The sequence below is a fragment of the Taurulus bubalis genome, assembly GCF_910589615.1.
Source record: "Taurulus bubalis genome assembly, chromosome: 7".
NCBI lineage: Eukaryota > Metazoa > Chordata > Actinopteri > Perciformes > Cottidae > Taurulus > Taurulus bubalis.
In genome coordinates, this window is record NC_136595.1 from 9,691,113 (window position 1) to 9,833,765 (window position 142,653).

At 43.2% G+C, this 142,653-nt stretch overlaps 12 protein-coding genes across 13 annotated transcripts in view; 4 read left to right on the forward strand and 8 right to left on the reverse strand.

Moving 5' to 3' along the window:
* The first annotated feature begins 9,624 nt into the window (after positions 1–9,624).
* Positions 9,625–13,010, forward strand: glulb (glutamate-ammonia ligase (glutamine synthase) b). Its single transcript, XM_079220478.1, has 7 exons — positions 9,625–9,705; positions 10,134–10,314; positions 10,438–10,599; positions 10,685–10,831; positions 10,934–11,061; positions 11,169–11,368; positions 11,467–13,010. Exons 2-7 carry the CDS (start codon positions 10,149–10,151, stop codon positions 11,783–11,785), a joined length of 1,122 nt encoding a protein of 373 aa, XP_079076604.1. The 5' UTR covers positions 9,625–9,705; positions 10,134–10,148; the 3' UTR covers positions 11,786–13,010.
* A 14,348-nt stretch (positions 13,011–27,358) lies between these two features.
* On the reverse strand, positions 27,359–35,920 carry sec16b (SEC16 homolog B, endoplasmic reticulum export factor; the record flags this gene model as incomplete). The annotated part of the gene is made up of 22 exons (XM_079221540.1): positions 27,359–27,469; positions 27,551–27,643; positions 27,723–27,830; positions 28,040–28,065; positions 28,160–28,305; positions 28,434–28,593; positions 28,751–28,835; positions 29,640–29,753; positions 29,882–30,019; positions 30,129–30,234; positions 30,417–30,528; positions 30,617–30,734; positions 30,856–30,937; positions 32,420–32,517; positions 33,068–33,298; positions 33,407–33,545; positions 33,645–33,706; positions 33,799–33,950; positions 34,037–34,251; positions 35,005–35,107; positions 35,195–35,292; positions 35,664–35,920. The coding sequence occupies 22 exons, from the start codon at positions 35,918–35,920 to the stop codon at positions 27,359–27,361; spliced, it is 2,754 nt and encodes a 917-aa protein (XP_079077666.1).
* Positions 35,921–37,717: 1,797 nt separating this feature from the next.
* gadd45ab (growth arrest and DNA-damage-inducible, alpha, b) lies at positions 37,718–39,670 on the forward strand. The gene is made up of 4 exons (XM_079220472.1): positions 37,718–37,841; positions 38,336–38,437; positions 38,545–38,752; positions 38,881–39,670. The coding sequence occupies exons 1-4, from the start codon at positions 37,792–37,794 to the stop codon at positions 38,992–38,994; spliced, it is 474 nt and encodes a 157-aa protein (XP_079076598.1). The 5' UTR covers positions 37,718–37,791; the 3' UTR covers positions 38,995–39,670.
* Positions 39,671–44,646: 4,976 nt separating this feature from the next.
* gng12b (guanine nucleotide binding protein (G protein), gamma 12b) lies at positions 44,647–44,974 on the reverse strand (the record flags this gene model as incomplete). The annotated part of the gene is made up of 2 exons (XM_079221316.1): positions 44,647–44,772; positions 44,882–44,974. 2 exons carry the CDS (start codon positions 44,972–44,974, stop codon positions 44,647–44,649), a joined length of 219 nt encoding a protein of 72 aa, XP_079077442.1.
* Positions 44,975–66,757: 21,783 nt separating this feature from the next.
* LOC306739520 (protein wntless homolog) lies at positions 66,758–71,100 on the reverse strand (the record flags this gene model as incomplete). The annotated part of the gene is made up of 12 exons (XM_079221541.1): positions 66,758–66,849; positions 67,565–67,730; positions 67,820–67,903; positions 68,010–68,153; positions 68,251–68,314; positions 68,396–68,493; positions 68,588–68,756; positions 69,850–69,986; positions 70,098–70,253; positions 70,343–70,467; positions 70,573–70,836; positions 70,995–71,100. The coding sequence occupies 12 exons, from the start codon at positions 71,098–71,100 to the stop codon at positions 66,758–66,760; spliced, it is 1,605 nt and encodes a 534-aa protein (XP_079077667.1).
* A 291-nt stretch (positions 71,101–71,391) lies between these two features.
* dr1 (down-regulator of transcription 1) lies at positions 71,392–74,164 on the reverse strand (the record flags this gene model as incomplete). The annotated part of the gene is made up of 3 exons (XM_079220556.1): positions 71,392–72,589; positions 73,638–73,801; positions 73,945–74,164. The coding sequence occupies 3 exons, from the start codon at positions 74,162–74,164 to the stop codon at positions 72,443–72,445; spliced, it is 531 nt and encodes a 176-aa protein (XP_079076682.1). The 3' UTR covers positions 71,392–72,442.
* A 1,659-nt stretch (positions 74,165–75,823) lies between these two features.
* On the reverse strand, positions 75,824–78,321 carry LOC306738996 (retinol dehydrogenase 8; the record flags this gene model as incomplete). The annotated part of the gene is made up of 6 exons (XM_079220933.1): positions 75,824–76,164; positions 76,264–76,447; positions 76,845–76,938; positions 77,028–77,207; positions 77,326–77,487; positions 78,225–78,321. The coding sequence occupies 6 exons, from the start codon at positions 78,319–78,321 to the stop codon at positions 75,928–75,930; spliced, it is 954 nt and encodes a 317-aa protein (XP_079077059.1). The 3' UTR covers positions 75,824–75,927.
* A 307-nt stretch (positions 78,322–78,628) lies between these two features.
* On the reverse strand, positions 78,629–85,282 carry scinla (scinderin like a). The gene is made up of 17 exons (XM_079220415.1): positions 85,248–85,282; positions 83,945–84,137; positions 83,671–83,825; positions 83,042–83,203; positions 82,805–82,954; positions 82,594–82,686; positions 82,348–82,480; positions 82,062–82,150; positions 81,740–81,955; positions 81,517–81,650; positions 80,960–81,050; positions 80,412–80,582; positions 80,139–80,313; positions 79,937–80,052; positions 79,726–79,803; positions 79,540–79,600; positions 78,629–79,190 (listed from the first exon to the last, which is right to left on the reverse strand). The coding sequence occupies exons 2-17, from the start codon at positions 84,123–84,125 to the stop codon at positions 79,021–79,023; spliced, it is 2,175 nt and encodes a 724-aa protein (XP_079076541.1). The 5' UTR covers positions 84,126–84,137; positions 85,248–85,282; the 3' UTR covers positions 78,629–79,020.
* A 9,022-nt stretch (positions 85,283–94,304) lies between these two features.
* Positions 94,305–94,990, reverse strand: LOC306739522 (uncharacterized protein; the record flags this gene model as incomplete). Its single annotated transcript, XM_079221543.1, has 2 exons — positions 94,305–94,707; positions 94,843–94,990. The coding sequence occupies 2 exons, from the start codon at positions 94,988–94,990 to the stop codon at positions 94,490–94,492; spliced, it is 366 nt and encodes a 121-aa protein (XP_079077669.1). The 3' UTR covers positions 94,305–94,489.
* An 8,398-nt stretch (positions 94,991–103,388) lies between these two features.
* On the forward strand, positions 103,389–110,629 carry dipk1ab (divergent protein kinase domain 1Ab; the record flags this gene model as incomplete). Its single annotated transcript, XM_079220715.1, has 5 exons — positions 103,389–103,457; positions 108,459–108,593; positions 108,733–108,840; positions 108,939–109,115; positions 109,817–110,629. The coding sequence occupies exons 1-5, from the start codon at positions 103,404–103,406 to the stop codon at positions 110,627–110,629; spliced, it is 1,287 nt and encodes a 428-aa protein (XP_079076841.1). The 5' UTR covers positions 103,389–103,403.
* Positions 110,630–111,192: 563 nt separating this feature from the next.
* On the reverse strand, positions 111,193–115,769 carry rpl5b (ribosomal protein L5b). Its single transcript, XM_079221014.1, has 8 exons — positions 115,690–115,769; positions 115,120–115,189; positions 114,911–115,026; positions 114,462–114,596; positions 114,136–114,338; positions 112,611–112,788; positions 111,550–111,638; positions 111,193–111,365 (listed from the first exon to the last, which is right to left on the reverse strand). The coding sequence occupies exons 1-8, from the start codon at positions 115,690–115,692 to the stop codon at positions 111,266–111,268; spliced, it is 894 nt and encodes a 297-aa protein (XP_079077140.1). The 5' UTR covers positions 115,693–115,769; the 3' UTR covers positions 111,193–111,265.
* A 3,183-nt stretch (positions 115,770–118,952) lies between these two features.
* evi5b (ecotropic viral integration site 5b) overlaps positions 118,953–142,653 on the forward strand; it is a 33,602-nt gene continuing 9,901 nt past the window's right edge. Inside the window, exons 1-18 of one of the 2 annotated variants that reach the window (XM_079221371.1) lie at positions 118,953–118,989; positions 124,484–124,725; positions 130,906–131,095; positions 133,669–133,893; positions 134,092–134,166; positions 134,292–134,417; positions 134,717–134,860; positions 135,338–135,427; positions 135,659–135,756; positions 135,841–135,901; positions 136,001–136,054; positions 137,071–137,103; positions 137,489–137,629; positions 138,674–138,805; positions 138,944–139,084; positions 139,571–139,729; positions 140,126–140,272; positions 140,707–140,802. In XM_079221371.1, coding sequence (XP_079077497.1) covers positions 124,565–124,725; positions 130,906–131,095; positions 133,669–133,893; positions 134,092–134,166; positions 134,292–134,417; positions 134,717–134,860; positions 135,338–135,427; positions 135,659–135,756; positions 135,841–135,901; positions 136,001–136,054; positions 137,071–137,103; positions 137,489–137,629; positions 138,674–138,805; positions 138,944–139,084; positions 139,571–139,729; positions 140,126–140,272; positions 140,707–140,802 — 2,073 coding nt within the window. In that variant the 5' untranslated portion in view covers positions 118,953–118,989; positions 124,484–124,564. Of the gene's footprint in view, positions 118,990–124,483; positions 124,726–130,905; positions 131,105–133,668; positions 133,894–134,091; positions 134,167–134,291; positions 134,418–134,716; positions 134,861–135,337; positions 135,428–135,658; positions 135,757–135,840; positions 135,902–136,000; positions 136,055–137,070; positions 137,104–137,488; positions 137,630–138,673; positions 138,806–138,943; positions 139,085–139,570; positions 139,730–140,125; positions 140,273–140,706; positions 140,803–142,653 lie in introns of those variants that run through there. The other variant, XM_079221372.1, reaches the window with a different exon arrangement.

The window sequence follows — 142,653 nt, forward strand, 5'->3', positions numbered from 1 at the left end:
CTTAAAGAAGAATGATCGTACCATACCGGATACTTGGAAAGGTTGAAGTCAAATAAAACCGTCATATTGTGCGTGTGATGTTGAGATTGGTTTATTTGTTATAAATGAAAAATAAAAGGGGACCTAAAACTGATCCATGAGGGACACCCTGGTGAGGGGGACAGGCTTGGCTTAGCTCAGTGCTGTTTTCACTAAAATCCTTTGTCTGTATGATCACCTAATATGTCATCAACAAGCCGGTGTTTGTTTTTCATACAACACAATAAGCACACATTATATTATTATATTTGTGTGGGCTGTTCTGTATGTGAGGATGAAATGTGGTGGTGCAGGGAGAAATCCATCAATCACAGCATCTGACAAAGTGCACACGTTGCCCTGATGCTGCTGTTGCCCCGAGATGCTTTTGTCTCACCTTTTTGGGATCGCACTGTACTGCTCCATCCCTGTCTGCTCTCTTTCTTGCAGCAGCTGCCGTTGCCCTGCCCCCCTTTCCCCTTCCCTCCTCCTCCCTTTTTTCCCAACCCCCTCAAAATCACCTTTTCTTTTCGAATCAAGTTCAACATCTGGAGGAGGAACAAGTCCCCGAAACGGCTTTTGTTCTCCGCGTCAGAACGCATTTCAGAATGGCTGTGGCACGACCAAGGGCAGCTGCAATGATTCGTCCTAAATAGGGCGCATTTCGGTTGCAGTGGCCAACGAAGGAGGACTTTTACAGCTTCTCTCTCCGTTTACAGAATTAGGACGTCTACATCCCGATCGTGTTGATGTATTATGTTTTGGGAATACGTCACAGAATCCTACACAAAGCATCTTTGTCATCTCATTAAAACATTTCCGTCCACACTCCTCTGACAAATACAGTGTATAAAAAAACTAAAGGGAGAATTTTTGACAGCATAGAATTCTTAATGATATCAACATAGGTGCTGTAATCCAGAGACACATCCAGACTCTCAATAAAAAAGACCTAACAGTAGGGCCCACGTTGGATTATGTCAACTCGAGGCTGGAACTCAACTGTAAGCAGCGCAGATCTGTGACAGTATCTGACCAAAAGGCACTAATAACTAGGGGGGGAAATACCAACATCAGGGTTGTACAGTCGAGCGACGATTGTTTGTTTCCAGTGTGTATCACCCCTCAGAACAGAGGATGCCTTTACATGCAATGTGACAAGACTTCCTCTATTCTTAACTTCTTCCTCTGTGGCTGCTGGGGGTGGAGGAGAGCAGGGTTGATGCATGGGAGTGGGGGTGAGGGGATCATCTGACACAGCCTCAGCCTCTCCGCTCAATGACTGTGTGCCTGCAAGACAGCACACAGCCATCTGCTGGATCCCCCCACCATATCACCACCTCACCCCAGACCCTCCACCCATGCCAACCCCATCCGGATGCTGCTATAACCACTGACAACGCAACAAGCTAATTAGGAGATTTACTGTGCTAATTACACATGCATAGAAGTGTTGCTGGAGATTTCTATTTGGGGCTCGGCTCTGCGCACCATTTCCCCTCGATTAAAGGCAAATGTAGCATGTAAAACTGTGTGATTGTCTTTTACACCCCTGCGTGATGCTGATTCACAATGACACCCGACAGACAGCTGGAATGGCTGAGGGCCACCTGACTTCTGAGGGTCTGTAAGAAAGAGACACGCTCCAAGCCCCTGCAACCAAAGTGAGAAATGAGTTGTGCGTGGCGCTGAGGGGATGCTAGACTGTAGATAACACCCACAATCCATAACATTTTGGTCTACTTTCTCTGTCAATTAAGAGACAGGCAGTAACATGACTACAAAGGCAACAACAAGCCTTCAGTATGGAACGCCCGCCCAACACAACCAAGATTTCTCTTTGATATCAAAGTCAGGTGTACAGCAGTGCTTTTCAAAAGTTGCATTGAGCCCCAAAGGAGGAATAAAACGGGTATCAAATGTATTCTCCAGAAACGGAAATGGCAGAGTTATTTTGAGAAACCTTCCCCTGAATCTTGCACTATTATGTACCTAAAACACTCAAGGGGAACACAAAAATGTGTGTTTTATATTGCTAAACTCTATGAAATATCTGAACCTCCCAAAATAGCTTCCAAAAGCAATCAGATGCTACACATATACCTGCAAACTTATCTCAGAACTACACATTTTGTACCCTAAATTGTGCAACCTGTAAACACAACAATGACTATCGTCGTAATAAATGTGCTTGTTGGCAAACAGTTGCCTAGCAGCACATCCAGCCGACACAGAGCAACAATAGCATTCATTTGGAGCCATGCTTCTGTCCACCTGAACGAATGTGCGCCCAATTTTCACTCTCTTATAGCTCAGTTTTGGGCTCCTCCTCAGAACAATGTATGTCTCTTTAACTTCTCAGGGCTACAAGGATGATATACAATCACAGGCTTTGAGGTTATTTCTGAACATTTTCAAATCTTAATGGCTTGCATTTGACCCCTACAGCTAACCTAGAGAGCTTAGCTTTTTTAACTGTGAATTAAACTTTTTTAAGATTCGAAGATGGAAAGATCAATGCTCTCATATTTTTTTTTTGTACATGAAGCTGTAGCAAGGAAACTGTTAGCTTAGCATAGCAAAAACACTTGAAGCAGGGGTAAGCAGCGATACTGGCTTTTTTTTCTTCTTTTTCTGTATGTGTGCTAATCTAAGGCTAACTCACTCCCTTGCAGATTTTCAAAGTTAATTTACTAATGTGAGAGTGTTCATTTTCACATAAAAGCTAATCAGTGTATTTCCCCAAATGTCAAACTGTCATCTTCCCAACAGAAACTAGTTGCAGTCCGGATGGTCCTGAGTATCTTCCCCATGTGTACAGTAATTTTACCTCTAACCAGAGAGTACAGGTATCAGCAATTTAATAATCTCAGTACCAGCATGCTGCCTGCATATTGTCTGCTTATGAATGGTAAAGGCCGAGCAGAGCAGCAGAAAATATCTGGAAGCCCACGGGGTGTCGTAATATTAATGAGCCTCTCCTCGTACGGGAATAGCAGGAGGATCTCCTTTCCCTTTTCTCTCCTTTATTATGCTTGTTTGTTTAATTAAAGGAGTGTTTTAGGGAAACGAGCTGCTGTCGACCCCCTCTGAGGTAGTTCCCACCAGGAAGTGGGCTGGTGGTATTTTTAAGAAAAAGTCGGCTAAGATTGTTTAGCCCTGAGACCCGGTACAAAAAAGACATTATATATTATTTTTTTTGCCATATTCGCCCTATTTCTGGTTTGATTATCTGATAAGTGGAGGAATTTAGATGTTAAAGTTGGAAAAGTGGGACAGTTATTAATACAGGCACAAATCCTCGAAAGGGCTTTAGTTTTTTAGATCGAAGTAGCAAAACACTATGTTATATTCATAAGGAACATCGATCGACTTATTCTGAGTGTTTTCTTTTTTTTAAATCTCCGTCTACAAGGAAATTCTATATCATCCCATCCCTAATAGTATACAGAAGAGGGTTATTCAATTGAAAATCAACAAGGTCCAGTGAGAGAGAATTTCCTCATCCAAAAGGTCACAATAATACACAATAAAGTCTCATATATATGTAAATACTGACTGAAATAAAATAAAGAATATCCAATTGAATAATATCTCCACAATCAACATTGTGGAGATAGATTTCAAATTGAACAGGATGAATTAGAAATAATACATACTCTAATCATAAATAAATGTCCTCTCGTTTCAAGTAAAATAAGGGCTGTATTTAGGAATAATTTACATCACAGAAAACTTTTGAAAAATGTATACTATGATTTTTTTTACATAGTACACTATGACTTTTTAGATTTGTTTACATACTATACTATTCTTTGACTTCGACATAGAATACTAGTAGTATGGACTTAATTTGATAGACAATTTTATGACTTTTTTGACGTATACTATTACTTTGTATTGTTTTTGTTAACATAGTATAATTAGAAATGTTTTGACAAATTATACTATAAATTTGACATTACTTTTTTTCATTTTACAACATACTTTGAGTTGTACGATATTTTTTCCGATATAATATACTCTCGTTTAAATAAAATAAAAATTAAAAGTTTTTTATATTGTTGTGGGTTTATTTTCTACTTTTCGTTTTATTTACTTTTACTTCATGTGTGACCTGTTTACAATTTTTCATTCTTCAATTCAAAGGACAAATGACACATTTTGAATTTGTTTGTTTTTCCCTTGGTAACGAGAAGAAGAAAAAGGAAAGACAGCTGTCTCTTTTTAAATTTTTGGTTCAAATAAAAAAAAATTGGAAAAACCATTGCATTTCCATTTTTGTTGTCTTTAAATTTCAAATGAATTACAGATTTTTCGACGATACCCGGACACTCCCAAGACGCTCCAGTACCTCGAAGTGCCTGGTAACAGACACTGAGGGGTGTGACAAAGCAAATCAATAGTTGACACCCTGGGAATGAGAACAGCCTTTTTTGCAATAACAACAACGCATGTTCAACATGAAAACATGCTTTAAAATAGTCATGAAGCAACTGGAGGATATGTGTAGAGGAGAAAAAGTCCAGCTGCATAAAAACATGGCCTGAGGCAGCTTTTAAATGCAGGCCTCGCAGTCCTTCATCGTTAATAAGAGCGAGGTATCAGATAAGCTCAGCGCCTCAACAACAATAACACGAGTAAACAGGACTTCCTTTGGCAAGAACCATCCCCGCAATTTCAGTGATAGCCTCCAATTCCTCCATACTTTATCCTTTCAGAATCCAATTCACGTCAAGGCTCGACATAAATGAGCAGATAGTAGACATAGAGCTTTTTTCTTTCTTCTTTTTTTATATTTTTCAAGTATATTCCAGTGACAGGTTCGTGGAGAACACGACCACACTTGAATCCCTGTTTTAATTGCTTTTCAACAGCGGTAACAAAGAAGTAATTTAGACCACATACAATAGCATTCTCTGCTGGCCTGCCCCAGTTATTCCAGAAAGAAACTTTTAATTCAAAGTGCTGTGTAGATTAATTTTCTGATATGTTAAACATTGTTCTGCATACTAATTGACACCATTTTTTATTGTGCAAAGCAAGTCTTTTCATGGAGGCGTAATTAAAAGGGTTGGCGGGGCTTTTATGGCACATGTTAGAACAGAAATTAGCCAATTACCATTTCTGTTTGAGGGGTGAAATGACCATCAATGTGCTCGGCTCTCTTTTATGTGGCCCACTTAATGGCTTATATATTTAGTATTCCAAGCCCAAAGAGAGAACCAAAGAGCAAATTACCAAGCCAATATATCTGTCCTCAAATGTGAATTTATGTAAAACACAACTTCACAAAAGATTTTTCAGAGGGCAGCATTTGTTTCTCTGTATAAAGGGAATACAACCCAGGATCTTATTCGTTGGATTTTATCATCACTCATGGGGGATTGCGCCACCTTGTGTTGCAAATTGATACAACATGTAAAAGAGGAAACCTTACCAAGACCATGACCAATAATTAGCAATAAATAGACACTTTTAAAGCCAATGCCACTATATGTTTTGGAATCACTTTTCAAAATGTGACAGGAATTTTCATTAAGTTGTATCCTTTCTATTGTAAACATATGAATTGTAATTGCAAATGTAATATGTTCCTATTTCTTTCACTGTGTTTATTGTCTAATGACAAATTCCTCAAATGTGAAACATACCTGGCAATAAAGGGTTCTGATTCAGATTCTGATGATTGGACTGTAGTCACACTGCATTTCATTGCTCTGGTCGTAGCAGCGACAACAAATATGATTAATTACTTTGTTCCCAATAGAAAATAAATGTTGTAGGTTTGAGATAAACATCATAATAATTTATTTACCACACAGGCAAAATCAAAATTATATTTCGCTAAATTTGCATTCAAATCTGCAGTGAAATTTGTTGATCCATTCCACTGAATAACTGAACTAAACACTAAAGAGAAGAAGCAGAGGCAGGTCCGAAAGGCTATCTAAATCTAAGTATACGCATTAGTTATATCAGTGTGAGAACAAGCGCAGAATTCATGCACTGTTTGACTCAATGGAAGCAGAACACAATCTCTTCAGTTGAACTTTGCCACACGCATGTGTGCAGACAAAAAGCCCTGGATTCTACATCTTCATCAGTGTCTTCACGGTATCTATCTTCCAGGCCTCTAGACAGTGTACCAGATAAAGGCAGTCCCGTGTAGAAAGTCCTCTTTACAACTAGATGCTATTCTGTATGATGGGTTTGTTTTGTACATGGAGAACAAAACGCTGTTCAACAGACTCACAACTGAGAAAGCAGAAAGAGACAACGATCCCTCTCGGCCATGAAGTCATTGGTAAAAGAAACTGGAAGCTTAGCATCACAATGTGGGAAGATTTAAATAGGAATAGGTTTCTGTTTCAGTGTCAAGTGCACAATAATGCAGCCTATAACAAGCTTGTTTACAGGCGTTTAATCAACGCTGTTACTGCCAGATCACAGTTTAAGCCTCTTCCATCTAACCGCTGAGTTGACTGCAGAGGGCCCAAAAAAAAATGGGACAAACTAAATATTTAGAGTCCAGTTGTGACGATAGCGGGTTTTTCTGATCTGGAAGACAAATTCAAAATCGAAGGACATTTAGGGGGTGGGGGTTTCCCACATATATTCTCCCCTGTCATGTGTGGTCACGTCGACTAAACGTAAGGTTTAATCTTTTAATACAATATTTAAAATGTAAATAAGGCATTTGGTGTGAATGAAACCCTTTTGGTTCTCTGTTAAAATAGTTCAAAGTATTGAAGGAAAGAAGAAAAACACCAACACAAGAAGTGACTCAATCCTTTTAAATGGCAGTGTATGTAGTCCCCTAAACATATACAATATGTATTAAACATTAGAGGTACAATTCTTCATTCCAACCCATGTTCTGAAGTCTTTAAACCAAACATCTAGCAACGTTCTGACTTCCGAACAGCGAGCATAATTTCCTGCTGTATGACTGCATGATTAACTGTCTCCATCAGCTATGACAGTGTATGTTTCATTATGTTGACCAGGGAAGGTTTCTCTGTCTGATCGCACCGAGATGCTCCTTGCAGACGAAGGCCCAATAACTGAGGAGACGGGCATTTTACTTTGCGCTCTGTGAGCTGTGTGTGTGTGTGGGTGTGTGTGTTTTCATGTAACAGCGTGCTCAACACAGACATGTGATTGACAAACCAGAACAATAAGAATTCACAGCAGCACACAAAGCAATAGTGCAATGTCCTGCGCTTCTGCCATTTGGCCACTAGATGTCCCTGTCTGACCACATATCTTTTGTTTCACAGTGATCCTCTGTTGTAAATAGATGTTTATAGTTTTTGAATTAATTATGTGACATGCAGCTTTGTTTTGAAGCATTTTGTGAATAGCATGTGACACAAAGCTCGAGGTCTGAAATAACAATGGCTGTAGTTCACTGATCCCAAGGCCTTGCCTTTCTGTGACTTTAGGAGAACGCTACAGAGCCTGCGTCTGAGACATGGACCCCTCCGAGGTAGTCCTTGAAACGCTCCGGGAGCTTCTGCCAAAGGGTCAGCAGCTGCAGCGAGGCCTCCCATCGGCAAAGAAATAAGCAGAGGACACGACACGACAAGCTGTCAGTCCGCGTGTCACCACAAGTGTTCTCGCTATGGGGACATGGTGGGGCTGACAGAAAGGAACAGACAAGAAGAGGGGGGGTTATCCAGGTGTGTGTGGAGTCCCCTGAAACCACTTGTTCTGGAGGTCACTCCATTCCTATATTTCACTTAGACAGAACGAAGCATGTACACTCGCCGTTTCTCCACATACGGTCAGTGTCTTGGTGTCGTTGACGTTGGAGTCCCGTGGGACTCGGCCTGAAACTGCCTCTCTCTGTGTGAGCTTGTCCAATTCAGCAAAGCACCATGGCACACCGACTACACTCCCCCGAAGCGAACCATAAAAAGGCCTCGGGTGGATGTTTTAAATTGAAAACATTCACGTGCAAGCAGCACTGCTCTGTGTTGTGCTGGACATGCATTTACATCTATAAATATATATGAAAAGTCCAGCTAGTATCATTGAAAAACTCACAGGTGTAAAGCGCTGCAGAACTTTCCACAACCAAAGTGGAAAACACACTTTTTCTTTGACCACTCTGGTTCATTTCGTGACTAGTTTTCTGTATCTTCACACAACCTCATAAGAAAAGCACTGTCTTGCTCTTATGCAGATGTTTCTGTCCTCCACAGCATGCGTTTGAGTTTGTGCATGTTTTCTTCCACTGCAAAGTGTTGCGTAAATGTGTTAGTTGGAATTTATTGTTGTTAAAAACAATGAGAGAAACTGACGGACGTCCCTATATAGAAGTGAAGAGAGGCTTTACAAGCAACCCAATTGGGAAATGTAAATGTGTTGTTGTTTTAGCACCACTGGTGCACTGCAACATTTGACTCTGAAATCATCTAAATGAATATGCTTTTGTACTCTTTGAAAATGTTAATCAAAACTCTACCTTTTGGGAAGTCGAATCACAGATCGATGATTTTCTAAGTAAAATATGCAATGAATTCAGTGGTGTTTACATGTCAACATAAAGCATTTAGAAGTGGTACAATGTTACGATCAGGATTCAGGATTCAGTTGCATAAACAATTGGAATTATACTGGCCTTTTGTCGCTTCCACGGCCTTGTGCCCTTCGCTTGTATCATTTTCAGACAGAAACTGGGGTTTTAACACAATTACAACCCTCTGGGCAAAACATGAGGCATGGCTGTAGATTAAACTACCCAACAGTGCATTAAATAGTTCAAATTAACAGCAATACCCAATTAAAAGGTTGCCTAGTGAACTTCTTAATAATAATCCAATACAACAAAATATTTGGTGCTTTTAGCTGAGTGAGCTGTACTTTAGAGACTTATACTTGTAATGATATGTTTAAACTGTGTTATTGCGATATTTACTCAAGCAAATTATATTGTACTTCATCGCCCAGCTCTAAATATTTACAGTATAATCAAATGTAATAGCACAGTTAAAACAAGGGGTTTTAACATTTGTCGGGACATTTTACATGTTTGCCAGTTGACCAATATATGTGTGTTAATAAGAAATGTATTTACACCACTTGTGTTATTTGGAATTCTTCTTGGGATTTTAGGTCATGTGTCACCTTTTATATTGTTATCTGAGAGTTAGATTAACATTTACAATATTATATTGAAGCGTTAGTAGCAGTAGTGTCCCTCTGTTTTAACTGTCTGCTGGAGAATCTGCAACTTTAACTTGTGGATCAATTGGTCTGCTCCCATAAGTTCGGGCTATGACACTTGAGGGCGCGTCACTTGTTGATCTGTCTGCTGTTGATCACTACCAGTAAAAACATGCTTCTCACGTGACTCAATGATGAAATCAGATCTTTTCATTCTTTACATAACGTTGATTTTAAATAAATAAACTAGCGAGACCTATTAGCTCCTCTGCCGCTGGGGGGAGGGGGTCCTCAAGTTGCTATTCACCGCAGTAGTCGAGAGACTCCCGCATCTCGGACCGATCACGTGACGCGCTCGGCCAATCAGAGGCGGCGAAGCGGCGCAGCCGCTCTATAAATTAAACGTGGAAGCGGAGGAAAAGCAGGAATGAAAGACAATAGAAACCTTCACACAGACCACGCTTCTAGAGGCCCTTGTAGTCTTTTTATATTTTCCTATACTTAACACTTAAGGTAAGGGCTTTCGGACATCTGTTCACTGGATTTGTTCCTACAAGGAGACATTGTTTTCTTCTTACCTGCTGCTGAAACTTTCCCTTTGTTCCCACTTGTCATGTCAACGTTTGGTTGTTGACTTTACTCTAACCCTATGTAATGTCATTTTGTGTCAATGTTGATTTATATTTTTTGTTGTTGCCTCCAACCGGTAGTTATATCATAGAGCAACAGATAATTTAGAGCTTTGGGCTGATGGAGCTGTTGTATGATTAGTGTTCCCCCTTTTTTCCTTGTCAGTAGCATTGAGTTGAACCTTTTCTTAGTCAGCCTCGTGTGCTTTTGTCATGGCACCGGTTGGCACCGGTTGCACACATTTCACACATGCATGAAGATGCAGTGTCTCCGGCGTGGGAGACTCACGCTCTGTCCTCTTCTCTCTGCAGGTTTTGGTCAAGAAAATGGCCACTTCAACAAGTTCTAAGCTGAACAAAGCTGTTAAGCAGCAGTACATGGACCTCCCTCAGGGGGACAAGGTACAGGCCATGTACATCTGGATCGACGGTTCCGGAGAGGGACTGCGCTGCAAGACCAGAACTTTGGATTGTGAACCCAAGACGATCGAGGGTGAGATGTGGCCTCCAATATGATCTACACTTCCACATGCACAGCATGCAGTAAAACATGACGGTTTCTTTTTAAGACTTTGGAGTAAATGATTGATTTAAAGTGTTGTTGTTTCTGTGTCAGATCTTCCTGAGTGGAACTTTGATGGCTCCAGCACGTTCCAGTCGGAGGGCTCCAACAGCGACATGTTCCTGATCCCCGCCGCCATGTTCAGGGACCCGTTCAGAAAAGACCCCAACAAGCTGGTGCTCTGCGAGGTGCTCAAGTACAACCGCAAGCCTGCAGGTAAGGCTGACACGAGCAAGCCTGAAAGTGGGTGCAGATAACACCGCCTTGAATTTCAGCTCACCCACCACTGTCGTTCCAACAGAGACTAATCTGCGCCACACCTGTAAACGGATCATGAGCATGGTGGAGAACAACCACCCGTGGTTCGGCATGGAGCAGGAGTACACTCTCCTGGGCACGGATGGACATCCCTTCGGCTGGCCCTCCAACGGCTTCCCGGGTCCGCAAGGTGAGTTTTCGGGTCTCCAGCTTGTCTCATTGCTTATTGAAATACAATAGGATCTTAAAGGTCAGCTGAGTGTTAACATTTTGCTTCTTTCCGTCTGATTAGGGCCGTATTACTGTGGAGTGGGAGCAGATAAGGCGTACGGACGAGACATAGTGGAGGCGCATTACAAAGCCTGTCTGTACGCTGGGGTTGACATCTGTGGCACCAATGCTGAAGTCATGCCAGCTCAGGTATTGTCCCTTTTGTCTTTTTATGTATCCGTTGTCTCACTTTTGTTGTCAAATTGTGTAATACTGGTTAATGATCAGTTAATAATGTGGTCTCTGTCGTGTTTCAGTGGGAGTTCCAAGTTGGGCCTTGTGAAGGTATCAACATGGGGGACCATCTGTGGGCTGCTCGCTTCATCCTTCACAGAGTGTGTGAGGATTTCGGCGTGGTGGTCTCCTTTGACCCCAAACCAATCACAGGGAACTGGAACGGCGCCGGCTGCCACACCAACTTCAGCACCAAGGAGATGCGAGAGGAAGGCGGACTGAGGTAAGGAAGAGTTTACGTTTGTTTCAGGGTCGTAAATTGCTGGGATGTGTTTTTTTGTGTGTGCTTCTTTTGTCTTACTGATTACTTCTCCTTCACAGAATCATTGAGGAGGCGATCGACAGGCTGGCGAAGAGACACATGTATCACATCCGGGCCTACGACCCCAAAGGTGGGCTCGACAATGCCAGACGCCTCACCGGCCGCCACGAAACCTCCAGCATCGACGCGTTCTCGGCTGGCGTGGCCAATCGGGGCGCCAGCATTCGCATCCCCCGCCTGGTAGGGCAGGACAAGAAGGGCTACTTCGAGGACCGCCGTCCGTCCGCCAACTGCGACCCGTACATCGTCACAGAGGCGATGGTGCGCACGTGTTTACTCAAGGAAGAGGGAGAGGAGCCCACAGATCACAGCAAATGAACAGTCTTAAGACCACGTGTCATTACCAGTACTGCATCTAGTCTTTTCCCCCAGACTTCATGGATTGATCTTTATCGCATTCAGTTATATGCTGCCAGTCTTAACCTCTGACACACACTGACAAACACTGCCAACATGTTTTGTCGTGGCTGACATCATGTATAGAATGAGATAACTGTGTTTAACGTGGACAAATGAAAAACTGTCTCCAACTGCAGCAGGGTTTTTCTGCAGATCCTGTAACTCTGACCTCAAGGACCCCAGAGGCATTTTTATGTTTTTTAGCAGTCTTGGCCTCTGTCACAATGGTGGTTATATAATGTTGTGTATAGAATAAGGTCATATGTAAGCCAATTTACATTTGTATGGTTTAAATAATTCATATGTTTTTTCACGTGTCAGTCAAATAGATAAACCGCTAACGTTTTTAAATCTGATTTTGAACTCCAGTTTAATCCCGCATGTATCCTGTTTTGCCTCAAATTAAATTCTGACATGCCTGTTGGTCACATGCAGACTGTCAGCTGATTTGAATCTCTGATTTCAAAATGTGACCGCCGTTGAGGTAAAATGTGCTGTAACGTTGAACAAATGGTGGATGGTTAGGGCACGGGAACATTCACATCTTCCCACTTATGCAAAACGGACCACATTTCTGCCTTCAGTAGAATGTCAACATGACGTCAAACCGTTTCAAAAGAGTTTCGACACGATTATCATTAACTGTGAAGGTATTGACAACATGCGCGCTAACTTTGCTGACTCGCTTGTATTACGCAGGTCAATGCAAACATAATGAGTGAGTTGTCTTTCTGGTATGAATGAATGAATATTTACTTTATTAATCCCCAAGGGTAAATTTCGTGTCGAGAAGCAGCCACTTACACAGAAAATAAGATAAGATATAAAACCAACAGGGATGAAAGATATATAAGATATATACAATAATAATACTAATAAAGATAAAAAATAACAATAAAATAGCTGGATGAAAGAAGAACAGAGTATTAATTTAGGAATTAAATTAACTTAAACAGGAGTGCAAGTATGTATGTGCATATTAAGTGTGTGAAGTGTAAATAAAAATAACAACAACAGGAGAGTGCAAAAATGCAAATAATGTATGTAATATGATATGGTAAGTGTGAAGTGTAGATAACCATAAACATGTACAATGGTTAATCCACAGAGGATCTGGCAAGCGGTGACTTGTTGTTAAGATGTTTTGCCGTAGGCAGGAATGTTTTCCTGTAGCGGTCCTTGTTGCAGTGGAACGTGAGGAATCTCTTAGAGAAAATGCTCCTCTGACCCTGCAGCAGGGGGTAGAGAGGGTGGTCCAGGTTGTCCAATATGGACAAAAGTTTCTTCAGCGTCCTCCTCTCCACCACCTGCTCCAGAAACTCCTGCTTGCAGCCAATGATGGAGCCGGCCTTCTTACCTAGCTTGTTAAGTCCTTTGGTGTCACCGGCTCCAATGCTGCTCCCCCAGCAGACAATAGCGAAGTACAGGGCGCTGGCCACAACCGACTTGTAGAACATCTCCAGCATCTTGCTGCACACATTGAAGGATCGAAGCTTCCTCAGGAAAAAGAGTCGACTCATCCCCTTCTTGTAGACAGCATTGATGTTGGCCTTCCAGTTCAGTCGGCTGTCGATGGCAACACCCAGGTACCTGTACTCCTCCACTGTGTCCATGTCCTCCCCCAGAACACTCAGAGGTTTAGGAGCTGTCGTCTTCCTCCTGAAGTGGACCACCATCTCTCTGGTCTTGTCCACGTTCAGAAGCAGGTGATTCTCACCGGCCCACTTCACAAAGTCACTCACCACTGCCCTGTGCTCCTCCTCCCATCCATCCCTAATACACCCGACCACTGCAGAGTCATCAGAGAACTTCTGCAGATGGCATGACTCCGTGTTGTACTGGAAGTCAGCGGTGTACAGGGTGAACAGGAAGGGAGACAGAACAGTTCCCTGTGGGGCTCCAACATCACTGACCAACGTGAAGAGAGATACCGGTTCCATCCAGGTGCAACTGAGCACGTTGCAGCAGGTAGATGATGGCGTCGTCCACTCCCACATGGGGCTGGTATGTTGTTTTGACGCCAATAACGACTAGTTCTTAAAGTAGTCCAGGAAAGTAAAGACAGCGAGGGGAGTTTCATCCAAAATCTGCCTGAACAGTACACTGTATAGTGTACTGCATTACTCACCGTATCACATTAACAACCACTGTTAGTTACGAACTAATATAATGTAGCAATTTGAGTACACAGTTAAATCAATAAAAGATTATTTAATGCTTTATGTAAGGTTTCCTATTGATTGTCATCACATCATGTGCTATCTACTCCTTTAAAACTCCTCACCATGATGTCTTTATTCTAACTTTAAGTGTTGACTGTCTCCAGTTTCACTTGATCTATACCATGTTATACCACGTGTTGCATGGTGCCTCTCATTTCCTAATTTCTAATTTCCTTCCGATTAATTACCTAAAGTTTCTTAAAGTTCCTGAACTTTAAAGGACCCATACATGACTGCATGTTACAACTAATTTATTGCGAATTCAATAGTATTTCTTCTAATCATTTCTCAAACCATGATCTGGCGTTTGAGATGTATTTTTCCTCCCTTTTTGACAGCCGCTGGTTTCAATTTGGTTCCCTCCCATGAAAATCAATTGCAAAGATTTCCAACTGTAATTAATCACAGAGAACATCTTGTCTGCTTTAATGATTTACACGGGTGTATTGATGTTGTACAAGCAGTTGTAAGAAAAACTCAATCCATCAAAATAACACAATTATGTATTCGACAAAAAATAAAGCTGAGAAGTTGATCAAATAACTGCTATTACCTCTCTAGGGCATTTTTATATTCAAAAAGTATGAAGTGCCCAAAGGGAACACATTTAAAGCTTAGGTGGCTTCAGCGTTAGTTTTACTCATTGATCTGTTTAAAGCTACTGTATACCAGGATAATTCTGGTGTAAAAACTCTTGAGGTTCACCAAAGACCGAGGGCATAACAAGTCCTGTAGTTACATAATCACTTTATTTAGTGAAGCTGTAGGTGTGTTTGTACTGTACGATGTAGGGACTGCACACCACTGGATGGACGGTTTGCCTTATAGGGACACAATTGGTGTCCCCAGTTTGGTTCCACTGAAGCTCATTCAGCTAAAATCTGTCTTGACTGGGATGAGATTATGGTTAGAGTATAGTAGATAGTAGATACATGTCATTTCATAATTATGATGGGGAATGTCATTTAAATATTTCCATTAAGGTACTATATAATAGTTCTAGTAATAGCTCTATGTTTTCTTCTTCTTGACTTAGCCTGGATGCCCGAAACTAAACTGTAGTCAATGTGGGTGTGGTGCCATTTACCCACAGGAATGTATTTGGCAGCAGACTGACAACACACCAAATTCAATTTGCCTCGGAAGTTAGTGCCAAACAAACAAGTTCACATCGCATTGCATTGGCTTTCCTTAAATCCTGTCCAGAAGCTCAGCTCAGAAAATGTTACTGCAGATGACTGCCACTTGGAAAGAGACATATTGGCCAGTCAGTCAGCGGCTCAGTGTTCTTTTTCAGTACAAAGTAAGAAGAGGAGTCACTTTTACTAGAAACAAACTATTGACTGAGTCTATCAGCACATATTGATAGCTGAGGAGGTTGACATTCTATTGGAAAGCCTTTTCTTACGTGTGCATTTTACTGTTGCACAACCTATAGGGCATGTTCCCATTGCATTAGAAGTGGAGCCCCTCCTCAGTTTCTCCCGTGTTATCCAACCCCATTGTGTACTGTCTCTGTACAGATAAACATTGATATTTCAGATAAGATAACCCAGGCTGATTTGGACAAAGAGGACATCTCATGAAGAAAACCATTATGCCTAGGGCCTCGTTTCCATGGCAGCCGGAGTCTAAACTCAGGCAATCTGGTGTGGGGAAGAGAGGCGGGGGTGGGTCTCCATACTAGGCTGTTACATAACAACAGGCCGGTCAAGAATATGTATAGTGCACAGAACAAAAGGACACAGACTGCAACTATGGCTCTCTTTAAAACGTACTCTGAAAAGCCAGTATCGCATTTACAGACACTCCTCATAATCTCACATTGCCATGTTCATCACATGACACGTAGAGGCCTCTGAACTGCAATTCAATCCGAGCCTCGAGACTTAATTCGGTATCTCGAGTCCAAACAGCAAATGAAGCACCATTAGATTAGCTCTAATGTCATCCCATGGATGCAGTCTCCTCTGCTTTGGAGGCCCTGTAGGCCCACCGCTATGATGCAACAGTGTCCTCAACAGTGATGAGGGGTGGGACAGTGTCTTCTGTCCCACCCCTCCCCCTCATCCTCAACCCCCCCACAAAGCCGTATCCGCTGCGGTGGTGGCTTTCAGGACATGTGGCGAAAACTGTCGCAGATTTGCTAGCCTGATGATCGGAAACTTGAGCAGCTGTGAAAGCAGAGCGGCACAGTGAGACCGAGAGGTTAGAGAACCCTGGATGGAGGAGCACGGACAGAGATCAGACCACCGTCAAACATCATCAACATGTCAAAGTAGCTCACGGCGGTTGTGTGATCAGAGCGGTCCTCATATCGTATCTATGGCGATCACATTGAATAGTTACTAGAGTTATTGGGTAATGGGACATAACACGGTTCAGTTCAGGTGATATTTAAATTCAGCAGAAAAAACCTCAATAATGTTTGGACAAGGAGCTTCCTTGTGTCCTTGTGGCCGTGTGTGCTTGTGTGCGTGTCCTATTATGGCTGTCCTGCGCATGCACCACAGCTGACCCGGTGATAAGAAACATGTGAGTGTGTGACCGGCCTAATAATAAGCCCAATGCATGTAAACATGCACACTGCAGGCACACATCCGAATTCACAGGATTCGAGGGCCAAAGCAAAGATTAGCTCTGCTTTTACTTACAATTCCCACGACACACAACTTGAGGCCTGGGGACAGAACAACTAGGTCTTTAAAAGAATACTTCAGAATTTTGGGTAACGCAGATGTTTGCTCTCTCACCGAGCGTGAGATGAGAAGATCGATGCCACCGTCATGTCTGTGGGCTAAATATGAAGCCACAGCAAGAGACAGTTAGCTGAGCTGAGCATGAAGGCTGGTAGCAAGAGCATTTTCTTTTAACTGTTAGAAATAACTGAGCTAGCTGATGCCCCCTTGCTTCCAGGCGACATGCTAGGCTAACTGTGTCTTGGTTGAAGCTTGAAGGAATTTAAAGGCATAGTTTATCATTTTTTTTAAACATGCTAATATTGCGATTCTCCCTCTGTTCAATATAAAGCTATACAGCCAACAGGGAATTAGCTTTGCATAAAGACTAGAGACAGGGCAAACAGCTGCCCTGTCATGTCACATCTGATTTGTTTAATCTGTATGAAAAATGGACAGTCTCTACAAAAATTCAGTTTGGAAACTTTCAACATCTCTTACCCACTCTGCAAAAACCCTGTGAACATTTCACCCTGTTACACCCACAGAGAGATTGGTCCAAAGTGTTTCCGTGAGAGGGGTTCTGAGTTGACGGGAACACTTATTGCTGACAAATACAAACAGACCGGGAATTTAAGATTTGTCACCCACGTCCTAAGGAGTTTTGTGTTGGCACAAAACTGATAGTATCCATATCAGTGTGATCATATACGTCTCATGTCTAATGTATGCACCTTCCGCCGAGAAACATTCCTCGTTTGTGTAAACATTCCTGGCAAATAAACGGTTTCTGATCATATGTGTTTGTGACATGGTAAATGGTCTGTACTTGTATCACACTTTTCTAGTCTTCCGACCGCTCAGAGCGCTTGAACACTACATGTCATCATTCACCCATTCACACCCATTCATATACTGATGGCAGGGGCCACCATGCCCATCAGGGCCCTAACTAATCATTCATACCCATGCATACCAATGCATACAGTGCAGGAACAGCCTGTGGGAGCAATTTGGGGTTAAGTGTCTTGCCCAAGGACACACTGACATGATCTAGCGGAGCCGGGGATCGAACCGCCAATCCTCTGATTGAAGGGCGACCCTGCTCTACCACTGAACAGCACATACACTAAACTGAGCTTCACTAACAAATAATTGCAAGCAAAAGAAGCCGTAGAAGGAGTCGTAAACACGGGTCAAAACTCCCGTTTCTATGATTGGCTGACAAGACCAGACACTAATGAAAACCCTGAACGTGTTTTCCCTTTAGTCCTGTTTTCCTGAGCTCTCTGGTGTCAGGTTGCCAGCACACAGCTGGGACAGAGTGTTCTTTTTCCATGTGTACATGTGTCTGCTACTCAAGTGCATGTTGTTCTTTTCCTGCCTGGTTTTAAAGAGCCTTTTGTTGTGACTTCATCATAACAAACAAGTCTTTGACCTGTAGGACCCGATACTCAGCAGTAAACTCCTCGTATAACTATTGTTCTTCAATGAAGCAATGCTAATGTGTACAATTGATAAGTTTTAAGCAAAAGTTACCCCAAGCGAGTGGTTTTCATAATTGATCTACTTGGACTTTCATTCTGGACTGTTTCTATCACCAGTGCTCTCGTTGTGTGTTCTCCTCCCCCGCTGCCTCGGCCTTCAGGAACCGTGAAGGCAACACCACCCCCATCCTGCAGCTACAAAGATAATGGAATTTTACAAAGGTCACACCAGTAAGCAAAGGGTGAGCCGAAAAGTAGACACAGCCATTGGCCTGATGTGAGTTGGCTCACATAAAAACTTTGCAGTTCTGGGAAAAGGTTCTGCCACAGCTGTACCATGACTTTCTTGGTAGAAATAAAAACAAAACAACAATGTAGTCTATAATATGATCGGTTTTCTTGATTGAACATGCTATGTGTTTTTAGCGTTGAGTGCCGAATCAAAGACTTAACTATGTTACATTTGTGTCATGCTCTCTGCATTGAGCCTGAGGGGAAAACTAGCCTGGGACAAATGGAGGAAGGAGATTCCTTTTTGCCTAAAAGCCTGAGACCCACTGAAGACAGGAAGACTTATTGATTCCTTTTGGTTTTGCAGACTTTTGCAATGATGTAGTCCTGGTAAAAGTGTTGTCGGCTTGTAATGCTAGTTCACGCAATTTTGTTTTGCACTTTCCAAAACGTAGGGGAACTATTAGAATAAAAGACAACTGGTGAAAATTCAACAAAAAGAGATAGCGAATGGCCCTGTTTACACCTGCCATTAAAGTGACCTTTGGGTGATCCAATCACAAGTGGTCAGTGCTAAGTACATCAGTTCACACCTGACATTAGAATGCATCACAAGTGACCTCTTCAAGCTAGAGCCAGGGGTGAGCTTTGCTTAGCATAAAGACTGGAACAAGGGGGGTTTCCCCTAACCTGGCTTCATACCAAATCTAAATTATAAAATGCTGTTGTTCTGATAAAACAAACAATAAGAAATGTGTATATTTCCCAAGATTTCCAGCACAACTTTAAAAATGTGAACCTACAATGGGAGACAGATAGCACAGCTTAGCATTGAGGCTGGAGGAGGGGGGAACAGTTACACTGGCTCTGTTCAAATGTATCAAAATCCACCTTACAGCACCTCTAGCTCACTAGTTCTCATATCTGTTCTTATTTTCTCATCTGACTCAACAAAAAAACCCAAATAAGAGTGGTTCCTAGAGTGTACCTTTAAAGTTACACTTCCTAATTTTAACTGTTTGGTGTCAAGGCACCAATTCCCCTTTAAGCGTGTTAGTCATAAGTGCTCTTGCAATTTCCTGTACGCCTTTATTGATACCATTTGCAATGCTTTAACTCGGTGACCATCAAGTTCTTGTCCAATGCAATTTCCAATGGCAGATCGAAGTGACAAACAAAGCGACATTAGACTCGGGCAAGTCCAGTCATGCTCTTGCTTAGTGTAACAGGCCCAGATTTAGATGTTAATTGAGAAAAAAGGTCACAATAGAACAAAGAATGAAATCCTTCAGATGTGATAGGTACAACCAGTCCAATGGCCTTTTTTAAAAGACAAAGGGCAAATTGGGGGTGAATGGAAAAAAACTGTTTTTGAGCCTCGCGATGCGCTGAATTGACAATCGCTATCCTGGCGATCCGTGTAAAGGACTTTATAGACTCAGAATCCCATTATTCCTCTAACTCCTCACTTCCACAGTTGAGAAGATTTATAAATAGAAGGGAGAGACAAGAGAAAGCAGCAAGGTGGCACTTTGATGAGGTAGACATGCCCAACTACCACCTCATGTTAGAAAACACTGAAACCCTCCCAGCACTCTGACACTCACGTACGACTTATGCAACTGGATGCTGAGCAAGCCAATCCAATCAGTTGCACAGATCGGAGAACTTGGGTTCTGTGGGAAATTCCAAAATCTGGTATGTTCTCAATCAAGGCGGTCTACTTTACTCTAACGTGAAATCCAAGAACCCCCCTCCCCCAGAATGACTCTGCACTTCTTTCTCTCTGTGCAGTGTGCCAGTGAGTTGCATGTATTTCAATGAAGTATTCACCCAAGTCCAACTTCATGAGCGAATTTAACTATTATTGACCTCTTTGACTGGATCCAGGATCAGGGGTATCTTTATTATTCCCAAGTAACCACAGAAACCAACGAACAATGAACACAATATAAAGACAACATTAAGTTATTTAAAAGGCCAGAGGCTGCAGGGACACACTAGTCCTCACAGATTATGTGTGTCCTGCTAATACAGTCAGGATGAATATAAATATTCTAATGTTGTGAAGCAATATTTTCACATGAATGGGCAGCATTTGTTTGAAGCTCAGACTTCTCAAATTGAGCATAAGCAGCGTGTATTTGTTCTCTCCTTTATGTCTGTGACGCGATCATGAGAGTAAAACACTCTCCTGATGGGAGAGAAGAAACACAAACACCCAGTAAACCAACAAACCACAATCTTTATAATCCCAACAGGGAGTTCCTGGGTGATGCTCCTTAAACTGCTTGTTAGTACAGCTTCAGCATCCGGGTACACTGACTGCGTCACTGAGAAGAAGACACTTGCGTAACATCCACCACAGCTTTGTTGTGACAGCTTCCCAACTGGAACGAACACAAAGGCGCAGGAGTCATGAACATTTCAACTCCCTGACTTTATTTCACTTATTTGTAACTTGTTTTTTTTTGCACACAGAGGTAGACTACAAACTGGAATTGTATCTACTCCTTTAGAAACAACTTACATTGTTACTTTGGATGAGCTATGACTTCAAACGGAGAGGGCACTCCTTGCACACTTCATAGTGCACACACTTCATAGTGCACACACAATAGTACACTTACATCAGCTTAAAGTACAAAAGAAAGACATTGCCAGTCATAGTGTTGGCCAACAATTATTTAGGTTTTTACTGTATTCTACAGCTCATTTTCATGTAAACAAACCCACAACTGTGTTTTTGGTCTTCATTATTGTTGTTAATAATAATTGTATATTTGCAGGGCATATTCCTGAATACAGCCATAAACTAACACAGATGGTATTGTTCGACATTTCTGAAAGCTCAGTGAATTTAATTTAGTGTGTGTGCTCGTTGTGTGGGAAACTGTGCAGAAGGAAGTCCGCGGAGATTAAAACTTGATGTGTGTCGACGAAGAAGGTGCATCACAGCTTTGTGAAGGTTATTTGGTAAGTGTCAAATATCAGTCTGCTCTCCTGGGAAAATACGCTCAGTGCCAGCAATGTCCAAGTAATCACGACACGAGTCTCACGAGAACTGCTCAATTACTTATTATCAATTACTTATTATCAATTACTTATTATCAAAAGGAAGAGATAAGAGGTCACTGACAAAAAAAACTGCAATTGCAACTTATTTATCATTTTGAGAGGTAAATATATAACACCAAATTAAAGCCATTCCACCTTTTCTTTTTCTTTTTACCTGAGCAGTCAGACTCTCTGTTCCCATGAAAAGGAAAAGTTCCTAGTACACATCTTTAAAAAAAAAAGAAGAAAATTTCAAACTCCTTTTCAATCATTAAAGTGAGAACATTCTGTTCTGCGTAAACAATACACTTGAGATAAAGGCTAACCTAAAATAAGATTTCCACGCATTTGTTATTCTTTTGAATGGAGCCGGTGATTTTCCACAGTCCGTGGCTCGTGTGTTCATAACAGCAAGTGAACAGCGACACGTTGAGGCCACTGTGAGTAACTGCACATGTGCTTAAAATAGGAGAGAAACCTCAGACTGTGGCTGCGGTCTGAACCGGCGTCACGTTGAGATACTGAATGTAAAATCCCTCCACCGAAAGTGGGCCGTGTCCATGTGAATGACGCCGTGAAACACGTTAGTTGCAAAGTGATGCAATGTAATGCAGGTTACAAGATGCCATTTCTGCCAATTGCTTTAATTGGCTAAATTCATTAACGCACGCGAGACCTTGTAACTTAATAAGTTCATTAAAATATCAATGCGCTGCCACACCGGTACGGCGGAAGGACACAAGTTGACGTATTTGAGTTTATATTTTTTTAAACGTCGGCTTTTATAATCCATGGTTTACACGTTGAAGTCAGTAATACAATAAACTAAACAGCAACATTTGAGTAACTTAAAAGTTAGCAAAAACGTCTTCATACAAGCAGCAGGCTTTGAGCTGACAAAAGGTTACAGTTCGTGTGTTTGGACGCGGGGGCTTGAAGTTCTCGGTCTCCGTGAGACCTTCTTCTCAACAGGCTGCATGGAAACAGGCGGTGAGCTAAGTCAGTGAGAGGTAAGCTGAGCCAGTGCTGAGGAGATGTCATTGCTGCTGCTGACTAGCAGGATAGATGCTGACCAAGTCCCGCGGACGGCTGCTGCCAAAACTCCGCCCGTTAACACCACCGAGCGCACATCTCCTTTATGACCCGGGGCTGTAGGGTATCTGTGCGGCATCTCCAGGACCTGCTGGAAGGAGACCGCAGAGGAGCGACCGCGGGGAAATGGTGTCAGTGTGGGAAGTTAACATTCATGAGGCAGACTTCTTTTCTTTTTTTCTTCTTTTCTTCTTGTCTTTTTTAATGGTATTATAAGGAAAATCTATTGAGGAACATATGTTGGACGTCTGGGAATCAATGTGCCACGTGACTGCACGATGCAAGTCTATGTGAAGGATATACCCAAGGTCATGGTGGATGCAGCCGCAAAGTAAGTATAGCATGCAGGCCTGTGTGGTGATAGTTGCACTATGAAGAAATTATATCCGCGTGAGAGCTTTGATATGATCGTTTATTTGAGGAAAGGAAGTTATGATGGAGACCCACTATAGGTATTAGACGAGGATGGTAACAACATGTTCTGTGCATTTTATTTTGCAGGTCTTTTTAAGGAGGCTCATTGTCCACAACTCCCCAACGCAAGCAGGTGATTTAAAGCAGGTGATTTCATGCAGACGATTTCATGCAGATGATTTCATGCAGATGATTTTAAGTGACCAATGGCTGATGAAATCTCCCCACGGACGTCTGACAGGCCAGTTGTTGAAAAAAGAATGAACAGAAAACACCAAGAAAGGCATTCTGTCGCCCCGTCTCTCTCAGGTGGACAGCTCCTAACGGACCCTCAGCGTACGAAGCCCGACGCTGCGTTTGGCAGCACTTGTGGCGTGCACTCACTTTCAGAGAGCTGTGACGCCGGGATCCTTTATCTGAATCCTCAGACACCGAACTGGTCTCTCGTGGAGAAGTTTGCTGAACTTTCACCGGGAGAATTAACAGGATTCAGAGACGAGCTGGATGACACCAGTGGAGTACTGTTGCAGTGCACCAAGCGTACTGAGAACACTGAAGTATGTGCATCTAATGAAGTGCTCCTGGACGCTGCGCTAAAAAAGGAAAGCATCTGCCTCAGGAGCCATACGATTCAAACTAATGCTTCGGACAAACAGAGGTCATCCAAGCTCAAAGAGCTAAATGTCGAGGAATATTCTCCGGGTGGAGTCGGAAATAAGCCCAAAAAGAAGGACGTGCACAGTTCCTCTGTGAAGAAACTACTTAAAAAGTGCAAAGATGACAAGATCCCCAGACTTTTGGTCGCGATGAAGAAACGCATAGGAGTCGACAAAGAGCACCGTCCCTTCAAGTGCACCCACTGCAGCTGGGCCTTCAAGAAGCTATGCAACCTGCAGAGTCACCTGCAAACGCACACGGGCCTCAAGCCGCACGTGTGCGACACTTGCGGCAAGGCGTACTCCCACCAGGGCACGCTGCAGCAGCACAAGCGTCTCCACACGGGCGAGAGGCCATACCACTGCCCCTTCTGCGTCAAGACCTACATCTGGTCATCGGATTACCGCAAGCATATCCGCACACACACCGGCGAAAAGCCCTACGTGTGCGACACCTGCGGGAAGGATTTCATTCGCTCCTCCGACCTGCGGAAGCACGAGCGGAACATGCACACCAACGACAAGCCCTTCCCGTGCGCGCACTGCGGCAAGACCTTCAACAAGCCCCTCTCCCTGAAGCGCCACGAGCGGAAGCACCTGGGAGAGAGGCCCTTCTCCTGCCCCGACTGCGGCAAAGCCTTCGCCCTGGCCAGCCGCATGGCCGAGCACCAGAAGACCCACGCCGGCGTTCGCCCGCACGTCTGCTCGGTGTGCTCCAAGTGTTTCACCAAGTCGTCCAACCTGACCGAGCACGAGGCCATCCACAGCGGAGAGCGGCCCCACAAGTGCGGCGAGTGCGGCGTGGCGTTCGCCATGGCCTCCCGCCTCGTGCGTCACCAGTACGTCCACAGCAAAGAGAAACCCCACAGCTGCCCGGGCTGCCGCAAGAACTTCAGCCACCTCGACACGCTGAAGCTTCACCAGGAGCAAACGTGCGCTGGGAGGATCTTTGTGTGTGTGCAGTGCGACAAGTCCTTCCAGTGTGCTGCAAAGCTGGCACAGCACGTGTTGAACCACACAGGGACGCGAATGTCTGAATCAGTTTAAAGACAGGTACTGTACTCATCCACATTGGATCCATTCAAAGTCATGGTGTGCCAGTTTATTTCTGTTATGGTACATATGTAGGATCATCGTGCACCCTCGGTCCCCGTGGTGGGACAAAGCCATCACTTCCTCAAGCCGATTTTCACGGCCAGGCAGAGATTTATATGCCAAACTTCAGCATCAGCTTAATGTTCTCAACCCATCAGACCCCGCCGTGCACATGGAAATGACAGCTTCGTCAATATTGACTTATTCCCAGGTGCTGTTTTTTTGTTGTAGCGAGTTTCTTGGCCACACAAGCAGCAGTAGCTGCGACAGACGTGCCCGAACGCGGCCATGAGCCAGTCATACCCCTCGAGGCGCATTGCTGTGACACGTTAATGAGTTTTGATGGGTCATGGACATTAGCCAATCAGCCTGTTGTTGCTTTCTTAAATGATGGTCACGGTGCTTTGTATTCATTATTTTGTTTTGGTAGAACATCTAGTTCCAATCGGGAGAACCTTGTAAATGTGTCAAGTATACATTTTGGTATATTTTTGGTCATGTTGCCATGCACAACATGTTTGGTTTGTACAAGAGTCTTTCAAACAGGAGAATAGCAGCTCTACCTCTCACGGATAAAAAGGGAAACAACATTGCACACCTGGTATTTAATTATGTCTGAAGATTAACCGTAATAAATGTTTTGTTAACCAAAGGGTCATTTAAAAAATAAAGTCTTCAGCTTTAATTTCTTCGAACCAGTAATACTGTTTGCTCTCTGAGGTGTCATTTAAAACGACAACGCATCACATTCATGCAACGAGACAGTTAAAACATTCATTGGGGGAATGACTCAACAACAAATGCCAATTGTGGAATATGCCTGTAACCCGAGTCAGAATCCTCTGTAGTCGGAGGGATTTTTTTGTATGCCACTTGAAACAGTCCTTCAAAAAAGCTATCCATCCTAAATGTGTTTATGCCCCGACACATTATTTGGCAGGCGGTGTCCCAGCCACACTTGGCTACTGCCGACTAATCGTAAAAGGAGGCTGCACCTGCTGTGTTGTCACTTTGCTCTACATCGGAATCCCAGATATTTTCTTGGCAAGATGTTTTTATTCAATATGGCAGGCAAAAGTGCTCTGCTGAACTGGTAATTAATCCATTGCATTTGCTGGGACAGTAGTAAAAAAAATTACAAAAAAAGCATTGACAAATACTGTAATACATAGAGCACAAAGCATGTGACGATAATAATAGCATATATTACTGTGTGTTATATACATTTAAAAGGAGCCTACATTAGCTCTGTCATGACACAGACATTTATATGATAGGGCTATTAATACATCTTGTTCTCAAATGAAGGCTTTGCAATTATCAGCGCATAAACAGTTTAATCCAATAAGTGAATACTGGCTGGCTGTGTCGGGGGTGTTTGTCTGGAACAAGTCTTCTCCAATCCGCCCCTCACACCATGTGGTGTCATCCATCTAGGCAGCATCACAACTCAAATGTCTTACATAGAGTACAATTCCCTTTACAGAAGCTTAACATAATCAGATGATGTTCACACTGTTGCCATAACTTACCAGCTTTGCAAAGTCAGGTTCACCGCTTGAATGGCTTCTGTGAGGCTAATAAACCACCACAGCATCGGATTACATTTTAGTTTGCACCTCATTTGTGTTTGAGTATTCTTTCTTTTGAATTGTTCACCAATTGTGTTTAAGTGGTGTGGATCATGAAAAGGGGATTTATGGATGGATTTACACTTCTAAATAGAATTTAAATTGAGTTAATTCCCCTGTAGCACCTGGCATCGGCCGTCCTGGTCAAAACTCTTGTACACAAATGGTTATTTGGGTCAATTTCCCTTCCCCCAAATATGTCCTGCATCCGCTGGTCATTTCCCTGCTGTCAGCATCTAGAGAGCTCACTGCAATATGAGTTAGTGTGCCAGTCCACCCAGAGTATTTCTGTATTGAATATGCAACATGATGGTGAGCACGGCTGTGGGGGATTGAAAGGACATCCTTGAAAAATAAATGTGTGCGTGTGTGTGTGTGTGTGGAGGGGGGGATGTCATAGATATTATTGGTGTTCATCCAAGTGCAGGTGAGGCTCTCATTCGAGATAAAGGCACTGTGATTGACAGGTGGTCTGATAGCCCCCACATCCTACAAACACAAAAGGTTCCAAAGTAACTACGCGAGTCCTTTAATTCGGTGCAGATATATTTCTCTTGCAGTAACTGCATTTACCTGTGATACAGGCTGGCGGTCTGGAGAGGGCTTCTACCCCAGCTGCTGGCCTAGGAGGAAGGAAACACGGCTATTTATAGATACATTTGCATAGCTTAATGTAGGTAAAATGTCATGCATATCATGACTGCGTTTTTGCCCAAATATGAAATTGGACACGCTGGTGAGTGAGTAACTGTGTTAATGGCCACGGCACAGCAGGAACACAGCTCCTCGAGTCAGTGACCTCAGAAATCCTGCATTAACATTTGAAGAATGTGAAAGTCGGAGAGATATTTTTAACTTAGTCACAGGACAGGGGAAAAAAAGAGAAGAATTCAACACTGGCAATGAACAGAACTATTGTTAAAATAAGTTCATATTTCACCTGCTTTCCTTGAAAAGGGGTTGAGGCCAGCAGAGGAAGGCTGAGATGGAAACATGGCAGGCGGGGGAGGAGGACAGAAGCCACTGGTCGGCGGTAGCTCCTGAGAAAACAGACAAAGATATACATTATAGACCGCCAAATTGAAGCCGAGCAGCATAATGTTGATTTATTCGAGTCTTACCATCTGAGCCGGGCTTCTCTGCTCTGAACTCTCCTTGTGAACATCTTTGGGCTTCGACTTGAACCAACCGCCAAACCAGCCGGCCTTCGTGCTCTGCATTAAGCACAGAGAGAATGAGACCCCCGTCCGACAAAAGCCATGCTGACACCTGTGGTTTGAACTGGTGACCCACTTGTTTAGGAGGCTCGCTGATCTGCTCACAGCCTTCTAAACCTTGCCGGATGCTCTGCTGGTATTGGCCCTGCTGACTGGCATTGACCTCAAGCATCTGAACCCCCATCTTCAGAGTAAATACAGATACACACCCAGGTAACGTTTTTGGAAACATTCAACAATACTCAGCGCGTTTAAAAGGGTTTCAAATCTTGAAAACAGTCCAGGATCAAGCCAATCAGTCCAATCCAGGAAACAATCACATATGTAACATCGAACCAGGAGGGTGCCATCTTTGTGTTTATTATCTGTAGGAACACTCCAAAGATTACTCACCAGGCCTGCTGAGGACGACCCAGCCCCTGCAGAAGAAATCCCCAAAACATCACACACAAGCCGACTCCCCATAGTACATACATGAATGGAGAAAGGGATTATCTCGCATTAGATTCTCACCCTCTGCTGCTGATGGACAATGTGGTGAGGCAGCTCTGACTTCAGCACTATCTGTGTTATGATAACAGAAGGCTTGGCTCGCTGTCCCTGTGGGCGCTGGGGGAGCATAAACCAGCGGTACTGGCATCGGAGAATTGGCGTGTGGCCTAGACAAGCAGGAGGAAGAGAACGGTGACATAATGGTCTATTAGCAATGGATATCACATGAGCAATAACGGCTTTCCTCTACGTCGCTGACAGACGTGGATTAGGCATGTTGCTGCCCATTTCGTACCCGTGTTGAGCTCTCTTATCGTCCCACGACAGAACGTTCAATTCCTCAGTCAGTCCTTCAACTTGATGCTCAAGGTTCGTTTGCTCCCCAGTGCCTGTGTAATAAAGGAGTTCTGGCTCTGGACTCTGGATGGCACGGTTTAGGTCATCCAAGTGCGATTCTGTAAAATAATCAAAATTCAACATTTTTGAAGTATTCTTTTGAGTATTTCTTTTTTTGCAGATATACAAGAAAGCAGGCGCAACAGACACTGCTGTCTAGTTGGAAACAGGCCACACAGCTGCATCATTTGAAGTAGCGAGAGGCCTTAAAATGACCTAAGGACACTTTGTCATCCTCATGGGCCAAAGCGCTTCCCTCAGGAGGTGACTGGAATGTTTCAGGACAGTCGTAATTCCCCGTCTGAGAAAAATAAGAAATGTAGACACTTATATAGTCTTACTGTAAATCAGACAAACAAGAGTTAGCCGCAACAATACTTTGAGCAAAATGCCAACGCTAGCAATGACGATGCTTCCATGCTGATGTTCAGCGGGTACAATGTCGGCCACGCTCACTGACTCCAATTAGCATGTTTGCTAACATTAGCTAAGTATTACTTAACAGTACAGCTGAGGCTGATTAGTTTTGCAGATATTTGGTCATAAACCACTTTGACCTGATGCTGGCGCTAGATGAAAAGTTAAGGGATCACCAAAGCTGATATTTCAGACTGGACCAAATGGACTGTTCAATAGTCCAACAGATAGACATCTCGAATGCCATGTAGCTGCCATGATATTTTATTATTTTGGACCAAAAGTGGGCTTTTGGAATTACGATAAAGTTGTTTTATTGCTTTTTTTTTAACCGTACTGGTGTGTTTATGTTTCATATTTGTGTCTTAAGGTGGGGTGGGTGTCCAACATGGGTCAACTTTGAGGGCCCCGGTCTCCTGAATTATTGGTCCACACATGCTAACATTCTCTTATATAGTAACATAGCATTCACATGCTCAAATCGAAAGTGGTGAGGTTAGAAAGTAATTGATTTCTACATATCAATTATAACACTTTCTGGGGAATAAAGCAGCTTGGCTTTATCCAACCGGTTAAGAATCCTATTAAAACTCAATTTCTGATTAGCCAAAACAAAAGACGTCTCATTTTCATATTTTCCCCTTAAGATTAGACATTTTTCTGAAATTAAAGCCATGAAGAAGCTCACCTGTAAACCGTGGTACCTAGCACGCAGCTGTCTCAGCCAGTCGGGTTCCTGTCCGGCTCTGTTAGCACCTGCTTCACTGAACTCACCCTCGGAGTGTCTCAGCCTGTCTGACAGCTGCAGGAGAAAGGACACATACATGCAAGTACATCTATGTAGACTTGAATTGGTACACATTGATTCACTTCGATCACAGTACTCAAATGCATAAGACATAATGTGTGTGTAGGAGGATGTGTGAATACCTTAATAACCTCTCCAGTCAGCACAAAGTAAAGCTCCCTCTGTCTGAGGATCGTCCGTCCCACCACCTCGCAGTAATGAAAGGCCTGGGATGCAAGGCCGCAGTCCAGCAGTCGGCTGGCATACAGGAACTTATACACCTGACCAAAACGCAGCAATGTTCGACATCAGATTTGAATACATAGGACCGCAAGTGAGAATAATAGTATTTATTAAAAAAAGCAATGGTTTGGTGTAAATGGTAGCTACCTGAAAGGGTGGTAGTGACAGGGCTTTTCCCCCAAGGGTCTGGCAGTATTCATACAATTCAGTGCACTGAATGGCGAGGTTCGTGGCAAAGTATTTAAAGGATTGCCTGAAGGAGAGGAGAGGACACAGCAAACCAAACATAAGCTAGAGCATGTCAGCAAATGCAGTGGCTAAAACAAACAGAAGATAATTAAAAGAAGGAGCAAGACAGTTACCAGCCTTGACTACTGGTCATTCCTTCTTATGACAATGGCAGATACATGGCATCAAGAGGCGAGGGCAGCTTACCTGTGGCTGCTGCCCAGAAGCACCAGTCTCTCTGCTTTCTGATTGAATCTCGCGAAGGGAACGCTGGCCGTCAGGTAGCACACATGGGCGGCATGTATCAGGCCTTTGGAGGCTGCGCGGGGAAGAGCGACGCAAAACAATCAGGTCGTATATCGGTGCAGAGACAACATTACACAACCTGTCTGTCGGTGAGCCCGTACCGAGGGTGTCCCCCATGGTGACGATGGCCTTCAGTTGGACGGCAGGATCTCCGGTCTCGTTGGAGAGCATAACAGCCAGATGGGGCCTCCAGTCGCCCCATTTTTCATTGCCACAGCACTGGGCATAGAGCATGCAGCACATGGCTCTTATTAGCTAATACATTTCAGACCGATGTCTTAACAATGCCATGACTGCAATTGTGGATATGTGCGCTGAGGTTATGGTCTGAATGTTTTACCATTGATACAGCAGGGATTCTCCCAGTCAGCAGGTGGAAGAGGGTCTGGAGTGGATCAGTGGCCATTAGCTGGCCTGTAAACCTGCCAAAAGAGCTGTTTGTCTCAATGCACACCTTTACAACTTATCAGTTAGAGAGAGAGCGTCGCTGCTGCTTCTGCTCTGCACAGAAGTGACACACCATGCTGATGTCAATCACAAATGAAAAAAATCTACCCTCATCCACCCTCCCCCAGGCATTCCTTTAGTGGCATGTGCTGCTGGGAGAGATTCTGCGGAAGCCAAAATAGTCTTTAAAACTGTATTGGGTTACATGAGAAATAGTTTACATAAACTTAAGTTTAGTGCTATATAGTGCAATGATGTACTGTTATTCAGCACACTGAGCAAACAGAAATAACCAAACAGAAATAAGCAATCACTACTGATTTATTAATAGAGTTACCTTTTGCCCAATTGACACACGCATGTTAGAAATAGCATTAATAAAAGCATCACACCCCTTTCCTCGTACAGAAAAATCTAACGTTTACGAACAGGAAGCCAAATTAAAGTGTCCCAGAGGTCTCATCTTCTCTTGTTTTCACAACTGTAATTACCTTCCACAGGTTCTAAATGAAGGGAATTATTTTTAGACGCAGGGGTGTGGGAAGCCACGTGACTTGTTGGACAGAGCTGATGAGATGTCCTGTCTTCCTTGCCATGTGCGACACGAGTCACAAGTATTAAATGTGTCTTCTTCTCTTAGTTCTGACTGCAGGCAATCGCTGAAGGAGTGCCATCCGTTGATTTTTCTAATTTTTTCATTACGAAATCGACTTAACTCGTAAAAACGTAAAATACATGTTTGTATAAATGAATTGAATGATAATTTTAGTTTCCACAAATTAACAGCCATGCTAGCAGCTCTGTCAAAGCTGCACTGAGCATACAGTGAAGCTTCGGGGTAATTACTAATGTCAGCATGCTAACATGCTCACAATGACGATGCTAACATGCTGATATTTAGCCGGCATAATGCGCGCTAAACACAAAGTGCAACGGCGGACGATGGGAGTGTAAGTTTTGGACAGGATTACAGGATACAGGAAAGGTCAAGGGGTCACCAAAGTCATTAGGATTCATACGCTGAAAAAAGCCTCTGCTTGCATATCGTCATAGGGCTCCTCTATGTCTTCCATGTTTTTCTACTACTTTTTTAATGTTATTGGACAAAGGGATGAAATTCAGATTTAAAAAAAGAGTGATTTGGGGAAATGTATCGACTGTTTATGTAACCGCTCCTTTCCATTGTGTATGGGGACAATGCTCTTTGGGTAAGTGTGCATCATGGGACGACAAAGAAGTTACAATACCCTGTGACACAAATATGTCAAAATGCCTTACGGCCCAGCTGCGTTCCTGTAGACTTGGTGAAAAAACTGTAAACTGATGATGTACTCCTGATACAAGTCCACATTTCAAGTTTCTTGTCAGAGGGACAATTTTTTTCACCAATCAACGCTTGTGTGTAGAGTCGTATACAGATTTCTTGCAGCTGTCACAGAAGACTTTACTTTTCTCACCTGTTCAGCACAGTGGTGTACGACCTGTTGTCCATTTTGCTGGCCAAAAACAGTGCATGCCCCCACAGGCCGCTGTTCATTGCTGACTCCAAGGCCTCCTGCAAACCACATGTAAAGTGTAAGGGGGCAAACGCTCAGATCCCAACACAGTATGACATCCAAGGCCACGAGTATGAAGATGAAAAGCAAAGCTTTTGTGTATATGTACTTTTCTGATTACGGTTTGACATTAAAAACATACGATTAATCTTAAAATGCAATGCATGGTTCAAGATGAAACAAATGGATCTCAGCCTTATAGGCTTGTGGCCCTTCAAACAAAAGCCGTGTCTCGTGAGGCTTCTTGTTTCAGATGTCTACTTTGGTGCAACTGCTATATTATTAGCAGTTCCACCAGTGGAAAAGTTTACACAGCTGCAATCTAAATTAAATTGTTCTGCAGATTTAGTACTTTTACTTTTGATGCTCACGGTACATTTAGCAACGCTTCGATTCTTTGCTTTTTCCCAAGAAGGATTTTAAATGCAGGACTTTTGTTGAAATGGAATATTTATTTAATTGTGGTATTGGTACTTTTACTTCAGTGAAGAAATTAAATAAATAATAAACACATGATGAATAGATAGAGAGTTAAAAAAGGTGGAAAACCTTCTTTCTCCCAGCCAGCAGCAGTTGAGTATAGCTCTGCAGGACCTTCTCAGAGGTCTCAGAGCTGAAGCTGCTCCAGTCTCCCGTGAGCAGGTCATCTCCCGTGGGAGGTGATGCTTCAGCAGTTGCACCGTCACTAAAGTCAATGAGTGTGGGAGCCTCTGACTCCCAGCTTCCTTCGGAATGTGAGTCCTGCATCAGCAGCTCTGCGATATCTGAGCCAACTATTTGCTGAAACAATGGAAATGGAGAGAACATTGTAAAATTAAAACACAAGATCACTGACATTTGTTGTTGGATGCTGAGTCCACATGCCACGAAGAGACATGATTCACATACTCCATTCTGTCTGCAGAGCAGGATCAGTAGACTCCACAGGAGGGCAGCAGATCTCTTATCATGCAGCTCATCACCGCTTATGCAGGCGCCCGCCCTCTGGTGGGCAAACTCTAAAGCATCCACTTTGTGCAGATCTTCCCTTCAAAAACATGAAAAGCAGAGTACATACAACAGTCAAACATTGAGCTTTAAACACGACCACAAGACCATTCTGCTAAATATATTCTACTGGCAATACCTGGTTAAGGGCCCTGGGAAGTTTCTCATCTCCTGCTGTTCCTTAGTCTCACCCAGAATGACCTGTGCAGGCATGAAGACAAGAATACAGTCCGAGTGGTGAGGACGAAGACAATGTAATAATGTTTATTCACACAGACTAGTGTCGCTCCTACTTCCAGACTGTGGACTTCCAGCTGGCCGAATTTCTCCCGCGTGGACAAGCCTGGAGTGACCCGTATCAGCTGGCCCGCTGGCCCGAAGCTCACGACCACATGAGGGATGGAGTACTTCAGAGGTGCTGACATCAGATGCATCCGCGAGTGCTCTAAAGGAGATGTGGAGCACAGAAGGACGTAAGGCGCGTCACGGTAAACCCTGCGTGGGGTGAGGGAGAACGAACGGCACGCTCACCTGCGTCAGACGTGTGGACCGATTGGTGGACGGGCTCGCTGTGTTCCGCTCCGTTGATGTACTGACTCAGCTCACAGCTGCTGGAGGACAGCCCTGAGTGTTTGGAGCTTTCCAATGTGCCCAGGTAATAAGAGGACACCTCTTCGTTGTCTCTGGAGGGATTCTCCTCGTAATGGTTGAGGTACTGCTGGGAGTTAACTTGGCCTTGGTCATACCTGAAATAATAATAATACATTTTATAGTTAGTTGAAGCAGCAACGAGCGGTGTTGACATTTAAAGAGGAAGACCTCAGTCACTGCTGTATACGGACGTTTATGTCTGACCAACTTTAAACATTGTTAAGAAGAGTATTAGTCAAATAAAGGTATTATTATTTGTATAATGAAATGAATGAATGAATGAATATATACTTTATTAATCCCCAAGGGGAAATTTAGTGTCGCATAGCAGCCATTTACACAGAAAATAAGATAAGATACAAAAAAAACAGGGATGAAAGATATATGCAATAATAATACTGATAGAATAAAGATAAAATTAACAACAACAATAAAATAGCTGTATAAAAGAAAGAATAACAGAGTATTAATTTAGGGATTAAATTAACTTAAATTAACCTTAAACAGTAGAGGTGCAAGAGTGCAAGTATGTATGTGCATATTAAGGTGTAAATGCAAATATAATAAAAATAAAATAAAAATAACAACAACAACAAACAATATAAGAGTGCAAAAATGCAATAAATGTATATAAATCGTATATTTTTATATAATATGATATGTTAAGTGTTAAGTGTATACATTACATTATGGAAAAAGCAATGAACAAATGACACTGTATGGTTAAAAATAAACTAAATTGTGGTGCAAAAACACCACAGCAATGGTTGCACATCACAAACAATGTTTCCAAAGAATTGTATTCATCAAGTTTCTGCTGCCAATAGAAATGTAACCTTTCGGCTCACCTGTGCTCATCAGTGTAGGAGCTCCCTGAGTGCTCCTGCCTGTAGGATCCGTCTTGATAAGGGGCCGTTCTCGAGGAGTCCTGGGCCGCCCACGGGCCGGCATCTTCATGGGAACAAGCAGCAGCTCATTTGTTTTAACCAAGACATAAAGTGTAGCGCTGCTAATGAGAGCTCTCTTGTATCAGTGTACCTTTTGGTCCACGCTGTCCCCTGTAGTAGTCTTGGTCATAGTAACCATAGTGGTCTCTGTAGTCCCAGTGGCTGTGGGGTGGATACTCATATCCATGTCTGGAAATAAAAGGGCCTCTGGTTTCATCAGTGCATTCATTAATTGTCCCTCTAAAGAGAGCATACCACTCTGCAAACACTGATCTGCAGAGCTTCCCTCTGACTTTCTTTTACCTTTCTCATGGTGACAGGTAAGTATCCCAGCATGCACTAAACAGCAGGAAGTAAAAACATGCACTCAACCCAATGGGTGACGCACTTGAGCCTGGGCTTTTGCACCACCGTGCTCTTGCAAACTACATTTTCCTTTGATGTAGTTGCAGTCACGGCGGCCCGATCCGTGTAATAACAATCAGTATAAGATGACATGATGCCCATTTAATTTAACCAATTTTGGAGAGCTGTATGCACAGTCCCATTACTGTACACACCTGGACTGGGGTCTTTGGATTTCCGGATGGCCGTAGCCATGAGGATACTGCTGAGCGTTGTGAGGATACTGCTCCGGTCTGGCCGGAGGACTGGTGTAGTGATCCCTGTAGCGGGCATCCGTCTGAGCCCAGTGCCTGTCCCTCTCTCTGGGGTTCGGCGGTTGGTAGTTCTGGTCCCTGCCCTGCTGAGAATACCTGTCTCTGTCTTTAGTTCTGTGGTGGACGGGGTCGGGCCGGGGGTGACCCCTGTGTTCCATGATGACCTCCTGACACAAGATCAGCCTCCCTCAAAACCTGGAGTAAGTAAAGTAAAATCCCCACAGTGAAATGTTGTGTTTAGGCTCTTGCTGCTCGCACATGCCAGATGCAGTCAAAGTACACCCACCACTGCCACATCATTTCACGGGAAACTCATACAACAGGAGCTGATAAACGAGTCTGCGTGATAACAAGAGGATAAAGTTCACCCATATAACACTGTGTTGTTGCTGCACAGGAAGCAGTGCTAAAATGACGATCCAATGAGAGGGGGAAAGAAAAACTTACCAATGGATACTGTAACATAAAAATCATACCATTCAGGGTATGAATAATCCTTCACCTCCGTTATATTTGCATGGTGTGTCCCAGCAGAGTCTGGTCAGTGAGCAGAGTAAACAGTGCAGCACGCCCTGAGAAGTTTGACAGCTGCAGTCCCGCAGGGCAGGAAAAGAGGAAATCACGTCCATCTCCAGGCTATTTCCAGCAAAAGAAAGTTCTGTCAGTCCTTTCTGTGTAAAGTCCACATGACTACCCGTGTCCTCAGATCGTAGGTCACGTGTGTGTGTGTGTGTGTGTGTGTGTGTGTGTGTGTGTGTGTGTGTGTGTGTGTGTGTGTGTGTGTGTGTGTGTGTGTGTGTGTGTGTGTGTGTGTGTGTGTGTGTGTGTGGTAGGGGGAGACGTACTGTAGAACTTTAAAATACTGAGTGTTGCCACGTTGCCGGTAGAGAAGATGCAGCGCGCCGCCAAAATCGGTCATTTGGAGTGTGGGGGGTTGAGCTGGTCTCCGGTCGGTTTTAGAGATGTTTCTGGGAACGTAAGCGCCGTGAAACTGACTCAGAGTCCGCGCCGACCACTGCGGAGCTGAACGTTTGCGCTCCTCTCCCAGCAGAGGCGCTCTGACCACGAAGTGAGGTGTGAGAACTTTTATTATATTAACATCAGTTGCATCTGTATCAACCTCTGAATAAATGAATACAATGTGTATGCACTTTATTGTACTACTTGTACGGGCAAATGGTGGTCTGTAACACGATACTCGTACTCTCTGTGCTTCACTATTCTCAGGGCTACTTTACACTTCAGTACAGTCACCTTTATGTTCTTACTGTCCTTAACAATGTGGATATTTCCATTTTATCCTGTGCCTTATACAGCTTGAATAGGTCTGTTTCACAGCAGGCCTTTTTACTTTTGTCTATGGTGAATGTGGTCAAGTAAACTAATGCAATATTTACATCACCATACATCTTGTAGCAATATCTCTGGAAATTAAATTAATGTTAATCAGAATCAGAATCAGAACCATGTATTGTCACGTGTGTGTTCACATACAAGGAATTTGTCTTGCAGGTGGTGCATAACAATAAACAATAAACAGTCAACACAGTGCAAAAAGAAATAGGAACATGACATTTACAATTTTAATTTACAATAGAATAAAGTGCACAACAAACAAACACAAAATCCCAAATGAATGGCTCACTTCTGATGACTTATCTTTGTGTGCGATGGTGCATTTAGAGATACTCCAGAGCTGCTATAATTCACATTTAATCCATTTCAAATCAGAGCTATTTATTTACTTTGCGATTAACTGGGAGAAGCGGATTTCCCCTCTCAGTAGCAGTTCCCCAGTCAGCCACGGGGCGTCGCTGTATCCCCAAAGACAAAACGATAGTGAACCACGTCTTTCCGCGTGACCAACTGAACCGGTTTATGCAAATGAGGCGCGGGCACGGTGGTGGGGTTTACTACTAGAAACGTTGAACGCGCCGCCAGCGGGCACACCGGGACAAACTGAGCACGCAGGAGGACGCACACTGTTCGTATTGTTGCTCTGGATATTATACAGCACCCAGCCGCTCGGATGTGCAATATGACTTTTGAAGAAACCAGTGGAGATAATTCGTCAGAAAGGTGAGCGTTTTACACTTTTTACCCAGTTTTCTTTTTTTTCGCTTTTGCGAACTTGTTTTTCGCGTGAACGTCGCGAGCGGCACTATTTCTTTTAAAACCCGTTGCAAACACCTTCAACAGGACAGTTTAGTCTAACTCTGTAAAGTAAGGTTTCTCCCATACTGACAGTTCTGGTTGTCATTTTGCGAATTATTATGTATATGTTTTACTCTGTTATAACGTTACAGTAACGTTACAGTAACGTTATAACTGCGCTGCGGTCGGTCAAACCACCAGCTAGCTCCGCTAAACGGTGTTCAAGCTAGCGCTCGTTATTTCGGGGTCACATCTGCATTGTGTGTTGCAGAGCACGTTCATATTTTTCTGTCTTTACGTACAACGCGTGGATATGATGATGGGACAACACGGGACACGTTTAGTCAAAATGGCACTTCACCTACTAAGTTGTTTAAGTGCTCGTGAGTGTTTTAATCAATAAATGTATTCTCCCTCAGGATGGAATCGGTGTCTAACGCGCTGGAGGAGGTCCTGAGCTCTGCGTTGCCTCAGGGCTGCACCACCGTGGGCGTCTACGAGGCAGCGAAGTCCCTGAATGCGTGAGTTGACAATAAGATCACTACTGTGGCGTGAGAATCACAAGTTAAGTGAACTCGTCTTCGGTAAAAACACAAGACTTATTTCTTGTCTCGTCTTTTGCCTTCAGGGACCCAGACAACGTGGTGCTGTGTCTGCTGGCCACGGACGACGAGGAGGACGTGGCTCTCCAGATCCACTTCACCTTGATCCAGGCTTTCTGCTGCGAGAATGACATCAACATCCTGCGGGTGAGCAACATGCAGCGTCTGGCAGAAATCCTGGGAGGAGTGAAAGCTGGAGGGGAGCCCACGGACCTGCACTGCGTTCTAGTTACCGTAAGTGTCCTTCACTCGTGTCCATTGTCAGTGCTTGCAGGGACCGTTACCTGCATTGGTTTTGCAAATCAGAATAATTTGCATCTGTTTGCAGACGCTAACGTGCGCTTTGTTCCTCTCTTCTGCAGAATCCCCAGTCGTCACTGTGGAAAGACCCGGCACTGAGCAAAGTGACCAGATTCTGCAGAGAAAGCCGCTGTTTGGACCAGTGGGTGCCCGTTATCAACCTGCCCGACCGATGAAGCGGCTTGGATTAATAATGTATTGTGTGCATTGGGGGAAAAGTAACTGCACAAGGCCTGTGTTAATGTCTGTGTTGGACTCCTTTTGGAAATGCCCTGGAGAGAGAGAGACTGAGACGGGAGGGGCAGGGGGAAAAAAGAACACAAGGAAGCAAAACGTTCCAACAAATTTACCGAGTCAGGGTGAACTTGTGGGCCAAGGAAGAGTGACTCAGCAGTCTGGGTTCCAGGATTTCCAAAGTATGACTGAGCCTTTTCCTGCCAAGAAAGGACGCCTTTACAGGAAACTGATCCTTGTGAGCAGACAACCGCACGTGGTGGTGAGCACAAGCGCAGGACTGGGGGGGGGGAGCAAATACAGAGTCTCCGTTGACAAGACTCCCAAGAACTGGACCGTACTGGAGTGGACCGGTCGGAGCTCTCAGCTCAAAGAATTCCTCATGAAATTTGACCAAATCCAAGCATTTCATTAACAGCACATTTTATTTAATTGTATTTAAGACGTGTCACTTTGATTACTCAAAAGGGAAAGTTTTTCACAGATTACTGTTGTTTTTTAAGGGCAATGCAATGTTTCAACTTGTCCACTAACTGATGTTGTCGTGCATTATTAATTTAATGAATTTATATTTATTGTTCTTGGAATTCTGCCTTGTTACGTTGAATGAAATAAACAAGCAACCAACAGTTCACCGGGTGATTATGCCTCCATGATTTACACGTACTGCAGGTTTAGTGTCCTGAGGAACAGCGTGTGCTTTTTGCACCCACAGCCTGCACATACAAAGCTCAACATGCTGCCCAACTGGTTGTGCTTTTTGCTCTGCAACGTCATCCCACTGGGCTTACTGTAAAAGCAATACCTTCTTTTAAGTACCAAACATACCTCTTTTAGAATAATATGCATTACTGTTTTATGATTATGCATCGATGTGTACATCACCTAAGTGTTGCAGCTGGCTAATTTCATCCGAACCTGGAATATGCATGATATTTGTATTTGTTGATTATATTTGGTCTACGCTGAAAATGCAAGGTAACTTAAGTTGTCAAAAAAATGTAGTGGAGTAAAAAGTGCAGTATTTTCCTCTGAGATGTAGTGGAGTAGAGGTGTCAAGTATCAAGTACCTCATTATTGTAATTGAGCTAGTGTACTGCTTGCTGGAATCTACTACTAGAATCTACTGGAATCTCATGCTGCTGGCATGAGATTCCTTGAAATCAGCTTTGCTCCCGCATTGAAACTCTGCTCAAATTTGGCCCCTTTGCATATATTGAGGATGTAGTTACACTGAGGGGAGGAGAATTCCCGTTGTAGTCGCAATCTGAGTGGGATTGGTCTCAACTTGACGGCTCATTCTTCACAGCCTTCTGCAGCTACGCAATGTGAGCCAAATGTACTGCTGAGAGGATTAAAAATAGCAGAGGAAAGAAAAAAGAAAAAACATATTAAAGACCTGTTTCACACACGTGCAAAAAGAGAAAACCAGAAATTCTTGGTGCTCGTGCACATAGTGGGGAGGGACAAAGCCTTCTACACAGTGGGCTCACAAGACAATGCATGCATGAGTCAGGGCTATTCAGGTCTCCATTGCTAGAGCTGTACAGTGCTTTAGCCCACGTGAATAGAGGCCTTCCCCCTGACCACTGACACACTGACAATAGAGGCACTTGTAATTAACGGGCAGCGTACACGCAGAGAGGCTGACCTGCTGTGGAGATGTCAACCGGGAATACCAAGGGCACAACAACCGTCTCTGGCGGTCCTATCAGGTGCAGCAGATGGGAAAAGAAAAAAAGTGGGTAAAAAAAAACGCAGGAATGACTGGAAGGGAAGAGAGAGTGGCGGGACAGAGTGGCCCGAGGGGGTTTGTATTCAATTGACTGAGGTCGCAGTTTCCGAATGTAATCAAATGCGCACAGGGTAGAAACCGGCAGATCTGCACTTGGCTGAATTGATAATAGAGTCCCAGCGCCAGAGTCTGTGGGCAGAACACCAATGGCACTGAGGTTTTTTGAGGAAGTTGGCAATCAGCCGATCTGAAACAAAGTTAAGTGTGGCATTTGGTTTGTTCCTAGGAAAGTGGAACAATAATACCAGAGCAGAGCAAGGTTAAAATGAGTCACTTTGAGCATTGAAATACACCCCCCCCCACCCCCCTCCGACAGAAGCCTTCCTCTCACACAGGGAAGGGCCTCTAAAAGTAGGTGAGATACTGGAGATACTGAGTTGAACAGCTTATCCCGAAGCTTCCGCTGCACCGACAGGTAACACGATCACTGCTACAAAGCCAGCGCTATCCATCATCTGACTCCAGTGAGGGGAACATCAATGTGGGCCAACGAATATGGCCTGACCTGATTGTGGGTGTCACATCACACCTGAGAGGAGAGGCCGAGGAGGGAGAGAAAGGGCTGCCGGGCGCTCTTGTTGCATAACATACTGGAAAGGGCTCAGGGGCACAAAAAAGAACTGTCACTGGGAAATCAGAGCAAACAAGAATGTTTATGCACTCCTGACCTGATACTGGGGACACTCATGATCATGACACATGGCAACCTGTGACTCCAACGAAGGAATGATAATTGGTTACCACACGGGACCAGCTGACGACTAATAGTGCTAATAAGGGCAAATTAGCTGAAACGGTATCTCCTTCTCACTTTGGGCAGGGGAGTGTCACTACCTGCATAATGCTCACTGTAAATCATGAACACATGCAGAAAGCATGCTGTGTGTAATTGTAGATACTCAGGTTTAGTATCCAGTTTTTCCCGTATGAGCTAATTGAGCTAACCTATAAACAGAACTAAATGCCTTTGAGTTTCATTTTAAAGCAGAACGAGACGAGAACATCGGCTAACAAGAATTGCCAATTGGAGTTGTGTTTCTGTGCACTGGACCAATTTCTCAGTCTAATTTGAGCTCTGTTTTGGTCTCCACCTATATATCTAAATTCTCCACTGCAGTCAGTCAGTTTTCAGCTGTTCTAACCGAAAACAGCTGCTAGAAAATGGGGCTGAGAGCGGTGAGAGTGAACCAAAACAATGCAGTTGTGTGCCGTAAAGGAGCAGGGGAACTGCACAGCTGTGATCAAAACGTAATGGGTTTGTCAATACAAGTGACCACTTTCGCATCACACATGGTCATTTTACCTTTTGTGAAATATAAAAAGTACTGATTAGTGTCGCGTAAATCATACAAATGGCTATTTCACATACAAACTAAAAAACACACGTATACAACACACTCTTATGAAATACATAATCTCATCCAATTATCTTGTTTAGAATCCAAGACTGTCAAAATACCTGCTTTTCATGCAAGCTTTAGTCTTTTTTTTTTTTTTTTTGACATTAGTTGAAAAAAACGTAACCGTATATATAAACGACTTGTTTTTCATGTGTTTATTTGCATTTACCACAAACAGGTAAAGAACCGGAACATGACATACAGTAAGCTGTCATCTACACAGACCAGGTGTGAAAAAAACACATACATATTGTATTTATACTAAAAAACACAAATTCATACTCACGAGTAAAAACCAACCAAAGACATCATTAACCAAAAACTACCACATTCAGTTTTAATTTTAAAAAGTTGAAATAAAGTCGCATAACAGCAAATCCAGACTGAGGTTTGACTGAATCACTACAATTATATCAAGTACATTAAACAGCTAAAGCAAGCACATACTGTGGTTATTGCGCTACAATATATACGGACGTATGAGATATATCTGGAAGAAAATATACTTATTAATAGTATGTTTCTTTTCTGCCAAAGATACCCCTAAATGCTACACACTGTTCCTTCAATGCAATTATTGAACATGAGTCATTTTGAAATATGTCGTCGTACAATAAAAGCCTCCAGTAAGATATACTCCCTTCACTAATGGAGCTTGCTTATTCACAGTTGAAAACAACAGCACTTATGTGACTAAAAGGTAGTTGAAAGGTTGAAGCATGATCACTTCATCATAAGGCCCCGGCTGGTAATGTTTTGCATGAGCACCAACACACAAAAGACACAATGTCCCAGCTATAAAACTGAAAACAAAGAGCACATCTTAGAGCAGTTGTAAACAAGGAATGTTTGAAACTCAAAGAGTAAAACAGTCATCTGGTGTTAACAGCTTTCTAAGTGGCTGAATAGTGCAGCTGTCAGCCTCGGCTCTGCAGACGGAGCACAGGGACACTAAATAGCTGGATCTGATAGGATGGCACTGAGTGGTCTTGAATCCTTCTTTTCAGCAATGATGCAATCAGAATGGAATATATAAATAAGGAATACCAAAAAGGTCAGGCACAAGGTGCAGCGATCTGAAAAGATGATATCGGTACTTTTATTTGTACATATTACATTTTTAGAAATAGTTGGATTGAGTTGTACATTATAAGGCAAATACAAAAAAAGAGGAAAGAATTTGACTTGTTGAGATCATTTCTCCCTCTGGTATTAAAACCACAATAATAATTTAGATGTCACAAAAATTATATTCAATAGCTTTGCATTGGATTCAATTGTTGTGATCATTAAAAAAGTATGTTGTGTAAAAATAATTCAAAGTAACTCGAATGAACAACTGAGTTCTGGAGCTACACTGTAAGTGAACTCTGTATCCTAACGCTGGCAAAAGCAATTCTCTATATCTTAAAAATAAACATCCAATCAACATTTTAAGTGATAGGTTTGTCTCTGGAAAAAGTTGAATTATACATTTGATTGCTCTGTCTGTGCTCAAATTAAAAAAAGAGAACAATGTAATGGTCAATTTTTAAAGACTATTATGATTGTGACTAGATGACAAAAAATAAAGCAAGAGCGGTGCATTAGTGGACCTCCGCTCTTTTCTCTTCTCTTCCTGTGATGGACGGCTCAGTTTCCTCGTCCGCCGACAGCACATCATTATCAGGAGCACACAACCTACAACAACTGGATCCGGAAGCAGGTCTGATGTGAGTAAGAGGTGAAAGCTTGAATCTGATTGGACCGGTGGTTGAGGAGGCTTGTTTATGTGCACTGTGATAATTAGAGAGTCATGGTCCGTGGCACCGCTCTTCTCAGGCTTTAGCTTCAGACTTCCACTGGTTCTTTGGTATAACTGTATACATTTTTATTTTTTAGCATTGTACATTTCTGTAAACCACGGGATACGTTGAACGTGGACATTTTTAGCATTTTGTTGGACGTTGTTCCATTTGTAGAAAGTCAGCCAAAGGGTGGTTGTCATTTATTCATGGTAGTTTTTGTTATGGTTATTATTTTAACACAAACAATTATTTTTGTTGTTGCCTAATGCTAACCAATTATTTGTGGCATTGTGCGTTTCTGCAAGCGTGATTCGAGGCCGATATGAAACGAATACTTACGAAACATATTTTTTGGTTCAGAAACGTCGACCTTTGTGTCTGTATCCCGTGGTTTGCAGAAACGTACAATGCCAAAAATGTTTCTGCTGACTGGGTTTGTAACTGGGATCTGACAGCAAAGCAGAGAAGAAATACATTCCTCGAACTGCATGTGTAAAGATATGGGGGCGGGGGTTGCACTGACCTTAAGATAAGTCGTGAACAGTGTTACTAACATCTTTTTCTTTCCACATAAGAATCAAAAAGGAAAGCAACACAAGTTCAGTTGTTCCCCTACAAGACAGTGCAAGGCTTCTTGTCCTTGAAAGGGTTTTCTGAAGCGGCGATGCCCATGAGCAGCGGGTCATTCTTGGCGTGTTCTCCACAGTAATGCATCAGGTCTGATGAAGCCTTGGACACCTGGGAAAAGAAAAAAAAAAGTCAGTCCACACGCTCATCTACCTTGATATACAGAAGTAGAAGCAGGACACTCAGAGCAGTGTGAGGGACTGTGTGAATATAAAGGCACCTTTATCCTCTCCATGCTGGCCTCTATCCTCAGCTGCTGCACCGTCCGTCTGGCCTGAGCTATGCGACTGGCACTGTGCATTTTTGATGACATCGCAGCCTTTGGACAGCTGTACTCAAACCTGGTTTAGAACACACACAAAAATATACACACTTGCTCATACATACATATATTAGTGTGTGGGGATGCAGTTGGTTTCTGCACAAAGGAAACCAACAAAGCCACAATCCTGGCAACATTGCTGCTGAGGCTATCACTGTCTTTACACAATGTGAACTAAATCTATTACTCTTATCAGCAACTAAGTTAATTTACTTACAATCAGTGTTCTTATTGGTGTGTTATTGGTTACTAATAACTCTACTATTCAAGATCTGTTTTTACATATAGCTCAAAAGCGGTTTGTAATTCATCCCATTTGAAACGTGCATCGTACCAGTTCTGGCTAGTGGATGGTGGTACACATAGGATATCTCAGGTTATGTTATTTTTAGAACATTTATGGTAGTTACAAGATATTTATGAGAGATTATTTCTAAATCCATTAAACTTTATGAGTATGAAATGTGTTCTCGGCGATAAAGTTGAGTTGCTTTGAGCTAAATGCTAACATCAGCATGCTAACATCAGCATGCTAACATCAGCATGCTAACATCAGCTAACATCATCATGCTAACATGCTTAAAGTGACAATAATACGTTGTGATGTTTAGCAGATAATGTTTACCATTGTAAACACTATTTACTAATTATCACCGAAGACAAAGCACAGTTGGCAGTGGGACTGATATTGGAAAAGAATTGGACAAATAAAAAAATTGACATGATGGTGCTGGATGACAAATCAAAGCATTACCAAATGATATCATCCTGTGAAGGGCATTTTTGTGCCAATCTATCGAGACATTTCACAGCGTAATTGAAAACTTTGACCAGCTGGCGATGCTCGAGGAAAAGTAAGGGAATCACTTGCGTCAATAGAAGTAATCCTCTTGGAACCATATGTATTTTCAGTCTGGATCAAAATGTTGGACCAACATGGCCATTAAAAATGATCACAGCTGCTTCTTAGGTTGCAGCACTTAGTTTGGTAACTGAGCGGCTTTGCAAAATGTTGCAGAAATGACAGGTAGAGAAGTTACTAAGTCTTTCCTGCACAAATTGTCTCTGGCTGTGCAACTTCCCAGAAGTGTCAGACAGTTGACTTTCTGCAATTGATTCAATGTGCGTAAAATCCTGTTTCACAATCCTCACTTCCAGGACGCAATTGTTTGCTTTTACTGGCTCATTACGTCAATCCCTGAATCACTTGAAGTGAAAGCTGCTTCATCGTCTACCTTTTGCCCTGGCTCCAGAGCATAAAGGGCATGTTGTTTCTTTTCTGTTTTTTTTTTTTTTATTAAAAGAAAATCATTGCAGAGGAACTGCCTCTCATAAAAGAAGAAGACTGTGTGCTCAATTTAAAGGAGAACACAGTGCATAATACTGTTAAGCAATTAAAGAGAAGTTCTCTGCGTACCCAGCAATGATAACATGTTCCTGGAACGAAAAAACAGTGTGTGACTGAAAAACACAATATTTGAAATGTGGTGTCGTTAATGTCTGCTCTGGGCTTTTGGTCTTTACAGAGGAGGGGGACACGCTGGAGCGGAAGGCAGATGAAACATGGACTACAGAGGGGAGACAAGACCATGCATCCCTCAAACCCCCACCCCCACCACCCACTCCCTTCCGCTTCCTGCACAGGAAGCGGTATCGCCAGATACCCTCTAAAGTATAAATGATTAAATATGGGGAGGATGCTTTAAAAATAGAAGCTACACAAAGGGGCCGGTAACTAGGGAAACATAAAGCATGGCTGCTGAGGGACCATTAAAGCTTTCCCAAAGAGCACATGGCATTGGAATCTCAATTGTACTTTTAGTCTATACAAGCTGCTCCCATTGTTTTTGCTTTCTTGACCCGTGCGCTCATTGTTCCAGGGAACTTAACACTCCATGTCGTGGCTCTCTCGTCAACACAGCTGTAGTATTCAAGCCCTCAGCTGCAGCGGCAAGGCGTGAGTGTACACAGGGAAAGGGAGAGCTGCGTCACAGAGGTGTGGAGGGGGGCTGGCCCTGTCCTTTTCCAAAGAAACTCTTTGCTGACAGTAGGATGAGGAAATTCATACCACTGTTGTGTCTGTAGGCAGTCAGTTAGCTTAGCATAAAGAATGGAAGCAGGGGGAAACAGCTAGCCTGGCTCTGCCCAAAGGTGAAAGAAAGACATCTGCCTTCCAGCAGCTCAAAAGCTCACTAATTAACACGTTATTTCTCATTTGTTAAATCCCTGCAAAAAAAAAGCCTAGCTAATTTGGCTAGCTGTTAACCCACATTTGCAGTCTGCAAAGCTAGGCCAACATACCTGGTTGTATCAATCTTCTCATATAACGCTTTGCATGAAAGCAAAATAGCGTATTTCCCAAGATTCCCATTCATGCTGAAAAACCACGACTACAATGCATTGTGACAAACTCTTTCGACAAGGAAAACTCGTAAGTTTGGAGCACAGCATCTACATGCAAAAGCTGAAGCTGCACAAATAAAAATATGAACATGTTTTAAAATACTACCTCATTGCCATTTTAATTTATTTTAGAATAAAGACCTCAGTCAAACAAATGCATGAGTGAAAGGAGTCCTGAATCAGGGAAATCTGCAAACTCTAGGTGTGTAAATCTTTGTATGCCGAACCTTAAAAATCCCTCGGGCCAAAAGAATGTCAGCAATGTTTCAGCTGTGGCGTGCCCGTCTGCAGCCAGCGTGTGTACTTATGTGTGGTAAATGTAAGCATGTGGCACACTCAAAGCATTGATAGAGACATATTTGAAGTCTTACAGCAGAGTGATCTCTTTGATGTGGCTGTGGGGCTTTGCACAGGTGGCCTCCCGGCGTGCCAACAGAAAGTTGTGCAGAGTTTATGAGGGCAGCTTTTGCCCAGTTAGTGAGAATGTGTTGCAACTGCTGCCCCAACAAATATATTAAGAAGTTACACCAGATTAAAACCAACAGCAGAACTGGACTAAATGTGTATTTGTGTACTAGACAGCAGGAGAATACTCAAACGCATAAATGGGAACATAATTTACTAAATGAACATCATGCAGTATTGAAGAAGACTTGAAACTACAGATTAAAACCATGAACTCATGTTTAAAATGTTTACTGAGGGACTAAATCAAGTGAGAAGTATAGAATCATTTATATAACCAGACTTATTTTCGCAACCAGATGAGTTGCCCCCTGCTGGCAATTAAACATAATGCATGTGTAGGGCCCAAACTAAACTTCAGACAAAGATAGTTTAGTTGGTTCACCAAGATTGCAGAAGCCTCATATTATCTTTGGCTCAACAGTTTAATGTAATTTGCACAGAGCCAGGACCGACCAGGAACAAAACATATTTAAATTGACATGTTTGTGACAGCCTTGAAAAAAGATTTTAAAAAAAGATGTATTGAACTGTATTCCACTATTACTACCTAACCTATCGCCTTAATAATAAACTTTAATAGCTCCGGGCAGTTATTACATTTCCTGTATAATAAAAGTGAATACAAACAAACGTAGGTGAGTTTTGTTTACAGATTACAGCGGTGTTAAATAGTGTCTGATAAACAGAAGGCAGGGGGAGCGCTGTGGCCTAAATGATTAGTTATCAGCTGTCCAGTTCCAAAAATGTTGGTCCATGGGACACTGAGCAGCCCCATTATCTGTCTGTTGCACTGCTAAACTGCCTGGCAACGACACCGGCAGGCTCCACAGCCAGCTCCCGCATGGGGCTGGGATCTGTGGCCGCCTCTGCAATAAGCTCTGAGGCTTAAGCACATTTAAGAGGTGCGGTGACAATGCAGACAGGCTATCAGTGTTGTGCCACACACACGATGGTCATCTGGCCTTGTGTGGAACGCGGGCACCGGGACAGGGGTCCAGAGCTTTTACAAGTTTAACTGCGCCCTCATGAGCGCTAATCTCAGACAGCCTGATGCTATCTGGGAGCCAGACTGTCCAGTCAGGCGTGCAGAGGAAAGAGACAGAGGCCTCCCAAAAGAGAAACAAACACGCAGCGTCGCTTCGGAGTTAGACGGAGACAAACTGCATGACTAACGGCGAAACATTCCAATCTGCAGGGAACACCGTCGATTATCGAGGCGTCCTGGGTGTTGTTCAAAAGGCTTTGAAAGGCCTACTGTGTGAAGACGGCCGGCTTGAAAAGCCACCCAGGAGGCGTTGGTGTAGACTAAAGCAGGAGACGAGGGTTCCAAGCCGTTGAGTCACAGGTTGCGAGTTTCTCTCTGGGCTCCAGCGAACACCTTTTCCCTGAGCACTGCTGCAGCATGCATGACCTTTCCCGAAGGTGAGGTCGGCTGTGGGACAACAGATTCTCACTCCGGTTTCTGTCGCCCTCTCTTTCCTTCCCACCTGGGCCCCATGTGCGGAGAAACAGGTTCCTTTGAGCGTGTGTGTGTGTGTGTGGGGTGTGAGTGTGTGTGTGTGTGTGTGTGTGTGTGTGTGTGTGTGTGTGTGTGTGTGTTTGCGTCCGGTGGCACAACTTGCAGACACTTGTAGTCGTTTAAAAAGTTCAAAGGTTTGAGTAATGTGCCTCAGATTCCCTGAGAAATAGCTTCATCACACACCGTGCAGAGAGGTATAGTGAATAACATCTATGGATTAGGGCTCTCTTTGAAGTTTTTCTTTAATGTGCTTGGAAGTCAATGGAAGACGAGCATGCAGCTAAAACGCCTTGATCCAGGTGCTATTCTTTTCTTCTACACATCATCATCATGCATGCATGAGTTTCTAACCTGCTCGGCTTTGATTGTTTTCCAAAAAATATAGAATGAAAATAACAACCTGTTCGAGAGGAGAAATGAAAAGCTGACACACAAAGAAAATACCCCTCAATGTCTGGAGTTAAATCTGGTAGGACAGATGCACCGTAATGAGCCACCATGCAGCTGCTTTTATTAATGAAGACGCGCTGCCCTACAGATACATGAGGGTGGAGGTTAACATGCAAACCTGCGTACTGGAAATTAGATTTCTTACACAGATTCATGCCCCCCCCCCCCCCCCCTCCCTAGGATGACGTGTCTTGCAACCATATTTGATTGATACTTTGAGACTACTCCTTTAGCACATTTCTTCAGGACTGTAGTGAGAGGATGAAAGGCCAAGCTTCATCACCACACGCACGGTGCGCTGTGTATTTTGCAAAACAAAACAAACAGAATAAAGTGGATTAAGATTATATACAAAGTTTTGGAAATGAAGCAGGATATCCTGTCCAAACAATATCTAAAGGAGGAACACCCTTTCTACTAAAAGCAATTATACCGCTACCGCCACATTGCAGACATTCCACTGCATGGTACGGCCCGGCTCATTTTTTGGTACCAAGTAGTTTTCTCAAGTTCGTTTTTCCACTGCAGACAGTGTAGGTGGGGTTCTACCTACACTGAAGGAGACACAGTAGTAGAGCAGTCATAGACCCTGCAGGGTGATCCTTCAATCAGAGGATCGGCTGTTCGATCCCCGGCTCCGCTAGTCCAATGCCGATGTGTCATTGGGCAAGACACTTAACCCAAAATTGCTCCCGCAGACTGTGCATGAATGGGTACACGTGGTCAGTTAGAGTCCTGATAGGCAGGTGGCACCTTGCATGGCAGTGGCACCCTGCCATCAGTGTATGAACGTGTGAATGATGACAGGTAGTGTTAAAGCGCTGTACAAAAAGTGTGGCCACTATCGATCGTAGGCAGGCCCGGGATGGGTAATCGGGAGAATCGGGAGAGTTCCCGGTGGGCCGCTTCACTTCTGGGCCGGTCGAGAATTTTATTTGTTGACATTTGTCACGTTAGTCCATCTTCTCTTAAAGTGGGCTACACACGTTCCTCATTCTGACACCGCAGCCTCTGCATGGGTTGTACCATGAGAGGAAATTCACCCCTCCCAAATAGAGTTGGTTCGGTCCGTAGCCCGTCTTTTCCAAAAAGTTTTCTCAGATAGGCTACCGATAGTTGGGCCGGCCCGACCGCAACGATACGCGTCAGGGAAGATGGACGGGAAGAGGATAAACACAAGTGGCAACTGGTAAAGAGAGACAAAGGCCTAATGATTAGCAATGTAACTATTCGGCTAACGTTGTAGCCTTGATTAATATCCTTGTAGCGTTGTCAACCTATTCCCAAGCAAAATATTAAATTAAAATAAAATATTAGCCTTTTTATATCACCCAAAATATGGCGTTCCATAGACTTTGCAAATATTATAAGAAATATAAGACAGTCTCCTGCTGAAAATGATGAGCCCGACATTTGCAATGAGGAGGCCATGACTACAGGGACAGGTAGAGAGGATAACAGAGGAAACAATATGAATTAAAGTTATATATTGTAAGAAAGAACAGTATATGACAGTACTTGATGAACCAATTTGCATTGTTTGCTCAGAAGTTGGTGTAGTAAAGGAGTAAATCACCACTATATAATACTCATGCAGAAAAATGATAATGATCATGACAATGATGGCCCCTATGAGGTCTCACTCCATCAAATCTGGCCTACTGCCTAATTCATGTTAATGTGCACAGAAAAGGAAATCCTCATGCAACGACACAGTTATAGATACAGTGGCTGAAACCAGTGCACTGCTTAGGCAGTTAATGATGCTGTAGATGCTGTTGGTGCTATTCACAATGTAACTGTATACTGTACTGTGAGTTGAACTGTAAACATTAGTTCAATATACCTCTTTGTTGAAGAGTGGGATACGTTTCAAATGTTTTATTTATTTATTTCTGCTGTTGTTAATTTATCAACCTATCCTTGTGGAATAGTGGAATGTTTTTTGTTAACTTCTCATCTTAAGTGGATTATTATTGTTGTATTTAACCTTTACATTATTTGTTGGACCATGGTATTAATAAAAAAAAAAACTACAGGATAGTAAGAGCTGAACTGTTGCTTCATTTATCCAATTTCCACTACCATGGAAAAAGTGGGCCGGTCTTGAGCCTGAAATTCCCGAGCTAAAAAGTGGCCCCACTCCGGCCCTGATCGTAGGTGTCCACAACTTTTGACAATGGTATACCAAACGGTTGAAAGCGGGTCGAGCTGTGCCGTAGCATGCTGTGGAAATTAGGCACACGTCTAAAAACATTTCAGACTAAACATTGGCTAATTTCACAGGGATGCGGCTTGCACAAGGTCCTGCGTCCTAAAAAGGTGAACAGTGTTGCTCTTTGTTAGACCCTTGGTCCAATTATGCCAGCTAGCGCGCTTTTTTTTCTTCTATCTTTTTCCAGACTGTATTATCTTCACTTAGATATTGGAAACACCCACTATCTCTGCTGTTACCGCAAAAAAATCCTCTGAAGACAAAAAAAGACTGTCTCGGCTCCAGTGGAACGGCGCACTTGGCTCCAAGAAAGAGCCCTCAGGGCGCAGCTGAGTTAGTTAATGAACCCTTAGTCAGCCCTGTCTGCTCACTGATCCGGATCTGTGTCAGCCGCCTGTCTTCGCCTTATCTTGCAGTACACAGTCTCTCAAAGACAATAGAGTCACACAGAGTGGCTGCATGGACAGAGAGCTGGAGACATGCTTTTGTGGTTTTGGTAAAAACCAGTCGCAAACTTGATGGATCCTACATTGTGTCCTCTACCAAGTGAGAGATTGTGTGTTGCAGTGTGTGCAGCCGCGATATCTTTTGTGTGCTCGGTGGGCCGGGCTGCTATTTCCTGTTGAGTGGGAGAGAATGTTTTATGCCGTTGATATATCTGCGCAAATGCACAGAACAGTCTCCACCCTATCATGGGAGAAAAACTCCCACCAACAACAACACACAAAAAAAAACCCGCTCTCAGACCCGCTTTCGCTGAAATCCCCCAAGGAGGAAAAAAAAAAAGAATCCACACTCTCCCACCAATACTTCCTGGAGCCCGCGGCAGTCCTGGATCTGCACGGGTCTCCCCGACAACTGAGCTTTGTCTAGACAGAAACCAATGCTCCGCTCACCGGATAGGAATTCAGTAAAACCCACAGCTCCTCATTCTCACACCACCTTTAGCCCGCCGCTCTCACACGGCACCAAACAACCAAATCACAGCCCTTATCGTGACAATAACCCAGCGATTACATGCACCACCCTGCCATTCATGAAAATAACAGAAATTGGTGCATTTTGCCCAACAAAGTGCGTTCTGTGCAGAATAATTAGCACTTTTTTTTTGTTATGTAAAAAAAAGGGTGCAGAAACAGGCTTTAACTGCAACACAAGCTGATCAAGTTCAGCTTGCTTCATGTCAAGTTTCAAAACTAGTAATATGGGATGCAAACCACGCAGTGTGAAGGGCATGGAGAACTGAATGAAGTCAACCAAAGAGGGTTTTCTTTTTTTTGTCATGGCCAATTGCACAAGCATAAACACCAGCAGCTCTTCCCCCTGAAGCCTTACAGTTACACACAGAGCTGTGTTACCATCACCGAGCCCCTTTCACCTTTTCCCCACTTCCCCACACGCCTAACTGACAAACACTGCACAAAGGCATCACTTTACATGCATGCTAAGGTTTCTTTGTGTTCGTACTTTTATGGATTATGTCTCAAAGAAAGGTTTAGTCATCATGGTACTGACTGCTTCGGTGTAAGGTTTCTCCAAACATCCTAGTAATTTTGTCCTGCACCAGTCCCACAACACTGTTTTAGGTTTACTGTAATAGAGAAAAATATGACTTTTCTTGCAGGGATGACAGCTACTCTGTCAAATATGTTATGGTCATTCTCTGAGTAAACACATTTCTGGCAACTATTGCATTTTTACTTGGAGATTAAATGCTTCACACTTAAAGTAAAGTAAAGACGTGCTTCACACTCAAAGTAACCTTGCAGAATGTTTGCCTAAATCCGAGTAGTTGTTCCCTTTTCTACCCTTATTTCTAGTAAGAATTTATTAAAAAAAGAATTAAAAAAAACATCCCACATGACTTGTGGATAAAAGAATGAATGAACTTTCTGGGCTCTGAAAAATCAGAAATACCACGTGGGGCGCTGCATCAACACAATAAGGCACGGACTACATGGCTACGGAGAGTGAGGGGCGGCTTCTTCACTGCTGCCACCTGACTGCTTATCGTGACGAACAGAAGACAGAGAGTGAAACAGAATAAGGGGAGGGCTGGGAAAAGAAAAACACAGCCTCCTGACCTCAGGAACAGGAATGAGTCTCCCACCTCCCACCCTCTCTTCTCTTTCCTGTGAACTTTGGAGCACCCCAGAGCTGAGTGAGCAATATACTGCACATAATGAGCAGCCGTTGGGGAGGCGGAGGAGAGGGCTTTGGACGTTGGAGCCGCTGGGGTGGACGCCGTGCCCAGAGTCTTCTTAGGGTGTCTCCACAAGTGGCTGCAGGTTTCGTCTCTCATGATCTCCCTGTTGGGAGGCCACCTGTTTGTGAGCCTGCAGTCTTGACACATTAGTAATCTGCCCTTTGTACCTACACATGACTATCAGAGAGTTTGCATAAAGTGAGATAGAGGCAAATGAAACCGGTATTATTAACTGAAAAGGAATCCCAGGCATCCACCTCACCCAGGTCTGCACAAGGTTCACTGCTGGCAGAGTTCACATGTTTTAGAGTGAGCACGTGGGAACGTTTCACGTGTTCTCCTGCTGAATGCAATCTTTATTTTCAGTATGGAATTTGGAAAATGCCTGCATTTCACAATTACTGGTACGAAGGTGTTGTTTTTTGGTGGGGGAAGCATCACAACCGGGAATTAGTTGTTTTGCAATTTACTGGAAATTGCACATTGAACTGGTCTGAAAAACATCTGCAATCATATTCCACTGAAAGTTTGAGCACCAAACAAGAACTGAAAATAAATGTAAGTAGACAATGAAGGGTCTGAATAAACTTTGTCATGCACCTCTCCATCTCCCCTTGTTTCCTGTCTGCCTCTATACTGTCATCTGTCCAATGAGGGCAAAAACGCCTCAAGGTAAAATCATAGTATTTTATATATGTATAACAGTATAAGCTATTCAATCATTTTTACTTTACTGAAATAACATTAGAAATGCATGTAATGCAGTATATTTCTTGTATTTAAACCTGCAATAAGAGATGGTTGGGCCACTGAAATTACGTCGTTATGGAGCAACATCATCATTCATCTGGAATTGTGTTCCTGGCCGCCTGACGAATGCAAGGTGCAATACACTCTCTTTTAGCCTTCTGCGGCCGCTATAGGTAAGGTCGGGAGATTTGAGTACATCGTTTTTTAGGAAATGAAACATAAAAGATGTTTCATTATGTGGCAAAGGGAAGAGACACCATCAAACTACACAACAACACAGTTCCTCATATCCTGCATCACGGTGAAGCTCTGCAAAGGAAAAGGACGAGATGGAGTATCTGGCTTTCCTGAGGGACTCTAGTGCGTGCGTGTGTTCAGTGTAGACCACCGTGCAAAGACAGATTCCATCTTCAACCGGGTGTGGCATTGTGGTACAAAAAGCTAAGTGTGTTTGTCCGTTCTCATGCAGACACTCGTGTACACATGCGCGCGTTTAGCTCACGTATGCAGAACGTCTCAGCAGCCCATGAGTTCCGACACATGTTCATGACAGCTGTTAAGATGTGAAAAAAAGGAACACAAATATACATTTGCAGAGAGGGAATGCGTTTCTTATATATATATTTTTAAAAAAAGGCCTGCATGCAAAACAGCTACTTTTGATTGGGCACAAGGGAGTGAGAACATTTACGTCGCCATGAGGTCACAAAGACCTAGACTAGTCTGCTCCTTAATAAGGGGGGGGGGGGGGGGGGGGGGATTTAATGGAATGTTAACCTGCTTACTGGCCAAAATGAGCACCTCGCCTTCCAAAACCAAAGTTTGCATTACCTCAGTCAACAACCCACACGGTATCGTGCTCAGACCGAGTCCGGTGCAGAGGGTTCAAATGATGACAGGGCCTTTTTCAGCCGTGCGTTTTGGAGCTTTATAATGCTGTATTCATTCAAAGCAGCGGACCAGGATCTCACAGGGAAAGTATGCGAGCGCCGGTTGCAGCGGTTTGTTTTCAGAACAGTGTAACTCCAATGGAACGCGGGCTGCAATGCCGAGCTGCGCGCCGCCCCGCTTCAACCCCTAATGAACATCAATCAAAGGCGCATTCTCACAGCGGCACAGACCTCCAAGTGTATACTTTCAAGGCATTGCAATTAAAAGCAACTTATTTCTGGAACTGGAAAATATTTCCCTTGCCACTGTCTGGTGGAGGAAAATGTCTTTGAGAAAAGAAAAAAAAGAAAAAAAATCAAAGCAGAAAGGAGCGGCTTGTGGAAAAGAATCCCAGGCATGCAACCAGTGGCTGGGCAGATTTTTTTCTGGGCAGGGTGACATCCTGGATTGCTGCGTGGTCTTCCTCTCTTAACTGCCAGACCCTTATGTTTGTTAACTGGAAGCCGACATTCCCTGGACGGCTCCCGCAGCAGAGATCAGGGTGGCTAGAATTCTTGTCTGGCAGACACGTGGGCCGTGGCACAGGAGCGTCTCAAAGTAGACACAGCGGCAGTGTTTATTGTCTAGAGTAGACCCTGCTGCCATGAGCGTAGAGAGCAGAAGACACACTGTTGCTATGCAGAGGCACTTTCCTCGCAAAGACCTTCAATGCATCAGCATGTAGAATTACACATAGGGCACCGAGACCAGATTTAAAGTCTGCAGCCATGATTGAGGCGCTGTGAGGCTGTGCTTTGGGGTATCCGCTAATGAAGCATTGCTAGCATACCGTTGTCGCCTTATTTAGCCACCTGTTCACAATTGCCTTTTTTTAAAGATGCATAAATGCTTCAAAAGTCAAGAGAGAGGTATTTACAGAGGTATGTTGTATTTTTGAACAGAACATAAAGGTGTCTCGTGCTTATGTTAATCACATACCTTATTTTAGGCGTCTAACCAAAAGCCACTTAAGAGAAACACATTGACTTTGAGACGAAAATCGGAATGTGCAAAGAAAGTGCTGACTCATTTTCAGGTTAAAGGACTCATCCCTGCAGCACTTCATGCTAACTTGCTGATGTTCAGCAGGTATAATGTTTACCACGTCAACGTGTCCTCTTACAACAGTTTGTGTGACATCTTATGAAACGTTAGTGCGTTTTCCCACGGATGTCCAGCAACACGAGCGATCAGCACGCCTGCGCTAGACCCTGCAGTGTTTAGGCAATAGGTCCAATCCTGAACTTGGTTCGGATTAGGAAAAGATCGTGGCTTGGTTTTAAATAACGATGGAAATGGCATTACTTAAGAACGGAAGATACGTAGTAAATGAGTGACGTTACTGAAGTACGGAAGTTTGAGACAAATACCACCCGATGCCGACTTTGTCGCTCTTTGTACTACGGCACCTGTCCTGGCTCAGGATTACATACAAATTCGTCGTGTTGGTTTGTATTATATGCAAATTATAGTGCATTTGTTTTCGTATAGCTACGAAAACAGTGTATGAACACAGCCTGACCATGTTCACCATTTTTGTTTTGCGTGGTAACATACTCACATGTTGGCAGGTCAACGCAGTTCTCAATCCCGATGCTTCAAATAACCCAACATCCCATGTGGACGGAAGTTTATTTGGAAAATAAATACGTATTAGTGTGAGAACGCGTTGGGCAGGCAGTTCCTATCCATGGAAACGGGATCTGCAGTGACCTAGTTGAGTGGGCTGATAATATGTCACAGGAGGAACAAGGAGGTGTGTGTGGAGGGGTGGGGGGGGGGACATGGTAATTACACATCTGAAACTACAGCAATAATTCATTCACGCTAATGGTTTTGTTGAGGCACACTGCTGGCCCGGGGGTGGACACTCTGTTTTCTTCACACGGGAAATGTTCCTGTGCTAATAAACCACATAATACTGCATTGTTTTTAAGTTTTAATTTAAAGCATATGGTTTACATTGTAAATATTTTCCCAGGTGAACGAGAGAAGGAGTAGAATTCGGTGGCTGATGGAGCTCCAGCTGCACACGGGTGATACTTTCTGTGCCCCGTGGGCAAAAAACACAACGAGGATGTTTGTCCTACTTCAAAGCCAACATGTGTCCGCGTTACAGCCGCGCAGATAGGGCCGCCTATCTCAAGAGGTATCTGCATGCATCCAGGCCACCCAGTGCAACACTGATCCTGCCGTGAATTCCCCAAAATTAGAGGTGCCCGTACATAACATAAATAACACTAAGAACGTAAATCTCTGGAAGTCGGAGATTTATTTTTACAAGCAACAAAGAGGTACACTGCAGATCCTGAGACCAAGAAAGCTGCTAAGGACGGCGCACACGAGAAAGAAAAGGAAAAAAAAAAGGTCTTGAACGTATTGAGTTATGCTTCTCACAGATCAAAGAGGGTTTTTTTCTGTTTTCTTTCTTCCGCTTCCTTGAAAGAATTGAAGCGGGACATGTGTGGCATGAGGAAAACAATCAGTTTTACGTGCAGACTTATGAGCTGTTTCCATCCGTGAGTGCAGACTGCACCAGCTGGCCTGCTGGTCAGGGATGCAAGTCATCAGAGCCGGTTGATCAAATGAGTATTCACCACATTGCTTCCTGCACATGGAAGAGCCACTCCCCGCCTCTTCCCTTAGCTAACCAACATGAGTAGGAGTGTGTATATGCCTGTGTGGAGGAAGAGGGGGGGTGCTGTTCAGGAAGCGGACGAAGTGCAACCGAGCAAAAGGAAGGAATATGCCCATATATGAGCAGACGCTTATGAAACAGGATGGAGTGCATGCCTCGAAGAGGCCTGGGATCTCGCATGGGTGCGACAGTGGTGCAGGAGATGTGTAAACCTCCTCCTGCTCGTATGAACACGCGCCCAAAAACTCAATGGTCACACCGAGCCCCAAGACTTTCATTCAACCTGTGACTTCAGTACACATCCTTTACCCGGAGCGGTTATTGCGACGATTGCGAACAAACGGTCAGGTGTCGCAAAGATGAACTTCGTGCCGCAAAATGCATGCTGCAGCTATAGTTTCCGGTTCCGTTTGCAGAACAGGCCGACGTCCGCCAGCCAATTAGCGACACACCTGCACTCTGGCAAAAAAAAGAAAGAGCCTTTGTTTAACACATGCACATCATCTGGGGCACTTTTTCCACACTAACACTTAATCTTAAGGGGTGCTCATGTTTACGGTTGTTAACATGTAGTTATGTGACTGACCTATACTGCTAACTATGGCATATTAATATGATTATTCTCGCTCTCATAGATCTACTACCACACCATATCTCCCCCTCATAGCACATGCACAGTTGTTTAAGACACAATGCAGTGACGAGCCAGCGGGCTTCAAGCAACATCTTGAAGGATCTGCAATGCTGTAACAAGAAATAAGCAAAAAAAGGCAATTTTTGGCAATGGTATATCAAAGTTATCAATTTTGACCAAATATTTAGTGATGCAGGCAGACTGTGCTTTGATGAAGAGTCATCATAAAACCTTGGGAAGAGAGACTATAGACTGCCTCATGCTGCCATCATGTGGAGAAACATGTTATCACAGAACACCGGAGAGGGAGTTACTTGAACACCCAGGCTATGCCTTTGGCTGCGATTGAAGACAATAAATAAATATAAATATCTGATAACTTCTTTATGATAAATAATAAAAATGAAAAGGTAAGTATTAAAGTACCCATGTTATATAAAGCCACTTCCATGCTGCAACTCCAGCATTAAAACCAAAGTGAAAACAGGTCACAGACACAAACAGAAATGTTACGAGCTACTATTATTATCACAAGTTCATAATAAAAGGGCCAGGCAGCACTTTAGTATTGCACTTCCGTATAGTTGGGGGGGGGGGGACTAACGTGAGACAGTCAAGAGCGGTCGTATTCAATACAGCAGAGGCCCAGAGATATAAAACGTATAGTCCAACAAGCTCAACAATTCAGGAGCATGCATTGGTTGCATCATTTCTCATGATGCATGTTCCCATGATGCAACCAATGGAATTTGTTTGCAAGACGCTGCCTGAGAAATGCCTACACCTTTAAAACTCAGCACCTGGGTGGTACTCCCTTTCATGCCTATTAAAAACCTCCCTGTGGACTTCACTGATTCTGTCGTGGCCTTTAAATCCAAACTCAATTTCATCTTTTCACCTTACTTGCATTCATTATCTATTATACGGCAGCTGCTTGACATCCCCCCAGATCAATTATCTTCAGATATGTTTGTCACTTCATTCATTTTGTTATGTTGGTCTACTCTGAACACACAACGTCTATTTCCCGTCTGTCCGTCCTCAGAGAGGAATCCCTCCTTTCTGGCTCTTTCGCAGGTTTCTTCCATTTTCATTCCCCTCGTTAAATGTTTTTTCTTTCTTAACCCAAATCGAGGGGTCTAAGGACAGATGGTGTCGTATGCTGTACAGATTGTAAAGCCCCTTGAGGCAAATTCGTGATATTGGGATATTAATATGTTTTAAAAAAATGATTGGGCAGGTCATAAAACCAGCCATATTCTTCCAATACAACACATTTCTCTTTCAAAACAAGAGAAGAAATGGCCAGTGTGACTTAGAAAATGTGCAATGTCAAAAATCTAAGAAGCCTGCTTGCTTCTTTTTGCAACGTCGCTGTAAACTCTGCTGTTAATCACCAGAGGGCGGCACCTGGCAGCAGTGAATGCCGTCTGACTGGAGATATGAAAGACGTTAGAAGGCCTCATTAATAATGCAGAGGGGGGGTGCAGCAATGTCACCTGATGCCTCTCTCAATTACACGAGAGGCAGGTGGCAACCGTCAAGTCTGACGGAGACGCTGACCTGTGTGGGAAAAGATCTCCGGCAGCATGTAACGAGGGTCCCAGTCTGTGTTACCGGCACGAATCTATAGGAAGAAAAGAAAATGTGAAAAATGACTAAACAGCTATGACAGAAAACCAAATGAGACGACATCAGAGAGAGATTTCAATACCAGGGAGTCCGAATTTACGGCTGACTGAATATACCTGAACATTAAATGGTAGAAATATATATTATACTGATGGGGTCTTTAATGTCAAGGACTGTTACTGTGAACTGGTCAGCAACTTACTGGCTGGACAAGGACAGAGAAGAGCTCCAGTTACATCTTTAACAAAAGCCTGAATTATTTCAATAAATCAAAAGTATAAATATATAAAACACAGAATTAAAGAACCAGACTAAACTGTTGATCCATTAAACAAACACTCAGAGGTCTGTTATTGTACAGCGCCGACACGGAGGATGTTTTATGACCCGCTTTGTTACCAGTTACTAAGCAACCTCTTACCTCCTCGTCTAGTTTATGATTTGCTCTCCAGTTTCAGTGCAGCGGGGTGGAGACATCATATAAAAGCTTTGCAGAGCGAGTATTAACAAATCTGTGCTGAACGACACGCTGGGATTTCATCATAAAGGCAATGAAACCTCTAAAACAGTAATTTATTCATCCATTCATCCATTCGTCCATCTATTTGTTTAAAGGGAATTTTATATATACAACATCAGGGCGAAAAACATACTTGAGCACCCAGAGCTGAAACACGGGTCTTACTAATATCCAACATGTTCAAACAACACCCTGTCCTACAATGTGGCACGAAGAGGGAATATTTCTAATGCACATAGGTCGTGCTTCTCATTCAAAATAAATATGAAAATGTGAGATTTTTACTGGCTGTCAGTTGCCACTTGTGTTCATCTTAACGAAAACACACTGAGGCAGTCACAAGTGCAACCCGGCCAACCAATTACACATCAGTGCATGGCTTACCCACGGGAACCAGTTGGCTGAGGGGGAGAAGATCATTTAATTTAATGACAGTGGTTTTATTATTAGACTGACTCATTCCCCCCGATGCAGCGCAGATGCACCACGGAGACCTGGATAGGCTTTGTGTAATTGTGTCAATTTGAGCTGCATGTCATGTGGGACCTGCACAAGGCACACGTCTATAAATATCCCACGGCAGCAATAATATGACAATTCCTACAGTGTCAGTGAGATATACACACACACACACACACACACACACACACACACACACACACACACACACACACACACACAGGCCAGTGACCAGGGAGCTGGACAAGAGGAGCGACAACAAGGCAGCTCTGGCGACTCGACAAGTGGGTCTTGTCGGGGACAGTTCTTCATCAAATTGAGTTCTCCACTTTAAAATCCATGAGCAACCGAAGAACACCCTGGAATGCTCACTATAATGTCATTAAATTATCTGCCAAACACTATTAGCACCTGGGGCTTACACTTGGTACCTTCTATGCAGATGGCCCAAACAAAAGTACAGACAGCAAGAATACAGCATCAGCCTGCAGTCAGTGTGGGAACGCAACCCAAAGAACTCTCCCCACGTCAGGTATAGTGGCAATAGAAGCAAACTAATGAAGCTAGATCAAACAACGTAATGTCCAGTAAACTAAGATTCTCTGTGTTTTAAATAAATGGGCCCACGGCTCAGGGTTTTTGGAGCAGACGCAACCCAATATGCATTTCTTAAGAAACCATATTTCATTATCCTGGCGCAGAATTTGCATTGTTGTCTGTTTGGAGAGATTCATGATTGACTTTAAAAACAAACTCAACTTGCTTAACGCGGCAAAAGGTATTGCACTAGGCCGCTTAATATACTCTGAGACAAAGGAATTGTCTAAATGCAAACGTATTTCAGTCTGCATTACAGATTGCAGGACGCTGGTTTCAGTATTGATTATTCTGTTGATTTATTTTTGCTGGAAAAAATCCCAGAAGTCCCCAAACCCCAAAGTGACATCAATGGTAAATTGTGTTTAAAGCCCAAATATGTTCATTTGTGATCCAAAAAAGGACCAAAAAAAGAATTTTCAGCATTTGTCCTTGATAAATGGCGTCTTACACTATCATGGCTCTCAAACTTCTTTGTGTCAAGGACCCCTTAATTCACTGAATTAATGCCCATCAAGTTCGATTTGATCAGATTTAGCTTCAGGGACCTCCATCTGAAAAAAAAAGGTTCTGGTTCTCAGATAAGGTCAAGACACAGAATGCTATAGTTGTCAGCTACATTGGGAGAGATCCGTGGAGGAAGTTATGACTTACTTACATCGGGCTCACTTCTATTGTGTATTTAAAAAGTGAAAATCAACTACTCCCCACTTTTGGGGGGGGACCCCCTTGTACGCAAGGACCCTTAAGCGTATCGCAAATCAAATTGATCAAATATTTTTAACGAAATGAGCTGTGGCTTGATTAAGGTCATAACTGGGATTCTTACACACGTATAAACATATTAGAATAACTGGTAAGAAGTGGAAAAAGCTCATAGGGTTCATGGTGAAAACCTTCATCGCCTGTTGATAAGCGGGATACAAGCAGTTAAGGCTTTGTGTCCACGTCCACCGTACCGCCCTCATCACTGTGACAGGCTCCAGTGAGGACGCCGAGGCGGCTCTGACGTGTGTCAGGGCGGCGCAGCATATTTCACATATTGCTGTGGATTTAACAGGCTGGAGGCCTGACGGCGGCGGCTCCACTCTGTTGACGAGATGCGTTCTCTGAAGATCTCTGTGACCAGAGCGGTGACGCACGGACGAGCTCCCCGGAGGCCGAGCGTGGAATTTGAGTCGAGCGACAGAAGTGTGTGTGTGTGTGTGTGTGTGTGTGAGGGGGGGCATTTTAATGAGATTACACCGCTGCTAGGGTCTGCACCGGTGACTGTGGTGTAACCAGGCAACAAAGCCCTGAGGCCCCACGTCAGCATCAAAAGCCCCATTTAGGTGGAGTCACACTCAACTACCAGAGGCCATATGTCACCGAGAAGACACATCTACCAAAAAACTGGAGGGGAAAACAGTAATAGTCTGTAATATAACCAGCACAGTTTTCAAACAACAACTGCAACATATAAATGCAGGAGGTGTACTGCATGAAAGGGTTTATAGAATAGTTGAGTATTAGCAGCCCTCAGGTTTGTGATAGGCTTTTAAATTAAGGGGGGAATAACTAAACAAACACATTAGACAGATTCAAGTTATTAACAACCACAACCAGTTATGTGCATGCAGACATAGGTGCAAAAGTGTGTACAAGTGTATTCCTGTTAGCTATTCCTTTTCCCAAAAAAAGAAAAGATTGAAACTCTAAAGCTCGTACTTGTTGCTCCCCTGTCTTGGATCTTGCTATGGTAGTTTTCGTTAGTAGTAGTAGAAGTAGTAGTCGTCTTCCTTCTTTGCTGTGTAAAGATAAAGAGGAACTAATGTCAGCGTGAAATCAGCATCATTGTGGAAGCTATCCGAAAACGTTTTGTTTGGTTCACTCATGTACTTTAAATGGATGCTCGATGTGTCTCCACTGGATAAACGTGAGGACAAACTATCCCGGATACGGGGGCCGCCATCTTGGGATTTTGACCACATTAGGGGCCAGAGTGCAAAAACCGAGGATTCCAGGTTTGCGTCTCTCAGGAAAAAAACCTGACAGTATTTGTTTCCAATCTTGTGTTTTCTCCTCAGACTTCCTGGTGGAATAAAAACCTGATTCAGTCAGTAAAGTCTTGGGGTTGGTGTCATCCATCCTCTAACGCTGCCCCAGTTAAGGCAAGGCAAGTTTATTTGTATAGCACATTTCAACAACAGGGCAAATTCGCTGATATATAATGTTCATGGTTCATTTACGACCTAGTTATCACGTATTTACTTACAACTCGGGGCAGTTGACAAGACTTCCAATTACCCCGGAAATGCATCAGAAGTCACTAATGTGGGGGAACCCAGATTGAGATGTCGGGTAACCCACCTAACCATGATTCTCTACACAGGCAGGCAGCAGTAACCACTATCCTACATGCTTAGCTGACAATGTGGATCCATAATATAATATTTATCTTTTTCTTATTTATCATTTTTCTACTATTATTATTGGTTCAATTAGTTGCTTGAGTAACGCCGGCCCGACTTGGCGGCCATAAGCAGTTAACAGTGATAACAGTGGCACATTTAAGGATTTATGGCTGCTAAGCTATGATTGAGCACATTTTAGACTCAATATATTTGAATTTGACCAATGGCGCGGGGCTGCAGCCAGCCACGAGGAGGCGATGTTGACGTTTTGGCTTCACTTTTGGGGAGCTGTCATTCTCTATAAAGTCAATGGTATAAACTTTATATGTAAGAATAAAACCCTCCAAATGCTCTATTAGCTTTCAGATTAGAAGGATGGTGGTGTTTCCATGTATGACCTAAACGTTTGATTCCCTCCCGATATAATATTGGGACTTTGAAGTTCAAAGAAAAAATGGAAAGCAACATAACACATCAGGTAGGTTTTCCATGGAGACATACGTCACCATTTAGTAGAATAAACCATTTGCATGTTCTAATATCCAATAAAGCAAGTTCTCAACTCTTTCCTATGCACACCTGTCACTTCTGCTGCATTAACACCTGTTTACCAACTAGATTATGAGCATGCCCACCATTTAAAATCTGAAGAACTGTACATTTTTCCTTGGCAACTCACAGACAACATACCTGATGAAATTAGAAATCCCCCCACAAAAAAAATTACTCGCTCCTTGTGTGCATACGTTTTTTTTTCTGGTCATTGACTGGAGTTGAGTTTACCTCCCGGTATTATTTAACCAGTCATCACACCGTCGCGTTATCTCCGGGCTGATACTCACCTGGCCTCTCGAATCCCACAGTGGTTTCCTTTTTTTTTTGTTTCAAAGTCGAGCCATGGAATAGCGAGTGGTGACACGAGTGGAGATCCTTGATTTATACATACAAATAAAAAGCCCTCTAGCTGTGCCTATCAAAACGTTTCACGATGCAGAACATAAACATTGAGCCCTGTTGGTGGCAGGAGACCCGAGAGTCATCTGCTGCTGACCGCTGCAGAGCTGTCGGGCTGGGACTCTTTTACTCCTCCTGCCGGGAGACAACAGCGCCCTCTTCAGGCCACCAGCTCGTACTGCACGTAGGCCCACACCAACTTGTCTTTTTATTCATTTGACAGAAACGTGAGAATATCTGGATTACACGTGATGTTAATAACTAATAAGGCTGGTTTAAAAAAATTTAAAAAATCAAGCATTTTGTGTAAAATGTTTTATTGTACAGATACAGTGCTCACACCCTCCTATGTTTGTGTCAACTATAAGGTTTTGTTTAGTTTTAGTTGTTTATTTTCTTAATTCATTGCAGTTGTGGATGAGGTCGCCGGGTCACTTACTTACAATACAATGACGTACATTGTAAAATGTATACAAAGATACGAGTAAAAGTCATGCATTCAAATCCTACTGAGGTACGAATACAGGAGTAGTAACAGCTGTGTGTAGTTTAAGTAACAGGAGTAACAGTAGTGGTTGTGCAGTACATCCATGTAAGTAACATTAGTTGATACTGCTGCATCTACCTGGAGGTTAATGTAGTTCTGCAGTAATATCTCATGCACTTTTACTTTCACCTCAAAATTAAGAAGAAAACAGTAGAACTCTGTAATGGCATGTAGTTGATGGCCCTATGAACACTGTAAAAAAAACTAGTAATTATTAACAAAGTTCACCTGCTTTCTAGTGAATGTTGGGCTTCAACTCATACTGCATCTTCCTATAAGTTTCATTTTCACTTTAAACTATGTTTTAAGACATGTATATATTTCACTGCTATACTTGAAAGTGACATTATTGTAGACGGTCTGCATTTTACAGCCCGCAGTGTTTAAAATGTAGTTATGAACGTTTCAGAAGCATCAACAGTAGAATGAAATAACGAAACGAAGGAGGTTTTCTGTCCGTTATTCCCCCGCCAGCTTCCCAGTGATCCTGTAGGTCTCCGTCGGCCCCTGCTCTCCACACGTCTGCTGGCTCTCTTGCTTCTCCAGCACACCTGTCAATAGTGAACCTATTCTTAACATGTGAACATCTGGTATGTTTACCAAGTAACTGTCTCGTTTCATCTTTTTTTTCCCATTTGAGAACTGGATGCTACAGAACCCCTAGACTCTAGGGCCTAGAGGGCAAGTGAGAAAAAACATTATGGTGATCCAGTTTCTAAGTCTAAATAGTGTTCTCACCTGCATTAATGACCTTTCTCTTTCTCTATATCTACACTGTATACGTGTGTGTGTGTGTGTGTGTGTGTGTGTGTGTGTGTGAGAGAGAGAGAGAAAAACAGGTGAGGAAAAAGGTTTTGCCAGGATCATTTTGTGTTTGTTGTTGTAATACTCATATCGACCACAAGAGGCTGAAGTGCATTATTATCCAATGTTTAAAATATTATTATTTAAAAGATTTCATGTTTTCTTCCAGCTGAGTTTTTAATCTTTCTCCGCACTTTAAACACAATGTTCATATATTATCTGTTGGCAGAATTATTTTGGCACTAGTCTGCCGTTAAGGACATTTTAGTCGCGGTGGACTTCAGTCTCGTGTCACCAAAATGAATATTTCAAATATACACACACAACCAGAAAAATTATCCGGTTATGAAGTCATAAACACAGGAGAGAAAACAATTTAGATCAAACTTAAAAAAATAGATCCCCAGATTTATTTTCCCCTGCCACACTTTCCTCTCACTATAAAGTTAAAATGTTACAGACCTGTTTGTTGGCTATTGCCTGACTTTTTTCTGCCGCACTTGTGGGAGGGCGCATAGAGAAAGACGATGGTGAAAACATACAGGTTCCACATGCCATAGACCCCTGTGAGGAAAGCACTGTGGACTTGGAACGTGTAGTCTCCCCAGTGCCAGTGACCCTCGCTGACCTGGTGACACACGACGAATGACTGTTCACAGCAGGAAATAATAACGCAGTTATAGGCCTCCACGTTGATCATGAGAGAGCAACACTAACTTGATTTAATATGAAGAAGACGACCGTCATGGCGGCACACGCTAGAGTTACCAGCATCAAAAACTTGAACCTGAAGATTATACCCTGGCAGAACCAGCAAGAGTGACAACAAAAATACAGTTAAAACTTCCAGAATATTGTTTGGTCTATTGTGATTCAGATATGAAGTGTACAAAAACTAAAATCAAACCTTATAGCGCAGTCTCCTAGCCTTTGGCATTGCAGGAAGTTGCTGTATTTTCCCGCCAATGTTCCTGAACACACAACGCACCATGCCACACAGGGAGAGAAAGAACAGACACACAGAAACCCCCGCCACCACAATGAAGGTCATCTGTGCCGACAGTCAAGGGAAAGAAACCTGGACGTTTAAAGCTGGTTGTCGTTTAAAGAGGCAGACTTCTGACGCAGCACAAGTATCTGAAGGATACGGCCAGCTTCATCCCAACTTCTGATGCCCAGACGCTGTAGAAAGGGTTGGTCAAATGAACCCCCCTTTGTGTGACATAAAAGCACATTCATGTTTGAAGAAAGTTACAACGCAATAGACCTCATCAAAGGCAGTCGTGTCACTACCTGTCGCTCAGGTCAAACGCGAGGAGAAGGGACGAGCCGAACACCACCAGACCGACCTGCCACCAGTACGCCGAGAGGCGATTCCTCCGACTTTGGTCCTGCAGGATTTGCCGAAGAAAGAGAAATCTGAAACGACTGGCCCGAAAAGTGTGGAGAACGAGTACGGCGGAGGGGGAAGCAGAAGGCGCTAACCATGAGGTGCTCGCCGCAGAAGATGACCCAGAAACAGAAGAGCGTGGAATAGAAGACGCCCTGTTGAGCGTCCTCCAACAGCAGCAGCCATGTCCACTCGAAGCCCAGGGAGAGGCACTCCGCCGGCACGTTCAGGATCGTCATGGAGATGCCCAGAGCAAAAATCACCCTGCACGAGGTACAAGACAGACACAGTTGCAACGATGGCGTGCATTCTGCTGCAGGCAGAGTACTGACCCGGGTCTACCGGGGACAACGTGCACTTAGGATGGAGCACTTTTACATTTCCCCACCCCGAAGTGCCACATACCTCTTGAACATTTTGTTTTAAGTCTGTTTTAAGAGTGACTCAAGGGCCCGGGTTGCACTCAGAGATATTTTAACCTAAGAGCTTGAGCTGTGCGATAACATCACGCAACCTTTTTTTGGGAAAAGATTTCCGATTCGTTTTAATCTGAAGTCGGTACGAAGTCTTAAAGTGTTCAATATCAAGTTAAATCAAATGACTACTCAAATAATGATAAGTGCAAAACATAAATGAAGCAATAAATTGTGGAATTACATTTTATTCAAATAAAATAAATTCATGTGCACCCACACACTAACTGCCAGCTAGCAAATTACCTTTACAACATCTGAAATAACAAAAAAAGGTTTTGGTAGCACTTATATAATAACTATATAATATAACTATAATAACTACACACTATTTAGCATTAGTTAAGCATGAGTAAACACTTAATTCATAATGTATAAAGCATTGTTCCAACATGAACACTCATTAGTAACTCATTAGTATGCAATTCATAAACAGTTATAAATGATATATAAAATAAGCTTGAAAATTATGAGTTTCATGATTAGGTTTTCATACTTTATAAATGATGGATCCCCCATTTGTAAATGAAGGACTTATAGATGATAATTCATAAAGTGTTAGTAAATGATAAAAAAAAAAGATTTAAATGTGATTTATTCATGCATTTATTTATACATGATTAATTCAGGTAGTTAAGTATTAGTTAAGTATGTTCTGTGACGTAATCTGAAGTGATGACTTTTACTTTTTTAAAAAGGCCATTCGGAATTTCTTTATTTTTTTTATGCCAAATGCATTCCTTTTCATGGCGTGTAACTTGTCTATTAAATACAGAACACTTCAATTGAACACGACTCCTGACGGGGCTAAACGTTACTCGCGTCACAAAGCCAAAGCAGTTGGTTTGATGGTTACAAATCAGTTCCCTCTCATTGGCTCATACTTTTCCAAAAGGACTGGAGGTCTGGCCATGAGGCTGATCCTGTGCCAGTACCAAACGGTTGCCACAAAGATCCAGGGACTGAACACAGTCTTCATGCTGATCCACACTTTGGTGAAGCCTCCATTCTGGTGGATGCCCTGAGACAAGAGGGGGCATCAAATGTCTAGTTGAAGCACACGCGCGCTTTTGAGATATTATAATTCAGGAAAAACGTTTGATGGAGCTCCAACTATCAGAATCAAACTCACCACTACGTGGATGTCTTTGATTTCTCCAATTCCAACGTTCACTGTGTCGTTCACTGGGAGGCGGAGGTTGATCAAAAAATATTTGTGGGCCACACTTCCCAGTTCCATGAACGGTATGGGGTCACAGTGGTAAAAGCGGCCTTCATTTTCATAAGTCTAAAAAAAGCATGGGCCGCTGAAGGTTACCAAACGGAGACGGTAGAATTAATTTTGGAACGTGTTGAAACGCGACCACGCAGGTTTACCTTAGGGACCGCGAATATGCACCTGAGCGGCCTCCGCTCCACCGAGTGAGACTTCGTGGTCCACTCGGACGTCAGATCGTCCCTGTACGCCAAGCCGGCGTCGATAGTGACGAGGACATCGTCGTCTTCTGAAGAAAAGATTCAGTTTCATTAGACATTCGCGGCCTGAAGCAGAGGAGGCTCGGACCTGTATCATTTATAAAAAGGTACGACCGACGCGCTCCCCTTACCAATCTGATTGATCATCTTGAACGCGATGTCAAACTGCAGCACAGCCAGCATGTACTGGAACCAGGGACTCATCTCCGTGTCGGGAGGAGGAACATGCACGGCAAAAACGATGTTGTTTGCGTCCAGCGTTTTTGCCAGAGGCTCGTCGAAACTGTGGATCTGCTGGCACCGGTTCGATCCCCACGGCGCCAGCCAGCCGCGCGCCCGGTGGCGATTAATGCATTTGGTAGCCAAGTAGCGAATGGCACTGGTGGGACTGGGAGCTTTGGCAAAGGGGGGGGGGATACTCTGTCAGAGACATGTGGTTTGAGTTATGTACAGAAAGATGTGTCTTATTCATTTAGCCAATTTGGGAGAAGACAGTTCGAACAAAGCATATGCAGGTTACTTTCCAGAAAAAGAAAAAGATAGGACTACTTACCGATTAGTGCTCCAACCATGATGGAAAGAACTTGCATAACAAGAATAAAAACACCCAAGAAAACCAATTTCTTAGTGCTCATGTTCTCTATGATTGCGCCTGACATTTCTGAGAGGATTTGGAAAAGTGACGTGCCGAGCCGTGTTCCCAAGAGGCTAAGTGCTCCACTGCTGCTCGTCTGCCTGCTCACACACATCTGCCTCTCCCAGGAGACACAAATCTTCGAGCTAGTGCAGACAGGGGGAGGGGCCGACACGGACCGTAGTTTATTGTTCTGTCTAGATACAGAATAATAAAAGTCCAATTTGGTTTTCTAAAAAGACATAACAAAAAGACATAACAGTTGTCTATAAAATATGATTCCTTTATTGCTGAAAGAATACAACTTCGTAGCATAGGCGAGTGAATGTGTATCACAACTAGGTTACTTGTCTTTACGCTGAGGATTGACCACAGTCACAATGCAAATGTTTGATACTGCACCCGAAGAAAGGGGGAATAACAAATTCAGCCTGGATATCAAAGCGTCTTACAAAATCGAAGGTTAATAATCCTTAACAAGGTTGAGACTGACCCGGAGTCAGCAGCAAGAATCACCTCAGCACCTACACCTTTTTAAAAAAAAAAAAAAAAACCACACCAACTCTGGGCTGTTACTCTCTCCTTTATCTTTGGTTCTATGAGACAAAAATATAGAGTTTCTGAAACGTGTAGCTAATTAGCAATACTGCGGGTGGTTCAAGGTACAAAGGAAAAAGCAACATAAAGCATCTGAATGAGCTAAAATCGACCATTTCATTCTCTACTTAACAAAAAGAAAAGAAAAAAATCCTATATTCACAACTCCTCTGATAAACAAATCTATCAAGAAGGGGATAGAGAAAACCCTTTCTGTTAAAGTGACCATCAAACCACAAGAAAGGAGAAATCGACTGCTCTGAAATTATTCTAAAGCAGTTCTCATAAACCACCAAAGTGATCTAGTACAACGGAAAACATGATGAAGCCATCAGGTGCAGTACCCGCGGCTCCGAACACTTGTTGCATTATCACCAAAATTCACTGACATATCCCGGGCAATGTCTGCCGTCAGTGTCCACAACACATCCAGAAATCTACAAATCACTCACAACATAATATCAAGACAGATAATTCAACAGAAGCATCTGGGGCAGGAAAAGAAAGCGGGAGGGGATGAGGCTGATCAAAATTTCTGCAGCCTCTCGATCCAAATCATTTTCAGGTTTCTGTGTCTGAACGTGAGGCCGTCTTGAAATCCGCAGTCATCTTTCTCTTCAGTATCCATTCCGATGTTCATTATTATCCATGTTACACTGATGTATGCCGGCGGTCAAACCCGCTTCATGTCTCTGCCGATGACAGCACCGAGGGAGTTGTGTGCCAGCGCCGTCCCAGAAGGGGAACCGAAAGGAGTTGAGTCCCGGGAATCACATGTCTTCCTCCTCGTCTTCGTCCTGAGAGGAACTGGCCTGCTGGGCGGCGCTGGCAGATGCCGCTGCCATCTGTGCCTGTTGGGCGGCCTGCTGCATCTGTAGCCACTCTTGCTGGGCGAGCTCCGCCTGCTGCTGCCGCGCCTGCAAGGAAACGGGCGGAACCCAAACAGAGACGTGAGGGAAGGCAAAATGAAATACAAAAAAAGCATTAGATGTCTTAGATTAGACTGGCATATCGATTACCAAGGAACTGCTGCAAGTTCATTAGATGGATGCCTCATGCAATAGAAGATACAGTTGTGCATTTGTTATATGCCGATACAAAACAACCAAAACTAATCACATTTGTTTTAACAGCACGATTTCCCGTCACATTTCTGGTTGTGTTGCATTTATGTTTTCATGCCGCTCCATGAATTAATGTAATATGTTTCTATTGCACTGTGTTGATTGTTGTCGTTTGTCTATGCAGTGGTTCTCAAATGGGGGTACGTGAAGGCACTCCAGGGGGTACATGAGATTTAAAAGAAATATATTTAAAATGAGCATCCATTTCAAAAACCTTTAAAAATTGTTATTTAATAAATATTCAATAAGATATAGTTCATAAACTGAATTGTATATATTCTATATTAAATCAGAAACTGATGGCACAACCAAAAATGCTTTGAACTGGTCATTGGGTACCCGGCTAAAAAATATATTTCACAGGGTTTACATCATTGAAAAACGGTTGAGAACCACTGGTCTAATGTATGCACCACCCGCTAAGACAAATTCTTCGTATGTGTAACATACCTAGCAAATAAATGGTTCTGATTCTTCTGATGAACCACATCAACATGAAAGTGAAAGAATGTCTCAAGTCAGTAAACTTCTCACAAATCATGTTCACATTCTATACAGTTAAAATACTTATACTTGCTTTAACTACACCTCTCCTTTTCTTATATTTTGGCTTTTGTACACAACACTCTAACGTGTAACCCAATATATTAATAACTTTGAATCTGGGGGGACCATGCAAAATAAGTGTTTAAAACACCCATAGAAAAAGATTACAAGCGTGCAATAAACCACACCTGTATTGCAATCCCAATGTTATTGTGGGCCCCGTATTGCCACCACGCACAGCATCAGCAGCAACACGTAAAGAAATGCAGATTTGTGAGTATTTTTTGGATCTTACCTTGGCAAATAATTCCTGTTGCTGCCTCAGGAGCTCTTCCTCTGGGATGCCCAGGTTCTCCAGTCGAGAGCTGGCCTTCCTCCTCTTCAGAGCTACAGTTTTACACTCCTGGAGGACGTCTTTTACCTCCGTGATGTAGGAGGCGAAACCCAGGCTCTCGAGAGCTGTGGTGTGAAAACAAGAGGCGAAAGCGACATAATTACTCTCAGGGGTTTCACATTCTTGGCCTGGAAGAGGGTGCACACACACACACCCCTCCTGTGGTCCTCCACACACTAGGACGGAGCCTCCGTGGGCCCGGACTCACCGTTGATGACATGCTCAGGAGAGATGGTCTTCTTGTCGGACTTGTTGCATATTTCATTGGCTTCAGAGGAGATGAGGTGTATGAACTCCGTGCAGCAGTTAACCACGAGCTCCCTGGCGTCATTGGCCACTCGTACGTTGGGGAGAGTTTCTTTAATCATCTTGTTGATGGCTGCTCTGGGGATGGTGAGGTCGTCGTCGTTTCCAGAGGAAGAAGCCATCGTGGAAGGCAAAAAAAAACAAACAAAACAAATAGATGAAAGCTCCGGCTCCTGGTCGGGTGAGGAAACGTTAGCGATGACAGAGCTCTGTCTGTTAATGGAGTCTACTGCCCGGATCAAAGCAATGGCATCACGAAAAAAAATACGTTTCCTCAAAATAAGCCGGTTGGCTAGCTTGCTAAATGAGCTAATGGCTTTTACGTGTTAAAACCCAACGATGTGCGGTTTCTCTAGACCACCGCTGTGACGCGGATTGCGACAGACAATAAAAAGGTGCAAGAAACGACCAAATAAGACCAGAGATCCGTTAATACTTGTGTGTGTGAGGGGGGGAACGAAAATTATGCTTAGCTAGCTAGCTACCAAGCTAGCTAGTAGCTGTGGTCCCTGTCGCAAGCAAACCGCAACACAGAAGACAAGTGAGAGCGGAGTCTGAGCGCATGGCTACAGCGGAACAATGAGCGGCCGCAGACATGTGTGAGCGGACAGGTGTCCAGGTAGAGCCGACACGCGCACTGAAGCCGCCACAACACCGCGAGCTACTCGTCCTCGCATCGGCTCAGTGAGCCAAACATGTCAAACGAGCTCAAAGCTATCAGCAGTTAATTTACTATTTTGTATCCTGGCTAGCATTAGCTTAAATTTATCCGGAAATGACATACAACAAAGAACCGGAAACGGGCTTCTTCTTCTTCTACTATGAGGTTTTACGGTAGTTGGCATCCATAACTGCCACCTTCGGGTTTTATTCTCCCTCAGTGTCCATTTTTAAAGCCGTTTTTAAAGTCTAGTCGTGCTTTAAAAAACACAATAACCACTTCCTACAGTGAGCACCGTCTCCACACTCTTAAATACTTTTAACGGTGTCCTCTTCCAGCTCTACTTTCCGTAGTTGTCATCATTTTTTTGGGTAAATTTAGTCAGATATTCTCTTACTATATTTGACTTCTAGGCACAGCAACTGCAGACAATGTTTCCGGCTCCTTTACTAAACATCTAAACACTATACTGTCTCTATACGTATATTCCCTATAACTAACTTATAGCATTCACTCGGATACGGTGTAATTAAGAGGTGTTGGAAGTCGCCCAGCAAGTGTTTAGCGCCATCTGTTGTTCACTTGGAGAATTAATGCAACACGTTTTCTTTTCATTTCCATTCTGTTTTATTCCAGTCTATTGTGTTCTGCTCTCTGCCTACAATCCAAGTCTTGAATATCTTTACGAAATGTTTCTCAGTAAAAATCCATGTGGTGTGAGGCTCTGCACAAACAGCTGAATCACACAGTAAATACTTTTTTTTATAATCCAGTGTCACAAACACAATATGCCACCAACACACCTGATTCACAAAGTGATGCATGTCTTTGAAAGATAGCCTCTGGAGGTTTAGAACATCTCTAAATGTAAACAGCGGCTCTCAACAGGGCAGTGTAACCATCTACGCTTCATCTGAGGCACTGGCTTTGTCGCTGCTCTGCAAAGGTAATAAAGATATTGATATTGATATTGAGATATGCTCGTCTGTTAAATGTACCAGGGTGTGGTTTAAAACCTGCAGCGGGAGCTCACAGCCACGTGTATAAAAAAAAAGAAAATTGCATTGTCACAATCATTTTTAGCTTTCATATTTTTATTTGTTCACATCAATTGCTGATTCAGCATTTCGCACAGCTAAGACTAAAATTATAATTAAATATTAGGAAAGTAAACAATAAGCCCACATGTGGGTGAATATATCTTGCTAAAGACAGCATGACACTCTAGTTGCTCTTGTCCTTTTCCAAGGTGAAGCTCTTTCGGCTTTTCCAGCGCAGAAGTTTGATGAAGTTCAGACTGGCGTTGAAGACCTTGTCATGCTCAAACACCATTTTGTAAAACGTGTCAATTGGGAGGTCGCCGTCAGGGTCCGCATATTTGAGTGTGGTCATAGGGGTGTAAAGCCTGTTTGTCTGATGGCGGAAAGGGGGGTTATCCATGGTGATGATCTTGAAAGTATGCTATGGGGGGGCACAAACAGACATAAACCATTGTAACTCATCTCGGTTGCATAAAAACAGTGAGGCGAAGAATGTCTGAGGACAAAAGATGTGCAATACCTCTGCTACATCTTCAGCAGTCTGCCCGAAGGTTTCAAAGATCTGATTGTAGTTCTTCAAGTAGATGTTGATGAACATGTCGGCAGTCACCTTGTCAGCTTTGCTGAGATCAGTCTTTAAGGCCTCCTCATAGACTTTACGCTCAAACTCTGTTAGCACCGGACCTGGCTCTATCAGGCTGATGCTGAGGGCGGAACGGACAGTACAAACATCATCACATCTTACACAATGAGAGGCCGAAGAGCAGCATGCTAAGTTAAAAAGTAACCGAAAGCTGCAGAGATACTTTTAATATATGTATTCACGGGAAACCACCCTGCGGCGCTATTCCCTTTGATATGCAGTTCCTGTATGATGCTGTGTTAACACACCGCAGACAAGGGTGTGTTTTTATGTGATTTTTATTTTGCTACGACATACTTTTCCCGACATGTCGGTGAACATGTCGGTTCACCAGCATCTACATGTCTGTTCTGAAGGAGGAATGCAGTTTTCCTCACACCGTGAGCACAATTTGAAACTCACTGAGAAAGCTGCGCGGAATAAATAGAGCAAAGCGTGCCTCGCAAGAATCATCTTACCTGAGATTAAATCTCAGGGCTTGCACCGCTAAGCTTTCGCAAAAGCCCTCCACTGCAAACTTGGATGCTGCGTAGACGTCGTTGAATAAAATCCCTGAAGAACAGAGTGAGACACTGTTAGGACGGTGATTTGTCACCAAAACAAAAAAATGAACAACCTCAGATTGAGCCGATCTGACCCACCCTGAATACCCATGACGCTGCTCATGGCCACGATGTGGCCTTTTTTCCTCCTCTTCATGTCAGGGAGGATTTCCTTCAGCAGGCGCACAAGCCCAAAAAAGTTGGTGTCCATGACGGTTTTCATCTCATCGATGGACTGACACTCGATGGGCCCAATCAGACCCATCCCAGCATTGCTTACTGTGGGAGGAAGTCAACCATGGAAAGAAATGTTATCTAAGCACAATGTGCGTATTGGAAAACTAGTAGCGGAATCTAGTTTCTCTAAACTAAATTGAGCCAAATGGTGTGGGCTTACTTAGGATGTCCACCCTGCGCTCTGGCAGGCTGTCCACACAGGCTTTGATGGAGTCCTCGTCACATACGTCCAACTGTCTGATCTCCAGAGTCCTGCCCAGGGTCCGACCGGCCGCCTCGACTAGCGCCTCGCCCTTATTTAAGTTCCTCATGGTGGCATAGACTGGGACAAGCAAAATTGATTTACACTTTGAAGCAGAATTATTTACTAATTTTCCCCGTAAGTGGCATAACATCCTTTTGATTTTCTTGTTTTTTTCCCATTACTATGGAGATTTTTCATGATATTCAAAGCATTGGAAAATATGGCAGTTGTTATAGTCAACTGAGACGTCTTTTCCGTAAGCAATGTCCCAGTAGGTTGGGATAATCCGCAGACGTCGGGACTATTTATTTCACAGAAAGTAGTCTCCAAAAGGATAGCGGTCCCTAGTACTTCTAAAGTGCCTCTTCATTTGCAGCAATATGACCCATTAACCAGCAGTAATGTCACAAAGGGATTGGCATTATCATAGATATTTACCATTATTATGCATCTAACTTTTTAAATGAGGGATTGTACAAAGATTGGATCCTAACCTTGTCGAAAACAATACTCTATGTTTCAAAATAATATGACAGGGTTTAGTTGGTGCAGTTAATAACAAACCCTATAGGCCATTAATTTACAATTGTGCACTATTTTCACCACTTAATTTCCATACCGTCCCTTTGCTGTCAAACTATCATTCTAAATGTTCTTCAGCAATACAGACACCTTAAAAAGTCACCTTTGCCTCATTTCTTTTGATTCTTTTACTCCTCAGCTTATTTGAACGCTAGTGACAAACCATTTTAGAAGTAAAGTAGTCAGTTATGCCAAGTTTAGACAAGGATTTTTTAAATGTGTTGTAATATTACCCATGAACCTTTTCTTCTCGTCCTTTGCGATGCGGGCGGCCAAAGAGAGGCCGATCCCAGAGGAGCAGCCTGTGATGAGCACCACCTTCTGGGTCATTTTGCCTGGTTCGGTTTGTCCAGCGGCTCCAGGAGCGAAGAATGGACAAGAACAAAAGAGAAGGGAGGTGATGGCTGACGAGGAGGCACTTTTAAAACCCGCTCCTTAAGCCACAGGTCTGCAACTCAGCAAAAGACTTGTACACACAGGCTGAGGATTACCGTCAAGCCCAGCCTATACATGGTGCTGGTGCACAGTGAGGATTTAGGCTCATGATAATAAGTGTATTGCTGCGGGTGAATTGACTCAAAAGATTTAACAGAAAAAGCACAGGGTCCCGTTTGAATAAATCAGAAAAGTCTTCAAAAACTGTCATAGTTTTTTATTCAAATTCAGAATTCCCCAATATATGTTGGTCTTTGCAAGCTAGGCTGTGAAAAAGGGAAATGTTTTGTAAAAATATACATTTGACGATCTGAACTTGGGGAGAAATAATGCATCATGCTCCACTTGATCGGAAACCATTTTAATGCATAAGAGAAAGAAAGTTTCAAAATTCCAGACCCGTTCCATGCCAATTTATTGTAGATACTGTGTTTGTTTGGAATTATAAGAGTATGTGCTGAATACATCAGGGTAGCAACATGTAAAGTGAACATGCCTCATAAAGTGTAAACTGTGAACATGCCATGCTCACAATATCGATATGCGATAAACAATGAATCTTGGCAGGTTTTTCTTGCAGCTCTTGGTTTTCCACTAGTGCTTTGTGATACGTTGTTGCAGGCACTGCATAGGATCCTTGTCCCACATCTTGGGGTCCCAGGCATGGAACCAGCCGGTGAAGGAGGGTGGCTCGTTTCCCTGTTTAATGGTTCCGATGGAGACTCCACGACGCCCAGAGGGGTCCGAATCCACATATTGTTCGGCTGAAAGGAAACCAAGAATGCAGTCGTTGAACAAATTCCTCTTTTTTACCTATTTATTACTCTTATTTAGCACATTTTAAAAACTGTATCTAATACCTTTCTTGTACATACTACCACCTTCTCTACATATACCACCATATGCATAGAGTTTTCATGTTTTTTTCCTCTTTCTTATTATAGTGTGTTTTTTTAATAAAAAAAAAAAAAAAAAAAAAAAAAAAAAAAAGTTGACTCAGAGAGCCCTGCAAAAAAAATTCCAATGTGTCTGGACTGTTGGTCTAGGCACAAATGGCCAAATAAAAACCTTGAACCTTTTTCTCCTCATCTTTATTAACTCTGTTTGTCTTACCAATCTTGGACGATCCATTTTTCTCCGTCTCATTGGCATCGTTTCCAACCCAAACGATGATCTGGCGAAGAAATAACCAAATGGGTTTATGGATAAGGCAGCAATAAAAATAAAAAAATAAAAGAGATCTGCTAGGGCTGCCACTGAATCGAAACAAATGAAGATTCAAAGTGAAAGGCAGCGTACCTGATTCCAGGTGTCCAGAATCATGACATCATCGGGTGCCAGATCCATCTGTGTGAACTCGCCGGGCACCTCCTCTGCCTAAATATAGAGAAGTGTGTGTTTATGAAATGGCTGTATGAAGCACTGAGATAAATAGGTAAAAGAAATGCATCAGAATAAAATAAATAACTCCCCTTGACTGAATCTAAATAGATGAAAACTTGAGACTCACTATCAGCCTGCCGGTCTTGTTTGAACAGCCAAACAGCCTTGGAGGCTTGACTGTCTTCTGCAGGGCCAAGGAGGTCTGGTAGTCCTCCTTTCCACCGAGTGCGTTCCAGAAAGCATCTGACAACGACGAGAAAATAGCAGTGTTATATTTTACACTGCAGTGATCAAAGCCCTCCCCCTTTCCCCCCCTTGCACTCGCTCACCTGGCTCCTTGGTCTCCTCCACCTGGGTGGCAGTTCCTGTAAGCACGTCGGCGACATACTTGGCTGCAGCCTCCTCCTCCACCGTCGCTCCCTTTCCCTTCCACACGAACAGGGAACTGGGAGACTTCAGCACGAACACGTCATTGGTGTTGAGAGAGGAGGCAATGGGCGCCACCTGCGTAATGCGAGACACAAATAGAGAGGGAGAACGGTGTGAGTCGGTCCTTAAGAGGCGTCAGCTAAGGCGCATGCAATGTGATAAACGAAGCTGACCTCAACAGCCCGCGTGGCTTTGGTGGAGCTCCGGCGGATGTGGAAGAGACGCGTGCTGCTGGGCTTGCTCTCGCCAGATATGCGGGACGTCCCGCCCATGTGGACCAGCAAAGGGTTGGCTTTAAACACGCTCACAAGATGAGGGGGTTCTTGACCCTGAGTGACACGAATCTGCCGAGACACAGTAGTCGCTTAGCCAAACGTGTATGATGAGGGCCTATAAGAGTCATTCCCCCATCTGCTTGAGTAGGTCATTAAAAGGAACGGTTTACTTATTTGCTGTATAGCTGAGAAGATCGATACCACTCTTATGTTCGTCTCTTCAATCTGAAGGTACAGCAAGCAGCTGATTAGCTTAGCATTAGACTGGGGGAAATCCACCTACCAGCACCTGTAAAGCTCACTCGTTAACACCAGGCTCGCTGTCTCCCTGTGTCTCTAATCATTATGCTAAGCTAACCGTCTGCCAGCTCGCACTTCAAATTTAAAGCCCAGTCATGGGAGTGGTATTGGTCTTCTCATCAACTCTGGTTAGCGTATTTCCTCACCTGGGTCGCTACTCCACCCATGGAGTCGTCCAATTGGACGGTGAGGAAGGCTGAAGCAGCCAGTTCATCCTTAGTGCAATTATTCCCTTGCCTAAAAAGAGCAAAGCCATAATGTATTCATAACTCATTCAACCTAAATCAATGGCGATAGTCACATCTAAGGCTAAAAAGCAAGACAGTCAGCTGCCCCAGCAAATTTAGTTGAAGCCTATATGAATGTGATATAAAGACAGACTCAAACTGTTTATGCATGGATAAATGTGAAGGTTTTATGATTTACAATCTGGCAAGAAGGCAGAGGTCTTCTCTACCATTTTCCTTTTTATTCTCGTTCAAATGTTTTCCAAAATTGTATGCACATATGCTTCTGCTGTTCTGTGTGAATGTTGTTTAAAAAAAAAAAAAAAAAGGAATTTAGTATTTATAATATCTACCGGTACTTCGATGGTTACTGCATTTTACCTCCTCTTTAGTTGATATTGTGCTCACATGATGCATTGTCCTAAATAAAAGGATATAACAGGTAGATCTAGCTATGCTGAAACGTTTGCACTCACCAAGTGTAGATGATATGCTTCTCTCTGCCTCCCGTGTTGTAGGAGTACAGCACCAGGTAACAGTCGCCTCCAAAGAACTGTCCATAGGTGGATGGGTTCACAGGTACCTTATCCCCGTCTTCCACACGCCAGATCTACAGACACCGACCATTGTCACATCTACCACGTTGATCTCTAATGCAATGAATATTGAGCGAGAGCGTAGTCAGGTGAGTTACCACACCTTGACATCCCCGGAGCCATCGTCCACCATGCCATGCTGGGCAGCCATGCTGTCGTCGCTGTGGAGTTTGGAGGCGTCGAAGGGAATCTGCTCCACGTTGGCGATCTGACCGATGACGTAGGCCTTGCTCGGGCCGGTGGTCTCATCCTTGTCCAACCAGTTGAAGAAGAACTGCTTGAAAAGGGTGGTCTCGCCCCCCGCTGGCAGTATCTGGATCTGTTTGTGTCAGAAGCAGACAAAGGAGCATGCATATTCATGAACAGGAAGACCAGTAGGGAGGACGGCATTCTGGTAGCAAAGTTTCAGTACGTTGCCACATTACCTGGGTAGTCGGGGAGTAATTCTTGTCATTGATGAACTTGTTTGCGACAACCAGTGCTGCACTGCGCTCATCTTTATTTGCCTCGCCGCCTACAGTTTGGGGTGTGATACAGTGGTTAGAGACTACAAACTATTGTCAAAAATATAGGTGAGTCATATTTTTCCTAGTTGGAGAGGAAGCACAGATTTATAACTTATTGTTATGAGCAAACTAAGCACTGATAAATACACAAGAGAAGGATGCAAACAAGAGGTTGCAGAAATGGACATGCATCATGGCGTTATACCTTTCCAGACAAATATCTTGTTGCTTCCTCCATTGTCCAAGATGTAGCATTCACTGTTGGAGAGCATGTCTTGCTTGAATGGGTTTTTATCCGCCACAATGGTGACCGTCATGGAGCCGTTAGCATCGGAAATCTAGAAAGTAGAGATGATCGAAACATCTACATTCATCATCTGAATATTAAAAATATACTGTAACATCTATCCACATTCATTCATTTAAAAGCGTAATAGTTGCACATATTTACCAGATTGAGAGATGCCACGTTTGTGTTCTGCTTATCGGTGTGCAGATCAGTGTCAGAGCCTCCTAGAGGGAGGTCGGGTTTGGGTCCAAGCTCCTATAAATAAACACATGCACACAGATTGCAATATTGCACTCACATCCTCCCTTGCTGCCAGAGAAAGAAATTACAGAATAAAGCTGTTCAAATGTAAAAAAGAAAAGAAAGAGCTCACAGCGATGACATCCTCTGGCTCGGAGCCTTCGCCAATCATTTCTACATCACCACGACCGTTTCGCTCATTATCGCGGATCGCAATGGCCAGCTCAGTGGTCTTCAGGCGCTCAAACATATTGGACTTACTGCCAGACCAGTGGTAGATGATCTGGGAAGAAGAGAAGAAAGTCATCACCTGAAGCCTGAACTATTTCAGTCGAACACGTTTGGCTATTTAGTCCGTCTTCTAGCTCACCTTTCCCAGGTCGATGATGAAGCAGTCTCCTTTGTTGAAGCTCCCCCAGGACATGTCCACCTCGGTGGCTCTGATTTTCCGACGGCCTTTAACATGCAGCAGGCGTTTGACATTTGAGTCGTTGGTCACCACCTGCCGGAAGCCTGAGGCTACACCACCTCTCTTCGACAGGAGCAAAGTCAGGAAGAATAAAGCGTCAGTCAGATTACATTAAACAGCAGCTGCATGGTCTGTCCATTTAAAAGGATAGCCTAATCAAAGATCTGAGAAGTCAAATTATCTGGCTTATTTTTCATTTAAAACCCATACTTTCCACATGCATAATACTAAAATAAAACACTGGCTATTGTTGGTTTTCCTACTTCTGGTGTTGTGGCATCAGAAAACATGTTTCTACTCGCCTTGTTTGCCAGCTCAAACTCCCCATGGAAAACTTTAGCGGAAAACCTGAGGGAGCAACCAACCAAACACTCCCCAGAATAGCAAGTGACGAGCATCACCTCCCATAAAAACTTGCAACACTTGCAACACTTTAGGCTGAGGTCTTTTCATTGGTTTCGTAGTCTGGCATGAATACATTAATTCATCTTAAATTCCTGAAGGCCACAGTGTGTATGTCATGTATTCACCTTGTATTTGATGCCAGTCTTGAAGTAGCCCATAAAAGTGACAGACTCTTCATTTTGAAACTCAGTGAACTGTATTGGGGCTCCATTTAAGAAAGTGTCCAGTTGGGTCATAAAGATGGCAGCACACCCCCTCTCATCCTGGGAAGTTTCTTTGCCTGTGATTTAAAAAAATAATGAGTGAAAAAAATGTAGCATAGACAGAAACATGAGGGGGTAATTCTAATATAAGCCCGAGATTGTTTTCAGGCGTCGGCAGATAATCTAAGTGTATTACCAAACCAGGAGTGTATGTTGTAAGACGGAGCAGAGGTGGTGTTGAGCACTATGTAGGAGTCTCCGATGTAGAAGTCTCCATGGAGTTGAGCAGGGATGGGTGCCAAGTCCATTTTCTCAATCCGCCACACCTGCAGGCCGGGCTTCTTCCCTGCAGCCGCAAACTCCTTGTGGAACGCCATAGTGCTCTGGGTCTGCGATAAGACACATATTTATTACCAAGTGTCCCATTAAGCCACAGCAGGGACAGTGACTAACCTTAAAACACAGGAGTTGATATAGTGCAACAGTTTCATACAGGGCTGAAGGGATTATCTGAAAGTTTACTGGAATTTAAGTCAAGTTTTCAAGCACGAATGTCAAACATTCTTAATTTGCAGTTTCTCAAGTGGGACGATTTGTTGCTTTTTCTGTTCTGATTGTAAAGTTACAAATAAATTGCTTTTCATCAAAATATTTAGATATCTAAATAGATTATACGATTACTCAGCAATAAAATGATTGATCAATGCAGCCCTAGTTTCATACAGACTTCTGGCACAGAGACATAGCCGTTCTCCTCACGTTTGGATTTGATTGAAGAAAAATAGACAAACACCAGAAAAAGAAAGAAAACTATTCAAAATCAAACAAGCATCCCCACTTTCGTATTTCATTTTTATCATTTTATTTTTTTCAGGGAAATTAATTGTGCACATTACAAAGGATTCAAAAGTCAAACAGTTCATTGTGTTTTTTTTTCTCAATCCTCTTCATCTCTGAACAAAAGGTCCGCCCTGTATTCACTGTGCATCCTTTGCTGCTGCTTAACCTGTAATACAGGTGCCGTGCAATTAATAGTGCATTGGTCTAAAGTGGCGAAAAGTCACCTGATGCACCAGGAAGGGCGTGTCCTCTGCACTGACTGTTAAACTGCAACAGCAGTGTTGGTGTTATTTGGGGCTGGAAAAAGCCACACCCAACCAAAGACAAAAAGACGTATACCTTATGTAATTGTTGGGTGGAAGATTAGGAGAAAACTGATAAAGGCAAATAATATTAATCATGCACCAGAGGAAACACGACTAAACATTTAAAGTAGTTATTACATACTTTTTTTTAAAGTATAACCGTTTTGCTTCCTTTGATGCAGAAAGAGTTCGTGTGTTAACATTTGTTGAGGCGAATTTCGCAAAAGGTAAAAAAAAAAAAAAGCAACTTGTCTATTACTTCATAAATACCCATCTGAATATCTAGATTTTTTGTTATATAGCATTCTCAAGCATTTTTGCAAACATTTGCGGATAATTAACAACTTTCTTTACCTGATGAAGGCTGGGTGAGAAGAAGGGGACACTGCTGTTTCCACCCAGAGTGTCTGCTGCAGGTCTCGTTTTATAGTCCGGGACACATCCGCGTTGAGACGGAGAGGCGTGTCTAGTCGTATCCCGACCCTGCCCAGATCTGCAACCAGATCTGCAAAAAACACACGCACACACACACATTATGTAACTTCATTTTATGTTACTCTGCATCCCCGTTCAATTTTCATTAAACAACTTGTGGAGCTGTGGGGGAAAAGACAAGTCACCATTTTGGTCTCAGCAATGTTGGGGGGGATGGGGGGGGGTATGAACTTAAATATTAAGGTAACTGAATCTGATTTGTCCTCAAGCGCATTAGATTCATGTTTCAGCTGGGTACAGGAACTTTCTTTGATAGCAGAGAACTGAGAAAATCATCGCCACACTTGACATCCAGATAGCTAATGGTGACAAGGAGCAACAGTAAGCCCGCCTCTGTCCAAAGATAAAGTAATCTAATTGCAGGCACAGCAGGAACACAATCTGCAGAATTGTTTAGACCTAATAGTGTGCGTACTGTGATCCACACTCTTCTTGTCTGGTGGCATAGTTGATCTGACATTAGAATGCTGCAGGAATGATTTGCACTTCGCCAGTAAAATACCTCACACCTGAGATTTGAAGCGGTTGCGTGTCACGCAAAAGGCGGTTGCTAACAAGCGGCTAAATGAGACTTGCGTTGTCAGGGGTGTCGCGCAAAAGTGCAAGTATCATAAACATTTTTATCCCAAACAACTAAATCCAACGGAAAAATCCTATTGTTTTTTGGGGTTGAGGGAACCAGTGCGATGCTAACTTCAGAGTTGGCTGACTAAAATGCATCCTCCCTGCACTACTCTTACATTGCTGCTGTTCTAGGGCGTGTTAGGTGTGATTGGCTGGAGCTGTACAGGAGTTTATGACAACTCTGACACCCATGTGGCAGCTTGACAGAGAGTTATGGCACAAATCTCTCCTCTGAGCCCTGCTAGTCGCCTCAGGTTAGGGCTGGGTCCATCACTCCTACTGGCAGAGCTGCATCAGCACATTCTGTCTCGTTGTGTGGGTACACACAGCTACACAGTCCCTGTTGGGCACATACCAATGTGCCTCCACAAGACCAAACACATACACAAGTGCTCACAGATCATTCTAACTGCTACCAAACCAAGACAAAGGTTGCCAACTACAGGCTACTTATTCAAACTTGAGTGGGACTAAAATGCACTTCATAGGCAGAGGTTGTTGGCTGCTAGCATAACCAGCATCGGCCGCAAAAAACATGAAGACGTTCGGCCTTCAGCAGTATTTTGCTGGAACACAGCTGTGAAGCATGCGGTCCAATCAAAGCTCGAATGAAAGTGCTTTTTCCTTACGGAGCAAGGGATTCATGTGGATACGTAAATCACTGAGTCAAAACTGCCTAAAGATGCGTATCATTAGTTTTAATTTCCTGCAGCTGCACTTGTTCTAAAGCTCACGAAAGAGAAGTTTTAAAGCCTTTAGAGGTCAGTTTAATTTAGACTTTGAAAGGCTTGGATCGTTCAGATATGGGGACTGGTAAGACATTTTGTCAAATCTGATAATTTGCCTACGCATGAAGAGTTAAATTGATACCACTATCATATCTGTATGGCAAATTTGAAGCTACAGCAAGCGGAAAAGTGGATCCAATGCAGGAGTCTATTACTGGTTAAGTTTCAAGTCTTCAATACAGCATGAGGTTCATTTGTAAATTATGGTCCGATTTAGAGTCAAATAGACCACAAAGCAGGGTGTGCTTTGGGGCGTGGCTACCTTGTGATTGACAGGTTGCTACCACGGCATAGTCCGGTTTGGGGGTTGTCTGTGTTTTCATTGTACAACTTTAAAACCTAACATAGTGTGTTTTCATTTCTTGAAAGTTAATAGTAACATTTTGTTTTCCTAAAAATGTCTTATTCAGAGTTAGGTTGTATTTAGCTCCTCTCTCATGTCACTTTTGATTGCCTTAAAAAAAACTAAATGCCAAACTCCAGGTTTCAAAACAACAGTCCACAAACCAATCGGTGATGTCTGTATGACTTTGTCCACTTCTTATATACAACTTACTACAATATATAGCTTCAAGTAAAGCAAGAAAAAGTCATGGGTTTTTAGTGTATCTACTATATTTACATGAATATGTCTGGATTATCTGCAATCCCCCAGGGAGCCCCTTGTAACGCCCGGTCCTTCATTTAACTAGGTTTACTTTTTAATGTATATGGGATTCAAACAGGATACATGGAAGGAAAGCAATAACCCGATTGGAGCACTGTGTTGCGAGGGCAAAGGTATTTGAGTGTGCAGGTGAGTGTGATGGACCTGCTCAGGATATTGCTGTGGATTTGTGTTGCACAGTATATTTGTGAAAGTGTTCTTGATGAAGGCAAAGACATTTAGCAAGCATCATAGAAGGAAATAGAGGCATGCACATGCAGTACAGTAATAGTAAGTGCATAAAATAACATGTTCAAGTATCAGCTGTTGTAAATGTTGAATGATTTAGCGAAAAGTCTGGTATGTGAAGAGATTGACTGTTCAATGCATAATGCTCAGTTCATCAGTCATGGGGTGTGATCTGTGTACGCTGTGTACTTTCTGTGGCTCTGTAGGGAAATTAAAATTATCCCTGAGGCTTTCATAAGGGTGTCATCTCTGTTTGACAAACAAACCATGGGGATGGGATTTATGCATGTACCTACAGGGAGAGACTAATGAAAGAAAGCGTAAGGTAGTATCCAGATTCTGGAGATTGACTCATAAGGGCAAAAGGGCGATTCACACCATTAATTAGCCGTATTGCCAGACAAGCTACTCAACGTATAATACTTCATTACTATGTGTATGATGCACGTGTGTCATGCGATGTTGGTCAAAAATATTTAAAATTCAACAACTGTTTGCAAACACAATGTCCCAGCTACTGTGGAGGGACCTCATTGTGAACACTTTTCAGAATAAATAGTTCTACCAAAGAAATTGTGCTTATAAAAACAGTTGACAGAGTGTTCTGTGGATTATTTAAAAATCACACGTGAGATTCTAGAAGGACATACAGCTGATGAATTAGCAAATATAAATCGTGCTGTGTGCACCGCTAATGGAACCTTCATTGTAGGGAGGAGGCAGCAGATGTTTCAGAGGAGCAAAAACACGCCGCAGGGGCTTTCTCCTCGTATCAACTAACTAATTACACTGTAGAATCTTTAAGTACTTCCAAATTTAGTGGCAACAAGGCAGTGATCCCCACATTCATTGTTATGAGGCCTGTTTCTGGGCTTTCAGTGAATGTTAGAAAAACTGTGTTGAATGTTAGTCAATATATTGTTATTTCTGTGTAGTATACTTAGCACCAGCCCACACAAACAATTCAAAACCTTTTATTCAACCTGCTGGAGTTGAGTTGTGAGAGCTATAATATTCTTACAGTGGGTTCATTGTGCAACACATGTAAACACCTCGTAGAATAATATGGCAGCTGAAAAGTGCCATGGGGAGGATGTCGCTGAGTGGCTAACGTGCAGGTGGTGCCACGATGAGGCAGGCAGACAAACCTGTTTTTCTCCCTCCTCTTTGCAATTTAAGTTGGATGTCCGCCTTTAATTATGCTGTTGTAGACTCACAGGTATTTAGAAATTAACCTCATAAACACCAGCGGCACAAAGCTGAATGTGAAAGCTGCAGGACACTGCACAAGGGTTCATTTAAAAAATAAAAAAAAAATGAAATGAAAGGAATAGTTCTACATTTTTGGAAATACTCTCTATATTTGCTTGCCGAGAGTCAGATGAGAAGTTTGATACCACTCACATGTCTTTTCGGTAAATATGAAGCTACAGCTAGCAGTGGTTTAGCTTAGCTTAGCATACAGACTGGAATCAGTGGCAAACTGCCTGGCTCTGTTCCAAGGTTCAAATGAATCTGCTAGCCAGCACCTCTGAAGCACACTCATCAATATGTTTTATCTTGCTTGTTTATTCGGTACAAAGTAAACTACACATTGTGATCTCACAGGGCGTTTGGTTTGTAAAAGAGCATCTTTATTACCAATAACTGATCAACCATCAAACTTTTTTGATGTTTAATAACAGTCAGGAAGGCTAACGTGAACCAGCTCTCGCGACAATGTTTCCTATTATCGTCAGGGTGTGGCGTTAATCACCAAATGTGATATCCCTGTATACATCTGGACCTTTATATGTGCAAACTTATAATGGTGTCACTGGGACATAATGACCCTTTCCTCTTTAAATATTCCTTACAGGCACCGGGAAGTCAAGGAATAGTCCTGCACATAACACCTCAAATTGTGTCACCTTAGTTTAGACAGCTGCTTCCAGTCTGCTTTCCAAGCTAAGCTAACATCTGCCAGCTTCGTGCAGTCTTTAGACATTAAAGTGGTCCTGATCTCTTCATAACTCTTTGTGAAAAAGCAAATGGGGGAAAAAAAATCCCCAAATGTACTTTTTTCTTTTAGGTGTGCTCCAGAGCGAGCTCCCTACAAACGGATAATGGTTGAGAGACAATAACAATGATTCCTTTGATGAACACTCTCATGTCTTGCCTAGAGTCATTAAAGAGCACAACGAAAGCCAAAGAAAGGGTGGTTTCCAGAAGTGGCTTAACATCAGTGGGTGTGACTCCTACACAACGCTCAGACACAAACTACTGGAAATACTGGTACATAAATGGATATGATTTATTAAGGCCCTTTAGCTTGGTGGTGGTTCCTTGATTAACTTGAGAAACCCGTACTTCGAACCCGTACTTCATTACACCAAAATTATAGAGGAAACAACCTGCCTCGCAACTATCATGTTGGTGGATATGTCATAATAGAGAGGCCTTGGTGAGTCATAAATTACACCCATTTTGAGAAAATGTGCATGTTACAATTGTTGGTATTCTGGGATATGCAATACCGAAAGAATGCAAAGTTATGTCCCCTTGAAATATACATGATTATGTCACTGATAATGATACTGATATTTATCTAAGATATCATTGATCACAAGTAAGAAGGAAATATATATACAGAATAATGGTTATAAATTCTAAAAGACATTTATACGATGGAAAAAAATGACGTTTTAGATTCAAGTGAGAGTAATGCATTTGTTAGCAAATAGAAGAAATGGATGATTTATTACTATGGACTTTTCTAACATATACATTTCATGACATTGATTTGTATGCTAATTTCTGCTGTTTTTTCTTCTTCTTGTGACTGAGCTTTTTCTTCTCTAACTTTCTCATTGTAATACAAGGTCATACATTGACAATACTTTTGGTTGTATGCAGAAACAAAAGCTAAATGAATGTTAATAATAATAGTTAAAAAAAACACCCACTCTGAAATGCCGTTCCTTTTGAGACAACCTGTGAGAAACGGTTGTGAAGACCCTGTGATGAATAAACCACCTGCTACTCCTACATACTGCATGTGCTATATAAATACAATCTATTATCAGCAGCATATTATTATTGACTCCTGGAAGCTTTTTAATATTTAAAAAAATATGAATATGAATGAAAAGTTCAGCAGCTCCAAATAATACAGATCTGCTTATAAATCGGAAATAAAATCAACTGATGCCTAATATGTGGTGTTATGACCACCATGAGGTTAATATTTCAGCTCTTTATTGAAATATCGTTTTGTCTGTCTTCTGTGACTCCACCCCAGAGTATGAAGAGTAAGTAATTTCATCTTCCACCACTTGGGGGCGTAGTGCGGCTGTCAAATAGGCAGGAGGTTAATATAATCAGGAGGGTTACTGGATACAGGTGTTGCTGACTGGGCAGAAGCAAACAGTTTTTGACTGTGTGATAATAATTGTTATGATGTCTTTTGTCTCTGAGTTATGGAAATAGACCTACGACAGAGAAAGTGGCTGTGATGAGAAATGAATGGCCTTTATTTTGGAAACTGGACATTTTGTCATTTATTGCATGCATCTAAACAAAGCAATCAGCAACCGTGGTGGCCTCTTTTTGATGGGCAACGGGGTCACTACAATAATATTACTGAACATCAGCTACACAATACCAAGCTGACAGAATAATAACATCACTGTATATCTGGAGGGAAAGTTAACACTGTTAAATCAAATTATGTTTTTTCTACTTCTACAGTTCAAAGGAAAATACTGTACACTTCACTTCACTCCACTTATTTGACAGCTACAGTTCCTACTTTCTTTGCAGAGAAACATTTTACACAACATTATTAATGCGTTACTTTTATGAAACATGAAGCATTTTTAAAGAGTGAACAAAGTTACCCAACAATACATGAAGTTTAAAATTGCTTTCACCTGCACACCATGCTATATTAAATACAGCTTACATGTTGATGAATCAGTATTAATAATCCAATAATATAAAATATGACACTTTGAAATTATTATTTTTTTATCTGAGTTTTTTTTTTTACTTTATTCAACAATTCTTTGAGGTGAAATATGTTTAAATAAAATTTAGAGATATAATAAAATCAACTTCATGAGTATTTAACTTGTATCCCTTAAATAAATTCACAGAGTCAGTGGTGGACAGGATCATGGTCATAGAGGCCTTGTTTAAAGACTTGCAGGCACAATCACTGTCATTCACACCATGAGAATACTAAATCTACTGCACGCACGCCTACTTAAAGTGTAAAAGCATTGCACGCACGCTCAGTTTAACATTTAGCACCAACAGTTGAAATTGAATATTAAATATCAAGATGATAGGTTCACCTTCTATTTTGGTTCATATGCAGCAGCTCAACGTGCAAAACTGCTGGTTGAAGGTGAGTATCAATCAGCTGGTGTGGTGATTATTAAATACTCTCTCAGCCAATCACAGTTAAACGAGATGAATGCAGCTCAGCAAACGCCACATATCTGCACCAAAGACAGATGATTTTCATTCAGCACTATAGTAATGACGGATCTAGAATATAAATATACTGATTAGGTGAAACCATTGACGTGATTATATCGTTATTTTAGCAATAATTCCAATATACTTTGTCCGCTACATGGTCACATGGTTTAATAATTATTGTAACAATACAGCGTGCCGAAATGTGTTTCAAGGATAAAACATGAGACGCCACTATTTGCTACAAAGAAAGTCGTAAAGGAGGCAGCGATGAGCTTGTTCGTTTCCATCAAAGAGAGGCAGAATATGGAGTTATAGCTCACAGTAGAGGCCTGGTGTCGTTTTCAGGCTGTTTAATGAAGGTAAACAAAGAGGAGGCCGTGCGTAATTGTGGTGCGTAACGGTTCTGGGTTGTGCTCCTCCTCAAAAGTTAGGACTTCAACCACACCAGCTGAAACACAAACTCCCAACCACCTCAGGTATTTTCACAGGAAACTGTGTTGGGTCGACGCAATCACAAGTTCCTGCTGTGTGAGGGAAGATGTGGCCAGGTGTAAATCTAATGTGGATCTGCATGGAAGGACTAGTACACGATGCCCACAGGCCTGGTGAGTTTCTTAAAAGTAATCTTTCGATATTGCCATTGTAATCTTTAATTTTTGAAGTCCTTCATTTAAAAAGCAGATGTATAAACAGTTTACTCACAAACTTGTTCAACGTTACGACACATTCTCACGGTCAACTCGCCAAATGCCAATGCTTGGTCAGTGCTCCTAAACTTCAAAGAGTTATTACCCCATAATGTAGGCATCACACTAGCACAAAGCTAATGTTGTGCTAGTCAGATTAGCTAGTCAATAATTGGTACGGTTGAGAAACAGTGAATATAATTTGAAGGTTGGTTTGACAACAAGACTAGCTAGCTAACCAGCCATGCCATTGCCCCCAAATCAATAGGAACATGTTCAAATGAGAAGTCATGCATGAATACTGTTTTTTTTGTTTATTTATAGTGTATGTAGAATGGGCAACAAAAAGGAAAACATGAAAGAGATGGGTTTGCATACATACAAAATTCATATGAACACAATGTCCTCCTGAGTGGGCAATATGAATCCCTTGTCAGAGACTTGTAAGTAAGGGTGTCTGTTTTTACAACCATGGCTGTACATAATGAGCAGTCTTCACCCTGTAATGGTTTTATAATTACAGCTGAAGATCCATGTCAGGGTCAGTGAACAAAGGTGTCACATGGTGTGAGACTGTGTGAGAGAAGATGTGTGTGATCACATCCCAGCCACAGGGAAGGAACAAACGCCGCTTTCAGCTGACTCACCGCAGGAAGCAGACAAAAAGCTATTGATCCTAGAGCCGGTTGAAACACACTTTTCTTTCCGTTTGCGTACTCTATGATTTTCTTTGCCATTTAATGTTCACATCTCAGTTTATTTGTGCACTTCTGACAATTAATTCTCGAACAGGTTCATCTAAAAAGACTTGACAGATTTGACTGTCATTGTCCAAGAAAACAAAACTAATCCGTTCCTCCGAATTTTATAACATCACATTTACTAAGATGGTTACAGATTGACATTACAAAAGACAACTTACATGTTATTATTGGCAGGGAGGAGTTCATTAAAATGGAGTTCATGAAGCAATAACACAGAGGGGAACTCCGGGGCTGCAGATGGAGAATGTTATCTCTGTCGTCAATAATGGAGGTGTTTTCTTTTCATAAATGGATGAGCATACAGCAACCCAGAAAGAAAAGAAGAAAAAAAACATTCACGAGAGCGGCTCAGGATATTTGTTGCTTCTAAGATGAGCAATTTCATATGAGTGCAATTTCCATATGACTTGAAGAAGTAAAAGAAGGTGTAATTTAATTTTTTTTTTTACTGTTTTTGGCCTTCCCCCGATGATATAAGCGGCAGTGATTTAGAATCATCGCCCCAATTGTTTCCAGAAGACGCAGAGAAGCAGGTCAAAGCAGGTCAACATAAAGCCCTCACAACATGGGATTAATAAAAGCACGGCAAAAAAATGGGGAATAAAAGGATGAAGAAGCCACTTTAAACGTAAGTTCAAGGAAGGTTGTGATATAGCACGAACAAAGTCTCAATCTTGTCTTTGGTTGCCAAACAATGGCCTCACTGCAGCGATGAGTGAAGACCCGCGCAGCAGCTCCAGGCTCTTCCTCCTATTCCAGTAGTGTATGGGGGTTTGACGTAATCTCTGGGTGTCGGGGCGTCAGGCCAGACCTTCAGTCGGCGTGTTGAAGATTGAAAAAGGCCAACGCCTCGTTTGGACCTCAAAAGCCCGAGGCCTCATCTGAGCCCCGCCGCCAGCTTCTCCATGGCGACTTTGCGCTCTTCGGCCTTCTGCTGCGAACGGCGCAAGACGTTCCTCAGCTCCTGGAGATGGTCCAGCGTGCCCACCAGCTCGCCCTTCACTGTCTTCATCTGGCTCTCCAACATCTGTGTGTGATGGAGAGAGTTCCTCCTCTGTCGTCTGCTCGAGCGCACTCTTTCCTCCAGGTCCTCCACTGCAACAAGCGGCCGGGAAACAAACAAGTCACTCACCACAACCACCAGCAAGAGATAGAAAGATAATATGAAGGTAAGAGTGTTTGGTTTGCGATACAGACCCATGTTCTCCGGGTAGTCCATGCTCTCTGAACCGGACTCCGTCTTCTTGTCCAACAGGTTCTTGGTCTGCTGCAGCATCTTCTCCATCTTGACAAGTTCGACTGCCTTGGTGTCGCTGTCACGACGGATTTTCAGTAACTGCTGCTCCCTCTGAGTGAGGTCGCCGTGAAACCTACTCATGTTGAGTTTTAAAAATCTAAACGGCACGACCTAAAACTTGACACCTCGACTCTGAGTGACCTGCGATACAACAACCTAAGTGAGCATAAGACACAAGTGTGACGCCTCTGAACTCGATTTTCAACATCCAATCATGTTCTGGAGGATGTTCTTCTCCTCTTGCTGTTGCAGCTCATGAAGCACCGGTTTTGTTTGCAAATGAACTGCATTGCTGCTGATATTTTGCTTTTTATAGCATTTTTGTATCGGCACATGTCTGGAAGTCATCTGGAAACACCCGGTTCTCAGTACACACCATTACAATTGGCAAGTCATAAGACTGGCTCTAAGCAAAAGGGATAAATATTTTTGACATGTACTCACTGGGGACAAAGCTCCCCTTTGGAGGATTTCAAACAAATGAGAAGAGGAGAAATGAAGTTGAAAACATGAGCAGGACAGTGGGACGCCTGTGGGCTAATCTCAACAGTATACTGGTGATACATTTAGCATCTAAAACACAAATATTTCAGGCCATCCCAGGACAGGTCTGTGCTATACAAATATAAAATACAAAGTAGAAACAGAGAAAACTTCTTTCAAAGTAAACAAACCCATGAAACATATTAATGGCAGCTTTAGAGCAGTGTGTTACAACTACCGAATTTAATTGTGTTACCACTATACGTGAAAGTATTCTTTTGAAATGCGACACCTTTCCTGCAGGTTTGAGAGGCACTGCAGGTTTGTTTATTGGTGCTATAGAACATAACCGCTTTCTTCTCACCGACATCGGCCCCTCTCTTCATTCGGCCCTCAAGCTCTCTCTACCGCCGCGGATTATCTGTAATCGACATATTAACATAAATTAATCATGAAAAATAAACACACACAAATTATTTTGAGCATGCCAAACACTCCCCAACTGACAGAAGTGACTACTGCCATTTTACCTTAATAATAACAAAAAAAAAACAAAAGGACAACTGAATGATTGGGAGACAATGGAAATTCGTGCCCATACTTCCGGTATTTATTGGCAGCAGAGTCTTTTCCATCGCTCAGCCGTATGCTTCCAGTCGTTCTCAGGTTCCTTTGTGGATCATGGCTCCTCTTGTCTTTGCTGTTTGGGCTCTAGCGATGTGTGGGCACCTCAGGCAAGGCCTTGAGGTGGGATCAGAGGCACACTGTAGGGCATCAATGGGGCTCTGTTATGTCTGATTCAGGGTGTTTTGTACTTTTTCACAGTTTCTCTCTTCTCTCAATTATTGACCACCATATCCCTCCTACGTTTGTTTATGATGGCTAAATGTTTGATCGAGCACATCCTTACTTGTCTACACTGCTGCCAGTTTGTCGTATTGTAGGACAGATTAAATAGATACCTATAAGTAATAGAAATAAGTGGTTTTGGTGTAAACCGCATTCATATTCTTGAAACCTACAGTGTTGGACTAGAATTCACTGAAATTAGTGTTTGGCTAACAAGTCATAGAAAATCTAAAATAATGTCTGACAGTGGCATAAATATGAAATTTTAATTTACCTGCTGAGTATTTATTTATTGAGTACATTTTTGTATTTTTAGGCTATAAGTGACCTCTCTCCAAAACAGTGTAATTTGCAATTTCGCCGCTCGCCGCAATAACAACAGAGAGCCGTCACACTCTGCACATGCTGCACACGAGACTGGTGAGAACCGTGTTGCTGGCGCCCATCTGCTGACTCTTTCTTCAGCTCCCTCTCATGTCTCATATAGACACGTCTCCGGAGCCAATCAGTGGCTCCTGATTGCAGTGATTAGACATAGATATAGGCCGATCCGTGACAAATTACGTTCTATTTCTAGTTTTCAACTTCCCCTACGCTGTTGACACTCAGCCACATGTCTCTCTATCAGGCTTCCTGTGGCTTATTTTGTTCTTATATACAGTCTATGGTTGTTCCTGCAGCGTGACTGGCGCGGCCTCCCCTCCAACTCCTTCCCCCGGGCTGGCCACATGCGGAAACAAAAACAATATCACATTAATTTCATATGAATAAAATGTTGTCAGAACATTTTTCTTAGCCAGGGTCACATTTTCTCTTGTCCGAAGAAGAAGGCAATGTCTTTTTCAAACAGAAAGTTTATGAAATGAGACCTCGTCCCTTCGGGGTAATCCAGTTGGAGTTGCAACCATTACAGGCCGCTGTGTTAGACATTTAATACACTTTTCTACAATGAAGGGATTGTGTTCCAGAAACCTCTGTACATGAACATGACCAAAAGGTGCATGAAGCATTGTTGAACATGTATTTTGACCCTGATCCCGCTGTGTCCACACGCCTGGCCATGTAGCATTCTGCAGTGCCTTGTGCATCGTGTATTTGTTGTTGTGGTTAAAGATGATAGAACTATAATAACATAGGTCAGGAGTAGTTGACAGGATTCATTGTCAGTGTTAACTTAATCATTGGCTGCTCAAATCTGCTCTCAACAGTTCAACTTGTCCCAAATTGTGGTCTCCAAAATCTCTCACATTAGAGGGAAAAGAGTGGGAGATAAAAGGCTCACTCATAATATAATTTTTGCTGTCTCTTTCCACAGGCTCAATACCAAAACATTAGTCATTGCATTTGCATAAGACACGCTCAAAGTGAAACACTCCATCTGTTACGTAAATTTAAGCACGAACAGCATATTTCCAGAAAGGCTGTTCTGTTAATAAATGTTTCTTTCCATATGTGGTGGGTGAAATGTTCTGAGGGAACTCTCAACCTTTATATCATCCGATCTACCTTGTGCGTAAGATCAATGAATTACTTTAACCATCTGTGAGGAAGTACACCAGTTTTAGAAACATGTTTTCAGAAATGTGAAACTGGTTTAGTTGGAATAAATCAACATTTAGTTTATTGTCAATTTTTCCCCAAGGCCATTTGAAGTTGCAAATCAATAAAATGGGTTACGTATATAAATGTTTATTTAATAAGGCTAAATAATACCCTAAAACAGCTGGGCATTGTAGTTAATTTGCAACATTACTCAAACAGAATGATAAGGTGCATTTTTTGGGGACTATTTTGATTAATACACATTTGGTTGGTGAGTATTTACAGCAGCAGAACAGTGTATGTGGGATTAAGGGACAGTGTGTAGGATTCGGTGGCATCTTGGGGTGAGTTTGCAGATTGCAACCAACTGGATACCCCTTGGCACACTCCTCCCTTTTCAAGACTGTGGTAACGTGAGCGGCCGAGAGCAAAAACCATGGTAACGCCGTTCGCCTCACCCAGAGGCCATCCTTACCATAATAGAGCTCTGCAAGTTGGACGGTATGAAATGCAAAAGGCCCTCTCTAGAGCCAATGTTTGGTTTGTCCACTCTGGGCTACTGTAGAAACATGGCGGTGCTTTATTCCATAAATAGGTAAGGCAGCAAGTCAGCCAGTGCAACAGTGTGGCTCATTCACGCACTCTAAAGCACAGAGAGAGGGACCAGGCTTTGGATACGCTTACAATTCTTGAGAACAGAATGTCACTACACTGACTCTTTTGGGCAGCTGTAGCTCATGGGGAGAGTTTATTTGTTTTTGTTTTATTCAGTCAATCATTCCAATACAATGCAATACAATATTCTATATAATATACAAAACAGAAAGACTGAAAAGGTATAGGTAGAAGCAAAAATGCTTATATATTCCTATCCTAATTTATTATTAGGGGGGGGGCCTAGGGGTAGGGAGCACTTTTTTCTATCTCATCCATCCCCTTGGTACGTACCGGGGGGGGGGGCTAACAGGAAACTTTATTTAAAAAAACAAGTAAAACAGGACCCAGGGAACAGGAGGGAAAAAAAATAGTAGGATTGTTTTTAAATTTAGCATATGGTGGGAGTGTTTAAATGTAGCATTAGCATAGATGGGTGTGTTTTAAAATATATATATAGAGGGGATGAGTCAAGGGTTATTTCAGGGCTGTAAGTTAACCGATGTTCTGATATCATACAAACTATAGAGCGGTATGTTAGCCAGTGTTCTGATACTTATGAAAAACTGAGAATATAGTGAGATGATGTTCTGATATTCATACAAACCAAGGCTATAAGTCAGATGTTTTGATAATTGTAGAGTTCTGTAGAATTATACTAGTTTAGGTTATTTTGTCAAAATTATAAAATATATAAATATATATATATATATATATATATATTTTATTATATATTTATTTTATTATTTTATTTATTTATTTATTATATATTTTATATATATATATATATATAAACTTTAAAAAAGAAGACTAAGCATGTTCATGGTTTGTTGATAGTTTATACTACTATAGTTATTCATTAAGTATACTTTAGGTCTACACAAATATTATCCTTGGTTTCTTTTTAGAAATAAAACTGATTTGAAAGGAAGTTCATTGATTAAATGGGTTCAGTCATGGATTTTATGAAAACTTATTGGATAGCATGAAAACCCCAGCTAACATATAGCTATGGTCTGTGTTAATATCATAACACCAGCTATCATGTAGCCATGGTTTGTTTTAATATTAGAACAGCTGCTAACGTACAGCTATGGCCTGTGTTAATATCAGAACACTAGCTACCTTACAACCATGACCTGTGTTAATATCAGAAAACCATCAGACTTACAGTCTAGGTTTGTATTAAACGTCAGCGGCCTGTCTAACTTAGAGATGGATTTTTGTATAAATATCCACACTGCGGCTTACAAGCCTACTCTTACATGGCTGTTTTTATGACTGTTTTACTAACAAAAATTGTACCTAGAAGGAATTTTTATTCAGCCCTATATGTCACAACTGTTGATCATTTTATTACAGTCCACGTCATCTTCCCCCAGAACCCCCCCCCCCCCCCCCCCCCCCTTCACCTTTGCTGTTCATATGCAAATCGAATCCTCCTCCTGGGACCACAGGTGGTCCAGCACCCCTTTGTTCTTAAAACCCAATGCTCCTTTGTAACACCTCAGCCCTCATCACTGTGTGCAGATGAATGTGACCCACAGCCGACTAGTGACTCTGTGCTCAAATATTTATATATTTATATGCGGTACTGCTATGAACCAGAACTATACTACTATGGTCCACAAGGGGATTGATAAAGGATCATTTCTTCTTTTCTTAAAGGCCTGGCCATCTCACTTTGCTCCTCACTGGGCCTCTTCTGGTTAGAATAGGCAACAATCACTGAAAAAGCTTTACCACTGAAGAAAAAACAGAAATACAAAAAAAAATACAGTCTTGTCTCAGTCGGTGTGATTTTTCTTGCTTCCTTGGCTCATGAGCGCACTCCCTCCCCATTCTGAATATCCATGTCTTTTGTCCCCGAGCTGGATACGACTGTAACATTGTAATACAGGAGAGTCACCATGAGGGGGAAGGCTAACATCAGTTACTTCACATGAGTCTGATGGCTCTCTCAACAAAGCGCTTTTAATATGCAATATTTCTCTTTTGTGAATCATTTTAACATCTTCACGATCTCTGTGAAGGATAATTTGCAGCGCAGGTACAAATAGTTTCCAAATCCAGAGATTATTTATGGTGGGCTGTGTGACAACATGAAACGTCCTGCCATCCGTTGCCACGGCTACGTATTGGCCTGTGACCGATGTCGGTGGGTGGGCGAGGTAATGAGCAGGTGTGGGCGGCAAGACTAAACAGGGATTAATGAAAGGTAAACTGGATTTAGGCTTGGAAATCTCTGTGGATGTTTTCCACTGTTGATTAATCTGAAAGGTTATGTTTGAGGGGAAGGCCTTCATTACATTAGACATCGTGTGTGAGTATATACTTGTCAGGCATCCAAAGAGGACTATTTCTGAAGCCCATCTGTCTCAGTATTCCTGTGTGCGCCATGCAGTGGTGCCACTTCTGCTTTCCTCTCTCCATCAAGGTTGTTGTTTGTTTGTTCTTATATGGAAATAGATTTTTTTTTATCTGCCCACTCAAAGTGCCTCAAGGTAATCAGCATTACATAATCACAGGAAACACCATATGTGTATCCAGTATATCCATACTCATATAAATCTCTAAGCTGCTGCAATATAGCAGGCAGTGATGCCAGCTTAGTTTCTGTCTTCCCTAATGTTCTCTCCATAAAGAATTTAGCAATGTGGCTCTCCTAGTCAAATCAAATCTCTTTCATTTCTCACTGTGAAGACATATTGCGTTTGTGCTTTCACACTTGGCAATGCTTTTCTTGGGACACGCAATCGCAGACACTTTTTTTCTTTTTTTTTTCTGGAACACAATGTGCATTATGCTGCACATTATGGTGGGCTGTGGAACTGAGCGCCCATTACCCTTTGCTGGTGCTTTCCTCCAGAGCACTCTTACGTGTTATGTCTTCATTTGTACGATGCCAGCCAGAGATCTCACATGCCACTGCAGAATCAAGTGCAGATCAAATATATTCATATGCATTTCAGGTGCAAAATTATATATTTTATATTATAGACAAAGCAAAAAAATTTGATATTTAGGCTTTTCACATGTCACATTAATATGCAAATCTCTATCTGAGCACATAAAGAAGAGGATGCTCTGCAGCTGTTTCCTCTGCTCCCCCGCTGTTAAGATTCAACAACGGAAGAAAATACATATACAGGCTAATCCCAATTATATGTAATGAGTATTCAAATACATATCAAAAACAAGGACGACGGGATTCATGATCTCCTCGAGGTAATGGAGCCGACAGCTTCGTATTCTCCATCCTCGACCTGACACAAGTGTCTCTGAGCTGTGAGACCTGACCATGAAGACATCTGGAGACATCTGCCTCCTCTCCCAGTGAGACTGATCCTCTTCCTGAAATTATTTTTTGTTTTTATATGTTATTTATGTATTTAAACCAGCAAGACGTTACAAATCTTCCCTCAGGCAAGTTTTCAATGGGAATTGAGGAAATATTTGTTCTAAAATGTTGTTGTAATGTATTTCAACAGTATGTATTGTAAAATGCTAAAGTGCTCTTAGCTTGTGGGTCTAAGTCTGCGTTCAGCCATTTCACAATAATTACTTTATTTGTGACATTGTATTTAACCATACAGAATTGGTGAATGTTAGTAACTGTCTGTTCAACAGTAAAATAAATTTGATGTTGTGTTTCTACATCAATGTAATTAAATATTCACTTTTCTTTTGGCTCTGCTTTGGTCTCCACCACCTCTTTAGGGTAAAATCTGCTCTTTCGGACCGATATGAGGTTTGAGACTGAACCAAAATAGTACAGTTGTGGAGCATAAAAGCAAGACAGTGAGCTGAAAGACAGTAAAAAGCCCAGTGGAGCTGAGAGGAACCGCAGCGTATGATGACAATGGTGTACAGCTCACTGTGAGTGAAGGACTTATGGCAAAAACACAACAGAGCAGCAGGCGAAGTGTGGCCAATGGAAATGCCAGCTAGCTGCTGCCATTTTGATTCTTCAGCCAAACTCAAATTTGTGGATTTTTTAACCTTCAGCAGCAAAGCCTGTTGAAGAGTACCCACAGCCAATCAGTGAACAGAGTCCTGTGACTCCTGTGACATGTCGACTTATGTATACAAATAACTTTTTCCATCCTTAAAAGCATGAACACGCCTCCTGGTCGCAGACAAATGTGATTATTGCAGCTAGCCGCACTTCACCTCTGGCAGCTGTTACACTCAGTGTTGTATATATCAATATTCAGGGTTTTTTGCAGGCAACGCATTCATTTAAAACGACGAACAAACAATGTCCCTACTTGGGGGGGTTCTATATTGTCAGGAATTAATGTATACGCCCTGCAGCCAATCAGAATCAAGTATTTACCAGATCCATCGTTGACCAAACATGCAGCTTAGTGCAGCTTTAATGAAGTATTTAATGAAACGTGATTTTCTGTATGAAGCAGTTTCCTAAAGCACTTTTGTCTTATGAACATATGCCATCTTTGTCTCATACGAAAATAAAAATATATTTTTTTCACATATAAATAAGCAATACACTCTCGTGAAAGTTATGGGATTTATACTTTAAAAACATAACCAAATTAAACATATAAACAAATTAGCTATGAAAACATAAAATCTTCACTTGAAGGCTCGAGCTTGTTGTTGGAGGAGTCCCCAGCGCGCCTGCACTCAGCATCTATATCTTTTTACGTTAAAAGCACGGAAGGCTCCCTGCTCCCCAACCTCCTCCTGTAATTGGTCCACGACGCCCCCCGGAGTGAGCGCGGCAGCATGAGCCTCACTTCGCTGCAGTCCACGGAGCGGCTCGGTCTGCCCGCCTTCTCCTCCTCGGAGCGCATCATCCGCGGTGCTGCCGACAGAATCAGTAATGTCTTTCCACTCGGAATATGTCCAGGGTTAGTCTCGCAGGCGTTGCCCGACACCGCGCGAGGCGTACGCCCAATTTCCTCCCTCGGCAGCTCGCGTGAGATGCTCTCCATTTGCCATGGCGAGAAGTCTGCTTCCTTGGGGGCTTTGCAGAAAGCCGCTGTACATCCAGGTAAGCTGCTGGGAACCCCCTCGCGCCGGTGTTCATCTGGGAATCGAACCCGGCTCCAGTGTGTGTGTCCGCTGTCGCTCGCGCCTCGTGCACTCAGGTGTCAGATGGAGATATGAGCTGCGACGCGACTGATTACTTCACAGCCTTTTGATTCTACTTCATCATCCTTTGACCTTCGTTTTGCATTAGACTGGTGGCGATTTGCAGGCATTACTGTGCAGGCTTTTCCAGAATGACTCCTAAAGTCACTTGATGCTCGACGGCTCAGCCATCCTCCTAATCCTCGTTGCTGTAGCAACCAGGTCCACGATACACCGTGCTGGTAGCCCACAGTCACATAAAAAATCAAATTAAAAAAACTGTATCTGAGGCTGCAAAACTTTAGTGTTGCCTTACGTTACAATAAGTCATTCACTGTGTCCTCGTCCTTCTTTGGGGTTTGTCGACACCACCGAACAATGAAGGCTTTACCACCATTTGGATTAAATGAAACCACGGACCTGTGTGTGACATGGTGCTGCTGCCCTGCTTAGCTTCTGGAAGATGTTGAAGAACATTACGTAACGTGTTTGATGTGAGTGAAATTAGGTGAAGTCCACTGTGGCGTTTTCTCATAAGTAAAATTAAACTCTGCTGCTATGGGGAAGCCCCTCAAGGACACGTGGAGGTCTCAGGGACCCGGATAGGATCCACACATAGATCATTGATAGAAAGTCCGGCTGGCTGAAGTCCTTCAAAGTGCCTCCCATCAGACCACCCTGACTGGATTCTCTCTGCTGTTTGATCTTTGAGACGTTGGGGCTGATTTTGGTCGAAACATGGCTCATCTGAGCCGCTTGGTGTGTGCTTCCTGCCCGCCATGCCCCCATGCACTTTAGAGACAAAAAAAACTGTCAAGTGCAGTGAGAGGGAGAAACTGCCAGTCTCCAGGGACAGCCACCTGCATCGCTCAGTTTTCTAGGCCATCTCAGCCTTCTAGTGACAACTTAAGAAGTGTCAATCTGGGATCCTTGGAGAAAAGCTATTTCTACTGAAATACAAAAAGCAGACAAGTCCCGCAAGCTGGAAATGTTGGTCTTGTTCTATGCAGATTGTTCTTTTTTATATCTGTAGCACCGATAGAAAGAACACAGAAGTCTCCTTCACAGGTGATGCCGGGATATTTTTTGTCTCTTGTGTCTTCAAGTCCTGCAGAGTTCAAAGGGTTTGATGGCGAAGTGCGTAAAAGCATGTAGTGCCTCTGGAAAGCCTGAGAGTCCATGAGTCATCTGGTGCTGTGACATCCATTGAGACCGTCTTCTTGACGCTAAGAGCTTTGACAGCTCTGGAAATGTAGCTTTTTAATATATTTCCACAAGCCTTGTCAACATTATTAGGTGGGGAAGGGGGCACTTTTGACGGACGGACACAGATGCAGCAGACACAGATCTCCTCAGTCTATTTTTGTTTTTACACAACATGCGAATTAACTGTTACTTCCCCTAAAATTTGAATAGACTGCTTGTCTTTATTGTCAGATCACATTATCACTTAATACACCTCAGTACCTGAGTTGATGTTGAATCAGATGTGTGTATCGGAGACAAGTCGTTAGCAGCCTCATTGGGCTATTTTGCACAGCACTTGTTGGTTCAGATATGGGAGGGGGCTTCCCGCCTTACAGGAAGCTGCAGTCCTGCAATCGATCGTGTGTGAACGCCATGGTCCTGATGTGAGATGTGCAGCACCAGACAGACAGAACCGACTGCTGGTAAATGGATGTAAACATGTGTTATTGTCGCAGTATTGAGTCAGCATGGAAATATGCGCGTTGAGTGTGTGTGTGTGTGTGTGTGTGTGTGTGTGTGTGTTTCTGTCTGGACTGTGATGAGTCAGATCTGTGTAGTGTCTGTGCAGGCATGGCATCCTTTTTTTTTCTCCTCCAGAGTCTGTGACAAGTGGAGAGGCTCAGCCGCGTAACTCAGAAGGCCGCCCTCAACATTGCACGCACAAGCAGCATGCCCAGCCCCGTCCATCTTCTGTTTCTCCGTTGTCAATGTCTTTCTCAGGCTCTGCACGGCGGCCCATTAACCGGCAACCTCGGAGGGATAGCTTCATAATCATACATAATGGATGAATGGTGTGCAGGCCATTTACCATTCAGCCAAGTGTCAGAACTGTGATGCGCTGCTCTTGATCAGCTTTCATCTCCGCTCTGCCTCAGCTCGCACCGCTGTGACCGTGCAGTGCGCGAGTCTTTGATCGCACATCTGTATACGACTGAACCTTCGGGGTTGAGGTGGTTTGAACACAAAGGCGGGTGTAGACATGAGGAGGGAGGTCGACCAGATCGAGGCCGGCCGTTTCTTCCCACCCCACCTCAGCACACGGCCACAGCTGTCACTCTCTAATTAATAGCTGTCACCGCGGCCACGATCAATATCACCTCATTAGCCATGTTTGTGTAATTCTCTCCCTTCACAAAGGGTCAATACATATAACCCCAGAGATAGAAATGCATCGGCCAGAGTTGAAATGAAAGCCACAAACTGCATTGATTAGAAAAGGGGCCGAGCATCCATTTGTTTCCCCGCAGGGTGTTATTTCCATAATGCTTTTGTTGTTGATGCTTTTCACCTCCGGAAAAATCGATAGGGAGGTACTGGCAGCACTCATGTGGTCACTGCTTTTCCATCTTCTGTGGGCCAGCACGGTCAGATTTGTAAGTAAACCAGTCAATAAATAAAGCAGCAGAAACCATGTTTAAAAAGCATGAGTTAAATAGCTTGGTCATTGTTTATTTGATCATTTCTGAGGGCTGTTTGTGAGATGATTTGTATTGTATGTCCCCCTTTAAATGCTGTTTTAAAGCCTTCTCCACATTGCCAGAATATTGTTATAGTAGATCCCTTCATTATAATTCAATACATTTTATTGTAGTGCAACTTAAAGGTGCAATAATCAAGATTTTAACACCAACAATTGACAAAATCACTGTGTGAAATGTTCGTATCATTGAACCCAGAGCATTTGCACACAACATAGTTTCTCTTGGCTCTGACGATTATTTTAGTTTCTTCTATATCATTTTATTTGTTTTGCGGCACAACTTCACGGTTTCGATTCACTCTCATTGCTGTCGTCAGAGTTTTTCCCCAGCCATGGACAACATGCAGCCGTTTTCAGATAAAAGCTCAGATAAAATGGCAGACAGACAAGGTTGGCAGTTATTTGGTGAACAAAGCAATGCATTTAGCAGTTAAGGACACATATACTTACTAAAGACTATAACGATCTTAGGAGAGTGGATCTTGAACTATAGTTCTTTCAGCTGCACAGAAATAACTTGTGTGATATATGTAAATTGGTCAAACATTCACAAATGTTACCTGGTGATAACATGTCAATGTTGTGTTTTACAATCCTCTGTAAGAGAGTGTAAACTCCTCACATTGTTCATTTCTCAGAAATAGAGAAGAGAAAAAAAATAAGACATTCTCAGAAAATAATGAGGAAAATATGACCTGTGTGCCCTTACTGGTAGCTTCTGCCCAGGCAGCGATGGCAGAAAAACATACTGGCATGCTTTCTCCTAAAAACAGTAGAGTAACATGATATTAAGGAGCACTGCTTGGAGAGAAATTAGATTACAGAGTGACATATAGAGGCTGTATGAAAGCTCTATTTCTGTGTTATCTCTGGTGTCAAAGGCACAAAATGGATGGGAGATCCATTTAGAGACGGATACGAATGTAATCTCTTCGTCAATACTGAAAAGACATCTCACATCTTGTGCCTCTAAGGAAAAGAGGGACCACCGACCTTACGTTTAACACAGTGAAAGAAAAGGTAGTCTGTGTGTGTGGGGGGTTGAGATACCTATCCCAAAAAAGACAATTGGAACTGAAAGGGGCAGAGAGTGGAAGCAGGAGGACTCCATCACTGTCAAGTGCAATAATCCATAATGGAAATACTATTAAAAACTGCTGTTCTCCAATTGGAACGCTGCCATTATTGATCTAAGCAGACTGTATTCATCAGCTGGGGATTTAGAAAGAAAATCAAAAGACAAGGTAATGAGGCTGGAGTCGCTCTAAATGTTCCACTGTTGCTGTGCCAGACCGCAAACACCATTTACTGTTAATTACTGAGCACCTATTTAGAGGCAAACGCACTAATGATGTACTCTGTGACACAACTTACTTAGGAGCTCATTTGTATTCCACTAACCGGCCTGTCCTGTCCTGTCCCCCACTCATAGGCGAAATTACTTCATTGTAAACATCAATTAAAAGTTTGCCTTATTGGCTCGTGCATTGTATTCTTTAAATGTTTGATATGTTTTGGTCAGGTTGACAGAACACATGCTGAGCACATACGCTACATACAGCCAGAGTGCTCCACGGGGTTGCGCAATGAAATGCAAGCTGTCGTACCCTCTGTGCTCCACAAAATAAAAGTGAGAAGTCTTACAGCCTGAGGAAAGAAGAAGAAGAAGGGGTGGGTGTTGAGGTGGGTGTTGTTACCCTGAGGACTCTGCGCAGGCACCTCCCCTCACCGATATCACTTGGAAAGGCCGTTTCAGTCACCCGTTACAGAGCCCTCCGGTCCTCGGCCATGCACATCCACATCTAATGCCAGTTTTGAATGTTTAAAGTCAGGTATATTTATATCTATATTCATGCAGGGATTTAAAAAAAATCTTTATGGCTGTTATTTCTGACTCCTAAAAAGAAATCCTTGAAAGGGCTCACTGAGCTCTGCACATGAAAGAAGGGACTGGTGAACCGCCCTTTAACAACGAGCATGACTCTCATCCCCTCATTAATCTCCATTTTGATGGATGTCATCTGAAAAAAAAATCAATTGTATCCGTCTGGCCTTAGATCACCCCGGCCAGCGCAAATAATTTAATGAGCAAGGATCAGGAGGGATTATTTCATTTAGAACGCTGATATACCACCGAACCTTTACACATGATCTAACCGAGTGACGGGAACCTTTGACATCTGTTTCCAACAGGCCAAATTCTCCTACCTGCATATGAAGTACCTGTTCTTTTCCTGGCTGGCAGTGTTTGTGGGGAGCTGGATAGTGTACGTCGAGTACTCGTCCTACACGGAGCTGTGTCGCGGGCACGACTGCAAAAATTCAATAGTGAGTATGCAAATGCATCATTGACACACCCACACCATGTCCTACATACCTGGCCTATATTCTTGCCTCTTGATAATATTGTGTTACTCCCCCCAGTTCCCTTTGTGCAGCTTACCAACATTTCCATTGTGATTTCCAGTGTGATAAATACAAGAAAGGAGTAATTGACGGCTCGGCCTGCAGCAGCCTTTGCGAGAAAGGCACGCTTTACCTGGGCAGGTGCTTCACCACCAAGCCCAAAAGCCAGGTCAGACTTCTATTTTGTTATTTCTTTAACAAACATTCCTTTCCGTTCTGCTTGTAGCGAATCCAGCTACACCTCAGGTCTACCCTGTTTATTTTTAGGTGTACTCGGGGAGCTGGGGAGACCTGGAGGGAGTCATTAAGTGCCAGATGGAGGAGGCGCCTCATTATGATTTGGGCAGTGAGATGGAGCCGAAGAAGGAGGCTGCAGCCTTCAACAAGCCCACCAAGGGGACCTCTGTGGAAAGGTTCAGAGAGATGATCCTCCACCACCTAAAGGTCAGGAGGCCTTTCATTAAAGCTGCTACTGGTAACGTAAATGAAAACAACTTGTCACTACATCCTAACAGAAATCTGTGCATTCGTGCTCTTAATGGCTTTTGCGAGATTCCACCACGCCCAAAGAAAAGCAACAAATCAGAGCCGAGGAGTCTCTAAGGCAGCAGCCAATCACTGCTCACGAAGCTCTGTGAAACACGCAGCTACGATCAGATGAGAATAAAGATTCTAAAACTGTATCAACCTTTTTCTTGCCTCGAACGTTATCAGAAACCTATTTTAGTGTCGTTCAGCTGTAACGTGAGCAAAGTTTAGTCCAGTTGTTTTCAATGTCATAACCCTTATCACTTTACAGCGAAACCATTGAGGCGCGAAATAGATAGATAGGAGAATTGTGACAGTGATTGATCAGCGCTGTGTTCATGAGCAGTGATTGACAGCTGTGTTGGAGACTCCTTGGCTCTGATTGGTTGCTTCCCCCCGTGGTTTGTTGAATCGTTCAAGTGCCATTAGAAGCATTAAAGGAGGCCGGGGAACCTGATTTGTTTCATTCTCATGTACTACCATCAGGCTATAGTACAGTCTGATCAAATACAGTAAAAATATATATTTTTATAAAAATGACCAGCTGTAGCTTTGAACACAAGAAAAAATATAATCCAGCATTGAGTCTAACCTCTGGCTTTTTCTTTCTTTTACAGGCTAAAGTTGGGGATCAGGCCAACCTCGCCAACCTTGCGACCCAAGTATTGTCCATAACAGACGCCAACAAAGACGGCCACATCTCGCTGCCCGAGGCTCGCTCCACGTGGGCTCTGCTGCAGCTCAACGAATTCCTGTTGGCGTTGGTCCTGCAGGACAGAGAGCACACGCCCAAGTTACTGGGCTTCTGCGGAGACCTGTACGTGATGGAGAAGGTGCCGCACTCCCCCCTGTACGGCGTCAGCCTGCCCTGGATCGTCGAGGTGTGGATGCCCGCGGGTCTGCGCCGCAGCGTGGACCAGTGGTTCACCCCCTCCTGGCCGCACAAGGCCAAGATCGCCATCGGGCTGCTGGAGCTGGTCGAGGACGTGTTCCACGGCACTTTCGGCAGCTTCCTCATGTGCGACGTGAGCGCCGCCAGCTTCGGCTACAACGACCGGCACGACCTCAAGGTCATGGACGCGCGGTACATCGTCCCCGAGGCCATCTTCCAGGAAGACATCAGGCAGCAGCGCTGCGACGCGGACGAGGATTGCCTGTACGGGGCAGACTGCCTCACTTCCTGCGACCTCACCAAGCACCGCTGCACCCCAGAGGTCACCAGGCCCAACCTGGCCAAGGCCTGCGAGGCCCTCAAGGACTACGTCCTGAGAGGGGCCCCGTCCGACGTCAGGGAGGAGCTCGAGAAGCAGCTGTACGCCTGCGTCGCACTGAAGGGTTCGGCCGAACAGATGGAAATTGAGCACTCGTTGATTCTGAACAATCTGAAGACTTTACTGTGGAAGAAAATCTCCCACACGAAAGACTCCTAGTAAACAGGCAAGCGGTTCAGAGACAGATCCCTTTTAGTTTTTAAAATAAAACGTTTGACTGTTTTCCCACTGTGGAAAGCAGAAGTATGGGATTCCCCGGTTCGGTTATCTTGACATGTGTAACTGACGTTTTTATCCTAAAAGCGGTGGTCAACTTTTATATCCTAGGTTGGCTTTATTAATATACTGGATCAAAATGACCACGTGCAATATTCCTGAAATTGTGACAGTATCAATAAATTTGACTTCATCAACTGTACAAGCCGGAATAGTTAGTGCTTGCTTAACTTTTTGCAGTTCATCTTTTAGTAGTTAGTGAGCACTTTACCTCTGGATTTACCCTTCGAGTCAACCTCGATAGACAACTTTTGGGTCAAGAATGTAAGTCAGTTTGCTGAAATGATGTAAATGAATGTCAATGTTATTTATGAAATCAAAGGCAAATCAGCCTATATGCCATCGAGCAGTTAAATTACACAACACTTTCCTATAAAATTAAAAAGGGGGATCAAGAAACCCTCGACACTGCTAATAAAGGACACATCAAGTACAATACATGAGCACACGAGACTTTACTCTTTTTCAATAGATTTATTAGAACAAATTTCCGAATGAGGAATGGAGCAGACAGACACCTCAATCTGCATCCTCCTTTTCCTGAGCCCGGAGGAAGCTGGCCTTCTTCTGGGCGACGCGGTCCTTCCTCTGGGCCAGAGAGAGCTTGGCACGGTTCCACCTTCACACACAAAAACACAATTAGCATTTGCAATTTTTTGTCTTTTTGTACATTCCTGGTTTCCAAATGCCTAACTTGCATTCCAAATTGTACTATATTATGGCCATTTTAGTCACATTTTAAAATCAAACTGGTTTGGGACCCTACAATAAACAAATATTTTAAACACGTCAGCATTTCTCACCTCTTCTTCTTGACTTCCTTGGGAGGCTTCTTTTCATGGACTGGATTCTCACGAATTCCTGCATGGGCATTTTCGTACATTTTCTCAATCTGAAAGAAAGACGAGCTGAGTCAACATCCGATTTTATGGGTGCAATTCGTTCTCCACTCACACTTGCCGTGCGAATGGAAACAAACACTTTTGGCAGATGAATTCAGACGATCGAAAGTTATAGTTTCATATCCAAGAAATAAAAAATGAAGATTTTAACTAGACATTTGTCAAGTAACTTCAAGATGTTAGCCCTTTCGGTGTTCTTACAGTTTAATAATTTCCAATTATCAAGTCCATACATCATGACGCATGATTTAACAAGCAATCTTAAGATGTCATTTCCAAAACTTGAACCAAGCATTTTCTACTTAGACGATAGCTAGATATTGCTTCTCTATTGTGCCAACAGCCGGTGTAGCTTATTCACAAATACATGAAATCCTTTGACTGGAAGAATTTGGGGGCAAATGTTCATTCCTTTTGTGTAGCAATTAATACAAAAATGTACACGTTGATATAAACCCCATTATTCCACAACATACTCTTAAGATATATGTAAGAGTTCATCGTGATCCTATCAAGGATTGGGTCAGAGTTTGGGGAATGTTTCTCAAATTTGGAGACGCTCAAGCTTGTTCTGTCATTGGGATTATGATGCTCATTCTTAATAAATATGAATTACTGGGACGAATGGAGACACTGCTCAATTACACAGGGGCAGAGCTGAAAATAAGCTTTTTTTATGTGCAAGATTTAAGCCGTTTTAAGAACGGTGCAAGCTGAATCCTCCATTACAAGCACCAACTGGTACAAATCCAGATTAATTATTTGGTTACCAATTAGGAAGGAAAGGCTGCGATCACTGTGCCATGACTCACGATTGTCCTTATGATGAATCACTAACAGGTGAAACCTGCCACTAATGAGACCAGTCGATAGACAGAAGCCCTTTGACCGTGACTCGCTCACATCTACTATCCAGATACAGAGCCATGTGCACAACATCACATAGCACGACGACAACTTGCCGAATCGGGGGAGACTCCGTTCTTGATGAAGCGGGAGAACTGCTTCTTGTAAGCGTCCTCGTCTTCCTCCATCAGGTAGCTCATGTACTCGGACACGTTGACGCCCATGATGTGCTTGCGGTGAACCTCAGCGTTGAACTCCTTGCTCTCTGGGTCGTAGCCAGGGAAGCGCTTGGTGCTGTGGGGGGAAACATACAAAATAGGTGAATCCCAGGAGCTTCAGTAAGCATTTACATGACATTAACAATAGTGTTATATCACTGCACACAGATGCGTTACGTGTGCACTATCAAAACAGCTTTGCATTCAATTCCTTACAGGCACCCATCTACACCTGCATCGTAATGACAACGTCTCTGGCATTTAAAAGCCTGCTGCCGTTTCCTCACGAACGCAAGCGGTTCAGGCTGCATTTAAACACCATTGTCACACGAGCCAGACCTCCTCCACACGTGGCCAGGCAGATCCACTACACAGACCCTGACATGCAGAGTGCAGCAGTCAGCTAGGTAGAAACAGGACGTCAGGACTGCTGAACACAGCACCTGCCGTATGGATCCCTTTGTAACCAGAAGACCAGTTTCACAACTGACGAAATGCATGTTTTAGTATCGACACTAAATTGTGTCTTTGAATTATCTCTGAATTTCGGGTAACACAAATTAGCTGCTGCGTTGGTCACAATTCAAATGACACCAGATATCTCATTCAACGTAGAACTGCACAGATGACAAACATGTAAACTTGGGAAGTGTCCCAATTGACTCTGGAAAACATCTGAGAGGAGGGCGGAGCAAATGACTAAAAGACTAACAGGCCTCGTCACGCTTTCAGCTACTGCATTCAACCTGCGCTGGAGCCCTTCATATAACCTCCTTTCTACTCAAAGGTTTACTGCTATTTCCTGAAAGCGTAGATTTAGATATTTCATGCATTTTAAAACAAACTACACCCTAAGCCGCTGGCACACGATTAAACCAACCATAGCTCAGTACGTGTCAAATCAGTATCAGTCACAAACAAGCCTTGAATTACAGCCGCAGCACCTTGACAGACGAGTTAATACCAACTCATCCGTTTCGTTCACTGCACTACAATTTCTATATCAAACCTCAGCGATTCAGCCATGACCACAAGTTCATTTTTGTGGCAGGCTGTCTGCACCTCAACTTAATAGCTCTGGAGTGCCATTCAGAATACAAAACCTATTCGGCGGCTGCATAAATAGGCTTTTGTCACAGCAAACATTTTGACTATAGTATGAAAGTCAGGAGGTGCTACTGATAATAGCAAGGACTCTGGTTAATTAAAGTGTCAGAGAAGCAACAGTGAAGATTTCTATAATATAAAGATTTCTATAATATAAAGACAAGCATTATTATTAAGTATTAGACATTTTAGGATTTCCACCAGTCTGATCGACTCGCTTTGCAGTCAAGGGTTCAAAAAAGAAAGAATAACGATGTGCATCTTTTAGCAGATTCCGATTCTGGAATGAAACCTTATTTCTCTCAGGACAGGTTACCTGTGTGGGATGGACAGGCCTCCATCCACGGCCCCCTTCAGGGCGCCGAAGACCTTGTTGCCTGTGGTGGTTCTGGCAAGACCAGCATCCAGATAGCAGGTGAATGCGCCTGGCTGACCGTCGATGCTCTCCACGTTGAACTCATCGCCAGTCACTTCAACCTGGCCTTCATACACCTTATCCAGGCCGAACTTGTTCAGCAGCTGAGGACGAAGAATAAAAGAGACAAAAATAAGTCACTCAAGATCAACACCTGGTAGAGCAGAATTTTGAAAATAGGTTTGCGCTGAATATGATACAATGTAAAGAGAGAAGTTTGTACGTACTCTACGGGCCAGCAGCAGCCCAGTGCTGTAGGCGGCAGCGTAGTTCGTCAAGCCCACGGTGATGCCGTACTTCGGCAGCTCGTGCGAGTAGGCCGCACACACGATCATGTCGCCTTCAATCTTGGCATAGGCGATCTGCAGCGCAATCACACGCAATCAATTAAAAAAGCACAGACGCATGTTGTATCTGGACCGCAACGGCATTGACTACAGACAAGCACTTCTATTTCCAGACACAGTTGCAGTGTTCAATCACCTGACCAGAAACAATTGTGGAAAACTCCACATCGAGGATTTGACCATGCTTTATCTGAACTAAGTTCCAGTTTGTATCTGCCATTTACAATGTTCTTTCCTAAGATTCTCCATCGTTGCCGCATTGCACGGCCACACAAACACACGTCAGTTCAAGGATGTTGTCAACGGGTCAAAGTTCAGCGTGCGCTCACCTGGCAGCAGATGTCTCGGTTGGAGAACCGGACGATCATTCGGTACTTGGGTGTGTTGTACTTGTTCTTATCCTGTACGACCAGGCGCTTGCGGGCAAAGAAGTCGGTCTTTCCCTCTGGAAGGGAAACACACAAGTAGCATTTAAAAATGATACTCAGCATATTTCGAGATGTCACTAAGCTCTGGCATGACTTTCAAGGCGTCTTACCTCGCCTCCTCCTGAATTTCACCTGGTACCTCTTGAAGTAGGACTTGTTCTTCACTACTTTGACAAAACCCTGCATGGGGAGAGAGACACGCATCAACTTAGTGTCAGGGACAACACTGACAGCCACAAAAGCTAACGTTAGCTCACTTTGTCCAAAGTAATCGGGATTTCACCGTTAGACAGAGCTAACGTCAGAGCTAACGTCAGACCGCTAATGTTAGCTCTGTCTGGCGTTAGCCGTTAGCTAGCTCGACCAGTGGAAATGAACGGGTAGTTAGCAGCAAACACAAAACGAGCCAATAGTGAGGTGTATGAAATGCAAATTTTGGGGTTAGTGAGTTTGGAGGCTCACTGGTCACACGAAGGAAATACATCACAGGAAAACGGGAACATGGACTTTGTGAGGGCGGCCGTTTAGGCCACGTTCAAGCAGACCGGGCTGCGCGTTAGCGGGACTCAATCTATCTTCATCTGAGCAACAGCGGCATGTTTGTAAATGTCCGACAGCACACAGCGCACGAGGGATGTCTTAGCCGCGCATGGAGACACATATTGGGACGAATTACGAACCATTTTTGCAGTCTTTCTGTCTCCTTATGAAGGAGCCCGGAGCCAAAGACTGTGGCTTGACTCCGCTGCACTGGAAAAAGGAAGAAGCGCTATGCGCATGCTCCGTAAATACCGTGTCACAGGATGCGCCATGCTGCAGAGGGTTCGCCATTCTGCCCCCCAGCGAGCCGGCGTGGACACGGCGTCTCTTTTTTGTTGTTGTTATATCACCATTTTCAAGTTCTTCTTGTGTGTTTTTTTGTTATTCACTTGTAACATAACATATTCAGCTCTTTTAGGACATGGTGGCTTGCTAATTCCTTCTCATTGTTTTTATATAGAAAAATGTGGGCAGATTGTGAGGAGTAATCAGCCACATATACTAATTCTCAACTGTTCAAACATGGGGTTATAGTGGGCTTAGTTTTTCATTTATTGCCCTCAAAGCGAAGGGTCCGCTGTCCAGACCTCTTATTCCCTGCATACCTCACACTAAATTGGCAAAAAATAAAACGAAGACCATTTGATTCTTCCCCTATTGTGTGCATAATGTATACATTCATCATGATGTATTTACAACGTGGGACACAATGTGTGTGGCATGCAAGCGGTTGTAGTTCTGAGAACAGTAATAGTGTGAGTCCTTTGTATTTTGTGTTTTTTACAGTTCAGTGTCACATTGTCAACCCTAAAAATGTGTCGACAATGTGATACAGTGAAGTGATACGGATACAATCCTCTATCATGGTCGGCCTATATGTCGTTTTATATTGTGATATTAATACATAGTCTTGGTATGGTTTAAAAAGAAATTAAGAGTTACAGCAAAGTAATATCTGACACTGTGACAAAAATCATATTCAAATAAAATGGTGCCATAAATCAATCCTGGTCCTTTATTAGCAATATTTTCTACAATTAGCTGAATACACACTGAGCTATTCAAGGGACACAATGGTGTAAATGGAAAAATCTCTGTACGGTTGACACATTTACACTGTGACGACAATATGCATTTGTACATCACCCAACCCCCAGTTCTATGTGGCCTTCACTCGTTTCGCCGTTCCTTTCTTTTGTTTTCTCTCACAAAGCGTAACACTCCTACTCCTTCAATTGTCCTCAATCGTTCTGCTGCTCCCGCGTTTGTAGCATTCACAAGAAACGTTCTGTAGAAAATTCCCACTCTGGTATTGATTATATACACAGACTTAGGTGTCTCTTAGATCAGCCGTGTTATTCTATCAAGAGTCTGTTCGGTCCACACACAAACAGATTTAGTTTCATTGGTGCTTTTGAAATGCTCAGTCCGGTGATACCCATTACAGTAGCAGAAATCCAGGTTTTTAATTCAGCCATTAGTCGGTGAGGATTTCAAAGTGCATAATAGAGTGCATCTGGGGATATGGGTGTGACTGCAAACAATACAAGCACAGTCACAGTTAACTGAGTAATAAGTCCATTTAATACCTGATGCCACGTAAGGATTTTGACATTCACTAACTCACCCAACACCAGTTCATGTTTTTCAGTATTTATTTTCATTCCATTTAAATTATTTTAGGGGCTTAGTGACGATTTGAACCTCATTACTGAGGATTACTACACCATCCTGTCTCCAAAGCTGTCTAATTATTTATGCCTGACAGACTGAGATGTGATTGTTGTGACGGTGGATCAGGTTCCGTGGCCTACAGTCGCCATGGTGTTGCCAAGTGGGTCCTGCAACGTCAGCTGCTTTTCAGCTCCTTCAAAGAGCAGAGGAGTGTCCAACAACCGACAAAAGACATGCGTCACTGCTCCCATGTAAAACCTGAAAAGTAGGCTGCAGGACTGTTCGGTATGCGTGCCGAGGACGTTGGCTTTCTCATATTTTCACCAGAGATGTGGTTACCTCATGAGTTTCTATTGACAGTCATCGCTTAGTGAAAGCCAAGCGAAATTACAAACGTAGAGAGGGGCTCCTCTTCAGTTTATGGTTCATTTTACATCATTCTATTCCAATTTAGGATCATGGTTTTGTTTTTTTGAGGATTAGCCACTGAGTACGAAATGGAATTTTCATAATTTGATGAATGCTTAATTTTCTGATTCAACTATGAAGACAGCGTGCCTCAATTGAATGACCACTGACGTAACACCGTTCAAACCTTCACTCTACTCGAACGGAAGTATCTTTTCTCTCAACAATGAACTTCAGGTAAGTGAGCGTAGGTGAGATACTGATTAGGAAGCCTGAGACCTAACGTGCTTCAATGGAATAAATCTCAAGGCGAGGTGACATGTAACTTGGTGAAAGAATGATAACAGTGATTTGAGTCTAAAATGCTCCCTTTCTTTGGCTCCTGTTTCCTAAACACATTGCCTTATTCTGAATGCTGCCAAATAGGAAATGCTTTATCCACATTTTGATAACGGTGACAATTTTGAACTCCTGCTGGTTTGCTAGCTCACATCACTAGACATGTACAGTTTCCAAAAGAGTGTCACAGACCGGGCTCAAAAACTGTGAGAAAATCGAGAATCACACATCTACACTGAACAAGAAATGGACTTATCAAGCAAAAACATGTGTAAAGATAAGTCAAACAAATGAGCTCTACCCTTCAGGTGGTGCTGTGGCCATAACTGAAATAAACGTCAGCGGTGCTGGCATGCCCTCTGGATAACCCTAACGACATAGTGTGGCACTCAACTGGTTGTTGTAATGCAAACATTACAGAGTGACCTACGGTGATGAGGTTATGGTCCAACCATGACCTGCTTGACCTCACTTTAGATTGTTTACTGTCCAACACAAGGTACTTTGTGTGACATAGTCAGAGGTTTGTTTGCATCAAAAGCAATTTGAGCAACATTACTACACTTGTACTTCTCCTTCCACCCACAAACAAATATTTGTAAATTCAACATTTCCTCTTTCTGGATGATGAAATAAACTGCCCAGTTAAAGGTCTCTGGTGTGCAGTGTCTCATCGCGACCACTAGGTGGCGGTGCTGTGGCGGCTTCGGGCGCAGGCGCATGCTCTGTGCGATGTAAACATTTGGTAGGCCGCCGCAGTCTGTCCGAGCTCTGCAGACGTTTGTGTACACGTATGATACGGCTGCATGGGCTGGACCGGAGAGTCAATGGGAACTAGCTAGCTCACTCACCACTGGCTAGCTTTCAAGTGGAAACTTAGCGATGCTAACGTGGGGAAAATAGCTGATGTATCCGGGTAAAGTGGTCGGAAAGTGGTATTTTTCTCGTAACAGTGGGACCATACTTTGGTGCATGGGAAGCAGACGACGTTCGCTGAGGCTGGTTGAAAACTCGTCAAGGTAAAAGAAGGTTATTGTTGCTTTTTTCCCTTTCGGGCTCCGACTAAGTACTGGAGAGAACACTAACTCGTAAAACGACTTTGAAGTTACCGCCGTATAACTCCAAGTGAACGGTGTGACATTACATCCAGAAAGTAGACTGTGTCAAGACTGAACTCCTGCCTTAGGTTCGTTGCAATATCAGCTTTTGTCGCTGGTTTCCAGTCATGCCATTGTGAGCCCAGCTTAAGAGTTTGGGGAACAAAACTAGCTAATTAATTGGCTCGCGAAGGGCTCCAGCTATCGCCTGGAAAGAAAGTATAATTTACGGTTGGATGAGTTTTTTCTTTTCTCCCCCTGCTCGGCAAAGTCACGGTAACTTACCCTATATAAAACTACTGTAAACCCACTGTAAAGTATTGTAAAACTACTGTAACGCCAACGTTAGAGCCTTCTGGAGGAAAAGACACCGCATACTGTTGCATTTGATGCCAGATCTCCATTTCAGCTCACTAACACCAGCGAGCCTTACAAGGAGCAGACTTCTCCTCTGTAAAACTGACTGCAAACCAAATGTTTTTTGGGGAAAGGGCATCGTGTGTAGCCCAAGCAACATGATTTAAAACTGCTCAGCAGAGGTTATATTTAACTCAGACTGCGGAGAAGTGACTTGCAAGTTACAACAACAACAACAACGCGGCTGTGCGGACAGATATTTCGTTTAACACCTTTTTAAAACGACATATCTTACTTGTTTAAATATATGTGAGGATGAGGTTGTGGAAAAGTCTTTTGGTTGATGATCATAACTTGAACATTGTATATCTCTCACACGTAGACTGTACGTCTGGGCATTGGATGTGTGCTATGGATATGCAGAGCCAGACCAAGGCCAACCACAACCCTCCATTACATGTAATGCTAGACATTAGATTCCTCACCTAAAACCTCATCTTTTTTCATGAGCTCAGTGGTGTGAAACCACATTATGCTCCACCTATGACTAAAGCTAACAGGTAGAAGAGATGGAGGAGAACAATTTACTGTTTAAGTATATGTTCTTGCCAAAAGGAATTAAAGAATAACCCTCCAATAAAACCTGGGTGGTTTTATTTAAATGTATTTCTGTTATCGGGATTCCCTCATCGGGAATGAGCTTATCATGTATAGTGACACTTCTATCGGTGTAAAATGAGTTTCCTAGGAGGTCACGGACAGACGCTTCTGTAACTAACACCTCCCACTCGCTTGCTTGTTTTTCGTGCCTGTCAGACTAGAGATCCCCATGTAGCTGCGGCAGAAACCTTCACAAGTTTTACTCCGACCTCAGTATAGATGCTGAGGAACGTATCGTACACCAGGGAGTTATCGTACATCTTTTTGGGGCAAAGAAGGGAGCAGAAGATGTGCATGTGAGCCCATTTGTCGTTTGCTTTGTGACTACTTTTTAGGAGTGTTATTTTGGGAGATCTCACAAACGGAGAAGAAACAGCTGAGTGAGTCTGTGTGTGAGATTGACCCGAGCAGTCACTCCTACAGAATAAACTAGCCAAGGCTAAATATTATGTGTGGGTGTTATTGTTAAAAAAAAATGTCCCTCCCTGCACTACTGTAAGGCTACTTTTTGCAGTGCTGCTTTTGCCGGCCAAGTGTAAAATAACAGTTGGTGGTTGTCGCTCCCATAATGTGGCTGCATCATGAAGAATAGCCTTACTCTCTGGGTGCCTGTGTGTTTTAATACCCTCACGCAGCACATGAACAACATGTTTCCCTGAAGACAGCCCTGCTCTCTCCTGCTGGGCCAGACAATTTTGGTTCCTCTTCCCTGCCTAGAAGTGGCAAGCGATAAAAGAGAAGTAAAAGTGAGAAAAGGCCCCTCAGATGACGGCGTTAAAAACCCCCAGTGGATAGGCGTTTACATTTTCCGTAGCGAAAGAGTTTGCAACAGTCCCTTTTTGGCTTGGTCCGGTTCTTTCAGCGCTGTGAGCTATCTGTTGGGTGCTGTGCATTTTGAATTGGGAGAAAGGAAATGCTTCTCTATTCTGCCGTTGGTCTTTCTCAGTTCCCCAATCGCCTTGAAGTTGTTCTCGCCGAGGTTTTCTTCCGGACTTGCTGTGAGTTTCATTAGCTATGCGCACTGCGTCTCGACGTCCCTTTGAGTTCATTGGCAAACAAAAGCAGGAACAATCTCCTGTATCCAGGATTTATAGGAAGCCTTGCTTCAGTTTGCTGGGCTTGCTAGAAGGAATGTGTTGCCACCTGGAAGTCTCTCAAAGCACGACTTCCCCCGTCCTCCTGGCTAAGTAGATGTTTGGGCTGCTCATATTTTGGTCCCTGAATTTCAGGTCATTTTTAGTCTGCTTAAAAAAAAACTACAATAAGGCACACTGCCATTTTTCCCCTCCTGTGTAAATAAATAAGGAAATCAATTAATACGGTTTATTCATGAGGTACATCATTAATCAGACCTAATAAGAGCACACATAAACCAGGCACGGTCCAGGCCTTACCTCCACATGGTTAATCTTTTCTCTCCATAGTTGTGAATCAGTCTGTGAAGAAACCTCATGCCCTTATACATTTTCTTCTTTGCTTTCAAAGAGAAGGATTACAGACACGATGCTAGCCTGGCTCAGTGGGGAAAATAAATAAATGGAGTTTCTATTGGGTAAACAGAAATAAAGCTTTTTTATAAATTTTCCCATATAACAACATTGCTAATTCTTTTCACACAAAGAATGTAATTCATTTTTCGATATCCTTAAAGTTAATTGCAGTTCTATATAAGTGGATTCACGTGAGGACGATTAGATGTCCTATGTAAATTGTACCGTGCAGGTGAATCTAGTCACAGTGTGACTGTTGGTTCTTTGTAATGTCAAACATGTATTAATTAATTTAACTAACATAATTGCTTTTGTTGTTTTGCTGTTGAGATGGAAAAATGTGCTGATCGGCATCTGAGTCAGAGTGCACTGCACACACGCATAACATCTTCTGGCTCTGTGATTTTGTTAAATTGTATGGACTTAAAATCACAGTGACATAGACGTATATCATCTGTCACATGGATAAATCCCAGTTTGAAGTGTCTGATTATAGTACTAGTTGATGTGTAAGACAGCGATCAAGAACATATTATTTGTAAGTCACATTTTCAGAAATCAAGAAGGGAGAAACTTTGCTCGCTCAATTTTTTTGTATCGACAAAATATACAATACAATCCCACAATACAGTGACATAATGGTATAAATGCTCACTGCCTTGTCTTCCACTGATTCTTGATATTTTGAAAAATAAATCAATTTATTAAGAGGTTTTCTTTTGTAATAAAATACATCTACATGCATATTCCACAGACCTTTGTTGCTCTTAATATCCTCTTTCCTACAAAGCTAGTGTTGCCTTCTATGGCCTAGTTGTCATCATGGTATCATCTGTCCAGGCTCATTTAATGCCGCCAACCTGTTGGATCTCCAGGATGTGGATCTGTTAGTTTAGCTGCCTGTCATGTCATGGTGTCGATGAAGGTCAGTAAATATGCCCCCACAGTTAAAGCTCAGGAACTGGGTGTTGTTATGAAAGCTTTTCAGGTTTGGTGGACCAGCTTCCTGTTTCAGAATGGACTTGGCACCGGCAACACCTAGAATGTGTAATGTAATATACAGTAGCTTTTATGATGCATAATTTAGAATGTTTTAAACTTTGGATTTGCACTACAGGCTATTCATAATTTGCGGAAATATATGTTTCCTCCAGTTTTCTTCGTGACATTTTTACCTTTATCGCAGTCGATGGGTCACAGTGATCTGCAGACTGGATGCGTGGGGAGAGGGCGATGACATACTACTGTCTAATACTATAAAACCTGGGATGCTGCGTTTATCTTGTATGCGTCATAACCACTGGGTCACAAGGACGCCCTGTCGACTGCAGCTTGTTTGGTTTAAGAAATAATATATAGTAATTTGTCCTGTTGCCTATTCTTGCACACTCTTCCCCACAGCTCAATCAAATCTCTTCATCGTCCAAAAACAGTTGTTAAAATCAGATCTACGGTACTCTATATGTATATCTGCAAAGATAACCAGCGGTCACCTAAACGTCCATCTCTGTTGTATCAGTAAAGTCACTCAGTGTTTGTGTACAGGAGGGTAAAAAAACCTTAGCTAAGATATTTTCAGTCTACTATAACACACTCCTATCACCACATTTACCACAATCCTTTCCTCCCCCTCCTTTGTTTCTCTCTTCTTCTCCGCTGTGTCTTCGGCCCTCTCTAGGCCCGATACTCACGGGAAAATGACTCATCGTTTCATACAGAGTAATAAGAGTAAGAAGCATGAAATGATCAGCCTGGTGGCAGTATCCAGACTTCCTGTTGGGTTGAAACCAAAGGCTAAAAAAAAATTTAATACATATATCAGGTGTGAAGTGAATTTCAGAATTTTTTTTTTTTTTTTGCTGGGCACAGGTCCACTTCCCGTTGTAGACTGATTTCAGCAGGAGAATGAAAGAAGTCCTATAATCTTTAGTGGAGCACTTTGACCCTTCCTGGCAGTGTGATCAGCATATGACTTACGGAGCAGGGCGTCATTAGACCGGCCGAAGGTCTGAGGAGTGGATTTCCGCCTGGGTAGAACTTGTGACTGACTTTTCAAATTAATGGTGTTTTTCTTTATTTTTATGCGTGGTTCTCTCTTAATATGGAGTATATAACCAGCTGAACGCCAATGATTTTGGGATTATTTGGAATAGCAGGTAGGAGTGTCTAGAGGATTCCTTGCATTCAGCCGTCACTATTGTGCATCATGTACCCTCTTCCTCTCCATGGTCTCTGTTCATGTGGACAGTATATTGCCGAGTGACGATCCTTGTACTTGTCGGCAATTTGTCGTGCTTTTGTCATTACTGTGTGTCAAATGTCGGCAGTAGGTTCTTGTAACATTGTGACAAAATGCTTTCAGGCCTGCGTATGGTGGTGATGTGGCCTTTTGTAATGTAATATTTCAGAGTATTGGTAAAAGATAAAGAAATGTCAATCATGTGGGATAATAATCCTCATAAATTAGCTCACTTTTTTGATTGAGTGAATTGACAGAATGATTAGTGATTGTCACTCAATTCATCATTCAAAACTATATCATTAATTGGCACGAAAAGTTGAAAGCTAAGCAGTTTTTGATCGAGTCACGACTCTGACTGCTAGATCTGTGCTGCTGGTGCACCTCCAACAAAACTAATAATGAAGCATTCAGAAGGTGTCAGATGTGATGATGTTCAGTAACTGCAAGATAAGAATGGCGGGACTTTTTATTTCATGGTTCTGCCAGATATTATGTTGAAATACATATTTACATTTGGTTTGATTGTAAGCGAAACCCAGCTGACGCAGAGATAAGTTAAGAAGTTGTCTGATTCAGGCTAGACCGCCCTGTGAAGCGGAAATTAATGAATACAGCCACAGTTGTATTGCTGAGGTGTTATGTCTGAATTTGTCTCCATCCCCTGCAGGTGGCGACAAACAAGGTTGCTGGTAAGCTGAGTTCTACTCTCTCATGGGTGAAGAACTCGGTGTCCCACACGGTCAGTCAGATGGCTAGCCAGGTGGCCACGCCCACGTCCCTGCAGACCACCGCCACCTCCTCTTCTACGTCTCTGTCCTCACCCGCCCTCTCGCCGGCTTCGTCGGCCTCGCCGGCTCAGCTCAGTCCTGACGATGTGCAGCTGCTCGCCAAACTCGAGGAGCAGAACAGGTGAGCAGTCCGTCTCTTACGCTTCTTCGGCCCGTCAAGCTAACAGTTTGTGAGCTGTGGTTGCGTGGTAGAGCGCGGCTCTCCACGGGTTTGATACCGCGTCATCAGTTCCACAGAGATAGAGAACACAGGCTGGCCGATTGGCACAGAATCCTACAAGCTGCTTTTTTGGATTGTGTAAAACAATACAAATTAGGGATGCACTGATCCAACCTTTTCAGCCCCGCCACCGATACGAGTACCAATCAGGCACCGGTGTTTATTTAAGTCTGTATGCCTCACTGTGTGAAAGAGACTGGGATCATTCTTTCATGTGGAAGAAGGCAACGTTGCAAAACAAAATGTAACAAATAAATACAAATATACTAAGTTGTTATTATTAAAATAATGGTGTCCGATACCAGCTATTTAAGGCTACATCCACACTAATACGTTTTTGTTTTAAAACCAAAACGACCGCTGTCGTTGTCGCAATGATCTCCGTCCACACGTCAACCTTTTGAAAACGCATATCACATGACCATTCACGTACACTGGGCATGCACGTGTTTTCGGTGCTCTAAAACTCTGCCGTAGTGCGGACGCGCAGCAAAAGATATGTTTCAAAATGGAAACCCAGTAGTGTGGACATGAAGTCAGTATCGGCCGATATTCGTTGTCAGTATTGGTATGGGTGCATCTCTGTTACAAATGTACAGCAATATAACGTTCGCTACAGGCTAGCTAGCTGCTGGCTGAGTTTCTTCTTCTGCATATTAGAGCTTGTTAAATAACTGACTGATGCATTACTGCCACCAAGTGGTGGGAAGATATATTGTAGCTGAGCGTCTCATGGACAACAATAATATCTCTGCTGTCTTCGATTGATAACCTATGCGTTCCCACAGCCCTCGCGGCCCACAGGTGAAAACGGAACGTTTTTGGCGGGAACCTCTAGGTGGCGCTCGCGGCCCAATGGGGGGCCGCGGCCCTATGGTTAAGAATCACTGGCTTAGACGATGTATTGAACTTAATTGTGAAGGGAATCTTCTTATTTTTTGGAGATGATGAATGAAATGATGCACGTATGAAAAGTATTGTACATGAAGGGCTTCCAGTCAAAATACAAAATCAGAAACTTAAAATATATATTTAATAGTCGTGTAACGGATCGTTGTCTCATGATTATTCAGTAAAATATGTGATCAGGACATCAGCATTCATGCTTTCTGTTTGCCGATCCCTGATAATGTTGCATGGTAAACAACCTGTCTGTGTTAAAATTGAATAAAGGTTCTGTTCGGTTACATCATGATGCGTTCAGGCTCTGTTGAACTGTGTCTTCTGTGCAGCAGCCATCATCTAGTGAGTGAGAATTTAGCGAGCTGATGGCACAGGAACCGTTTGACCTTTTATGACTTGGCCTGTGAGAGGCGTAGGGAAGGAGCTCAGACTGTAATGCCGTGTTCACACCGGACGCGACGCGAATTTGCGGCGCGACCAGTTTACATGTTAAGTCAATCCACAGACGCGCTGCGGCGCGAATGTGCGGTGAGATAGACGCGTTGGAGGCGGCGCGAACAGAACGTTTGACCTGGGGCGAACAAAGCGAAGGACGCGGCGCGAATTCGCGTGAGTTGAATTATCCCAACTCTGGCGGAGAAATCGCGTGACGCAAAGTTGCGGCAGCCAATCAGCGTTGAGAATCAGCGTTGAGAATCAGCGTTGAGAATCAGCGTTGAGAAGCTCCGCCCGTCACCACCGCCGTCTCCCCGTTTCTGAATGAAACTGCTGCTGCTCCGCCTGAACCAGCGCTGACAGCGGCTTCATTGAGACGCTGTTGTGGGACTACGGATAATAGTATGAACCCAGACACCATGGAGTTTGATGTTCCGACATATGTGGAGTTTACACAAAAAGTATAAAGCAGAACTGGTGGTTATTTCCATGGTGGATGGCATAATCGGTATCGTTTTACGGAGATACGCAAGACGCTGTTCCTGGAGGAGTCGGTGAAATTCACCGAGCTGTGTGCGGTTACGGATGATGTTATGAACCCAAATACGAGGGCGTTTCATGTTCTGACATGTTTGGGACTTCCACAACAAATATAAAGCAGAACTAGTGGTTATTTATTCCATGGTCGATAGTGGAAATGAAAGCTTCGTCGCTTGTCTCTCACAGAGGCAAGCAACAGAGCTAAGCCACGCCCCTTTGGTCGCGCCGCGAATTCGCGTTTGGTGTGAACACCCTCTTTCTACTCGCGCGAGTAAACTTCCGCGGTGGACGCGGCGCCGCAAATTCGCGTCGCGTCCGGTGTGAACACGGCATTAGGAGGACAGACACTCTTCCTCCTATTAATAATAATGTGACACAGCTGATTTACCTGGACTGTCATTATGCAATAACAGATTACCATGAAAAGTGAAACGGTTACACCCCGAACAAGTTCAACTTCCTCAGAAGGTCTGTGGTAGAGGCGACAGTGATATTTAAATTCATTATTTGGATTATTAGTTCTAATACTTGCATACTGAAAGTAATGAAACAATATACATGTCTTTTAAAACTGTTATATAAACATTGGCTTTACATTTATTTTCACATTTCCAAGTCAATATTTGTTTTTTTGTTTCTTTTTTTACACATAAGCACAACTCTGACTGTCGTAGAATGATTCTGCCCACCATCCCCCTCCTGATCATATCTGCACACATACCTGCAGGAGAGTGACGCAGCAGGTTGGGACTTGCCAACTAGCTGACTTGAGAGTAAAATATGGTCGGAAGAAAGAAAAAGAAAAGTCTTGAGTTTGTAAAGTTCTGGAGGAATTCGTTTTTTGGGGGGGTTTAGCTAGTCATTTGAGATAGGCACCATTTTGTCATTGTGTGCTCCTTGCACGGTCGTGGGTCTGATTTGGAATTACTTTGGCCGTCGGTTATTTGCTGCTGGTGTGTGTGTGTGTGTGTGTGTGTGTGTGTGTGTGTGTGTGTGTGTGTGTGTGTGTGTGTGTGTGTGTGTGTGTGTGTGTGTGTGTGTGTGTGTGTGTGTGTGTGTGTGTGTGTGTGTGTGTGTGTGTGCGCGCGTGTCTGCGCGTGTGTGCGCGCGTGTGCGATAGCGTGTGCGATATTTGGCTCCAGCCTCATTTTAGACAGTCTCTTCCTATGGCTCAACAGTACCTGGGACAGGATGTATGAAGGGTAAGATGTGGGTGGTAGACTGCTCAACCTGTGGGTTATAGTGAGGAAGTGAAAGAGGAAAATACATTTGGACATTTGAGTTATTCTTACTTGTTCATATTCTGGACTATTGTATGCAGAGTGGTGGTTTGATATTTGTATTTTAATTCTACAATTGGTAAGAAGTGAGGTGGTTTTGCTGCTTCCTTTCTTCTTACTTGTTGGCTTTATTCACACAATATGTGTCTTGGCCATCCTTGACAGAGTTTACCAACTTTTTTTCCCCGTGCCCCTAGTTACAAAAAGAGGCTTTACTTGTTGGCTAAAGTGTGCAAATTAAAACCAAGAACAGGCCCAGATTTGAGGCGACTCTTGCTTTTTCCTGCAGCAAGTTGACCAGATAGGTCAGTAAACCTCTGAGAACAAGAGCCAGCACCTGCGTGAAACTCTGACCACAGATATAAGGGCACATCTGATTATTGGCAGTAATCGGTAACAATGGCCTCGCATTGAACCGTACAAATCTTTTGTAAGTTAAGATGTATCCTCTGTGCCGTCCCTGACGTGCTCATTGTTCGCACCGCATTCGAGTGCTGTTGGAGGGGTGACGCAACGCCCCTCCATTGGCAGCTTTGCGAATTCTTCCTCTGCCGGGACTCTCGCCCATGGCTGGTGCACCCCGTGTCAGCATGGAAACCAAGCCCAGAGTTCGGGATTGGGTCACAGTCAACTCCAGCGAAGAAGACAGCAGCGCTCTTGTTTGAATGCAGAGGTCGGTGACTCATCGCTACTCCCACCGCAGCTACCGCTCCAGAATGCCAAGTGACACTCTCATAACGGGGGATCAAAACTAACGGGTTTCGTTGGTTTAATTTTCTCCCAAATTCCCCTCGTGAACAGACTCCCATCTAGGAAACAGAAGTTGTGTTGTCGATTAGGGCTCGCTGTTCATCTGCCATTTGACCCCTGCCTCCACCCCAACACACAGCGGGGTCCTTTAACAAGACACATTGCGCTGCTGTCTTCGTCTGTCACTAAACAAGCTAGATCCTATAATCTCGCGTAGCGTTGACGAGACGAGTGCACCACCGCGAGGGAGGACTTTGGTATTCATATGCATGTTCCAGATACCGCGGCGCATCCTGCACTGGCTTACCGGGTGTTTGTGTGCTTGGCGAGGCCTTTGTACCCTGCAGAGCAGATAAAAGGCCCCGAGCTTTCTCACAGTGGCGTCACACAGACGAGGAAGTCCCATCGCTGACCGCTCCGATCGGTGAATCAGACTCAAATTCTGACTCCAAAATTCCTAGGAACCAGAGAGGCATGAAGAGTACGTCATGAATTTATCTTGGTAAGGCTAACGGTATTTTGAGGCTTGTTCTCCTGCCTTAATGAACTGCAAATTGAAGTCATGGTATTGTAACGTCTACAGTCTGGAACAATTATGTAAAACTAACGGTTTCGCGTTTCGTCTGAGCTCAAAGTTTTGATCAAACTTTCTTTTTAACCACTGCAAGAATTGCTCGACGACAACTAATTTGCTGTGGGGTTTTTGCTATTTCGTATTTGTAAAGCTTCAGACTTGTTTGACTACTGGTGAATTATTAGCAGCGGTGCAAGTGTGTTCAGGTTCATGTGTAACGAGCATTTGTGACAGACTGGACCGAAACGGCTGGAAATTCCTGCCACATTCTGGCTGCAAGGTGTATCTTTTTTATTATTCACTTTTTTTAGCGCTCCGTCAGAGCCGAACACAAGTGAAGGAGCTCCGCTGCAGACTGGTCTTTTCCGGCCGTCCACTTTGCGCGACCCACATTGGGCTGTAACCCGATAGCCATTCTAGGAGCACCATCAGTGACGTCACAGGCTCTAATGTGGAGGCCCAGGTTTCTTCTTTTTTTCCGAGATCAGGTGTCTGAGCCTTTGTGTGTCTGTCACAAGCTCCTCTCGTTGGCCGGCCCAGCTTCTTTTTCTCTGCACACTGATCCTTGATTGGGTCACTTGTCAGTAACTCCAGCGACGAACTGATAAGAGTGACACAGTACAAGACTAACCTGCTGAGAAACGCATTGCTTGTCATGATTGGAATCAATATTTTACTGACCTCCAATATTCATTGCTTGCTTTCATAACAGACCTGTTGTAGTTGTTTTTCTAAGCCACTTAAAGCAGTTGCAAGTAGAATTTGAACGAATACCAACGAGTGTTTACTATCTCTTTCGTGCAGTCAATGTGTGTTTGTGGTTTTTAATGTTAGTATTGACCTGCTAGTTCTTGTGACATTCTGAATAAGAGGATTTAGGGGGCTTACATTAATTTAGAAAAGTACGTACATTTTTCCTTTTTAATCGTATTGTGACTGCTGATGGCTGTTGATGAAACTGTTTCAAAGTTTTACCAGTGATGGTGTCACAAAGCTGTAATGCTTGAGGGTAAAGTGGCTTTTTAAATGAGGTCTCCCATTTTTAGCACTAGACCCTCTAAATGTGGGCTGTGAATAACAGCTGGGAAATTGTCTGGCACAGATTTTTTTTTTTGCTGCTTTGCCATGAAGGGCTGATGCCAATAGAAGAAAAAAAAATATTATTCCATGCTATTTTGTCTTTGTTGGACAATTAACAGCAGACAACATGGGGCGATACCACTTGGCCACCAGGATGTTTCAACTAGGACTCCACCCTTGTTTCTTAAGATGTTGACTGTTGTTATGGCATTGATACTGATTTATATGCAGCAACAGGGACAATAATACAGCAACATATTAACTTAGTCGGTGTCTTGCAGTTGTAAAAGTATAAAACAGTTCAGGTGATTGATTGTATCGGGAGCCTGTACGTGTTACTCGGGCAAAAGACTAAATGTTGTTGTTTTTTTTAAAAATACTTAGCTATGTATTCTTGAATAGGGTCCGACATTTAGGTTTTGATAAATGATTAAAACAAGCATTTCTTGTTGCTTAAACATCAATGTTCTGCCCGTGCACAGCGCTAACGGCCCGTCCCGCCTCTCCCCTTCCCCACAGGTTGCTGGAGACGGACAGCAAGTCGCTGCGCTCCATGAACGGCTCCAGGCGAAACAGCGGCTCCTCCCTGGTGTCCAGCTCCTCGGCCTCCTCCAACCTCTCGCACCTGGAGGAGGACTCGTGGATCCTGTGGGGGCGAATCGTCAACGAGTGGGAGGAAGTGCGCAAGAAGAAAGAGAAGCAGCTCAAGGTGAGACCGGTGCTCAGGGCCGCCTGCGAGGCGACAGACGAGTCACAGCGCAGCCCTGCTTAAGAGCTTACCGACGCCGACAGCTTTAGGAGCTTACTGAGACGCGTTTGACCCGTCGGCTGGAAAAAAGGTTAAGACTATCATAGAGCTGTCATTTCATAAATGTATTTTAGAGTTTAGTGTGTTTTTTTTTTTTTTTTTTTTTTTTGACAATTGTCAGAATAACAGCATTTCAGGTCCCAAATAAATAAATATTTTCCCATTGATATTCTGGATGCAAATTAGGGCACCCTATCCCCCCTACTCATGCCCCCCGCCAAAAGGCCGAGCGTATGTTGAGGCCAACGCACCGGCATTGCTTGGTCTGACAATATGTGCTGCCTTGTGCTGCCACAATCGATAGCATAGTCTTATCAATTTTAATTGCAAACGGGGGTCAGTGCTCTGTGAGAATATGGGGAGCATATTTTGATTCTCTGTTATAATATCTTCATTTAAGATTTCAGGGGTAACATATTTCTATAGACCAACATCCAATGAAGTAAAACAAAAACATGCTACCGCTACAGAAACATTGTATATTACACCACTACTTACTCCATACTGTAAGAATATTGGGAACATACTTTTTGCAGAACCGCAAGTAACACATCTTGATAGCACATATCAAGCTACAGTTTTGCACTTTTGATATCGAAACCTTTGTTTACATGTTATCTTGTGCTGCACAGTTTCTCAAAATATAATGAATCTAAATTAAATGGTTACTTTGTTAGGGGAATTAACTGTTTAGATAAACAGTCAATAAATGAATCGATAAAAAAATAGTCTTTAGCAGCAGCCCTAATGGAAATGGCTTTAAACTCTGAAAGAAAGTTAAAATCTTGGCTACACGGCACTCCCGTGATACACATGTTTCACAGGCATTCGTATCGGGCTCTGAATGCCACAATGGTCATATCTGTGTAAGTGTGTACTCGGTCCAGAAATAATTTCCGAGGCTATCTTTGTTCTCAGTGACACTGGTGTTGTGCGTGAGGTTGTTATTTTAGTTCTTGACATTTGCAGCTAATATTAGGTCGCTTGTTTCTGCGGTTGCTCTCTTATGGTCTTGTGATAATCCCATGCCCGGTCGCTGTCGATGGCAGTTTTTGATTTAAACTGCACATGCAGGACAGTGGAACAATAGACAACCCTGTTCAGTGCTTTGTTGGATAACATACTGATAACAGATAGACGTTATGGCTGGGACTCTGCAAGGAGCTTGTAGTTTTCTGACGTTCAGCTGCTCAGTGCAACGGTGACCAGGTCATTAAGGTCACGGAAAACCGTTCCTGGATAAAGCTCCTACGGTCCATTCTTTGCTCAGCATTCTTTGTGACACTTTAAACTGCGTCATCATCGCCGATGATTCTGCCTTTCTCATAGTAAATGAATGTCCATTTTCTGTAATCCGTTCACAAGCAAACAAAAAAAGTGTTGACATGGAGTTGATGTTGTATGAACCCGTTGATGAAACCACTCGTATGCAAATGGCCAGGGTTTCTGTTTTTCTTGCCACGCTCTGTGTGCGTAAATGGGGAAGTGTTGGGCAGGACCTGTGAACATGCACGGGTGTTATTATGTGATTTAACAGAAGTAGTAATGACCAGATGGTTGCATCTCGACTGGGGCGTTAATCATAAGTGCTGAGGCCTCAACAAAATGTTTTCTTCCCCTCGGTTTACAGAGAGAGACGGACTCTGTTGCGCAAAGCGCTTTTCTGCACTTGTCAGCAAAAAAGCGCTGATGTGTTCATATTTTCAAAACCCATGGCAGCTGAAGAGAAATGTATTTAATTCGGTGAATAAAATATGATGTTTGTGACGTGATTTCCGTCACATTACACCAAATGAGTTGTGGGAAAATGTGGAACATTGAAATCATTGAAGATGTAGCTGTCAAAGAGCATTGATGAGAACATACAAAGGGGGGTTAAGTAGTGGAGTGTCTCAGAAAGCAGCTTTCGGTCCGACACGGTGAAGACATGAGAAGCTGCATTGTTCCGGCACAAAGCCGGGCTTGTCTTGTCTGGCCTCTGAGAGGCGAGAGGGATCCCCTGCTGAAAGCCTGTGTGGGTGGACCTCTGCTCCAGATGCACCCTGGACTGACCAGATGCACACACAAACATACACACACACACACACGAGCAGGAAAGACCAGTGTTCCCTGTCAGCACAGGAAATTGCTTAATCAAATTGTATCAGCAGTAATATATGGAAACAGATTGCTCGACAAAGTGCCTCACTGACAAGATTGCATTTGCCGTTGGAAATTGTATTGTTATGAGATGCACACTGTGCTGAAATGCCCATGGCTGTATCCTGTCAGAAATGCAAGTGTCTGTTCGTTTTCCCCACATGAAGCCGATGTGTTTTTCTTACTCTCTCACACTGTTGTACACATAAAAAAGAAGAACAACAAAGACAACCCCCAAATGCTCTTTTATGTTCCTCATGAATGCCTTTAAAACAAAAAACAGCTAAATTATTGTCAATTTCACAAAGTGCCTATTCTTTTTTCTGTTTCCACAGGATCTTGTCAGAAGAGGGATTCCTCACCACTTTCGGGCGATAGTGTGGCAGTTGTTGTGCAACGCCCAGAACATGCCCATCAAGGATCAGTACTCCGAACTCCTGAAGATGACGTCGCCCTGCGAGAAGCTGATTCGCAGGGACATCGCGCGCACCTACCCTGAACACGACTTCTTCAAGGAGAAAGACTGCTCGGGCCAGGAGGTGCTCTTCAACGTCATGAAGGCAGGTCACCGTTTGTGTGTTCAAGAACCTGATCGTATGCAGATAAGCTGTTAAGCGTGTGTAGAGATTACAAATAGAGGTATTCAACAGTAAGTCATATTACAGTTTAAATGTGTTTTTTTTTACTGAGTACTGTACAGTATAATGACTTGTGTACAGCATCACTGAGACTCATCCAAAGCTAATCTGTTACCTCAGGCATATTCTCTGGTGGACCGTGAGGTTGGCTATTGTCAAGGGAGCGCATTCATTGTAGGACTGCTGCTCATGCAGGTAATGACCCCATCTTCACCACACAAACAAACACACTGATTCACCAGCTCCCAGCAAACGGTTTGCCATGTTTTAGTGAATAACGGACCCCTGTTGTTATTATTACTCATATTTCTTCTTTCTAGATGCCAGAAGAGGAGGCTTTCTGCGTGTTCGTGAAGTTGATGCAAGACTACAGATTACGAGAGCTCTTCAAACCCACCATGGCTGAATTAGGACTCTGCATGTACCAGTTTGAGTATATGATCCAGGTAGACGCCTCATACTCGCTCGTGATGACAGTAGTCGTGTTTAGTGCACACGCTGCCACTTCTGAAAATATATGTTGAATGCTTTAGAATTATAAACACTGTCAGTAGACATATGGAATACATCATGTAACCTCAATTTAAGATTATTATTTTTTTAAAGCAATTAGCAATTCCTAAAATAAGGAAATCTATCTGCCATCTTTGGCGGATGACCTAAAATATTTACCTAGAACTTAATTCCCTGGGACAGTTGTAATGATGCCAATCCATTTTTATTTTTATTATTTTTTGCCTCGCAGGAACAACTCCCGGAGCTGCACATGCATTTCCAGACTCAGAGCTTTCACACGTCCATGTATGCTTCCTCCTGGTTCCTCACCATCTTCCTCACCTCCTTCCCTCTGCCCGTCGCCACAAGGATCTTCGACATCTTCATGTGTGAGGTCAGATTAAAGGAGCTACGGCTGTTTTCAAGAGCAACCACCCACTTTGAACTATATCATGTTGTCTGCTTACATACATCGTTCCGTAAGGAATTATCTTTGCCGTTTGCTGTTTGTTTATTTATTAGCTTGCAGTGTCCTAAAAAAGGAATCTAAAAAAGGAACAGTAAACCCTTGTCTAAAGGCAAGTGTTTCCACTTAGAAAGGTTAACATGTCTTCCATTGCTTTGAGTCTACATTTCTAGTTTACATGAAGTTAAATGTCGTGGAAAGATTATCCGTTAGCACCACCTGTTGGAGAAAACTGAAACACTGCATTCCACATTTTATGGTGGCTGTGAGTTGTTTCATTACTCCCAAGAGACCTGTTGCAATACATTTAAAATCCTCAACCCATTTTAAAAGAGGTTTCACACTGAACATTGTTTTTTTTAAAAATTTTTCAAAAGATGACTCCTCAGTGATCTCTCTCTTCAGGGTCTGGAGATAGTTTTCCGCGTGGGGCTGGCCATCCTTCAGATGAACCAGACCGAACTCATCCAGCTCGACATGGAGGGAATGTTACAGGTATATCAGCCGTGACCGCCACGTAACTTATCATTCAACCAGCTCAGATTTCTGGTCTAGGAATCGCCACCCCACCCAGATAATCGATACCTGTGGGTCTCCCAACCCGTACCTGCTGTGTACATGTTGACTTCCGGTGTGCTTTGTTGTCTAACTAAGACAGCAGGGTGTGTGTGTGTGTGTGTGTGAGAGAGTGTCAGGCACTTATCCTGTTTCCTTATTGTGCTACAGCTCTTCCAGAGGGTCATCCCACACCAGCTGGACAGCGGACCGGATAAAGTCATCCAGGCTGCTTATCAGGTTAAATACAACGCCAAGAGGATGAAAAAGTAAGCGACCAACCTCTCCGTTTGCTTCTGCACTTATTTTGATACAAGACCCTAATCTTCTCGTCGTTGCTGAAATTTTTTCAGGTTGGAGAAAGAATACACTACAATCAAAACTAAAGAGATGGAGGAGCAGGTGGAGATAAAGGTTTGTGGACGTTATCAATTGTTAAAAAAAGTGCTCTAAAGGCTCCACTCTTTTTTTGTCTCATGTGATTTTTTGTGTGTGCAATGTCTCGTTTTGCAGAGGTTGCGGACAGAGAACCGTCTCCTGAAGCAGAGGATAGACACACTGGAGAAAGTGAGTGCGTCAGTGTCTGTCACAGGTGCTCCGTCACCAGAATAACCAATCAGGCGATGCTCGTCCGCACGACATTAACCCCATCCAGCGGCTCCCGCATCATGCATCTCTCTTCTTAATGAAGGGCTCTCGTCTTTCACTAACTGGGCTCTCTGTTAGTCGAAAGTCCATTTACATGCTAAACCGTCACCGGTTGCCTGGTGCAGCATGGTGCATTTTTCCGATTTGCAGATAAATCGGAAAACGAGCGCGGTCCTGGCGTCTCTGTGAACGTCTGTGTGGCTCGAATAACAGACACTAACTGAGATGCTTTTAACGAGCCCGTTCGGACCGCGAACGTGGCTGTGGCTTGATGCTGTCCAAGTCGTCGCAAAGCACTGCATGCCCGAGTTGCACTGTTTAGTGTTTTTTTTGTGTCTCTTGAGCGCTACCGCTGGTGAAGGAACCGTGCATGAGGCCTGCCATGGATGGGGGGCGACGCCATGTTTGCCTGCGGGGAGGAACACTGGTCTAAATGAGTCCGCTACTTACATTCAGCTCGGGGCTGCTGCTCTCTGACGCATCTCTGTCGCGTAACTCCCAGGGCCCCTTTTTAAACTCTTCACTAACGGAGCTGCTCAAACGTTTAGATGGACCACATCGAATTCATTGCCTTCACAGCCTCCGTTCAGTTAAACAACACGTGGCTCCTTAACACTGTTATTGTGCTGCTGTGTCCCACGGACTTCACTCTCTAGTCGCTATTACCTTCTTCCTGCCTGAAAGCTTGTCACTGTTATCTGCACTGCCTTCAGCTTATTTGCACTTTTTTCACCACACCTGCATGCAATGTTCCTTTTCTACCCCCGAATGTAAACACGGGTTCTCCAGTCTGTAAAAATATATATTTCTGGACGGGAAATGAACATTGCATTTCTTCTCTTAAACAATCAATTGTTCTTTTGTTGTTGTGTGCTTTAAACTGTCCTCTGGATTGTCTCCCTCTGCTGTCTCTTGCTGATATTTCTGTTTTGTAGGAAAGTGCTTCCTTGGCAGATAGATTGATCCAGGTATATTCCTCATTTTCTCTTTTCTCTGTTACTCATGTTGCAACTTCCTTCTTCCTTCTCTCTCTCTCTTAGCATCGCATGCTCATGATTAGTACAATAAAGGACACAGTGATAATGCAGAATCGAATGAACGCTAATGATTCTGTTATGAACTAAAGCAGAACTAAAGCAGATTGTTGAATAATTTCATGAAATAGCACATTGTGGCATGTCAGAAAAAGCTGAAGAAAGGAATTGGTATGAATCACACGTTGCTAGAATTAAGCATGTCCTTTAGGAAATCCAATCGCTCATCTTCTCCTCTGATTCGCCCATCCATTCCGCCCTCTCGTTTTCCCACTTCTTGTCGTGCTCACGCCACTCCTCCTCGGTTGGTTATGTTAAGGGCCAAGTGACTCGGGCTCAGGAGGCAGAGGAGCTGTACCTGGTCAAGCGGGAGCTGGCCACAGTCAAACAGCAGAGCGAGGAGGCCGGTGCTCAGCTGGAGCCGGCTAAGACAACCAGCAGGCAGCTCCAGCCGCAAGCGGTAAGAGGGCCACCGCGTTCCCAGCTGGCAGGTTGCACTGGCTCGGGCCCGCCCAGTCCGTGACGGGGAGACTTTGACGGGTCGTTTCTCTATATCAGTTTGTGTTGTGTGCCGGAAGGTCAGGCCGACCATTTCAAGATGATGTGTTGTGCTAGACACCAGGGTCTGTAAAAGAAGAAAAAAATCACATCAAAAAGGGTTTCACCACAGTTCAGATGTGTCACGGTTGCCCGCCCAGTTGCCCGCCCAGTTGCCCGCCCAGTTGCCGCGTATTGCCGAGCAACAACATCCGTAGCCGTGGCAGAGCAGAGCTTTTCTCACTTTTGCACATCAGCTCTGGGTAATGATCTGTTTTGGCATGCATGAATTCAAATTGGGACACGGAGTACGACACAGTTCAGCCACCTTACTGTCTGTCTGCATTCTCAGAAATGCAGTCATGAATATGTAAGCAGTTGTCTCACCGGCTGGTAGATTTCACACGTGGCCCCCTGCTCACAGAATCCTCTCGTTGCATATCCATCGACCGAGCGCTCTTAATTATTGATGGCTGCATTCAGGATGATAATGTGCAAGGCGTTGCAATGTTTTACATAATTTGCCATGTTGCTCCTCAATGAGCAGTCATGAATTATGTATGTGAAAAGGGAAAGGCAAAAATGTTTGGTGTCCGCTGCAATTACGGTTCAATTCTTTGCAGTGGAGCGTGAAGAAGCATTGAGGTGTGTTTTCTTCCAGAAGAATATAGAAGGGCGATATGGCCCAAAAGTAGTTTATGAAGTATCTAGATTATAAAGTCTATTTTTGTATAATTCTGTGGGGAATTAAATACTTGTATCACGAAGTATCGATACATGATTTAATCACGATACCATGGGAAATCTGTAAATGGTCATAAAAAATTATCGCTCAGCCCTAAAATATATATGTTATCAGCTGAACTTACCTCATGGGCTGGACTTATTTTGGGACCCTGGTTTACTGGATGTTGAACATTCGTAGCGCTGCCTTGCTGTCCGTGCTCACGCACATGTCCTGTTATAGAAGGGAGCCCCTCGGTACTCGGAGGAGTCCGTGCTGCAGCTGGAGCGAGAGCTGGTGCAGGCCCGGCTGAAGGAGGCGGAGTCTCAGTGCGCTCTCAAGGAGATGCAAGACAAGATCCTGGATATTGAAAAGGTGTGTTGCTCCCGTACGCGATGTACTGCGTAAATATTTCGCAAACATACAATAGTATTGCATGACCCGACCTGGCTGTGTCACTGTACACCCGCTGCCACACTTTTGCAACGTGTCCTTGTTCCGCACCTTGTTTAGAGGAACACGTCGCTCCCAGATGACACTAATGTGGCGCGTCTTCAAGAGGAGCTGATCGGGGTGAAGCTGAGGGAGGCGGAGGCTCTGACCGGCCTGAAGGAGCAGCGGCAGCAAGTCAGAGACCTGGAAGAGCACTGGCAGGTGAGCAGTGTCGTGTCAGTACATTAGTTCTGTTGTAAAGGAAAATATGAAAGAAATCTCAAAGCCAAGATTAAAGAAATTATTTAATAATTTACCAAAACATGGGCAATGACAGTCCTCTCCAGGGTTTTGAGGGACAGAAACCGTTCCACTGGCATTACGACAGGGATAGGACACTGTGTGCTCAGTCAGTGTCCTTCATCAATATCTACACACTGTGGGAGGAGCATATAACTACTTGACTCCTTAGTTATGTAGAAATCACATTAGAGAAACAGTTTGATCAAAACACGAAGGTTTCTCAGTCATCGAGAAAGTCTACGTACAAAACTCTGAAAAGTTTGGTGCCTAGAATTTGCATACTTTATCTCTGTCTGACATTTTTTTCAAAGAGCAGAATGTCCATGTCAGTGAAATGGAGAGGAAAGTGTATCTGTTTAATAAGTAATGGAAAATGTGACGGACCGTAACGTTTCTTCTCCTCAGCGCCACTTGGCACGCACCGCTGGTCGCTGGAAGGACAGCTCCAAGAAGAACACCTTGAGCGAGCTGCAGGACGAGCTGATGAGCGTGAGGCTGCGTGAGGCCGAGGCCCAGGCCGAGCTGCGGGAGACACGGCAGAGGATGCTGGAGCTGGAGACGCAGGTCAGAGGTCACGTCGGCTTCCTAACCACATGAACCCGATAATACTCAATCGTGCTTTTAATCACCGTTTTGTCCTGCTTATTCCCATTCTTGCACATTTCTCACATTTCTGGCCTTATAATGCAAATAATCACAATAAATGAAAAGGTGTGCTGTAGTATGGATAGTTAAGTAGGTGGAGTGAAGCTAAAGTTTCTCTAATTAACAGTAAATGAGCTAAAAAAAAGAAGTGAATTCTCTACCTGTATTTTCACACAGTCTCCTTCAGAGGGCAGCAGTCATCTGTGATCTAAACAATCTTTCACTTTTGTATCTCAGATATGTCTTTTTAATTGATTGTTTATGAAAGTACAAATATTTTAATATTTCTTTCATGTACAACCTGTGCTCACACAGAATCAGATTCACAGTAACCATCTGCGACGGGCAGAGCAGGAGAGTCGCTGTCTCCAGGAGTGTGTGCAAACGCTGACTGTGCAAAATAAAGACCTGCATGGGCAACTGCAAGAGATCAAGCGGAGACAAGCTGAGATTGAGTGCAAGGTGCAACTGCTGATCCGCAACACTTAGCACAGGGGACAAACCACAATCTAAATCAATTCAAAGTTTGTATTATTGTGTAAAATAATATAGAATATTATTTGTATTTATTTTTTATGTTCAAGGTCTGCTTTTCTCTTTAGCTTGATTTAGACATAATGTATTGTTTAATACTTGAGATAGCTTGTTATATAACCAGTATTTTTGATAGTTTCGGATAGTATTTCTTTCTGATAGGTCTGCAGATGCTGCTAAATTTCTGTTAAACTGCTCTCTCAGTGACACTCCCAATTTCTCAGAAACTTGCAGCTGCATGATTAACGCATGCAAAAATGGAGGAAAAAACACATGTTTTTATGCCTCTCAGCATCACGCCTCCCCCAGGACTTTGGCAAAACCGTAATTTTGCTTCTTTTGTTTTTTTTTTCTTTCTGCAGAATAAAGAAGAGGTGATGGCAGTGAGGTTGCGGGAAGCTGACAACATTGCCGCCATGGCTGAACTCCAGCAACAGATCTCAGAGCTTGAGATTCAGGTAAAGTCCCAATACACACCTTGTTGTGGTTGTCTGTATGCCGGGTTTTGATTTCCTCAGCTCCTTCGCAAACCACATTTACACTTCCCTCAGACACAGAGAGACGTGTCCCATCCAGGAATAGTTGTGTAAGAGTTATGTTCTTATTTTCAGAGCTATTTTCAGTAGGGCTGAACGATTAATTGCATTTGCGATAATATCGCGATATGATAAAACGAGATTTTCTAACCGCAACGTCATCACGTGACGCGAGCGAAAGAGCGGAGAACTCGGCTGCATCAACTTTTCATGCGGCCCGTTAACCTGTTGCGCAATGGCCTCTGGCTCCACGGAACAGTCAGAAACTGACACAGCTGAGACTTTAGTCTGGAAGAGGAACAGCACGTGCTGTTCTGGTTTCAAAAAAGAAGATGCTGCGCAGCGTCAGGTGACGTGCAGAGCATGCCGCGCTCCTGTTGCTACTTCACGGGGTAACACTACAAACTTGTTCCAGCACTTAAAAAAACACCACAAATCAACGTATGACAGTTGTATGGCCAAGATGCCGAGCACCAGTGTGCCAGACAAGCCAAATACCTCAAGACAGGGATCACTGACCGAAATGTTTGAAAGCGTCAGTCCATATGAACGTAATTCACAACGACACGGGGAAATCACTCGGGCAATAACCGAGTTCATAGCCAAAGATATGATGCCTCTCAGCCCGGTGACCAAGCCTGGGTCCATGGCATTGATCAAAACGCTTGATAAACGGTACAGGATACCCCCCGTACATATTTCAGTCAGACTGCCATACCGGAGCTGTACAAAAAGTGCAAAGAGAAAGTCGCCACGGAGCTTAAAACGGTGGACTTTTTTGCTACCACTACTGATCTGTGGTCGAGCCGCACAGCTGAGCCTTACCAGAGTCTTACAGTCCATTTGATTGACGGAGATTTCAACCTCGGAGCTCGGGATCGCAACGAGGAGAAACACGTCTGCATCACGACAGACAACGCGTCAAATATGGTGCTGGCTGCACGGCGCAATGAATGGACGAGGCTCCAGTGTTTTGGGCACAGATTACATCTTGCCATTGGTAAATTATCGTGTGTAAAAATATATAAATTATGTTGAGTTGTGGAAAGTGGATGGGATTAAATAAATTCATATTCCCTCCCACTCCTCTTTTTATTTAATTCTAACAAATAGGCCCAGCCAATGGGAAAGAACATTTTACACTAAATGTATCTAATATTGTGTTGGTCATATTTAAATCATTCATTATGTTTTGTTGGGGAAAAGAGAGGATAAAATTAAAAAAAAATGAAAATCATATATTAAATCACAATTGCAATATTGGAGGAAAAAAAATCGCAATTAGATTATTTTCCCAAATCGTTCATTTTCAGCATGTTTCTTGGTTACTGTTCCCTACATGTCATGATCTAAGTTAGAACTAAAGTAGTTATTTAACAAGACAGATTTCTTTATTTGTGGTTTATTCTGAGCTCCCCTCACTCGATTGAAATGAGAAGATAATCTGAATCTGATAGCAGTTGAAGTGTTGCTTGCTTATGTTGGCAAGGAAACACCGGTTTCAATCAAATCTGATCAAACCACACCCACAGTCCTGATGACGAGTTATTTCATGTTTTTAACTGTTGCTTATTCAGTTATGGATTTGTGAAGTGGCACAAACATTAGATATGCAGGGTGAACAGCAGACCTGGAGATGGATAGACGGTTCAGTACAGAATTCTATTGTTTTTTTTTCCAGATTTAAACTTTAGTAAAAACAAACCTCAAACTGAATTTTTCCAAAACTTAAAGTGGAGATGAAATGGAAAAACTACTTTCTCCCCTTTTTAG

Excerpts from the sequence above, each read along its gene's own strand:
- rpl5b (XM_079221014.1), bottom strand. Across the intron at positions 114,597-114,910 it reads ACCGAGACATCTGCTGCCAG|ATCGCCTATGCCAAGATTGA; the intron begins GTGAGCGCACGC and ends ATTGCGCTGCAG. Across the intron at positions 114,339-114,461 it reads GGCTGCTGCTGGCCCGTAGA|CTGCTGAACAAGTTCGGCCT; the intron begins GTACGTACAAAC and ends CTTCGTCCTCAG.
- scinla (XM_079220415.1), bottom strand. The coding sequence starts at position 84,125 with ATGGCGTTCCACAAGGAGTTTGCGGCTGCAGGGAAGAAGCCCGGCCTG. Across the intron at positions 82,151-82,347 it reads CAAGATATTTGTCTGGAAAG|GCGGCGAGGCAAATAAAGAT; the intron begins GTATAACGCCAT and ends CCCAAACTGTAG. Across the intron at positions 80,053-80,138 it reads GGAGGAGACCAAGGAGCCAG|ATGCTTTCTGGAACGCACTC; the intron begins GTGAGCGAGTGC and ends CGTCGTTGTCAG.
- gadd45ab (XM_079220472.1), top strand. The coding sequence starts at position 37,792 with ATGTGCAATATGACTTTTGAAGAAACCAGTGGAGATAATTCGTCAGAA. Across the intron at positions 37,842-38,335 it reads GGAGATAATTCGTCAGAAAG|GATGGAATCGGTGTCTAACG; the intron begins GTGAGCGTTTTA and ends ATTCTCCCTCAG. Across the intron at positions 38,438-38,544 it reads GCAGCGAAGTCCCTGAATGC|GGACCCAGACAACGTGGTGC; the intron begins GTGAGTTGACAA and ends TTTTGCCTTCAG.
- glulb (XM_079220478.1), top strand. The coding sequence starts at position 10,149 with ATGGCCACTTCAACAAGTTCTAAGCTGAACAAAGCTGTTAAGCAGCAG. Across the intron at positions 10,315-10,437 it reads TGAACCCAAGACGATCGAGG|ATCTTCCTGAGTGGAACTTT; the intron begins GTGAGATGTGGC and ends TTTCTGTGTCAG. Across the intron at positions 11,062-11,168 it reads CTGAAGTCATGCCAGCTCAG|TGGGAGTTCCAAGTTGGGCC; the intron begins GTATTGTCCCTT and ends GTCGTGTTTCAG.